Source organism: Pocillopora damicornis, chromosome 5 (assembly GCF_964200805.1).
Source record: "Pocillopora damicornis chromosome 5, jaPocDami1.2, whole genome shotgun sequence".
Classification (NCBI taxonomy): domain Eukaryota; kingdom Metazoa; phylum Cnidaria; class Anthozoa; order Scleractinia; family Pocilloporidae; genus Pocillopora; species Pocillopora damicornis.
The window spans coordinates 21,505,612-21,613,572 of record NC_142674.1 but is presented as its reverse complement, the minus strand read 5'-3'; the positions used below and the strand labels follow the sequence as shown (position 1 = coordinate 21,613,572).

The 107,961-nt window shown below is 37.5% G+C and overlaps 8 protein-coding genes, 3 long non-coding RNA genes and 1 pseudogene across 15 annotated transcripts; 6 read left to right on the top strand and 6 right to left on the bottom strand.

The window, feature by feature from the left end:
• Nucleotides 1-7,723: 7,723 nt before the first annotated feature.
• Nucleotides 7,724-11,852, top strand: LOC113685217 (uncharacterized). The gene is made up of 5 exons (XM_027202704.2): nucleotides 7,724-7,886; nucleotides 8,180-8,256; nucleotides 9,265-9,414; nucleotides 10,016-10,311; nucleotides 11,053-11,852. Exons 2-5 carry the CDS (start codon nucleotides 8,196-8,198, stop codon nucleotides 11,080-11,082), a joined length of 537 nt encoding a protein of 178 aa, XP_027058505.2. The 5' UTR covers nucleotides 7,724-7,886; nucleotides 8,180-8,195; the 3' UTR covers nucleotides 11,083-11,852.
• Nucleotides 11,853-12,912: 1,060 nt separating this feature from the next.
• Nucleotides 12,913-16,861, top strand: LOC113685224 (uncharacterized). The gene is made up of 4 exons (XM_027202711.2): nucleotides 12,913-13,264; nucleotides 13,380-13,496; nucleotides 14,949-15,229; nucleotides 15,856-16,861. Exons 1-4 carry the CDS (start codon nucleotides 13,096-13,098, stop codon nucleotides 15,907-15,909), a joined length of 621 nt encoding a protein of 206 aa, XP_027058512.2. The 5' UTR covers nucleotides 12,913-13,095; the 3' UTR covers nucleotides 15,910-16,861.
• LOC149045945 (uncharacterized) lies at nucleotides 15,815-18,854 on the bottom strand. Its single transcript, XR_016186698.1, has 2 exons — nucleotides 17,721-18,854; nucleotides 15,815-16,056 (listed from the first exon to the last, which is right to left on the bottom strand). It is a non-coding gene; the product is annotated as an uncharacterized LOC149045945 (long non-coding RNA).
• LOC113685223 (uncharacterized) lies at nucleotides 16,853-30,683 on the top strand. 5 transcript variants are annotated; one of them, XM_089206685.1, is made up of 7 exons: nucleotides 16,853-17,050; nucleotides 26,437-26,566; nucleotides 27,595-27,870; nucleotides 28,362-28,504; nucleotides 28,692-28,815; nucleotides 29,191-29,469; nucleotides 29,725-30,683. In XM_089206685.1, exons 1-7 carry the CDS (start codon nucleotides 17,008-17,010, stop codon nucleotides 30,020-30,022), a joined length of 1,293 nt encoding a protein of 430 aa, XP_089062811.1. In that variant the 5' UTR covers nucleotides 16,853-17,007; the 3' UTR covers nucleotides 30,023-30,683. The 5 variants fall into 5 exon arrangements, with proteins under 5 accessions (XP_089062811.1, XP_089062813.1, XP_089062815.1 ...); XM_089206687.1 differs by lacking the exon at nucleotides 16,853-17,050 and adding an exon at nucleotides 18,987-19,264; XM_089206686.1 differs by lacking the exon at nucleotides 16,853-17,050 and adding an exon at nucleotides 21,090-21,273.
• A 347-nt stretch (nucleotides 30,684-31,030) lies between these two features.
• On the top strand, nucleotides 31,031-38,756 carry LOC113685221 (store-operated calcium entry regulator STIMATE). Its single transcript, XM_027202708.2, has 6 exons — nucleotides 31,031-31,346; nucleotides 33,639-33,687; nucleotides 33,806-33,901; nucleotides 34,549-34,670; nucleotides 35,882-36,081; nucleotides 36,617-38,756. The coding sequence occupies exons 1-6, from the start codon at nucleotides 31,175-31,177 to the stop codon at nucleotides 36,830-36,832; spliced, it is 855 nt and encodes a 284-aa protein (XP_027058509.1). The 5' UTR covers nucleotides 31,031-31,174; the 3' UTR covers nucleotides 36,833-38,756.
• A 3,196-nt stretch (nucleotides 38,757-41,952) lies between these two features.
• LOC113685218 (BTB/POZ domain-containing protein 6-B) lies at nucleotides 41,953-44,670 on the bottom strand. The gene has a single exon (XM_027202705.2). It carries the CDS (start codon nucleotides 44,190-44,192, stop codon nucleotides 42,630-42,632), a length of 1,563 nt encoding a protein of 520 aa, XP_027058506.2. The 5' UTR covers nucleotides 44,193-44,670; the 3' UTR covers nucleotides 41,953-42,629.
• A 1,930-nt stretch (nucleotides 44,671-46,600) lies between these two features.
• LOC149045944 (uncharacterized) lies at nucleotides 46,601-48,844 on the top strand. Its single transcript, XM_089206693.1, has 2 exons — nucleotides 46,601-46,779; nucleotides 47,704-48,844. Exons 1-2 carry the CDS (start codon nucleotides 46,763-46,765, stop codon nucleotides 48,449-48,451), a joined length of 765 nt encoding a protein of 254 aa, XP_089062819.1. The 5' UTR covers nucleotides 46,601-46,762; the 3' UTR covers nucleotides 48,452-48,844.
• Nucleotides 48,489-50,132, bottom strand: LOC149045943 (uncharacterized). Its single transcript, XM_089206691.1, has one exon. The coding sequence runs from the start codon at nucleotides 49,952-49,954 to the stop codon at nucleotides 48,887-48,889; it is 1,068 nt and encodes a 355-aa protein (XP_089062817.1). The 5' UTR covers nucleotides 49,955-50,132; the 3' UTR covers nucleotides 48,489-48,886.
• Nucleotides 50,133-51,568: 1,436 nt separating this feature from the next.
• On the top strand, nucleotides 51,569-74,675 carry LOC113685219 (sortilin). The gene is made up of 24 exons (XM_089206684.1): nucleotides 51,569-52,118; nucleotides 52,231-52,305; nucleotides 53,770-53,837; nucleotides 56,726-56,828; nucleotides 57,705-57,881; nucleotides 58,646-58,713; nucleotides 59,123-59,181; nucleotides 59,844-59,912; nucleotides 60,472-60,545; nucleotides 61,496-61,582; nucleotides 61,789-61,849; nucleotides 62,589-62,662; nucleotides 63,518-63,599; nucleotides 64,974-65,068; nucleotides 66,052-66,240; nucleotides 66,886-66,977; nucleotides 67,856-68,040; nucleotides 68,880-68,985; nucleotides 69,498-69,572; nucleotides 70,722-70,820; nucleotides 71,129-71,270; nucleotides 72,281-72,384; nucleotides 72,835-72,964; nucleotides 73,487-74,675. Exons 1-24 carry the CDS (start codon nucleotides 51,864-51,866, stop codon nucleotides 73,508-73,510), a joined length of 2,493 nt encoding a protein of 830 aa, XP_089062810.1. The 5' UTR covers nucleotides 51,569-51,863; the 3' UTR covers nucleotides 73,511-74,675.
• On the bottom strand, nucleotides 53,976-56,026 carry LOC149045942 (uncharacterized). Its single transcript, XR_016186697.1, has 2 exons — nucleotides 55,823-56,026; nucleotides 53,976-55,194 (listed from the first exon to the last, which is right to left on the bottom strand). It is a non-coding gene; the product is annotated as an uncharacterized LOC149045942 (long non-coding RNA).
• Nucleotides 74,676-75,351: 676 nt separating the features above from the next.
• Nucleotides 75,352-85,247, bottom strand: LOC149045941 (uncharacterized). Its single transcript, XR_016186699.1, has 3 exons — nucleotides 85,156-85,247; nucleotides 81,577-81,710; nucleotides 75,352-75,791 (listed from the first exon to the last, which is right to left on the bottom strand). It is a non-coding gene; the product is annotated as an uncharacterized LOC149045941 (long non-coding RNA).
• A 19,431-nt stretch (nucleotides 85,248-104,678) lies between these two features.
• On the bottom strand, nucleotides 104,679-106,849 carry LOC149045940 (uncharacterized; annotated as a pseudogene).
• Nucleotides 106,850-107,961: the final 1,112 nt, after the last annotated feature.

The following is a 107,961-nucleotide window of genomic DNA, read 5'->3' as shown; positions in this document are numbered from 1 at the left end:
GGTTAAACCTCGAAAACGACGATTCCATTTCATCGAAAGTGATACGGACACAGACTGAACAATTGCTTTAACTTTTTTAGCCGGACTTTGAACTTCTTTGCGCCTTAAAGATGTGAAGATACCACTGCATATTATTGTTCTGATTTTACGTTGTTGTTGACCAAATGCACGGTTTGAATAAATTAGTTTTGCACTTGATGCGCGCGCTTTGCTTATGCTTAATTATGATAGGCCATCTGGCATTTTTCCATATATATTATTAACACGTAATCACATGATTTTTCTCGTGCAATTTGGAATAAATAAGCACTTGTTAATTTTTTCAAAGACCTCAAATCGCACTCGCGCTACGGGCTCGTGCAATTTTGTTAGTCTTTAAAAAATTTACTCGTGCTTATTTATTCCAAATTGCACTCGAAATCATGTGATTGCCTAATCGCACAGGTAAACTGTCCTAATAGGAGTCAAACATACAACCTCCCGATTGTACTTAATTCGGGTGCTTCACTGACTGAGCGAAAGGAGATTCGTGACAGGCCGGCTCTGGGGCGTTTAACTAGGACCATGGTGTCAAACTTCCTTCCGCAAAGGATAGTGCGTCAGTATACCCAGTACTACAAAGAGACTGGATTTGAGGCGTTCAGCGAGCGGACGATGCTGCGTGTTGTAAATGAATGCAAGTCCTCGACCAGAAAGTCTCTCCAAGGCCTTGACTATTTCGCAGCAGACGGGGCGCGTGCGTTCGATGGACTAGAAGGCTTGGTTCTTCAAATGGGGGAGCTTGGTCTTTGAAAGGAGTGGCAAGTGCGATACGTGAAATCATTAAAGGTGGCCAAATTCTACCTGAAGGGTGATTTCAAGGTAAGCAACCGAAAGTGTCAAGAGTTCCAAAAAAATTGGATTATGTTTTTCAAGCAGGGTGATCTTATTTCACAAATGGATGGAAGTATAGCACGAAAAAAACCGTTCCGATGACAGATCCACCCTGACCGGGAAATATACCTCGGTTTTTGCTCTTGGTATTCGTTTTTTATCAGTATAAATTATGCTTGTAATAAATTTTATCTACTCTATAGATTTTATCTACTTTATCTAGATTATTGAGGTTATTCGATTTAGATAACATGAAGCATGCATATTGCATATATTTTTTGTCGTTAATGTTGCAGTAACATGGTAATCCATGCTTTGTGTCAAGCTGTGTTTCCTATTTTCACTCAGGTTCACGTGATCTCTTCTTTTCCCGTCGCAAGTCATTGCAGTGTATTTGCTCTGAGTGACTCCGAAGATTCTGACCTACGGCAGCAATGCAAACACAACCATGACGAGCTCTGTGACCAATGTGAAAGCTTGCATTCGACCCTGAACGACATATCTACTGCGGTCGATGAAGCATCTTTTACCACAGAAGAAGACAAAGACGAAGCTTTGTTTCTCGTTAGCTCTGCTACACTTGCCATCCAGTCATGGAAGTGCCATTTGCTGAGGTCGACCCATCAAGATCAGGCTCGTTTGGACGTCATCGATGCCCTTAATTCTGGAACAGTATTCATTGTAAATAACTGGGCCATGAAGTTCTTGCCTCAGAGATACCGCGAGTCACAGACAGACTGCTTTGGTAAGCGGGGTATTTCTTGGCACATATCTGTGGTATACAGACGGATAGAGGGTGTGCTACAGTGGCAAGCCTTTATCCATGTGATTCAGTCCTGTTCCCAAAGAAGTTCTGCTGTTACCGCGATTATGCAACATGTTCTAGCCACATTGAAGCAAGAGTATCCTGAAATCAACAAAGCCTACTTCAGGCAAGATAAAGCCGGCTGTTACCACTCCTTCCGCACGTTAACGAAGTGCCAAGAAATTTCAGCGAACACTGGAGTGAAGATAGTCCGCGTTGATTTCAGCGACCCTCAAGGCGGGAAAGGGGCTGCAGATCGACTAGCTGCGAGCTGTAAAAGCCACATTAGGGCGTTTATTAATGAAGGCCATGATGTCTGCACCGCCAGCGACCTGAAAGAAGCTCTGCTATCCCATGGCGGTTTGGAAGGTGTACGAGTGGTTTCTCTGGATACCATCGAAGAAACGCCAGACGATGCGCAAACCATTACAGGAATCACCAAGTTGAACAAATTTGAGTTTAGTTGGCGCGCATATTCCGTCGGGCAAGGGAAAGTGATCAAAGTAGAAAAATCCTCTTCTGGTGAGTTAATGATTCTTGAATGAGCCCAGGCCTTCCTGTTAGTTTATGATCGTCTGTTCTGTAAGGTTTCTATTAATAAGGGAAAAATTTTATCCGCAATGCATCATAAAAGACTTTCCATAAGAGGTTAAATGTTTACAAAACGCTGCTCAAACAAACAAAACACAAGAAAAAGGGGTGAGTATTTAAAACCCCAATTACACGGTATTCTGTCGTGGGCTGCCTTTGAGGGCTACACGTTGATGAAAGATAATTATTTCTTAGCTGTGTGGCTGTCATATTTATATTTCTCTTATTTCTTTTGAAGGTCCTGGATAAGGGATTCTGCAGCCATCATTTTCTGCAGGAGATTTCCTTTCCTATAAAAGTACCCCCCACAAATCGTCAGGGGAAGAAAATGTGGCTGAAGAGATAGCTTCCATAGAACGTGGCCAGGCAGCAGGGGTATATTCATGTCCTCAAGACGGCTGCACTCGTGTTTTTCAAAGGCTTTCAGCCTAAGAAAGGCACTTGTCACTTGAAAAATGTACCAGGGTACCAGAAAAACATTCTTTAATGGACTTGGCAAAAATTGGCTACAAATCATACTTGGAGGAAGGTGTGGGAAAGCTGCCATCGCTTCATGCCCCTGTACGACAGGAAGATTCTCGTGTTTCTCTGAAAGAAGGATGGGCTCTTAGAGTAGTAAGGAAGGCTTACAGGTTCAGTGAAAAGCAAAAGTCATACCTGTTATCTAAATTTCGAATAGGGCAGACCACAGGCCACAAGCTTGACGCAGAGGTAGTTGCTCAAGAAATGCGGCGTGCCCAGGGCACCTATGGTGCACGACTATTCCAGTCATCGGAATTCCTCACAACCACCCAGATCACCTCAGAGTGGCTTAGTACGCCAGAGAGATCCTGATGAGGCTGATATCCGAGCAGCTCAAGAAGAGAGTAATTTTAGCGAAGCAAAGGAGACTGTCGCGTCAATACAACTTGACCATCCCCTGATCTACGATCAGTACGATCTTTGTGAAATGGCGCTAAATGACTCTTTGAAGATCTTGAAGCTACCCATGCTGCAGCACATGTGTGAAGACCTTGGCCTCGATATACCATCAAAGCCCACGCGTAAAAAGGCCCCGTACTTGGCTCTACTGAAAGAGATTGTCAGCAAATGTACTTGCCAAAAGTCATCGTGATGCTGAATTTCTCTTTAGTTTAACTGAATAGAAAAGTGAGGAAGAAACGAATTAACGGTGACTCGTTCCTAATAATTAGTTACTAGTTATCTCATTTTTAAAGCTCGTAGAGTAATTAGAAGTTCTTTCGTTTTGTTCTGTTTTTCTTTTAATCATGCCAATATTGACCCTCACTTTCCTTTTCTGGTCTTCAGATCGGTAATGAAGTTTACTCATCTGGTAGCCGACACATGCAAACTGACAGACGTGAGAGTATTTAACCTATATTTCTCTCCGCTCATTTTGAAATGCGGGATTTCTTTCTATAATTTAACGACATCGTTATTTCATTTGCGGTTTCTACGCGGGTATGTTTCAGCACCCCCGACACGTTTCCAATGGCGTTACGTTACGTGACATTGATAATCACTAGGATAATAAGAATTGTCGCCTTGCATTTAATTACTTTGAAGGTCAAAAGTCGCCTTTCCATGTATTTATACCAACAGAAAATGAGTTCCCAGAGTAAAAGATAAAAAAATATCTAATTTATCAGCATGGAATCAAGTACTAATCTACCTCGAATGTATCTTGTGCGTTACTTGAATGTGAGATGGTGCTAATGTAATATGTACTTCACTTGCAGATTTTTAGCCGAAAAATATTTTGTAGAACCTTTTCAAATATCTTACGGAATAGTTTACTTGTCACTTTACATTTTCCAAGCTACAAACCCACACAGCGGAGGCCGGATTTAATTTGGAGATTTAACAACTCAATATAATTAAATTACTTTGTTGTTAGTTTACACACTTTGCATCATTTTACTCGCTCAAGTCACAAACACTTCTGCCATTTTCGAAGGGAAGCAATGCGATTCTGAGCATCATACTTTCCACAGTGAATGGAAAATAGCAATATTTCACGAATATGTTGTTGAAAATCTAAAATATGTGGTACCAGGTACATTTTTTCGCGTGAAATATCACCCGTTTTTCGCCGCCATTTTACGCAGTCTGTGAGGATGTTCTTTCAAGGGCTTAAGTAATCCCAAAATCGATGTGCTAAAAAATATTTACTCACTAGAATTGAATGAGTATAGCTGTCCTAATATCGTGTGAAGTTTGGTGTTGATTGATTCCATTTTAATCCTTAAACGGGGCTTGGTTTTTGCAGTTAATTTTTGACTGTGCGTCATGCGGAGCCTGAGCTCCGGAAGCCTGAAAACTGCGTTTTCAGATTTTCGCAAATTTATGAAAATTTAATAATCGCTGAAACTTAAAAACACGATTTTTGAAAATAGTTTATCAAAGGGTATCTTTGAGCAAAATATGAGCAATTCACCAAATGGTCGTTGACGGACAATTCTCGATCCTGACAGGCAGCCATTCTTAAGCTACCAGTTCGGTAAATGTAATTTTCTGTCAAATCGCTAGACCCAGACTCTTCCTATCCACTCTTCCTTTGATTTAGTTTTTTCAAATAAACAATCATTTATTTATTTATATTTAGGTCCTCTCGAGACCAAATTTTTTAGTTGTCAAAACTTTGCGATATGCATCTACGCTCCTATACATAGTAATTTATACATTAACATTTCGAGCAAACAAACGCTATCTCTCGTTCGGAATCGGTAATTTTCGTGCTCAACCTGTCTGACGATGTTTTAAACCCAATCAATCGATATCGACTCGGACGAGCGATATTGCGTTGCTAACTTATAAGGTGACTGAATCGATAAGAAAACGGAAACCTTCCGATGTGTGCTCTCAGGAGTGAAAATATTTCCCGCGTACTTAAAGCAACGCGCTCTTTAATCAGCTGTGTTGTCAAGTGAAGCGCGCGTAAGTTTTGTAAAGGTCTCACTTCGCCATGTCTCGCTTTACAATGGAGAAACATTACGGTGAATGGATGTTATCTCGTTGGTACGACAACATTCCGGGTCCTGACAGACTAGTGGAAGTGTCTACGTCGCTAAGTGAAGAAGAAGCGTACAATTTTGTCGATGCTTGGTCCAAGAAACTTCTCACGCCCGCTCTCGACCCAGAGCGTTTCAAAAGTATCACGGAGTCTTTGATATCAAGCCATTGGAATCAGGCCTGCAGAATGGGTTGCCTTGCTGTGCAGTTCACCTACATCAATGGCTTTTATCATCGATTTGTGTGGAGGGTTTCTTAATCAAACGTTGCTCGTCCAAGCTCACATCTTACAGACATCTTGATTCACTGACCGGTGCAGGCAAATCAAACAATTTATCTGATTATTAACTCAACATTGTGATTTTGAGGCTTAACTATTTCAAACGAAGTTAATCTTGTAGAGCATCGGTTTTGTTTGAAAATGTTTAATTTCCGTTTTCTTCAACTGAATCACCCTTGGTGTTTTAATGTTCCTGCTGGACGCTGCAGGAGCTCCCATCACAATATGAGCAGTGTGAAAAATTAACAAATGTTCCTTAAATCTTTCATCTGTGAAAAATTGTTTCAATTGGTACAGCTTCTAAAAGTTCCAAGTTTCCGACCAACTTTATTGGACTGAAAGTTGTCGGGAAAGCTCTTTGATTTCCACGCTGGACCATTTTCTTTTTTTTTGACGATTATGCTAAAATTATTATTGTTAGTGACGGCGGAATTTCCCTCAAACAAATCAACATGTGTAACAAAATAAAGACTAATTAAATAGCGTTATTGTGAAAATGGTAAATATTAAAATAATAATAGGGAATGACATGACGCGCACTCTGTTTTGTCGTGCACTTTTTGAGAAGAAGAAGATTAGGGAAAAACTTTAGGATCGTGTAGTGCAATAACATTTTAATAATATGCACTCTGAATTCATAATTTTTGTCCATCAAAATCTGTCCGTCAAATTAGGTGTTTTGTAAACATGGTTTTCTACTGCCATAACGCAATTTTTTTTAAACTCCTCAAATATCCGAAAAACCTTTATTTTTTGCAAGCTCGCAAAGTTTTTAACCCTTTAACTCCAAGAAGTGATTAACGCGTAACTTCTCCCTAGAATATCCATACATTACCCATGCAGCGAACAGGTAATAAGAATACCTAAAGTTATCAGGTAGAAGTTGTTATCTTCATCTGATACCAAATTCTCATAACTAACTTACAAGGAAATGTGTAGCAGCTAGAGGAGAGAATTAACAATCAGATCTTCGGAGTTAAGGGGTTTAAGTAAACGTCTTGGTAGAGATTTTTTTCTGTGGCGTATGATAGGGGAGAACATTGCTGGCTGTCGTACCTTCATGAACGACTTTGTCGTCCAAGCCTAGCTGAGCGTCGACCAACTTTCGGTTTGTGTTTTCGGTTCATTATACGATTTCGTCTATTATTTGTTGAGCCCTTTCAATGAACAGACCTATCCACAAAGGGAAACCTTAAATTTTTTTTCTATGCAAGAACCTTTTTCGAAACTGGATGGCGGTCCTTCGACGGACATCGGTGAGAAACATGAGTGCAACTGGAAATCTGGCTGGCAATCGAAACGTCAGCTGTAGGAACTCTTTACGAAGGCCAATTTACATTGTCAACTCAGATGATAAAACCAAATTGTCTTGCCCCACCGACGAAGCACCTCACTTCTTTAAAAATTTACCCCATTTAATTTATTCAAATAATTTGATTTCAACAATTTCCAAAACAGTTGGTCACGAATGATAACCAATTTTATCATTCCATCTAAGGAAGCCTTAGAAAAAATGCAAATACAGCAGTAATAAAGGTGGAGAATGTTCTCTTTTAATTACACTTAACTGGTTGTGGGAAGCTTCCCACTTGTTTTCATAATTATTTTTTCAAACACAGCATAGTAACAATATATTTCGCCTGTTTTTGGCTGTCATTCCCTTAGATATAAACTCATAACAAGAAATGTTCCATGTAGTACATTTAACAATTTCTTGAAGTTTCTCAAAGCACATGCATGCAAATGAACTTTATCAAACAAATTTTTGACCCGAAAGTGTCATTTCTTCCTTACAGGTAATATGTTAATATTTCCCTTGACATGGTCGTTGACAATTTTGCATTAATTTTGAGAGAAGCTCGATTCACGTACGTTTCAGTGCGTGGCAACAAGAGCAGTACAGCTCGCTCCAATTATGTTGTACAGCTCTTCATACATTGAATCTGAACAAGACGTACTGACTTTTCTTCTACATTAACCTTAAATTTTAATTATTGAACTTTCACGACGACAAGTGAATTATCACGAACAAATATTGATGAGACACACATCAAAATGTAACAAGCAATACCTGTCATTCCTGTGACAAGACACTGTCATATGTAAATAACTATTGAAAGGGCTTCTCTATCCAGCATCCGTCATTGCAAGCTTTTTTTAAATTTCCTTTCCTTTAATAAACTGTCCGGGGCACGTAGCTCTGACTCAGAACTTGTGCACGCACCATTGTTTTGGGTGAATTGTTTTATATGACAACTCAAGATTGCTGATTGTAGAAGTTTTTCATTCCAACCGAAAGCCTTTGCAGTTTTCTGCGCAGTTAAGGTTTGCGAGATAAAATTTCTTTTCATTTAAATGACTGAACAAGATGTCAGTCTTTTATCATATTTGTTCTGAGCATTTTTGTCCAGTTTCCACCATCTTAAAGGTTCAAACAAATTTTGTGTAGTTTTTAAAAAATTTCCCCTAGCCACGATGCTTCTTTGGTTTCAAGAAATTTTTACGTATTCTGTGTTATGGCAAACCAAGTATAGAGGAAATTCTATGGACCATTAAGGTAGATTTCATTTTGTGAAATATTACACTTTCTTACCTTTTGTTATATACGACAAATGCAGGAACACGAACAAGAAAATGCTGACATTTCTCTTCCTCATTCATCTAATGGCCTTTTCGACAGAAGCTCAGGTTACAGGTTAGTGCTTTCATCTGTGATTTAGCTGTGAGGAGCGGGGAAACAAACTTGCAAGAATTATCTCAGAGACTATCAGAGCACAGCGGTCAATCGTAAGGCATGTGCAAGGGAATTAATTTTGTCTTGCCGCGCGCCAATTTTTGCCTGAACTTTTGATGGCAAACGTAAGAAACAAATACAATCACACTTAACTTGTATAGGAAATCGAGACGTTTATTGTAATATGAGAAACGAATCAAAACCAAAGAAATGGAAAACTCGAGACTTTTAGAACACAAAGCCCATTTATACACTTTGACCGCATAAACCACACAATCCGGAATCACTGCCCGTTGAGATTTCCTAGGGAAGTGTCGTTTAGGAAATAAGCCCGTGCTCCTCACCCCGCTGAGACGACTAGACGTGTGAAACTGGCCGTTTTTTATTACCACCGATCAGAGGTTTTCCTGCTTGAATCGTGCAGGAAGTATACCTAAGTCATGCAGCATGTAGGGAGAATCAAAGATAGAACTCGAGAAATCGGCCGAAAACGAACCAAATCTGTGTGACATTTTTATCAGGCTTCAGTGTGAGCAAAGGGCAACCACTCCTGCTTAATAGCGGTGAAAACTACACTATATAAGGGAAAAAGCTCGACTGAGTTATGACAACCGACCGGTGACTGCTCAATGCAGTGCCACTTAACTCTTTATCTCCTATGAGTGACCAAGACAGAATTTCTCCTTACAATATCAATACAAAATCAGCCAGATAAGTGATGAGAAGAAAGAAAAATATCAATTTGGGGATGAGTAGCTGATACGATACCAAATTCGCTGAACTAACATTACAGGAACTGTATGGTTGACAGTAAGGAGAATTACAAAATTGATCTGGGAGTTAAAGGGTTCATACAGGTTCGTCTGTTTAAAAGAAGATAAAAATGCAACTGCAATGATTTCAGGGTGACTAAAACCAAAAGAATTTTTGATTCACGCAATAATAAGATTATTATTTTTTGTTTTGCAGAGTGTTCATTCGGTGGAGGTTTTCCAGAGGATGACGTTTTTTGTGAAGGGTACACAGGACAAGGTTCACCATGCACAAATGAAAAAGAATGTTGTAGAAACCCCGTAGAGGGTGTGATGGCGGGATGTTACAATATGTCAGTTATTCAAGGTCCAGATAACTTTAAAATTTCAGAATAAGCTTAGGTTGTTGTTATCTCTAATAGTGGATTTTTAATTACCGACGTCCTCTTTTGGAAAACATTTGAGTTTAGGCGGTGTCCAATTTTGGACTTTTCCCTATCTCCTACCGCGTTGGATTTCGGTCGGTTTTTTTCTTTTATTTTATACGGCTTACAGATTTTGATCGCGAGTGATTTGGATGCCCTTCGATTTAAGATTGCATTCGATTTCAGAAGGAGTCTAATCATTACGAAGTCTCAGGAATTTTTGACAGAACACGATATTGGTCTGCGAGCTTAGATTCTCAGACGATTTCCAATTTCAAGGGGCATATGATATTTTATTGGTGTTCAAGGTTGGTCGGCGTCTGGTTTGATACGAAGGCTGATGTTCTACGACGCACGATTTTAGACGATCTTAATTCTGGCTTGCGATTAAGAAAGAGGTGTGGGATGGGAAATAAAAGAACTGCTTCCGTTTTATATTTATTATATCTTCTGCGTAGATTCTTTTGTTGTCTTTCTCTTTCTTTATCTTTTATTTCTTTCATTTATCTGATATGCATAATTGTACATTCATTTCTTTTAAAGAACGCAATATGTGGAAGCCACCTCGTGTCTGTCCTGCTCAAGACTTTAGCTTCAAAAAAAAGAAAAACTCAACGAACAAAGCCATAGACGGTCACGTGATTGTTAATCATAAGGTCGTATCTCTTCCTCAATGCGGTGACTTCTGCATACGTGAGCCCCGATGCAGTGCGTTTAATCTGGCAACTTTCACAGACCACGAGGGTAAAATGGAGTGTCAGCTGATGGACAATGTTAAGAACATTGTCAACAAGAATGGCTTTGGTTTCTGGCTTTTCGACAGAGAGTCGTATAAAGAGGTAATATAAACACTGCTTCCTTTAAAAAGTGTATTCTATTCGCTCCAATTCTCTCTTATGTTTCGTGAGGTGTGAGCAAGGCTTTTTGAATTTGGGGCTTTTTAGGGCCATTGAATAATAGGGCCTATTAGAGAGGGGGGCGCACAGGATAGATAGGGGGGTTATCAGAGAGGGGTCTTATTGGAAATTGATACTTTTCGGGGGGCTTATTAGGAAGGAGGGCTCATCAGAGAGACTTTTTAAGATGGGGGGGAGCTTATCTTAGAGGGGGGGGCTAATTAGGAAGGGGGGTTTATCATAGAGGGGGTCTTATTACAATGCCGTCATGTTTCGAGTTTCAGATCAGATAGTTTTCTTTTATCCACGTTAATTTCATGCAGGGTTAACTCTGTATAACAAGTTATAGCATAATCCTGCTTTTTATTGAATTCGTTTAGTTGAAAGGGTGATTTTCAATTTAGTGTGGTAAAGCAAAAAGCGAAGTTATCGCAACAGCCAATCAGACGAAAGAAAGATAACCAATAGAGAACTCAAAGTGAACACAAGCAAATTGTCAAAGCGCGGGAAAACGCGGGCGACCAAGTCGTGATTAGTTTTACTTTTGCATCTGATTGGTTGAGAGAGTGGCGCGAGTTTTCTGGACCAATCACAGAGCGAAGTAAAAAAAACAGTCCGTGCAATCCAAGATTTCTTTCGAAACTCAATTGAAAATGATTCTGATAGAAATATTCTTTCTTACAGACATTTCTGTCACCACTTTGCGAATCCTAAAATCAGGGAAAAGCATCATGCGGTAGAAACCAAAAGACTTGAAAGAGGAGAGAAAAATACAGCAGCCACTACATGTCAAGAGAAGTGAAAACCATTTTTAATCTTCACAAAGCTGATGTAAACTTTTCAATGGAAATTTTGAAAAACCCCCAAAAATATAATAATTGCGGAATTTTTCTCAATGATAGTTTACTCTATTAGTAAGTTATAACGAGTTGTCTTAGAGGGTAATTTTGGTATTATTAACTGAGCTGGTAACATAAATCGGCCACTGTAAAGACGGTTTAAAGCCGACGTTTCGAGCGTTAGCCCTTCGTCAGACTCTTTACGGTGGCGAATTTACGTTATCAACTCAGTTGATAAAACCAAATTACCCTGCTATACTCTCCCACCGACGCAGTACCACAGTTTCTTTAGAAACTTACCCCCTTTACTGATTTGTTTTAGACCCGATTAACACTCTCTGGCTTATCTCCGTACAAGACCTTTTCGTTCCTGTGACAATCAGACCTAGCTTCACTGCAATCTTTCCTCAAGCAACTCAATCATGGTATTCAAAGCATCTCTAGCGGGCATAAAATTAATAATCAAAAGTAATTTTCACAAGATTTTGAGTGATGATTTTAGACATGCTGTTTACGGTAGCAGCAAAACGTCAAAATAAGTGTTTTAGTATAATTGCTCAGATGTTTTCGAATTCTAATGTAAATTCGTTTATTTGTTGTTAAAAACCACTCTGTGTTCGAATAAAGATGGCTTTGCGCGTGTTACGATTTTTTTGCAGTTATTTGTAGTAAAGAAGCCAGTTTCCAAAACAATTCAATCAGGAAATACTTAATTTCTTATTTTTTAAAAGTGGTACACCGATCTTAGTAGCATCTTTTTAGCCCTTCAGAATTGAATTTTCCTTTATCACCCTTACTTCCTGGTAACATCGACGAAGTGCGAGGCAGCCGTTTTGAAATTTAGAGCCCTTGTTATAATCTCCTCGACTAATCAGAGCGCGAGAATCTCCATAATCACCAAAACAATTTTACTGAAATCTAATAATCATTCACTTTTCGTATGATCTTCAGATCAACCCTGTCGAAAACTAGTGAAAAAAGTATTTTTGCTGGTGCAAATATCTTCATTTGAATACACAAATTGCCGAAAGCAGATACCTTACTAACACCCATTATTTGTTAAGCTTTTAAGCAATCGCTTTTTGTTTTGGAACGAAAATTTGCATAATACTTTCACCCTTTTGATTTTATCAGTTTTCATTTTGAAAAGTGCCAAATAATAAGATGAAAGGAAATCAAATTATTCCACGTAGGGGCCTTTTCCTTCTCTTCACGAATGGCTATTTAGGTACTTGTCATATACGGTGTCAAAACGAGATAAAATAATTATGATCAGAAATATAAAATGCTGATAACAGCGCTTACTATAAGAAGGCAGCCTAAAACTCCTGCAGCCATTTAATGTATTTCGCGTGCCCTTGCGCATAATTTGAAATCAAGAGATTTGAAACTTTTTAATCTCTTGTTTTAAATATAGAAACTTGTAAATAAAAGAATGTTTCGGCAATTATTTCCATAACCTTTCAATTCCCACAAGTGATCAAGACGCAATTTCTCATTACAATATCAATAAAATATCAAGCAGACAAGTGATGAGAATAAACAAAAACGTCAATTAGAGGATTATTGGTTGAACCAATTCCAAATTCTCCAAATTAGAGACATACGAATTACTAGGCATACATTTGGGAGATTTACCGATAAGATCTCTGTATAATGAGTTCGGAGAGGTCCAGTTTCACTTGTAAATTGCTTTGATGTAAGAACTTTTGATGGCGGTATAATAGTTTTTGACGCTTTCCAATTATCGTTAAAGGTTATCTCCCATGAGGTCTTCTTCATTTCCTGGTTTTTATGCTCAAGTGTCCCGTGCAAACAAATCATATAAAAATCTTTAATAGGCTGAAAGAAATTTTTTTTTGCTGTTTTCCGGTGAAACGAGATAGCAATGCCATTAACGTCGACATTTTCAATACTTCATTGTCTCATCACCTTTTTCGCAATACCCACATGCAAAAGCTGTTCTTGCCTTTTATGCAATTGCGTACAGTCATTATTGTACTTTACCAGGCCTTCTACTGAAAGAACTATTTTATCGAGACTGGACGCTTTGAACGGTAAGTAAAATAAACCACAAACTTATCAAATATCTTTATTGCTCTGTTTGAAACGATTCTAGACTTCATCTTGGATGACAGATTGAAATATTTTTTTCCTTTTCAACTGTTTCAGATCTACGTTTTACTATTTTGGTCGGAGTTTCTTTGGTTTTTTCACCTCCGCTGACCATGTTATTGATTTGCGCGCTGATCTTTTCAACGATATTCATCGGTTGCAAAATGACCTCAGGTACGTTTATTAATCTCATCCCAATTTTTTGTTTCCGAAACCTTCAAATTATTTTCATCTCACGAACTTCTTTTAATAAAGCATATTTATCATCAAAAAGAATCCGTTCGATCGACGATAAGGATGCTGTCACCGATATTTTGAATCACGACCTTTCACTGCGTGCAAAATTACTCTAAACTTGGGAGAAATTTCGAAATATTGGCTCGACAAGAAAGGGAAATATCAAAACACGAATTATAAACTAAAAACTGAAAACACTGTTTCAGAATGAACATCACTGACAAGGATTTCAAATAACAAATTAAGAATTAGGCTAAATCACTCCTTAAGAAACACAGATTATGAAACATGTTTCCTAAAATCTTATTAGTCGTGTGATAGTCTCCATTTCGGGCAGATGTTTTTGACGTAACATATGAAGTGTCAAAACATATTGATGATTTGAGACAAAAGTGATATCATTTTTGAAATCTGATTTTGTGATTTTATGATCTCCCAAGGCAGGTTACAGTCTCCATAAGTAAAATAGGGACCTTTAACAGGCATGCAGGACAACAACGCCGAGGAGGACGTCGATTAAAAAATTATATTATACTTTTAGATAGAGTTTTGCAAATGGCTGGATGTGTCTAACTTCTTTTACGGCACTACTCCTCATGATCAGCTTCAGCATAAAGTATGCGAGCAGTGTTGAGGTCCAAATGGAAAATTGATTGATTTGCCGTCGGATTTTTTGTTCCCAGACCATGCAAATTTTGGTGATTTCACGTTGTTGTTTTGTAGAGGACAGCTGAGAATTGTACACTGAAACGCAAGTACTCAGCTGTTGTTCTACCCATCAAATCTTTTATTTTGCCACGTCTTCGTTGCCGTCGCGGTAGTGGTTTGCTTTTTAAAGGTCCCTATTCTAATGTTAGGGTTAAAGAAAGGACAAATTGATAGATGATCACGACACAGTTCAGCGGTTCTTGTTTCCCCTCATTATTTATACTACCACCCCACCCCCCCCTAATCAAAAAAAGATCTCTATTTCTCCTTGACTCCTCCCCCCGATCCAATTTTTTTTCTGTCCAATTCCCATTGAGAACTTGTTCGTCACAATTCAAGATTTTCATCCTCGCTGACTTCGAAGATCCAACCAAAAGATCCTTGAAGCTCGGTTTTGGGGCATCCGACCTACATTACGTACGAAGAAGTGGACAGGGAGTAAGGGGAAAGATGCTTTTGGTTCGGAACCTCATGGGGGAGGGGACAGGAAGCAAGTTCAACCTCATAAAGTTTATGCGAAATTTTTCGCTCCAGCTTGGAATCTCAAAGAAAAGGGAAGTTTGGGAGAAAGTCCAGCTGGGGTCAATAGTTTATTCTAAGACTCTTTTTGCAATTGATATTTCCAGATTTTTGCAGTCGTTTGTTGATTGATAGCTAATTCGGGTAACTTATGGTTAACAGGCAAGGAAGCTGCTTTGCAAAGCCAAGGTGAATCTTGTTCTCCTCCCCAACTCTCCGATGTCACTTTCGACGCGATCTTAATCGGCCAAGTGAATTTCAGAGAGGACGTGGTCTCAGAGCTACACTGCATGGACCTATGCGTGCGTCGATCTTCGTGTGTTGCATATAACATGGAAACCGCGGGCTCACACGTACGATGTACGATTTTGTCAGATATTCAGAAGTCAGAAAAAAAGCTCGGATCACTTTACAGAAATTTTGATCGGGAGAAAATCGAGAAGGTCTGTGTGTATTATTTCATTGTAAAGCAATGTTATATTTCTAAGAATATTTCTCAAGGCAAGGGCAAGTGCAAAGATGATCACTCCTTAATCAATGAACCCTCTGACACCCCCCTCCCCTCCCCCTCCACACCCTCCCGAGCTTATTACCCTACGTTTAACTACTGTGGGTACGGGAAGACGTAGGAGGGAGGGCCCGTGCTCTTGATAGAGCGGAGAGAAGAATGGACTGGTCAAAGCGTTCACGGTAGTACGGTTTGCATTCGACAAGCTTGAAAAATTTAGACTAATTTTTTTTCAAGCCACACTTACCGCCAAATTGATTTTGCCGTGTCTAAATTTATCTTGTCTATTTCCCCTGTCGCATTGATTTTGCCGCGACGGACGTTAAACACCGTAAATTTTAGGGTTCACTAGGAGGTAGGATTCCCCAAGGGAAGGAAATATGGCTTTACAGGTTTTATATTCTCTAAGACCCACAAGCCCGATTGTTTCGTAACGAAAGTAACATGCAAACCCCAATGTTTCTTTTAGATCACAACTCGGAAACAAGTTCTGTTTCTTCTCCGCGAACATTACAGTCAGTTTTCTTTTATTTAATATGAAAAATTGCGTTTATTTTACAGTTCCTCTTCCAACGTGACAACTGTGATAATGAGCCAGATCAACAAATTGATTAATAGCTATGACCTCAGCCACCCACGTCAGAGATCGTTGCGTGACATCTTTACAAACGTCTTCCTGTTACTCAAGTATGGTGGAAGCGAACAATCTTTCGTTCGTTGACGGGGATTTGTTCCTTTGTGAAATGTTCTATGAGTCAGTGACTGATTAAAAAAAAAAAAAAAACATTATCGTGACGTATGCAAGTTTGGCATAGCCGGGAATTTTTATTTTCAGTTTCGAATCAGTTTTCGAGTAATTGCTATTTTCAGAGACGTGACAGCAAAGACGAATCCTATATTCATGTATTTACCCAGGGTTTTCTTTCAACTTTTGATTTGGAACAGGGCGCAAAACTTCATCGATACTATTAGGATGAACCTTTATGAATAGCAAGTTTGAGAGAGAACTGTTAAAAATTAGGGATCACTTAAGGTTTCTGGTAAACCAAAATCTAAGCTCTCGATATAAGACGACACGATACCCCATTTTGCCAATATCAAGCCATGGCAAGTCACGAAATTTTACTGCGGTGACATGACGGGCCAACCAAGTGGTGCATGTCAGAAATAAAACAACGGAAACGGAACAAAGCGTATATTTTCTTGAAAGGCCTATTGCAAACTGATGTACACTTCGTCCCATTGTAAATCAGCAATACATGTCTCTCTAACCGACTTTCACATCTAATTTCGAGTGGCACGCCTCAAACTAGACAGTTTTGCACCCTGTCTCCGAAGTTATCGTAAGATTGCGTGTCGCTTAGCACTTCTTTAATAATCGAATCCTCTCTTAAATCTGTCTCTTCTCAACAAATTGGCAAATTGTTATTCCGTTGATTTTCTATGTTTTATCATACTGGATAGCATGTATATTTTTTGGTCATTCTTCCGGGAAAGATTGGCTTATTTACGTAAACTGTTTGTTCACTCACGAAAACTGTTTGCAATAAACGGCACTGAAAATAAATATGAGCTGTTCCATGTTGTACGTTTGTGGCGGAAAAACCTCGGAAAGTGTTGGGAATTGCCCCGGAGCATCCTTATAAAATCTAAGTCGCTCTTTGCGGGAAAATCAGTCTGTTGAAGTTTTCTTCTCGTTAGGTCGTACGAAGAATGAGCAACATGCCACAATTGTCCACATACATCGTCATGTATGGTAAGTCATAAGTAGGTCTTAGAACTTAAAACTTCATAAAATTTTGGAAAACTTCAGTCATAGACCAGTCAAGTACTTTAGGGCAAAATTTGAAAATCTACGCAGACGGTTAATTGCAGTTTTGGCTTGTACGTGGCAGTAGAGCTCGTGACTTGAAATACATTTTCATTAAAATGTAGTGTAATTCCTAATAAATCTGTAGAATCGAATACATACGCGCATGTGCTTCGATGGCATGCTCTGCTTGCAGAAAATAATTACTCGCAAGAAATTTAATCACAGCTGCTTAAGATCAAAATCCAACCCTAATGGACTAATTTAACTCATTAGCTGTTAGTTAACGAGCTCCTGAGAGTGCTAAAAGTATATAAAAAAAAAAACCAAGGTACTCGATTTTAGACGAGTGTCCTTGATTTAAGCTCAATCCTTCGCATCTATAACTTCCGTGGCTTAGCTGCTCACTTTTTACGGATCTGCCGCTTGTCGCTTCGAAGCAGTCACGAAACCGCCAGTAACACAGCCAATAGGGCTGTTAATGCACCTTATAAGCATTACATTTCCGCTTTGAAAAGTCGTGACTAATGAAAGAGGAGGATTTTGAGCACATCGTAAATAAGTCGCGGCATTGATAAGATACAAAGGCACCGGTATAGATTGCATCACGGCTTACCTAAAACTTACTCTGCGCAACTGCCACCATTCGCTACCATTCTTATATTTCCATAATACGACGCAAACCATGTGTTCACAGGAGCACTTCTCGGTTTAATCAAGCCCTTCTCGGTTTAATCAAGCCCTTCTCGGTTTAATCAAGCCCTTCTCGGTTTAATCAAGCCCTTCTCGGTTTAATCAAGCCCTTCTCGAATAAATGGTGTGGTCAGCGTCTAGGACTGCGGTGGATTATTTCCTCGTTTAAACGGCCTTGATATCGGCTCGCGTGAAGTACACTCTTCAAACTACATCGTTAAGATGAAACCGAAACAACCAGAGGGGCAAAATAGCAATAGACTGCTTGAAAAGTTAGAAAAAAAAAACTTGACAACTATTATCTCGTTTCAAGGCTGTTCCAGTCTATTTTTGAGTGTTTCAGGGCCTTTCAGATCTGAAACGAAATCGAGTCAATAGTTATCACCCCAAGGGTTAACTTTACTATAAGTAGACTATGACTCACGCATGCATCGTACGAATTCAGCTGTTAATCCGTTAGTATCAGAGATACCAATCGAAAAACTTTCTTTTTATTGTTTTCTTCGTCAATGAGCGATCTTAGTGAAAATACACGCAAACTTTTGGCGCACAGGCGCGTGCGATCCGGACGCAAGGAGCTTTAAAAGTGACAACGGAAAAGACTTCCTGCATTGAGCCGGAAGGGCGTGTCGGAGAGCAAGATAAACAAATCGAATTTTAAGCAATTTAGAGATATACTAAATCAAAGACAATGTCATTTGAAATCCATTAAAGTGCAACCTAAATAAAGGCGTGTTTTACTATCTGTAAAAGAGAGATTGTTTGCACTAAAGAAAATTTAATTTTCATGATGCTAAAAAAGAACACAAGTAACCTTGTGTTTGTATGATGCACGTCACTGTGGGAAAAAAAATATCCATAGAAAGCATTAAGGTTATTTTACTTCCAAAAATAAGACGTTAACGATGAAAAGACAAAATATTCTCCCCAACAATTACAGCTTTAATTGACTCTTCCTAAAGCGGTCCAACTGCTTTTGTTAACGTTCCTGTGTCGATCAAATTTTGACGTCACTTTCGCTTCATTGACATCAGATATCACCTTTCGGTCCTGCTCCATTGTTCTCACAGAGTATTCTGCGTTTGATGGAATATGCTACGCTGTTATCAATAATATGACAACGTTGTTAGGCGTAAAATTGATTTAGAGAGTTAAAAAACCAGCCTTTCCTACAAGCGTTTCTCATTGCGCAACTTTCTAGCAACAAAACAACACACTTACTTCTCTAACATAGCGAAATGTTGGATTATCATGGATTTCTGGGAGTGTTCGGGATGGCCTTTTATCACGACCACGGCTTAAAATAACCATGACAAACTGATGATTTTTTTTAGATTCGGGGGTTTCCCAAATTACTTTTATAAAAGAGGAGACAACTGTAGTTCGTACTCTTAAGCCTGCATTTCGATAAGTTCTCGGATCGAAAGTTCAACATGACAAGCCAACGAAAAAAGATTTTTTTATTAGGTGAGTGAAATTGTTTAGTTTACTTTTTCAAGGGCGTTAATGTTCATCAAAACATCTTGTAATTACTTGCCAATATTCTCAAATAACCTTTAATTTGTTGCGTTGTTAACCAGCAAACTTAGTCGTGTGATATGCGGGTCGTTCAATGCGTCCATAGCTGCTCGTTTTACGGAACAAAACATATAGGAGCATCGACATTTCTTAAGAATTAACTCACCAGTGCGTATTGCAGTTAATTTTCAAGGTTGTTTTAATAATTAAGTTTTACTTTAATCTTGTAAATATTGCAATAATGTCACTTAAGATTAGTGTATACGTTATATCGTGATTAGAAAATTAAGTTAGAAGTTTTGAGGCGAGTAAAAGGTTGAATACTACAAAACTCAGGTTTTCATTTGAGCACGCTTGTTTGTTTTGTTTTGGCATTTAGCAGAGAAAAATATTGGTCTTCTCTAAAACGATATGTAAAACCACGTCTGTCGTGAGTGGCATTTTTGAAGTCAATAATACCTATTTAGCCGATTTTCATTTTCTTAGGACTCACCAATTGCTCTTAGCACGGTAAAGTTTATGAGACAGAGCTATGATCATAGGAATCTTCCTTCCACCTATACCAAAACTTCTATTTGGATTTCTGAAAAAGAGAAAGGGTATATGACTAAATAGATCTTCCCATTTTAGAGGACCCAGGCATAAAATGTAAGCGTTTGCGCGATGTCGGTTTAACTTACCCCAGAACATCATGTCCCTTTTGAAGCAGACCTTGTTCAGTTACAGTTGAGCAAAAATTTTCCGCTCTTGAAAGGAAGAAGAGCGAAACATTTTATGCTGAGTTATAACAATTCAATTTTGTCCTCTTTTTTTTTGCCAAGAATTGATTTTACGCTTTCATCCAAGAAACAAAGGTACTTTGTAATCAACATGTTTACGGCCGGCTATAATGGGAGCAATACCAGTGATTTAAAATATCGGTCGGTCAAAGCCACAACTTTGTATGTTCTTCTAGAAATTCTGGTTTGAAAACAGGAAATTGAACTCATATTTTAGATGTAATCGAGTGAGATCTGTGCAAAAAAAAGGCGATGAGATAAAGGAAAAACCTGTAGTAGATTCCTGATCATGTGAGAGACGCAGCATTGACAAACCGAAACCGGAACTTTGAGAGAGGAAAATGATAATATTTTCAAACTTTACGTCAAACAAATACGCCACAAAATTCCATGTCTCGCGCGCTACTGTCACGTATTTTCATCATACCTCACGTATCTTAGCAAAACTTAGATCTTTATAAGGTTTTTACATCGGAATAAAATACTGTCACTCTCTATTTGACTTCCACGTAAGCATTGTTCACCTTGAGCTAGCGTGACACTGGGTTAGCGTGACTGCTACAACTGACGTGTAACAAATGCCTTTATGCCATACTTGATTAAAGCAAAAACCTAGTGTTCTTTATTTGAATTTAAGAAAAAGTTTTTAGCAACCTTTTGTGAAAGAATTTTCGAGAAATATTTAAACTGTTGCGAAACCTTTCATTTTCCAGAGATCAAAAACGATATTTTTTTTTACGACCTACATTTGAGATGTGCGTGGGAGACGAAAGTTACTGTTGCGTAAGTTTCGAAACGTAAATTCCATCCAAGCGGGGAAATTCACCGTACAATTATAGATGAGCTGAAAAGCGATTTTGATACGCTGATAAAGTCAATTTTACAGTTAATGACGTTACCTTTTAGAACTTGAATCGATAAAATTTTCCGTTGCATACTATTATCATAATGACTTCTCTTGGGTTTAAATTGACATGTCAATTCTTAAAAGGACGTACGTTTAAAATAGACTATTGCGTGATTGGCCGGGAGTTTCCCATTAAAATCGAATGTCGTGAGTCGATATTATTCAAGCTCTTTTAGTCCGGTTCAATTTTCAAGCTATCTTGAGTTCATCTCTAAGAAGTGCCCACGACACTGCCACAATGGATCACAGAGTGAAACAGTTTGCTTTTCTTGGTGAGTGAGAGCGTCATTGATCATTATCAAATCACTTGCTGGCTTGATGCATCGATAATCGTTTCGAGACAAATTAAAAATCCGATAGGAATCGTATAATAGGAATAATTGACATTTATGCGTGATAATCTATCAATAGTGGCAGTAACTTATTTAGAAACAGTGTTGTATATTCTTAACAACCCTCTTCGTTTCCAAAAAGAAGCACTCCTTTGTGGAGTCGCTAAAACAGGTAATTGAACTATTGAATAACAATACTCAAGTACACATATTAATTTTCACTTTTCAACTCAGCTTTCGCCTTTGCAATATGTTCTTATGTTCTTATGGTTTTGTAGGTAAAAACTCTTTGAAAAGTCTTTTTTCAAAGCAGCGTTGAGCGGAACACGCCGCTGTTAATTCAAAAAGCGTAATTGCAGCGTAAGCATTTCATGGTAGTGCAAGAGCATTCTGGTATTCTGTAAAAGGGTGCCATTAAGAGAGGAAATCTTTTCGGCTTCAAAAGAGATCATCGTTCCCCCTTACCAGTCAGATACGATAGCATTTAGGCAGAAGACAGCTAGGCGAATGATGTAATTACTTTAATTAGAAATGCAAATTTCATCATTTTGGTAGTTAAAAGCATGTACTCCGCCGGCCGAGTTGATTGCAAATTACGCGATATGATGTAAACGAAGCAGGAAAAATAATGTTTCTGATCCTTGCGGCGATGAAGATGTAACTTCTTCGCACAAAATGCTATGAGATTATGCCATGAAATTATCTTTCTTAAGATACAGAGAAGTACAAACCAGGAAAGAGTTTAAGTTCAGAACCAAAGAATCACTCAAATTTTGCATAGGTGAATTTTTCTGACACAACCAAAAGCCTCCCAAACCCCCCCCCCCCCCTCCACCACCAAAGTAATAAATAATTAACGGTCCTCAGTCTTGAAAAATGCTTTAATCTTATTTCTCTCGTGCCGATAAGTTTTCTTTAGTGCCGGCTTTTTTGTACGTGTAGACTAGGACTCACACACGAATTGCAGCACTTCAGCTTTTATCTGTCACTATCAGAGATACCAATTGAAAAGCTTTCTGTTTATTGTTTTCTTCGTGAATGAGCGTGCTCAGTGAAAATTCACGCGAACTTTAGGCGCACGGGCGCGAGCGACCGGGCGCAAGGGGCTTCAAAAGTGAAAAATAAAAAAAACGGAAAAAGACTTCCTGCGGAAGGGCGTGTCTGAGAGCAAGATAAACAAATCGAATTTCAAGCAATTTAGAGATATACTTAACCAAAGACAATGGCATTTGAAATTTATGGAAGAGCAACCTGAATTAAAGACATAATCTGTCCTCTGGAGAAGAGAGATTGTTTGCGCTTAGGGAAATCTAGATCAAACCAACTTCTTTTTTTTCTGTCACGAACTGAATGTAGCTCTGTTTCTCCGTCTGCTTGAAATAAAGAAGATCTTAATTGAAGTAGCATACATGAGGATATTTAATTAAGTCCACAACGAGAAACAATGGACTGATCTTGTAGAAAAACAGCTTAATTGCCGACCATTTATTTCAAACCAACATTTGAGAGCCCGGAGGTTATAAATTTTCGGTTCCTCCACAGTTCTTGACCCTGTCACGGCACGTCTTAAAAAAGTTTCTAAATTTAACTGAATGCAGAGCTACGTTAGGAGGTCAGATATATAGTTTTCTGTTTAAACGAGGTCAGATTTACCGAATTGTATCAATTTGTTGTCACTGAGGGAAACTGGACACGATGCTAAAAAAAGAACGCAAGTAATACCGCCTTTGAATGATGCACGGAAAGAATTATCCTCGAACATGCAAAGAAAGCACTATGGTAATTTTACTTCCAAAAATAAGACTTAAATGATGTAAAGAAAATGCATTCTTCCTAATAATTCCAGCTTTAATTGTCCCTGTCTTTAAATAACTCTGACAAATTAACGACGTTTCTTGTTAAGGGGGTTTCCCACGTTCGTCAAAAGACTTGAATCAAAGAGACGAACTATAGCTCAAACATTTTAGCCCGCACTTCGATACGTTCAAATCCACAGTTTTCGGATTGAAAGGTCAGCATGACAAGCCAACAAAAACAGCTTATTTTATTTGGTGAGTGAAATAGTTTAGTTTACTTTTTCAAGGGCGTTAATGTTCATCAAAATATCTTGTAATTACTTGCCAATATTTTCACATAATCTTCAATTTGTTGCGTTGTCGACTAGCAAACCTTGACAGGTGATATGTGGGTCGTTCATGTGTCAATGACTGCTCGTTTTACGGATCAAAACATATGTACATGAAAGCTAAACCTAATTTTGAAATACATCTTCTTGAGCTGAATAAATGTTAGTTTTAATTCATGGGCTAGTATTTTTATAGAAGCATCGACATTTCTTAAGAATTAACTCACCTGTGCGCATTGCAGTTAATTTTTTAAGGTTGTTTTAATAATTAAGTTTTTCAATTATCACTTCAATCTTGTATTATTCCAATAGCGTCACTTAAGATTAGTGTAAACGTTATATCGTGATCTGAAAATTTTGTTAATTGAGGCGAGTAAAAGGTTAAATACTACAAAACTCAGGTTTTTATTTAAGCACACTTGTTTGTTTTGTTAAAGTATTTAGAAGAGGTAAATATAGGTATTCTTCAAAACAATATGTAAAACCACAACTGTCATGAGCGGTATATTTGAGGTCAATTTTCACCTTCTTAGCACTCTTTAATCGCTCTCAGCACGGTTATCAGTTACTTTGAGATAGCAATGATCCTATGAATCTTCATTCCGTTTACACCAACACTTATATTTGAATTTCTGAAAAAGAAAAAGCGTCGACGACCAAATAAATCTTGCCAATAGAGGATCCAGTCGTAAATTAACGCGTTTGTGCAACGTCAGCAAAACTTACCAAAGAACATCGACTCTTTGAAGCAGATCTTTTTCAGTGGCAGTCAGGCAAAATTTTCCGCTCTTGAAAGGAAGAAGAACGAAATATTCTACATCGAGTAACAATAATTCGATTTTGTCCCTTTTTTGGCCAAGAATTGATTTTACACCTTACGCGACAAACAAAGGTGCTTTGTAAGCAATTTCATGGCTGGTTAGTGATTTAAAAATAAATATCTTTATCGGTCAAAGCCACGACTTTATTTGTTCTCCTAGAAATTCTAGGTTAAAAATAGGAAATTGAGCTCTTATTCTGGATGTGATTGAATAAGATCTGTGCAAAAAAGGTGATGAAACGAAGGCAAAGTCCGTAGTAGATTCCTAATCATGAATAAAGATGTAGCATCGAAAACAAACCGAAACCGAAACTTTGCAATTGAAAGAAGAAAATGATGATATAACCAAACTTTATATGGAACAAATGCGTCATAAACTCCCTGTTTCGCTAATGTCACGTATTTCATTATACCTCACGTATGTCAGCAAAACTAAGATCTTTATAAGCTTTTAACATCAGAAGAAGACACTGTTAATCTCAAATTCACTTCACGCAGCGTTTTGACTTTGAGCTAGCGTGACACTGAGTGAGCGTGACTTCTAAAACTGGCTCAACAAATGTCATACGTGACTAAAGTAATACTTTAGAATTCTTTAGTTGAATTTTAGAAACAGTTTGTAGCAACTCTTTGTGAAAGGATTTTCGAGAAATATTAAAACTGTTGCGAAACCTTTCATTTCGAGAGGTTTAAAACTATTTTTTTTCGAGCTATATTTGACGGGAAAGATATACGTCAGGAGAGGACGACAGTTTCTGTTGCGCCTTTTTCGAGACGTAGATTCCATCCAAGCGGGGAAATCACCGTACAATTATAGATGCACTGAAAAGCAATTTTGATACGCTGAGAAAGTCAATTTTACAGTTGATGACGTTACTCATTCATATTTTTAGAATTTGCAATTTACAATTATCATCATAACTTCTCTTGGGTGTGCAGAGACATGTCAATTCTTTGGGGACGTACGTTTTAAATAGACTACTACGTGATTGGCCGGGAGTTTCCTATTAAATCGAAATCTCGTTTCGTATTAAGTAGATATCACTCAAGTTCTTTAAGTCCGGTTTTATTTTCAAGTTCTCTTGAGTTCATCTCCAATAAGTGCTCACGACACTGCCGCAATGGATCACGGACTGAAACGGTTTGTTTTTTTAGGTGAGTGGAGACACCTTCATTGATCATTATCAAATCACTTGCTAGCTTGATGCATCGATAATCGTTTGAGGACAAATTGAAAATTGGATAGGAATCATATAATAAGAATTATTAACATTTACGCGTGATAATTTATCAATAGTGGCAGTAACTTTTTTACTGCAACAGTGTTGCATATTCTCAACAGTCCTGTTCGTTTTCAAAAAGAAGCACTCCTTTGTGGAGTCGCAAAACAAGTAATTGAATTACTGACAAACAAAACTTAAGTACATAAATTAATTTTCACTTTTCAACTCAGCTTTCGCCTTTGTAATATGTTCTTATGGTTTTAAAGGTAAAAACTCTTAATAATGTTTTGAAGTCTTTGTCAAGGCAGTTGTTAAGCGAAACACGCCGCTGTTAATTCAAAAAGCGTAATTGCAGCGTAAGCAGCTCATGGCAGTGCAAGAGCATTCTGGTACTCTGTAAAACAGTACCATGAAGAGAGGAAACCTTTCCTGCTTCAAAACAGATATTTGTTCCCCCCCTAAGCCGTCATGATACGGTGGCATTTAGGTATAAGACAGCTAGGAGGAATGATACAATTGCTTTAATTAGATATGCAGAAAAATTTCATCATTTTGGTAATTAAAAGCATGTACATCGCCGGCCGAACTGATTACAAATTAGGCGATTTGATCTAAACAAATCAGGAAGAATACTGTTTCTGATCTTTGCGGTGATGAATATGTAACTTCTTCGTAAAAATTCGATTCATTTTTCAGCAAAAATGCTATTAGAATTGTGACATGAAATTATTTTTCCCAAGATATAAAGAAATGGAAATCACTCATATAGTGGCAAATTTTGCCCATCCAAATGGAAGTAAATTTTGTTAGGACAGAACCAAAATTCTCCCACCCTTCCCTCAACCCCTTTCCTCAAAACTATAAATGGTTACCAGTCCCCAGTCTCGGAAAAATGCCTTAATCTCAATGCCTTTTTGCCGACAATTTATCTTCAGTGCCGATTCTTCTAGCTCTCTCCGTGAAGAACGCCAACACATGTACGGCCGATGGTTTTGAAAGAGATGCCAAGGCGTGCGTGACTATGTTCGCAAGAAACCTTCGGGAGACGAAGGATAAGACTTGCAGGTAAAAGCACCAAACTACTTAAAATATACATCCTTAGTGAGGGAGGGGTGGGGAAAGAGGGGAAGGCGGGGTAGGCAGTATTCAGTTTGCGAAAGAAAGGAGCACAATTTTTTGGCTCGAGGTATACGATAGGGTTTAAAGTGAATTGAAAAATAGGAGAGAGTACGAGAAATTACCAATTACCTGCAAAATATAAATTTTTTGTCGAGCCTTCCAAAGTGATCCATGGTTCCATTCTCGGTTTTAATTTGCTCTGCCAAGTGATCAGTTGAAAGAAACTAGCGCCATCCTATCAAACAATCGGATTCACGACTGTAACCAATCATGCATGACTCTGTTAGTCGTAGTTTCCTGCACTTCAGACATTTTTTTTGTCATTCATTTTGAGTTCTCATAAACTCCTCTTGCTGATGTCCTTCGCTCCCATTGCCTTCTGTTTTTACGTTCGTTTTTTTTTTTTAAATTTTATTTGTTTTTGGGTTTTTACAGTTTTTACAAGTACGCAAGATACATCACAAATTTCTACATGCATAAATTTACATCACACTACTCTATTACACAAAGAAAATACCACTACACTGGACTACGAGAATAAAAGAAAAGAAAAGAAAGAAAAAAAAAAACAAAAAAAAAGAGGCATCGCGTATTGATATAAATAATAAATTAGTTCAGCTATTGTTCTATCAGTTGAAGAAGGGGTTTCCATTTGTTGTAATGGATCTCAAGTTTATTATTCTTTCTGGCTATAAAACGTTCTATTTGAAACGTACTCTTAATTCTTTCGAGAAAGGATTTAAAGGATAGAGAAGTCTTATTTAGCTTGGTGAGATAAATAAAATATTTACCTTCTAGTACAATATAATTAAGAAGGATTCCGTCACTGTCATGATTAGGCTCGTTTTGGTTTGACGACACTCACGCGAAATGTTCCTTTGAAGAGGGTGGGGCGGTTTTGTTTCCTAGAACGCCACTTGAAAATCAAGAATCACTGATTTGAAACCATTTTTTCTTCACCAAATTTTTTTCAGGAATCATTACGCTGAAATGCAAACCTGCATAGGGCGAGAATTACACAGATGCAAAAATTCTTCGGATTCAACTACTCTTGGCAAAATAAATCAAATCAAACGAGTGGCTGCCGCTTCGGAGGAGTATTACTGCTCCTATGGTGGGGTGAATCCGGATCCCTTCAATGGAAAAGTCATGCAAGGTTGCCGGAAGAAGGCTCATAAGAAAATGAGGAAGTGTCCAGCTTCGTTCCATAAACGATTCAGCGATGACAATGGAAGCACTGCGTTATGCAGGTTAGATCCACCTCTTATCTAAGCCTTATTCCTTAGGAATGACTAGCATTTAATTTCACTTTACAATGTCCCCCCTAAATCAAACAGTAAGGCCATGAGGAGAAAGGAAATAATTACCAATTAAAGAAACTCTTGATTGTTAAACAAATTCTCCTTATCAGTGCATTAGCAATTGTAAAGAGAACAGTATGGAGAATATACATACTGATGCGAGAAAATGACTGGAAAGCTAACTAGCAGAAAAACCCTCAAAAAAATGACGATAAACAGTCAACATGAATTTGACAGTAGGTTCGGAAATCGAATCCACGCCACGGTGGTGGTCCACAAGCGCTATTGTCACTGCGCTATCCTTCCAACGTTCACGCAGAGACCTGCCTTGGGGAGGGAATGAAGCGATCGTAATTTAGACATGTCAAGATTTCTTTTTTCCTTTCTCTCTTGAAGGTTATTGTTATAACTGGTGTTTTTATTTTATTTTATTCTGTTAGAAAGTACAGTAACCTTAAGAAGTGCGTTATTAAGGTTGCTGAGAGGTTCTGCCAAAAGACCCCCGAGGTAAAGAACCTGATCAAGATATATCAAGACCCCTTCAATCCGTATTGCCCCGGTGGCGGAGATGCTAACAAATCAAGTAAGTACGAGCACAACAGGTACCTCGTTGATGTAACGGACCAGTAATTATTTGTCACTTGTGGAGAGGAGGATTGTGGGGGGCCAAATAGTTTTCAGGGGGGGAGGAGGGGGTACCATTCGTCGCGAACTGAGTATAAAGGCAATCAAATAATACGGAATGACCTTTATTTTTCTTTTAATTTCAGAAACAAGACGTGTCATTTCAAGCCCTTTTGGCTTGTGTACCAAACGAGAGTACTTGACCAGAAGCAGGGTCTGTCTGGCAGATTTTGTACAGACCTTGCAAAAAAATCCCAAGAAACCCTGTAGGTCAGTATGAAATGTTTATGTCTTATTTAGCCCATGTCAGTGTCATTAGGGGTGGGTGGGAGGGGATCTCCGGTCATCTCAATACAGTGCAGCAAATGGCTACTCCTTACCCACTACACTTTGCGGTCCTTTGTCATTCGTGTTGGTTACCTGCGTAACAGACAAGATCTTGGGGCGTTTTTTCCAGAATTTTGTTATGACTAACAAACTGAACCTGCAGTTTTTAATAAAAGTTTTATTTACTAACATCGATCCTTCTAAACTTGTTATATTTCATGGCCGAAAGAAATGTGGAGCTTCAAATAATTTGTTATTGTTGTGCAAATTTCCTTAGACATTTCTGTTACTGAGTATTGTCAGTTTTGTTTTTTGTAGATCAGTATTTACGGAAAAGCTTCACAACTGTGCGAAAAAGGTCGCTCTCCATTGCTATAGGAACGATACCAGTTATAATAAAAAGAGGATAGAGGCGGGTTTCAAGAGGAGTCGATCCTTTCAGCAACGTAGATACTGTGAGGAGACTCAGGTCCAGTTCCCTTACCCAGCGGTAAAGCACGACCAGTGCGGAGAGAGCTACCTTGAGCAAAGAAAAAAATGTGCAGAAAGCTTTGTGGCTACCTACGTAGCAAACAAAGCAGACAAGTCTTTGTGCGGGTGAGTTAGGCAATTTCCAAGAGATTTCTCCGCGCTACTTTTTGAGAAATTCCATCACTGCTTTGATTTTTCTGTGCAAAGCTGTTTGATTGGTCAAAGAAAACTCACACCTGTAAACCAAGTAGACACAGTCTGCGTCTGTATAATTTGACATCTCATTGGCTCCTGGCTACATTTTCCTTCGCTCTGATTGGCCGAGCGAACCATTTTAAAACTAAATTCAAGTAAAGTTTTTATTTTTTTACTTTCGTTTAGCAAATACTTCGAGGCGAAACGTTGTGCGAAGAACGTTACGCTGGAGAACTGTGACGTCACACCGCAGCTACAAGACGACGTTAACTTTATCTATGATGAATTCAACCCATTCTGCCGTAAACTTAAAGATCCTTTGTCTGAAAAAAAGAGACCACGTGAAAAGCCACGTAAAAATCAACGTAGATCTGCGATACAGGATGTCGAAGGAAAAATTCTTCCCTCCAGGGGAAAGAAAATCACTTCAAAGGTGTCGATTCTTGTATCAGTACTGTGCTCAGTACTGAGCATTATCTCCTGATTTTTTTTACATTTTTTTAATAGTAGTAGAGGACATATTTTAAATACTATAGAGAAGTTTCCTTACGTTGTAGATAATTCTTTGGTAGTAAAGAGTTTTACAGTTTACAGAAACTTGGAATTGCCCGCACCCGGTACGAATTTTTAAGTAAAGAAATAAAAAAAATTTCCGTGGGTTTATTATATTAAAACGACGTTTGTAATTGCCACTAATATTAATATATCTGACTTAATGTTATAGTGGCCTGCTGTAAGAGAAAGTATGAAGTTGTTATAGAAATAGCATTTATCAAAATTTTCTCTTAAGTTAAAAACTAAATGGATAATATAATCGAGATTCAAATTGTTTATGTGATGTGAAGTACTCGTACTCTAACCAGGGACCGCGCTGCAAGTTTTTGAGTGGGGGGGGAGGCTATTTTCGCCTCCTTTATTTTTGTTTAAGTTTTTTTGTTTAATTTATTTTCTATTTCTGCAAAAAAATGGGGGGGGGGGGACTCCCTGGTTCATATTTAACAAACTATTTAAGTGTAGATAGAGTCAGTTGTCAAATATGTAGGATAGTTGTAGCATCACTCAAACAAAATATTTTTTTGTACGTTAAGTTTATTTTGCGTGAATTGTTACAAATTTACTCAATAAAATTTCGTTTTTTCAACGAATACTTCTGTTTCTGTTATTTAAAGAATTCGTCCTGCACGTTAAACCGACGTTGATGGAGGGAGGGAGGGAGGGGTGAGAATTTTTTCTTGACTATGGCATGCGGAGTGAAGGGGTGGGGTGGTCAAATGATCGTTAAATCGTGTGTAAGCGTAAAGAAATCTTTTTCGCGCAAAGGTTTTTTCCTGCATGAAAGAGGAAGTATTTCTGTTGGAACAATGAAGCCACGGTTGGACCTCAAGTACTCAGAGGTTCACAACGGATCGCACAGGGACGCCATTCCCTAGGGGCATTTTCAGACGTCATATGTGTGCTCCTTTCCGGGAAAGACATCATATGGGAGCGGCTACTCAGCTATCTGATTTCAATTATCTGTGAGGTTGGCATAATTTGTTGGAGAGGTCGTTGTTTCTCGCGGTAAATTTTCGTTAATCCAGAGCCAAAACTGCCATCAGCTGCCACTGTGGTTTGGAAGGAAGGTTGTCTCTAACTAATGAATCGTTCTTTTTCGTCTGGTGTGACGCTTTCTTCGAAAGTCGATAGATTATTGCACTCAACTGAAATGACGGAAATGGCTTCGGACCCGAAACACTGCCGCTTAAACGATGACTTCGGACTCCTTGTTCAAGGAATTCTCGCCGCTGTGGCATTCAGCACTCTTATTTGTGAGTAGAATTAGTTATTAAACATATTATTCAAAATCATAGCGTCTTCTTTCGTAGCGAATTTATCCCTTGGCGACTAGAATTTTGTCAATCGTGTTTAGATTTCAATGTCAGTTTGACAGGAACATAAAACATTTTCCTCGCATCCTTGAGTGAAATTTTATGATTTTCACCAATTTCCCCCAATTTCATTTTCACAGTAATGGATTATTTATTCGCTAAAATATAATCTCGGTGTATTAAACACACTCTAAGTAAGATAATTGGTAGTTATGCGAACTTTTAGGGAATCTTATGAATTTTGTAGTTAGCTTCGCTGTCATATATGAATACCAAAAATAGCATTTCATCTAATGCACTAACAAAACACTAAACACCTGTTCCTCGGGAGGCAATAGGATTTTTGTTTGTTCTTTGGAATTTTTCTTTTTTTTTCAAGGAACTTAGGGGGAATTAGAAATGATTCTTCCCTTTTGTTATTATAAGCGAATTTCATGCAATTACGTACATGACTACATGCACATTAATAGTTTTGCGTGTAGATGATTGAAGCATGCATGTATTTCATAAATTAAGTCGATGTAAGCTGAATATCCCCGATCTGCACATGATTGAGCTGAGACGGTCAAGAGCATTTCATCCGTCGTAAATATTTTTATGCTTAGTTTTCAAATAAGAAAAATATATCTACCTTATAATTTTCTTCACCTTAGGTGTTAGTACATGTAGGAAAGTTATGATTTTCATTTTTAATTCTGAGAACAAAATTCACAGGAGAAGTAAGAACATAAATTTCTAATACTTCTAGTGATAAATGATTGAAATAAAGAGCCCAATTTTATTTACTTTAAAAACAAAAAAATGTCAGTTTGATTAAATATAAATGCAAACGTGTTTTCAAAACTGATATATTTGTTGAATGTATGAAGACAAGAAGGATTGATTACATTTTATTCAAATGGTTTACAGCATTATTTTCTTTTAAAAGGAAGGGATCTTGGATGACAATTTCTTTTCACAATTAAGTAGATATGCATGTACATTTAGATCTCCCAATGCACAGAGTTGAGCATTAAAACGTTTTTGTGATCTGTCTCAACATTAGGAAGCAAGGATTGTCTAAATTGTCATGTTCATATTTTGTCAGTTTTGAAGTTTGTTGTGTAACTATTTTTCCTGTTTTACAATTCAAGATGTTGTACAGTTTTGTACCATGCTCATCTATTTTTTCTATGAGAGTTCGCTGTTTTTAGCTGAATTCTGATGTATCAGATGTGAAGAAAGGTTGTTTTTACCATAAAAAGTACAATGTTTTTTCTATTACATTCATTTTTACTTGGTATCTACTTAGAAGACAAGTGTTGATATCAATATCCACTATTGTTTGTTTTGTGGTCCTATATAATTAAGAACATATCTATGACATCATTGCATGCAAAGTCAGGCAGTGATATTTCTGCTTAGATTAAGCTGTGTCATTCTCATTTGCTCTCTTAACTCCCAGAAGTGATTCGCATGTAACTTCTCCCTACAATAACAAAATAGGTAATGAGAATACTCAAATGGATCAGGTAGAAGCTTTTATCTTGATCTAACATCAAATTCTTGCAACTAATTTACAAGGAAACATGTTGCAGCTAGAGGAGAGAATTGAAAATCAGATCTAGAGAGTTAGAGGGTTAATATGACTTATTATTTTAGAGGTAGAAGTTAGATATTTAACCTTTAAACTTCCAAGATCTATTGGTTGATTCTCCCTTCTAATTGCTTCACATTTCTTAGTAAATGAGTTACAAGACTTTGGCTCAAGAACAACATAACAACTTCTACCTGATAAGTTTGAGTATTCCCATTATCTGTTTGCTGGAGAGCGTTTGGATATTATAGGGAGAAGTTGTATGTTCTGGGAGTTTATTCTCATTTCTATCCTAATATGAAATTCACTTTGTTAGTTTAGTATCCTAACTTTTTGTGGCATAATTTCAAGAGGTTTCATCTTCTGGCAACAAAGTAGAGGCAGTTTATAATAAGACTGAGTATGCAGAAAAGAAGTTCTATATTTTTCTTCGACCTACACGTACAAGAGATTATTGACCTAATAACCTTTCCATTCCCCAGAATTACACATCATTTTTTAAAACTTTTTGTTATAGTATAGAAGTGACCACCATTACTGTGAAAAGAACATTTTTGAGTCTTTAATAAAACTGAACAGGTTGAATGTGATGTGATGGTTTGCTTGGGTTAACATCTGAAAAAAGTGATAAATGATCTGTTATTCTTTATTTATAGTAAAAAGATTGAGAGAACCTCTATCTGAAAGAAGACCTGTTCTTATTTGGTAAGTGATGTAATCAAGTCACTGGCAAATTTTGAAAAGCTCGAGATGTAAGCATGATGGTTTTTCATCCAAGCAAAAGCAACTGCCTTAATGCCTGTTTTTTGGCCTGTCATTGCAGGTTTTTTGATACCTCAAAGCAAGCAGTTGGTGCCATGCTTGTACACTTTGCCAACATCTTCTTAGCTAATCTTTTCAAAGGTGATCCATGCACTTGGTGAGTGAAACATATATGTCTTTTCCCCTTGAACAAGCTGACATATTGTAATAAACAGGTACCAGATTCAGGCTTGTCATTACAACTCTTAAGAGACTCTAGGACTTGCATGTTGTGGCAATTTTACACCGCTGGACTTATTGAGATTGAGTACAATGCATCTATATTTATAAAATATCAAGGTTACTATGAAATTGCCCTAATTCCTAACTCTAGATTATCAAGGTTATATTTCTTATACTGTGTCTAGCAATGCAAGTTTGGAGTCTTAACCCTTTAACTCTCAAGATCTCATTGGTAGTTCTCCGCCCTGTGTACCATATAATTCTTGTGATGTTAGTTTGGAGAATTTGGTATTGGATCAACTAATAATCCCCTAATTAAGATTTTTCTTTATTCTTATCACTTGTCTACTTGATATTATATTGATATTGTAAGGAGAAATTCTATCTTGGTCACTTATGGGACTTAAAGGGTTAAAAGAAACAACAGTTTCCCTTTGACTATTGATCTCTCTATCTCTTCCTTTACCTGAAACTCCCAGCTAGAAGTTGATACTGATAGAATCAAAGCAAGAGGGTCATGTTCTTGTTAGCATGGGATATGTTAGAATAATATCATGCACTAATGCATCTTTTTCTTTGAAGGTACCTGATAAATTTCTTGTTGGATTCTACTCTTGGCCTTGTGGTAATTTACCTCTGTCTTCAGTTCATGCAAGTTATTGTAAGAATGTATGACTGGGATAACTTGAGATTTGGCGAGTATGGTAAGATTTATGTGAAATATGACATGACTTAAATGAAAATAAGCAATAGAATAATGGTAAACTTTGAGCCAAATTATGGAATGAAGAAAGTTTCTATTTGTACATCCACAAGTATGGACTAAAGAGAAAATCTCAGCCCCCCCATAAGAATGAATGGCAGACTTTTGACAATCTGATTCTCTGCTGCTGAGGTACAGAGAACAAATCAGCAAACTAGGTTATACACGTAAACTATTAAATGCAGTTAAATACAATTTAATAGAGTTAGCAACAAAGAGCATTAGCATTCTCTAGTAGTCAGTGGTTTCTACATATGTGCATGTGTTAGAATTCCATGTGCTCTTCATCTGAGCTTTTATTGCATGTGCTTTTAGCATGAACTTTCAGCGTTGTTTGGAGTGGCAGCTCATTGTCCGGGCAGTTTTCCCCATCCCTTCCCTCCCTCTTTCCATTGTTTATTCAGTGTGATGGGTGCCTTTTTCACTTTCCTGGGTGGGGGCTCATGGCTGGATTACCAGGATTTGCTAGCCATGGGAGAAGTCTCCATCCAGGAGCTGGCTGCCAGTAGTGATAGCTCCTGGATGTCTCAGGCACCTAACCTCCACTTGGTGATGCAGTTGGTTGCAACATGCACCTCAAAGCTTCTCAAATTGATGATCTCAGCAGTATGTAGTAGGCTTGCCAAATATGAACTTGATAAATATTCAAACTTACAATAAGTGTCAAGTCAGTGTAACAGCAGTGCACTGCAAAACGTGAAGATCTGGGCTTTGATGCCTTTTTGAGGACTGAAGTTTTCTCTTTGTCCTATGCTTGCAACTGATTGATGAATGACTTTCTTTATTCATTGTTAATATCCAGTTTTAGAATAAATATTTCAGTGATCTAGCACTAGATCTATGTGCTCTTGATTGCTATGAACATTCCACCCTTATCAACTATAATGCAATAGAAATCTTGTAGAAAAAGCTCATAATCTTATCATCAATTATGGACAGTTATTTGCCAAAAATCTGATTGGTTCTCATACACTGCAAACTCATATGGTTATTAACCTCTGGGTTCTACTTTCTCTAAGGTCATCTATCTAAAAGTACAGGCCTTGCCTAGAAACTGGAATTCTAAAATATCACTTTCCTTGTGCAACTAAGTGTAGCTACCTGAGGAGACAGTTTCAGCTGAATAGTAATGTTTAATTTCTCCACTGGCAGGTAATCCTCCACAGTGCAAAGCCTGGGCAGGGCAGTGTTTTCTGTACCTGTGGGCTGTCATCATTGAAAAGGCTACCATAACCCTACTGGTGCAACTTAATTTTTGGGAGGAAGTTCGTAGGTTCATTCTTTTACCAGTCAAGAACCATCCAAGAGTGGAGCTTGCAATATCAATGCTGATTATTCCTTTTGTTTTCAATGTAAGTAGGTTCCTTGAATTGTAATGTTTAAAAGATTGCTGGTGATGTTTGCACAGCAGAGGTGGTTTAGAAAGAGGGAAAGGAAGAGGTTGTATGTGCTGCATGTTCTTCTCTTTGCATTTTCTTTGGTACTGATAAGGAGAATTTGTCTAACAATCAAAGTCTCTTACCAGTAGGTTGGCAATCTATTCTCATAATGTTACTAGATGATTCAGCTGTATTACTGAGGAGAAGGTAGATGCTGATCACCCCTAGGTTTTAAAAGAGCTACTAAGATGAGTTACAGTACTGTTTTAACCTATTACACCCTAACATCAGTATGCACCTTCTCCATACTGTTCTCTCTACAATTCCTAAGGTGCCGGCAAGGAGAATTTGTTTACTAATCAAGAGCTTTTTGAGTTGGTAACTGTTTCCTTAAGTCTCACGGTAGTAATGCCTGATTCAAGGGTGATATTGTAAGGAGAAATTAGATGCTTATCACTCTTAGGGTGTATAGGGTTAGTGTACATTTAAAACTTTGTTATCTCCTCAGGCTATAATGTTCTGGGTTGTTGACAATTTTCTCATGCGAAAGAAGAAAAAATTATTACAGAAAGAAGACACAAGGAACAAAGTAAAATATGAAAGACGAGCAGTGATGAACGGATCTGATGAAGAGGCTGTGCTCTTAGAAAACATGACAGAAGGAGAGAGTCTGACAATTCCAGATGACAACATTTATCATAGAGGGGACACTGTGAGAAGATGATAGCTCACAAAATCTTGGAAGATTATAGATACATAAACAGGTAGCCGGTCGCCCCTCTGAGCAGGCTTTTCTAGATGAGCAAATACAGCGTGGAGATTTGTTGATCAATAAGCAATGAAGGTGCCAGTGTGAAAAATGGCATAGAAAGCTCCTTATTCATGCCCCCTAATTTACTTTTGGGTGATGGGGTTATGACAATTTTCATTAGCTCTGGAATTATTGTGTCATTTTCGCTCTGTGAAGTATACAAACAATCGGCCACCTTTCCCTGAGACAGAAAAATGATTGAGATGTATTTTCCCATTTTCCAGGTAGCATGCCAATTATTTCCCATTATTTTCTACATGTAGCAATTTGCAATTTCCTTCCTCTTTACTTAGAGTTATAGCAGTTGTACTGTTTTCCTGGTTTTTTTTTTCTTTTCAATTGCATAAATTTTAAATTTTGTTGCATTTTTATACATAAAGGAAGGGAGAAAGTGCTGACCTTGTGAAGGTGAGGGATCAGGCCCTCCCTTCATCTACACAAAAGGGTTAACCCTTGACACCTTATCTAACATTATACATATTCGTCCTACTGTTTTCTGTAAATTTCCAGTGGTACAGGGGGGGGGAAAAGTTGTTTAACAATCAAGAGCCCCTTTACCTGTATGGATTGATCTTCAGAGCATAGCCAACCCTCTTTTTATCTTCAGAAATTGCAGCTCTATTTACAAAGAAGAAATGTAATTTTATTTGGTGTAGCATCAGAATTTCCTGACCAGTTTTGAAGGGCTGAACTAGAAATTCTTAAACTGTATTGTAAATAATAAAATTTAATGTGAATTCAAAATAGTTTCGATAAGGATTTATGGTGAAATTCAATTAATTCTTGATTTTGGGAGAGATTGCAAACAGTTACGTTCAGATACTAAAAAACAATTGTCATGATAAAATTGAACTTTTATTTTTTTTAGTTAATAATTCTTAAACTGTTTAATTCTTGTTGCTTCCTGGATTAATTATTGCCTATTTAGTATTTTCCTTTGTTTACACAACTCAATTTTTGTAAGTTTTCTTCAAGTTGAGGGTACTTTTACACGGGAAGGAAACCAGAAAAGTGCGCCCTTCCTCTGTAACTCTTTAACCCTTTAACTCCCAAACCAAATTTGTAATTCTCTTTACTGTCAACCATACAATTCTTATAATATTAGTTCAGAGAATTCAGAATCGGATCAACTAATTTGCCCCAAAGTGATATTTTTCTTTATTCTCATCACTTTTCTGGTTGATATTGTATTGATATTGTAAGGAGAAATTCTGCCTCTGATTGTCAATTCTCCTCTCTAGCTGAAACACAATTCCTTCCTTGTAGATTGTTTATGAGAATTTGGTGTTAGATCAAGATAGCTGATAAATTTGACCATTCTCATTACCTGTTGCTGGATAATGTATGTATGACTGTCATAGAGAGAAGTTTAATTTTAATCACTGTAGGGAAATAACGTTCAAAATCAAGGTGTCAGTGTAATGACTACTGCAAGATTCCATTTTTTGAAATAACCAACATTCGTACCTTTAACAATTGAGATACTGAGTTATAAGAATATTTATTTTTTAGTTCAGATTTTGTACTTTCTGTGTGAAAATCTATTGTTTCTTTGAAAGGAATTAGAGTGAATATTTAAAAAGTGTTTTCAGGTTACATAGTATAAGAAGTTATATTTTACTAATTTTAAAATGTCTCTGTATTTGAGCTGTAAACCAGTTACAAGATGTAAAGAGTCTCTTTACGTACACAGTGAATTATCAGATTTGCTTTAGTGAGAATCTTACTTGCCTACTTTCCTCATTTCTTTAGTAAAAATTGATACCTTAAAGCATTTAATTCACCGACCTGTTATACTTTTTTATGAAAGAATTGGAAATAAAGAAAAGTAATTGCTTTTTTTGTAGATTTACTTCAATATTATGGACTCAGGGTACTTTTATGACATGGTTTTCCGATATTTAATCCTTTTACTCTCAAGATCTCATTAACAAATCTCCTTACTGTCTACCATATGATCCTAATGATGTTAGTTTGGAGAATTTGATACTGGATCATTTCATAATTCCCATATTGATATATTTCTCTATTCACATCACTTGTCTGTTTGATATTGTCATGTTATTGTAGGGAGAAATTCTCTGATTAGTTGGAGGAGTTTAAGGTTCAAACATTACAGGTGTGCTCCCTCAAAAGGATATTGTTCAAGGTTCCTTTTGGGTCTGAAAACTGGGAATTGTTTATCCTGTGCCGTCAACAAGCTCACAATTTTACTACTGTTCTTACGAATAAAAATTTATTCTGGATATTTCGACAAAAAAACCCCTTTACACAAAGATTTACAGTAATTATTACAAACTTAACATTTTAAGCTTTGATCCACGCTGGTGTCACATGTAGACCTAATTTTGCCGCGGAAAACCGCTGACCAAAGTAATAGCAGCAAGGTAATCATCTAATGAGTGACGATCCTCTCCACTGTTCGAGCCACAAGAAGCTTGGTGCCGAGCCTTGAGGTTAACAGTGGGTAAGGAATTGGGACTGAATGATGAGCTCACTGAAGCTGATACACGAGGACCTAACATCACACTGACCGTTTGTGGAGAGGAACACTGTCCCCTGGTGTCCATGTGAAAGACTGTTAAGTTTGCCTCGTCCGGGAAACTGGTAATCCTGGGAAGCATGTCTTCGGTAGTGGGCCCGTTTGGTAGAAACAGAGAAGCGTTTCCTAAAAACGGAGAGAAGAATGGGCTACAACCGCTTTAGTCAATATGATCATACGCTGTTACCCTAAGTGTAGCATGGCAATTTTCAATCGATTGTCGAAAGTTTAATCCGGGATTGTATTGGTATTGCCTTACTTAATTCTTTGGTTGATTCATAAAAATCGCAACACTCTCTCAGATGTTAAACTAAAACCATTAAACCTGGTCGCCCGTAGGGGTTTTTGAATCATTAATTTTTCTTGTGCTTAGCTCAGATAATTTATCGCTGGATTCGAAAAGTGGCTATGTCACATGTTGTCTTATCTTAGGTCTTCATAGTACCTATCTGAATGATATGTCTGAATTAACAAATTTCTTTTCAGTTCGAGATGAATCGTCAATCCTACCTGAATCCTGTCTTCTCGTATGTTCAGTTCTCGCGCCAGCTTCTCTCGTAAGTGAATACCCGGAAATCGTTCTTCTTGGAATGCTTCCTCCATACGATTGAGTTGTTCATTAGTAAACGCTGTTCTTCTTCGCCTTTTTCGCAGTTGGTCATCTTAGGGAATCAATAAATAAAATTGTTAATTCGCTTTGGCTATAAAATCCCAGCGCGCATATATCCCACATATATCTCTTTAAGGAACGCAATAAGAATAATTAATTATAAGATTCACGTTATCTTATTATAGCATACTAATACTAGCTGTCCTCATGGCGTGTAAGTGCAGATGAGCAAAATCGTGATCTTGTTTTCAAAAGATTATGATAACGCATACTCTCCTCGTGGAAGTAAACCGAAAGTGCAAGGAAAGCTGCAAAATACTTCTTAAATGGTTTACATTATAATGTATTAGTTTTTGTAGAGAACTTGTGGATTAAGTCGCTTATTGCAATTCGGTTACATTTACTTACATTCAATTTCCGCGGCTGGTCTTTTGCAGGCCTTCCTTGAGTTCATTTTTTAAATTCCGGTGAGCGAAGTTTCAACTTTGAAGTGCACAGCTCACAAGAGACGTTCTCGACACAGGTATAAAAGGTAACTGAGTGGTTGTGAAATTAATTTTTTTATATAGCACACGCTGTTCAAATGTGGGCGGGCTACCACCAAACTTGTCATTGACTTGATTAGAAAATTGTTTATCACACCTATTGTTATTTCTTAGTGCGCGTCTAGCCATTGTTATGCACCAACTTTCACCTAAAATGATTTGTAAATTATTTTCCACATGTATTGTTGTTAATTTTTTCACCTCTCTCTATTGTTACATGCATCATCACGCACAAACTTGAAAATTAGACTCTTGTTAAGTTTAGTTTCACTGAAGTGTCAAAACTCCCAATTTGTTTTCCGTCACTCAGATTTGATCTGGGTGATACGCCGAGGAAGTTAAATATTTCATTAAATTTAAACTTAAATCGGTTGCCCAAGGTTTGAAACATTAAGGAAAGAATCAAAATCATTATAAGCTTCCTTCAAAACGAATTGACGCGCGCATGAAAATCCTGAACGTTTTAATTTAAGCAACACAATCTAGCCTTTCCATGCAGAGAGCCATCTCTTAAGGACAACTTTTTATTATGAAGAGTTTCCTGTGTACCAAAATAAGCCTCCCGGAGGAAAATACTTTGTGCGAAAGTCGATTCAATCTAATCTGCTCTCAAAAGAAAATATTTTCTATCGCTATAGTTGTTATCTCTGGCGGACACCTCTTTATTACCTTAATGACTCTGAGTAACGAGGGGACCGTATCTGAGTTTATACGAAAGTCTGTTCCTTTATTGATACATCTTTTATTACTCATTCATTCGACAACGCTCGGAAGCGATACGCAAATTTAAAGTTATCAGGCTTCACACGTTCATCCATTTGACATGAGTGGAATTTATCTGATACGCCATCTAATTAATAGGAATTCCAATTTCAAGTGCGTGTGTTCAACCTTTTCTAGAACATGGTTATCTGTACAAAATAAAAGAAAACATAGCCAAAAATTAATCCAGTCTTTATTTCTGGATTCCTTACACCGGAATAAATAACTTCTGCAGGAATCAGAATGGAGTCTGAAACGGAATAGAATGGCAAACGTTGGAATTCGAAAGGCAATATTTCTACGAACTGCTCAATTGTCTTATTGTCTTAGTTCGGCTGCACAAACTGACAACGAAATAATGAGCATTTTAGCGCGTGTAAGCGTGGCGTAGGGCCAAAAAATTAACACAATAGAACAATTGAAAAAACAAGTAAGAGGCTTGGTGCGCGGTTCGGGTCCAACCTCCGACTGCCTCGACCCAAACCACCTCATTTTTTTGATTTTAATCAAAGAAAATTAACCGCCATCGCGAGTCACTCGAATTGGATCTGAATAAAACATGGTAACAACATTCCACGTTTTGAAACTTTAATGAAATCAAAGTTGATAATAATCGTTAAATTCACTTTTATTTAAAAGGGAATCAAAAAATATCGAGCGTGCAAGTTTTACAATTGCAAATGATGCTTACTAATGCATTAACAATGGAAAGACGGTCAGAATTGAAAAACAATGTGTGTGAAAAATATTTACAATCAAGTCAATAACAACTGTTCGACAATTAAACTGATGTGTTAATCAATCTGCTACGCAAGTAAATTACAAGTCTATTTACAACTTGGTAGTTGACCACCAACGTTCTAAGAATCTGTCTTGGTTTTAGTTTTGGATATTTGACTGTTTTAACGATATTTCAAATTCATAATTGGTCGCGTAAAAATGCGAGTCACCCCAATAACAAAGGTATCATGATAGCGATTTCACTATTAAATTTTCCAGCATCGAAAACCTTGAACACTCCGAAAAAGGCTCTATATTCAAACTAATTCCTTGGTTGCATTCCAAATACAAAGCAATGATTATTATGAATCATGACTACAGGGCTTTTTGCTAAGATTTCTTCACGGCTTTGTACACGAATCTAATACAGGACTCTAACTGCATTGAAAAGGCTTTCTATGGATATCACACAAGTTGATGAGTGGCTTTAGTCATTCAGTTAAGAACAGTGACCAATTCAACCAATACCATTTATGTAAAGATTAACGAGGGAAATTGGCCACAACTTGCGTTGGTTCTAAGTCTGCTGTCATAAGGATCCTTGAAAGTGAAAAGCACTCCCTGGCACTCAACAGAGCTTTGGCCTCGCTGTCCGTACCATGACAAAGGACCTTTGATAATTGATAGTAATTCGTAATATTTATATGCCTCCAGATGAATCGGACGGTCAAACAATACATCAAAGCCATAATATTTAGAGTTCTCTCTGGCGGTTGATGCGTAATTTCCAGACTGTGTTACCAGACACTTTGTAAAAGGTTCGGTACAGTTCACCTGTAAGGAAACCTGGTACTCGTTTCCTATGGAGCCAAAAAGCTCAACCCCGCGAAGCCTGATGGGTTTATTGACTGAGAACTTCAATTTGTCAGTGCTATCAACGTCGTAGCACCACTTGCTAGAATTGCTCGCCGAATAATTTACCGCTGATGAGGCAGTTGCCTGACGGTATGACCGGGCTAATTGACCGCTACGCAATTGGTTGCGGGTCAGATAATGAGAATTATCATATAATTTAACTTTCCTGGTCTGAATAATTGGCATATCAAACCCTGAAAATCTGTGGCATCGAAAAAAGCTGGCAATAAATCTTTTCTCTTGGGAAAATGGCAAAGAAATTGTTGGAACGTTGCTGTAGTATCTCATCATGTCGCTGTTCTCCTCATTTGTGAGAATGCCAGAACTTAACACCACAGACGCAAACTCTGCCTGAGAAATTAGAGGAAACCTTATGGCTTTAACAATTTCATCTCCGAGAATTCGTCTTTTTAGGCGACCAGTAAGAGTTTGTCCTTGCTTTACAATTTTTTTGGTGGCCCACTGATCTATTGCCTTAAAGAGATCTACTTCCTTAACATTCAACGTTCTTCTTTTCACGACAGACTTGACAACAGATATTTCAACTGTTGAGAATCCATCTGACATCAACGCCTCGTCCGCTTGCATCTCAATAAGTTTCCAACATTCTCTTTCTAACTCTTTCGCTTCGAATTTCTCAGCAGCGACTAGAATTTGAAAGACATTCGATACTTCTAAAATGTCACGCAAATACTTAGTGCATTTATTCACGAGCGAAGGCACCATGTATTGCGTGGCTAAGTTCAACACTTGCATTACGTTGCTTCCGCTCAAATTTACTTTGTCGTAGTACAAGAAACGAAGCAACTCCAACAGGCTCTCGTACTCATAGTCAGGTAAATCAATAGAGTTTTTAGTTTCCGCCATTGGGCCGTAGAACATGGCACAAAATACAGGACTGCTGATTGCAAGAATAAACTTGTGAGCTGGAATCACCAGCCTCTTGCCGTTTGACGCTGGAACAACAAATTTTATATCGCTTAGTAACTCTCTGCTGAATATAAATTTGTTTCTGTCTAAGACAGTAAGACACTTTGTCTGCCAGTCTTCTGCTTGAATAATCGGTGCGTCAGCGACAGCTGTGTTGTTTGCAGCCTCCGCAGCCCCTGAAATTTCGTAGTTCGTTGCCATCGTTGCTGTTACTGATTTGTTGGCGTTCTTTGATAAAACAATCCCCATATAGTCTCACTTGATATCCTTTCACTAATGGTTTGTAATCGAGAGTCGCTGAGCAAAAATTGAAGATAAGAAATCGACGAGATCTCGGTTAGATGTGTTTACTTCTTGCAACGAATGAAAGCTGGGCCTCTCGATTTTCGTAATTTAATAGCCTCGAGGTTATGTGATTACCCAAATATTCAAAATATTACGTAGTGTTCTGTTTCTAAATATTATATTGCGTCTCGGAAAATCTTCTGCATGACAGACTGTACTTGGTACGTTTGAACGTAGTTTTACGTCACATCGGCCTGTTCCACCCTTAATATCCTTACTATTATCATTATTGTTGCTATCATTATTATTATTATTATTATTATTATTATAATTTTTTATCATTATTATCATATTTATTATACCTATCATTATTATCATTACACCAATCAATTCTAAGCTTTAACATCTCCCCCTAACCCTCGGACAACCCACGGGAATTTGACTGTCGCCCATGCCCGGGGAGGGGAAATTTGAATGTTTTAGATGAAGAAAGATTAAAAAGTGTCATAACTGTAAAAAGAACTTAAATTTTATTCCCCCCCAACCCCCCCCTTCTTCCACGACCGCAGGTTGGCTACTTTCCTTCGTCCCTAGGACGGCCCTTTAATCAACAAGTTTATCAGTTTATTGATCAACACAAGTTTATTGTGTCTTAGGCTCAGCTATTCAGGTGTGACATAACATAATGAAATGGCACACTAGCCAATTCTCTGTATTCATTAAAAATTAAACTTAAATTTAAAAGTTTATACCATAACATACGAATAAAAATTTTAATAATTTAAAAGTTTAAGTCAGGATCATAAATTGCAATCTAAAATAATTCCATGCTATGCTAAGAAGTAACAACAATAATCATATGTACTAACAATAGTTAAATAACAAGTAAAAAGTTAGGTTAAAAGGCCCAAAAGGAAAATTTTCTTTATACTGTTTTTGAAGGCCTTGAAAGTTCTGACAGTTCTGTGTGACTCTGATGGTAGGTTCCACAGCTTTGGCTCTAGGTAACACCTCTGGATGGCCCCTTCAAAAAAAATCGGAAAAAAACGAACGAGCAAATAATAATAATATAAATAATGGTAATAGGACCGAGTGGAGTCCAATTCGGACTGTAATCATACGAGTGATTAACAAAATCGAACGACCGCGAAGCGGGAGTCAGATTTGTTAATTACGAGTATGATTACAAACAAGTGGATGACAAGAAGTCCTGTTACCAATTAATCACAACTATGACAAAATTTGAGAAAGAAACTAGACATTGGTTCTACACGTTTTCATTTAAAATTAACTCGGCGAAATGCGAGACAACAGCGCGCGCACATGACGCGTTTTGTCCACTTACCTAGGCATGACGTCCTATTACACCGTCAAATTACAAGCATGACGCGTACACTGTCCTATTAGTGCACAAATCAGGCTGGTGATAGCGTTCGAGAATTTTTTTTATAGTTTTGATAATGATAATAATAATAATAATAATAATGCTAAAAATTAATATTAAAATAATCAACGTGGAATGAGGGTGATTTGAGAGGCTGATGTGACGTAAAACTGCCCTCCCTAAAGGTCATGAAGGTGATTTTGCGAGACGTAGTATCGAATTTTAAAATAGAACACTGCGTAATATTTTATATATTTGGGTAGTTTTTACCAAAGGATTACTGTATTACGAAAACCGAATAGCTCTTCGGCTCTTTTCGTCAATTTTTGATTTGTGTCTCTCGATCACAAACCACAATTGAAAGGAAATCAAGTCAGACTGTATGGGGGTTGTTGTATCAAAGAACGCGGTCAAACCAGTAACAGCAGCGATGCCTACAAACTACGAAATTTCGGGGACTGTTAACTACAACACGTGTGAGGCTACATACAACTCTGCCGCCTTTGATGCACCGGTTATTGATAATATTGGCAGACAAAGTGTGATACTGTCTTAGACAGAAACAAATTTATATTCGACAGGGAATTGCTAAGCGATGTAAAATTTGTTGTTCCAGCGTCAAACGGCAAGAGGCTGGTGATTCCAGCTCACAAGTTTATTCTTGCAATCAGCAGCCCTGTGTTTTGTGCTGTGTTCTATGGTCCAATGGCGGAAACTAAAAACTCTATTGATCTATCTTACTATGAGTACGAGAGCCTGTTGGAGTGGCTTCGTTTCTTGTACTACGTGGAAGTAATTTTCAACTGAGTGTCGAAAGTGATCCGGAATTGCTTTGTTTTTCACTTAAATTGGTTTTGCGATTGGTCCAGAAAACTCGCGCCACTCTCTCAACCAATCAGCTTGCAGCTTTATCATTCGCGGCCGGCTTAATTATTCGCGTTTTCCCGCGCTTCGAGCAGTGTGCTTGTTTTCACTGAGTCCTCATTAGGGACCTTACGATCCGACAACGGCGACGGCGACGTGGGACTTTTTTACTTCCGGTTACGTACTGCGCATGAGTAGATTTCTGAGACGGCGGTGTCCCTTCACGCGCGGACGTCTAGAAGCCTTGTTTGACGTTGTGCGAAAACGTGGAAATTAAAACCCAACTATGGCAAAGGAATCAAGGTAAAAACGAGACTTTGCGACTAAATTTAAAGAATACTAGTTTGTTTGAAATATCCGAAACGAACAGAGCGTGGAGTCTTTAGTATACGACCACAAACTGAATGGAGAGAGATTTGACTTATTTTGCTTTGTATTTGTTTGTGATTGTACTTCACTCGCTATCACTGAGCTTTCTTATCACTTACTTTCCAACTTTTTTCTCGATCAAAAAAAGAGGACAATTAAGCTTAATTTTATTTTGGGTTTACTAGGAAATAGTAGAGAGATTTTGTCGGCAGCGGTACTAGATTCGACCGATGCAAAGTGTATAAATACTTTCATTGAGCTAATTTTCATTTATAATCGTAGATTAACCTTATTTTACAAGGAACTCACTGGCTGGGTTGAACAGTTATATCGACGAATTCCGATACCGCAAATATTGCTTTATTTATAACTGAATCAAAAACAAATACAAAACAGAGACGTTCACATAATTTCCACTGTTTCCTAATTAAATAAGAATTATTTTACAAAATCCAAACTTTATTGATTGCCCAATATTTTGCTCCAAATGCTACACATTTTTTTAGTAATTATGACTGTCTTCATTTGAAAGCGTCCTTCCAACCTTAATTGTATGTTTCCCTCATTTGGAAGGCAAAGGATAGCCATCATGTATTCTCATGATCATTTCTTTATCTGTCAACAAGTTCAGCTAATTTATTGGAGGACTAAAGAAAACAAAGATATTGTCTAATATTATGATGATCTAGTTAATACCACCCAAAGCAAGTTATGTTATTTGTTTTAAAAACTTTGATCATGATTGGGACCAAGTGCTAGTAAATCTCAGATACAATGATAATTTTATTGTTAGCAAATTTTGCTGATATACTGATACTTCTTCCTCATGAAGTAATTTTTGTTGCACTGCACTTTCAGTCAATCAATGAAATGGAATGAAGAACACGAATTGCTTATGTTGAGGGAATTGATGCTTTTGCAGCCATGGCTGCACAAGAAAGGAACAAGTGAGAGAGGAGATGATTGGGAAAAGCTGGCAGTATCCTTAAATGCTATTCCTTATCCACAATTCCGTGTTACTCAACGGTCTGTTCGTGACCACTATTCAACAATGGAAAAGAGAAGAAGGAAAAAAGTCAGGGAAGAAGACAGAGCCTCAGGTATTGCCCCTGAAGAGGACAAGGAACTAGATCAACTGTTAGATGAAACCATTGAACTCTTTGATGAGTCTGACAAAATCACAGATCAAACAAAACAAAAGCAGGAAGAAGAAGCAAAGAAAGCAGAGGAAATGCGGAAGAGATCATTGGAAACTTTTAAAGATAGTGCCAAAAGGAATGCCGATGAACAGCAAGGAGCAAGACCGAAAAAGGGCAGAGCTAGTGGTGCAAGCACTCTGGCTTACCTGAAGGATAGGGCAGAAGTAGAAGCTACTTTAAAACGTGATGAATTGGAGATAAAAAGGCAAGAGTTAGCACTGCAAGCAAAGGAGCAGGAAGGAAGACAACAGCAATTGGATATGATGAACAAGCAAACTAGAGATACCCAGCAGCTTCAGCAGCAGCAAATGCAGCAGTTTATGCAAATGAATGCAAACATGATGCAACAGCACCAACAACAAACCCTTGCACTTATGGAACTAATGAAAAAGTTTGCTGGGAAGTGATGCTGGTCAATCTCTGCAAGAGGTCATTTAAATGCACAAAGAGTTCACATTTTTATTAACTTGAACATTTTCAAGGAAGTTAAAAATTAAAGATTTATAATAATAATTACTTGTTTACATATATAGTTGTAAAGGAAATGTTGCTTAATTTTGCCAACCTTTGAAAGTCGCCGAATTGATGTTATGCCAGTATCAAAACTGGGGCTGAGCCTTTATCAAGGCAATAGGGCTTATCCAACTATAGAATTGCATTACTTTCTGTAAACATGCTCACCATTATTTGTTCTCATTTAATAGTTTGTTTTGGTGGCATTTATTTCACTTTAATTCCAATATGTTAGCCTTTCTCGATTGCATAATTTTTTTTATTAAAAAGCAGTTCAATTTTCGAAAGGAAAAGTGTTATGTAACTTTTGTAAAACCTGTTTGGCAGACTTAGTGAAAATAATCCCCAATTTCTGGGGGAGAAACATCAAAGTAGTCTGATGTGGTGGATCCGTAACAACAAACACGAGCATTGTGAAGAAGGGCACATGTCACATACATTTTGCCAACAGCACTTAAACTTATTTTCAAGTTTTTTTTGAAATCCAGAAATTTAAAATAATTTATTATATCACCAAAAATCCATTCAACAGAAACTCTGACTTCACTCATAGATTCATTCCATGCAGACTGTATGGGAGTTAGTCCAGCCCCTCGAAAAGGTCCTTGCAGATGTAGTCGAAGAGGATATGCCGGATCTCCATAAATACTTAGGGGGTTCCCATTTGTGTCCACTGAAAATCGTTGCAATTGGTTTAACACTCCAGATCTAGCTAACATCCCACTGTCATGTCTCTTTCCCTCGACAGGCCCAAACAGGTTGGCAACAAGGCCACTGGGTGCTGCGATAGATTGAAACTTTATAGCATGGACTTTTTTGTGACCATTGTATAAGCACTTTTGGTTTTGTCCTGGTCGGCATATGGGCCTCACAGTACCGTCAACAAACCCCCAACAGTTGTCAAGAGCAGCTCCCCTGTTGTGAACTGCAACGGCAAACTCCTCTAAATGATCGGGTCTTAACCAATCCTGGTTCAAATCATTGAGAAGTCGGTTCCATGTTTGATACATCTTGTTCATAACAGCATTTGAGATCATACACAATTGTGGTTCTGGCCTTCCAAATCTGGGTATCATGTCTACGTATCTACAGGGATAGGCAAATCTTTTAAGAAAAATGCACAATGCCTCAACCATGTCGACATTTACACCATTGTAGCAAACGATCCGATCCGGTAAAGTAAACACCTCTGCCAAGTTGTAAATGTCATTCTTGTAAAATCTAAACTCAGTTTTACATTCATCATCGGTCATCTTGTCGAGATCGAAACACTCGTAGTTAGTGTACGGTAAATCCGGATTTTTAGGCTTGTGTAAATCGTAGAGAAGCACGAATTCTTCAGCGTTAATCAAACGGGAAGCATGAGCCAGGAGAATAGTGTCACGGAACTTTGGCATGGCTTTCTAAAAAACTTTCGTTGACTTAAACACGATAAACATCAATGACCGTCGTCAACGTTCTCGCTCGTAAAATTCGTAATCTCAATTTTGGCGGGAACGCCAACACGACGTGGCCCCGCTCGACCCAGACTTCTCACGTTGCCGTTGCCGTCGCCGTTGTCGGATCGTAAGGTCCCTATTGGCTAATGATGACGTCAACCTGTGTTTTGATTGATCGCTGGGACTACTTTGGTTTTGGTTTTTCGACACAAAAACTGACCCTGCTCTATAGAAGTAACCATAGTAACTCAGTTTGTTTCCGAAATATATATTTGATTCTTCGCAACACAGAAGGATAAATGAATTCAAAGCTCAGAACTAAGCTTTGAATCGCGATCGTGCTAAAGTAGATCTATATATTTCCAAAAAGTTCAGCATGAAGCTTGATATTAAAGATGATGTCGACAAGAGTAAAAGAAAAAAAATTCAGCCAAATATCTCATATGAGTTGGAATACGAGTACACTTTAAAACTTTGGTAATAAGGGAATCTAGGTATGTACCTACAGATGAAATCGTCGAAGGGCGTTTTTTGGAGTGTCACAGGCTTTTGAGTAGAAAATTTTGTGACGTTATAAATTGTGTGATGTTGGTGTCTCTTACATAAAATTGACCTATCCAACTACAGGAGATGAGGAATCAATTTCATTATGGGGTGCATTTCGACTGATCGTCGTAAAATACAAACCAGTGTCATTAATGCACAAATGGTTACTTAGTCATTTAGTGAAAATACTGATTAGTACGACTGAATTTGTGAAAAATACATCTTTGCTTGTTTGCTATCTTGTGATCGGTTGATTTTGTATATTAAAGTTATCCTGGTAACTTGCAGTAGAAGAATTGTTAGATATGCACTATTGACCAAGCGTGAGGTCAAGATGGCTGGATATTGGCTGACTTCAGTTAATATGGACCGTGACAAAGTCGAGGTCCATAAAAACGCAAATAATTTGTCAAATTTATAGGGTTGACTTAAAAAAAAAAAAAACCAAAGAATTCAAAATCCTATCAAAAGCTGCCTACAGAATGAACTCAGAACGAACTCTTGTAACGAGCTAAGGATGATGTGCTAACAGCGGAGAACGAAAAAAGGGGGAAGTTTGGGTCGAGTTGATTTTGGATGTGACTCATGCGCCAATACTACTACACTGTGTTTCTCAGCTGATGGCCTGGCGCGCTAAGGCCGGTTGGTGTTGTGAAGTACTAGTCATGTGATCTACATGAAGTGTCTAGTTTAGCTCTCTGTTATGGCTTCAGTCACAAGTTTGATAAGGGAAAAAAGGGCTTTCGATTTTTGCATGAAATGTCTACAATAAAAAAAACTTTACCACCGACGGGAAACGAATATCATGTTATCATTATCGTTATAAAGAATGCGGAAAAGCTTTCAGCTCAGCCGTGGAAATTTCCTGTTTCCTCTCTCCATATTACTGATGAGTCTATGCAAGAAACTATAATCTCTTGGGTTTCAGACGGAATGGTGTGACAAGAATTCGCACACTGTTGCGGACCTCTGTTTGGATTTAGGGACATCGATGAAACATTGCTAAAATCCCTTTGAAATTCAAGAACCTGTTCAAATTATCTCATAAACAACAAGAAGCTGTTGCAAAAAGAGAAATATAAGTTTCTCATTTTCACCTAAATCTCCTGCTTACTTCCAACAAGGTCATATCCCTCCCTCAGAAAACCGAGACTGCAGGAAATTAAATCTGCGGTTAGGTATTTAACGCATGCTCGGATCGGTCTTTCAAGTTTATTCTCGGAGAAAATCATTGGGGGACATGTATTTTAAACTATAGCTTTTCGTTGTTCTTTTATTTCTCCTATTATTTTTTGTCATTGTGATTTTATTTCCCTTAATAATGCGTGGGGTTGTCGTAGCAAGTATTTTTCTCGTTGTACACTGTATGTGTGCGGTTATAAACGCTGAACTCGTCCGCGATCAACCGTCTACAAACGTCCTAAAATTATCGATCTCGAGAAAATCCCTGAACTCTCAGCGACGTTTTCGCCGAGACGCGAAACACGAGGAAGATGAAGGTGTAGTCAACGTAGGAGGAGACGGGAAATGTGACAATCCTGCTGTGGATGAAAGCAGTAAAATCGAAGATAATCCAGTAAGTCTAGTGCATTTTGCAGTTTTGTTTTTTGTTTACAAAGAACAGCCATATTTCCGCATCTTGTAACAACGGTAGTTGCAATTCATTGGAACCTTTTTCTTTTTTGAAGTGGAAGTTTGAAAACGAAACAAAGATGAGTATTTCCATCAGCTGGATCGGTAAAAAACAGACTGGAGAAGCTGCGGTGAGTAGAGCTTTTAATCACGACCCTTATTTTTCGCTTTACGAAAACTACGTCGTTTACCTCAGCGATACCGATGCATCTACCATCTGAAATTAGTATTCGGTTTAATTTACCTAGTGCGGATCACATGATGATCGGCGATGTTTAGACAGAATTATAGGCTCTCAGTATGTGCAAACTTTCTATTAAACCTTTGCTCGATCTTACGGCTCTAGCAAGTGTTTTTGTTGTTAAATTTTAGGTGCTTTTTATCCCCTGCAGTTATTGTTTATCATTAATCATAAAATGTCGGTTATTGAATTAAGAAGAACAAATTACCATGGCATCCAAAAATTCCTATAGGAATGCTCCTTTGTCTTAAGGTATATGCGCATGAAGTTTTGGCTCGCAGTTTTTTTCGTTTTTTTCCTAACAAAGCCAAGTGTAACATTTATAGGGAAAGATTTAGACGAATTTCCATGAGATTGTTTAAATTTGACATGGAGTGGTACTATTAAATATCAAATGATTTTTAAGTCTTAAGGATACCGATTAAATTTTGTCTGACTGCACTGATTAAAAAAGCAGTTGTTTATTTTCTGTTTTAACACACTTAAACAAATAATGGGTGAAAGAAGCATGTGTGGGTAATTAATAGCCAAAAACCCCTCATTAAAAAATCATTAAACAAAACGAATTAAAGAAAAGATGAAAATAAGGAAATGGTAGAATTCTGCTGTGTCTTGTAAAATTGAGGTAGATTGATGATCAATCTACCTTGATCAATTGATGATCAATCTACAGTGTAGCTCTGTGGAGGTAGATTGATCATCACAATAAGTCAACCCTTTCATTCCCAAGATCTTGTCAATAATTCTCCTAACTGTCTGCCACAAAATTATTATGATGTTGATTCTGGTAATTTGGTTACTGCTTACTTATAATCTCCTACATGATGTTTTCCTTTATTCTCATCACTTGACTGCTGTTGTAAGGAAAAATTTTGCCCTGGTCAGTTTTGGGGTAAACAGGTTAAGTTAGGTTTTTTTTTGTGAATTAACCCTTTAATTCCCAGCAGTGATTAACATAAAACTTCTCCCTACAATATCCATACATTCTTCAGCAAACAGGTAACGAGAATATTCAAACTTATCAGGTAGAAGCTGCTATCTTGATCTAGCACCAAGTTCTCATAACTAATTTACAAGGAAATGTGTAGCAGCTACAGGGGAGAATTAACATTCATATCTTGGGAGTTAAAGGGTTAAAAGGAAGTACCATAATGATTTAATTTAGTGCCCTCATTCCAATTCCACTGTTGCACAGCACTTTTCAAGGGCTTTGGGAGATATATAAAACTGTATAAAAGTTGTTTGGAAATAACTCTTTATAAAAATAAGTAATTTAAAAGTTTATGTTGTTACTAAATGCTTTTTAAAAAAATGAAATTGTATATTACATTTCTCTTTTATGTCTTTCTTTCAGACAATGCTACTGTTGGCCACAACTGAGCTGATGTTTTTCTTTAGCAAACCTTCAGACCTTTACAGAAGGTAAAAAAAATGGATATTATTATCATTATAAATAGTAATCATATGTATCCATATGCCTTTGGTCAAGTAAACACAAACTTCCTGGATGGCTGGTCATTTTGTTTTTGTACATGTAATTCTGGTTGAGATATGTCGTAGTAAGGACTGTTCTGTTGTACAGTTTGTTTTTTTCTATTCTCCGAAGTTGAGTTGTGAAAATCAAAATGACACAATGAATCTTCAGGAGGCAGCTTAGTTCCAGGAGGAACTATCTGAAGCTCCTCTCTAATGAATCTATGCTTTGATCCATCTTTCAGATAGTAGAGAACTGGCTCTCCTTTATTCACAATTGATCTATCTATGTTGTTGACCTTCATAGACTTGAAGCTCTTTTCTTTCTGCCTTCCAACTCACCAGTTGCATACAAGTACCTCACATTCTTTGAGGAGTTGAATGTCCTCCCCTTCAAGCCAACATGTCTTGAATAAGGGGTTGAACTCTTTGCATCAACCACCTTTAGTTATCATTGATCACCTCAACAGGACTCTTTCCCATTAATTGAGTCACTTCATGATTCAAAGCTGAGACAACTTTTGGAAGTCTTTTTAACTGTTCAGTAAATCTCTTTTGGAATCTGAAATTCATCTATTGACCTGATACTGTAAACTGAACAAACCTTCACCCAAAGTTTGATGGATTTGCTCAATGATTCCTTGATCTCTGTGATGGTCCACATTCCCTCTCCTTATCCTCACATCATGCTTTTTCATTTCTTTTGTGACATCACCTATGAATTCATGCCCGGGATTGACCTTAAGAACTTTTGGTCATTTTGGTGATCCTTTCCAATAAATTCTTTAAAGAATCCCTCGAAGTTAGTGGTTCAGCATCTTTGTCATCATTTGCACTCAGAAATTTTCTTCTACATTAGAAGGGGATGGCTTATTTTCCTTCTTTCTTTCTGATAACTAGTTTTCCTTCTTGATGGAATACCTTGGATTCTTCTCTCTACTATTGTTCTTGGCAATGGAACTGTTTGAAAACTTTTTGGTCTTGGCAAAGGGATTGTATTTTCAACCTTTTTTGTTCTTGGCAAAGGGATTGGTTTCTGTCTGTTCACTACTAATTAACATGTATGTTGTTGATCTTAGTTTTTCATCCACACTCTTAATGCCAAGTGTCTTTTGTAGCTCTGGCTCTGTGAGGTATGAGGTGTTGTTCATGTTTTTTCCCTTGCCATGGCCAGAAGGATGAAATTAGTTAGTTTGGGTTTGCATTCTCTGCCTCCAATTATGGAACCAATGAGCTCTTTTTTTCCTGTTATACCATGTGGCCAACAGTCATAATTCAACCATTTTCTTGTTCCTTATTTCCTCTTCTGTCATTTCAAAAATATCTCTCATTTTTATTTAAGATGAAAAAATACTTGTATTTATCATCTTCATTAAAAATGAAAGAAAAACCTTTTTTCGTCAGAGAAGAAAAGTACAGAAGAATATTCATGATTCTTAATGAGAAATTTTTAGAAGGCTAGACTGTTACAGTGAAAGAATTGTGATACTGGTTACTCACTTGAACTCGACATATTGCAGAAGTTTGATATTTGCATTTGAAAATGCATTCAACTCTTTGTCTGAATACCTGAATTCAGTTCACAAATCTAGACAAGAGTTTGATTACCAGAAGAACAGAGTAAAAATATGGAATGACTGATAAGATTTGAATATGATGTTGAAAATCCTGAGAGATCTACAATACGGAAAGTAAGGGATAATAATTTCATCAAAGAAAGCTTTTATGATGACCAAAGGAGATAAAGGTTTCACTATTGATATCTTGAATATTCATCATAGCAAGTAGCATGTTCTGTGGTTCAGCATACTATGTGAAAGACAATAGCTTGCATTCCAGATCTCTTTAGCTACTGGTAAAGTTGAGAAAAGATTTTTCATTTAGTTCAAGAGTTACAAATTGTTAGGGAGATCTGAAACGTATCAATTACATACCTTTGGAATAATGTGTCTTTACAATGTATACACTTATGTCTTGAGATGACCAAAGAAAAGCTGTGATTCAGTTTCTTGTCAAATTCGACTCTTAACCCTTTCTGCTAAATGTTACCAGAAAACCAAGTTTTTTCTGATAGTCTTTCTTGATCTGTTCCTTCAGAGTTTTGTGATCAACTTTCTCACTGTTTTTAGCTTTTTACTCTGAGCTTCTCTGTCAAAACACGATATTGCTCAAACTCAGGCAATATTGAGTTGAAATTCAATATCTGAGATCATGGTGGATTATTATCATGAAGAATAATTTACTGCTTCAAAAGGTTTTTTCTCTGACATCAAACATCCCAAAACGATTGAAATATCTCCATGAAAGTGACTGTTGTCTTTGTCTAAGAGATCAGTTTATTATGTAGTTGTTCAATGAAGCCAATTGACAGATCATATTGTCTCCTTGTTGCTAATGACAACCAATCCCCAGACGTGAAAAAAGATCTGTATCTAAGGAGTTTAAAATTTTGAGAGCATTTTTCAATGAACTCATCAAAATTTTTAGTCCCTCTTTATCCAATGTATTTCCACGGGCTTTTTGCAAGACTTTCAATATTTTAGTTTCCAGCAGGAATTGTTTCAGCAGAGAATTGTCTTGTTCATCATCAAAGCTTGGAAAAATTCAGGCTTTTTGTTGGGATTCTAACCTGCGATATGTCTTGAATGTAAGGCAGATGCCAAACTGTCATGTGAACTTTTTTGCAGGGATTACATATTTCATTTCTGTTGCAATGACTTTGAAGACAGTACTTCCTAATTTTTTTTTTCTTAAAGATGTGAATTGAACTTGTCTGTACTTAATTTCAGAAGGATAGATGGTAAATGTTATTGCTTTTTCTTGTTTTCTTGTTTCAGTGAGGACTTTGGAAAAACTTTCAAACATGTGAATGCTGAAGTTTTTAATATGCATATCAGAAAGGACAGTGGAATCTTGAAAAGCCCAGTTAACCCTAACAAGGTTAGTAACTCTCCCATCTTGTGTCTCTACATTTCTTTGTTAATTATGGCCGAGTTGAAATAATAGGGTAATTTAGTATTCTCAACTGAGTTGATGATGTAAATTGGCCACCATAAAGAGTTTTAAAGCTGACGATTTGAGTGTTAGCCCTTCGTCATTTGCTTTGATCAAAGGTTAGCTCTCAAAATGTCAGCTTTAAAACTCTTAATGGTGGCCAATTTATGTTATAATCTCAGTTGATTAATATACTAAATTACCCTGTTGTACACAGCACCTCAGTTTCTCTAGAAACTTACCACTTTCATTAAGTTGAGAGAATGTTGTGTTTTATCAAGAAAACCCTGAACTGACTAGTTTGTCTATTCTTATCACCTGTTTTTATATTAAGTATTGATCTTGCAAGGAGAAGCTGCACATTGATCATGAAGTGGGTTTGATTTCTTGGGGGGACTGAACAATTTTGTTTGTTCCACACTCTTGAAAAGACAAATAACAGCTTCCTTTACTGAACTATTGTCATTTCCGCTGTCACCTCAGTCTGAATACTAACTGGGACTTAAACCCTTCAACACCCAAGATTTGATTATTAATTCTCCCCTCTAGCTGCTAAACATTTCCTTGTAAATTAGTTGGGAGAATTTGGTTTAGATCAAGACAAAAATTTCTATCTGATAATTGTTTAGTATTCTATTCCTTTCCTGCTAATTAATGTATGGATATCATATTAGGGAGAAGTGACATGTTTTAAAATCATATAGATCTGGGAGTTTACAGTTTAATGTGCTATTTACCATTATACCATTATACCACATTATCATCAACTTATTTAACTGTTTTCTTGACTGATGCTTTGATTCTGTTTATTTTGATTTGTAGGTTATACTAGTTTCTCACAGCATTCCATTTTTCCCAACACAATCTGGCCTGGTTATCACCAAAAATGGGGGAAAAAGTTGGGAGAAGATGAAAGTTCCATTTCAGATCAGTGGACCACTTCTGTTTCATCCATGGAAGGAAGATTGGATCTTGGCAAGGGCTGTTGTTAATGGGATGGTAAGGTTTGACTGGCAGATTGTCATTGATGAGTTACTGATGGCTTTTCAAGAACTTTCTAATTAACTGACTCAGACCGACTTTGTAAGTGACTTGCTCAATTACTGATGACATGAGTGAATGACTAACTGACTGATTCTTTTGGCTGACTAACTTACTGACTGACTTATAGACTGACTGACTTACATACATACTGATTGACCGACAGACTTACAGATTGACTGACTGACTGATTGACCTGCAGATTGACCGACTGACTTACAAATTGATTGACTGACTGACTGACTTACAAAATGATTGACTGACTTACTTACTGAATGACCTGCAAATTGACTAACTGACTAACAGATTGACTCATTGACTGACTTACTGAATGAGCAGCAGATTGACTTGCTGACTTACAGGCTGATTGACTGATTTAAAGAGTGATCAATTGTGTGACTCACTGAATGACTGACTGACTGCCCAACTTGCAGATTAACTAACTGACCTATAGATTGACTGACTAACTTACAGACTGACTGACTGATTTATTGAATGACCTGCAGATTGTCTAACTGACTTACAGATTCACAGACTGACCTACAGATTGACTGACTGACTTACAGACAGACTGACTGATTAAGAGAGTGATCTATTGTGTGACTCACTGAATGACTGATTTATTTCAAGATCACTTCCTTGAATTTTGTTGCTGCCAAACAGGCCAACTTAAATGCAAAATTTGCATCAACAAACCATCTTGTCTCCTCTATATTTTATAGGCATATTTATCAACAGACTTTGGACATAACTGGAAATTTTTACAGAGTTATGTTAGGAGCTTAAAATGGTAAGAGAAAAGGCGAGATGTTAGTTAAAAAATTTCCAAGCAAGTTCAAGTTTTAGGTTTCTTTGTTTTATTGAAGTTGTTTGAAACAAATGAAAATGAAAATCAAACTGGGGTGAAGCAGGGAGAAATTTGAACTGGAACATACACTGTAGGGTGTGAAATTAATTTTTTTTTTCTGATAGCCACTTGGCTCCTAAATTCTTCAAAGTGGTAGCCAATTCAAAAAAAGTTGGTCGCCATTTTCAAAGACAAACAAAACCTTTCTTTACGCTGACAGCGTTCTAGATAGACCCTCCAAAATTAAGTTAGGGAAAAGATCTTTAATGTGCTACAAAGTGGACACTAGGATGTATGATATACAATGTCTGCAGAGGAACTTTTAAATTTTGCTGTTTTGATTTGGTCTTAGGGGTGCCATCACAGATACGAAAAAGGAAGAAAACACAATTTTAATGACAGTCTCATCTAGTGAGTAACCTTTTGGTGACTGTGCATTAATCAGCATGTAAACATGTAACTGCTTTGAATTGTTTGATCTATTGTGTTTGTTGTCTTGCAGTTCTGGAAATAGCTTTTTATTTTAAAGGGGTGACAATGGTATTTTGAAATGTCATAGCTTTTGGAAAAGGTTCAAAACATTTCCTTAAATTCTCATCAACCTCTTATGAGTCCCAAAGTTTTGTGCACAGAGGGTTGTATCTTGGTCTTGAAGTCTTGCACTTGTTTTATACAGTGAACAGAGAGCTGAAATGAAAAGCAAAATACAAAATGTCCTCAGGGAGCATGCCAGTTTGAACTTAATGTACCAGTACCTATTTTTCAGGTTGTGGGAAGCTCACTCAGTTAATTTTCTTTTGCATGAACAGCTCCTGTAGTTAATCCCAAATCTGGAAAAAAACTCACATAATTTCAAAACTCCTATCCATGTTGAGCAGAGCACAGAAAATAATTTTCTTTGGTTGCCATGCATGTATCTGCTCTGGTAATATTACAGACGATTACCAATCAAAGTGCATGCAGTATTTCATTTTATGTTTTGTGTAAGTGTAAAGTTGCCAATAGATCAGTTTTAATCGAAGAAAGTGTATAATTTTGTTAATTCTGTAATCACGTGTCTTTAAAATTAACAGATGCCAATAGCTTCCTAAAAGGAGAAGCCAAGTTGCTTAGATCAAGAGACCTTGGAGAAAAGTTTGAATGTAAGTTTTAAAAAATAGCTTTAAATAATAAGATAATTTTTTGATGAATCAGACATTTCCTACAGAACAAGTTGGAAGAATAATTTCTGCTCTTTTTCACCTTAGTCTATGTACTTTGAAAACGTTTTTCCTTTTTTGGACATGATGTAGTCAGCTCTGCTAAAAATCATAAGGTTTTGACCGCATATACTTCATGTCTCTTCTTCAATTGATAAGATTGATTGATCAGACATTACCTTATGCATCGTGCTTTGCTCATAGTGCAACTAATATTGATAGCTGAAATGCAGATTAACCATTTTATCCAGAAGTGATCAACGCGTAATTTTCCCTGTAACATTTATACTTAATCCAGCAAACAGGAAATGAGAATATTCAAACTTATCAGGTAGAAATTGTTGTCTTGATCCAGTACCAAACTCTCGTGTCTAATTTACAAGGAAAGGTTTAGAGGCTAGAGGGGAGAATTAACGATCAGATCGTGAGAGTTGAAGGGTTAAGACTTTATATTTGGACAATTTTCACTTCATTGTGTTTGTGATTTGCTTGCTTCTCTTAGCTATCCACGTTCAGCATGTTTACTCCTTTGGACTTCAGGGCCACTTCCTCTTTGTCTCTGTGCGCCACAATATGGTATGTTAATCCTATTCTTTACATGATGTATTACATTCATTTTGAAATCGCTGTGATCCTTGCAATCTGATTGGCTCTCATGACTGCAATTTATTCTCGAATTGCACCAAGTTCGAGACTTTTCAAAGGCGCAATTTGGTGACGGGGAATCAAGAAATGATTGCCAGTAGAAAAATTTTAATCATTGGTCGCTGGCAATCTATTTTGAAGAAAGGGGGTAAGTTTCTAAAGAGTGGTGCTGCGTCGGTGGGAGAGTATAACAGGGTAATTTAGTATTATTAACTGAGTTGATAACGTAAATTGGCCACCTTAAAGAATTTCAAAGCTGGCATTTCGAGCGTTAGCCCTTCGTCATAGCGAAATCTATTTTGAAGGCTCACGTGACTTCTTACGACTTTTAAAACCCTTAAGCTTCACAGGAAACTGATGAAACATGAGCCCCTATTCCCGGAACCCAACCGAGACTGAAGGACTTAAATGTCTTGCTTTTACCATGTCTTGATTAATGTCTTTTATCTCAAAAAATATGGAGCGTGAGACAAAACATTTCAATAAAAAGTGTTCAGCAAGAAATAATCTTTAATTATAGAACTTAATTTGGAACAGCGAACAATTAATCGCGGATTGAATATAGAACAACTGGGAAAACTTCCATTATTTACACAATACTTGGCAATTGCTTGGGACATCTGAAGAGAAGGAGGTGCCGACAACGCGCTGGTGATAATTATACGTATAGTTTTTTCTTTAACTAATTCTTGAAAATTATCGAAAATTGTCTTGATCGCCAAACACCGGCCACCAATTTGCCAACTTTCACTGCAAATTTAGTGATCAATAAATTTTTTTCTACATACTTTGGTGACCAAAATGGTGATAGTTTGGAGTGTTATGGACCCATTCATTATTTATTTATTCATAAATTTTTTATTTACTTTCCTTCTTTTCAGAATAACAATTCCCGCACCATGCATGTGTCCAAGAATGGAGGAGATTCATGGGACCCTGTACAAGTGCCAACTGTAACACCAGAAAGGGTATTGTCGCAAATCATTGAAACATTTGTGTTATTTATCAAGCTATAGCCTACAGAGCAGGCGTAGTTTTGGTGAGGGAGTGCTTAGTATTTTCTCAGCGAAAATTATGGCCGCCATCTTTGATTTTAATGGCAGCTTTTGATCGAATCGCAAAACGACTGTAGCCCGTAGCCACTCAAGTTGATCATTCTTTTTTTCTTGCACAGTTTTATTCCATCATGGACATGTCGGAGGGAATGATTTTTCTTCATGTTGATGATCCTGGAGGTTTGTTACGTTCATTCATCTTAAATTCGACTTTATTTTTATTAGCCAGTGTATCTTTTGTTTTGTTGTATAAATTATCTTGCAATTATATGGAGGAACTGGGATGGCACAGTGGTGAGAGCGCTCGTCTCCCACCGTGGGGCTTGGGATCCATTCCCTGGACCTGGTGTCACATGTGGTTTGAATTTGTTGTTGGTTCTCGTCCTTGCTTCAATAGCCTGTAGAGCAGGCGTCATTTCGGCGAGCGAGTGCTCAGTATTTTCTCAGCGAAAATTATGGCTGCCATCTTTGATTTAAATGGCAGAGGAAGGCTGGGAAGAGAAAGAAAGTTGTACCAAGGGGGTGAGTGACAGTCAAAAATAAGAAGAGGAGTGGGGTTGGGGGAGTGAATATTTTTCGCCCTTCCCTGCTCCTTCCCCCCAAGGCCGCCTGTATCTCCAAATCGGACATGGTTGAATAGACGATCGCGAGATTCGTAACGTTAACTCGCCCTAATAAGACGCCTGCACTGCAGGTTATTGCTTGAAGGGTTTTTCTCCGTGTCTTTCAGTTTGCCTCCCTCCCAACCAACAATCTAATTCCAATTCAACCTGGAAAGAGTGGACAAGAAGAGCAACCCTGCTAAATTCCAATTATAATATTATAATTATTAATTCCAATCATTTTTATGATAATTATTATTACTATTATTATTATAATTCTCATTATTTCTAATGTAATAACGGCATTTCAATTTTAGATACTGGTAGAGGAGTGTTGTACACCTCAGATGCTGATGGAATTGTGTTCGGTGAATCGCTCCGAGACCATGTGGTACGTTAAGCAGGTGTCTCTTTTATAGCGGAGCTCGCAGAGCGAAGCGCCATAATTATACAAAATAGTAGTAACCCATCAAGCCGAAAAAATTTGGATGTACGACTGTACGACCGTACAAGGTACTACTTTTGACATGCATGGTCAACTGTACCGCAGGCACGCCAACGCCACGGCTTTGTCCAGTAGTCCAGTGGTAGTGGTCAGTGCACTGGGCTCCGAGTCGGATGACCCGGGTTCTAGTCCTGGCCAGGGCAAGGCGTTGTGCCCTCGAGACGTGCGGGTTAAAAAAAAATGCGAGCTCCGCTTTTAGGCTTGGCTAAATCTATATATTAATCTTAATGTACTAGATTGAAAAGGAAATCATTTATGGCCCATAGTAGCATTCCTCCATTTAACCATTTGACCCCAATGAGTGACTAGCATCTAATTTCTCCTTACAATATCACCACTGAATGAAACATTAAGGTTATGAGAATAAAGGAAATGATCACCAAGTAAAGAAGCTCTTGATTGTTAAGCAGATTCTCCTTATAAGCACCTTAGCAAAATGTAAAGAGAACAGTATGGAGAATGTACATCTTGATATTAGGCTGTAAAGGGTTAACCCTTTCGCTCCCAGGAGTGGCTTAAAATGAAATTTTTCCTTGAAATGCCAATAGGTTTTTAAGCAGAAAGTTATTGAGGAGAAACTAGGAGACATGTTTGATTAAACGCCAAATTCTCGGCACTCAAATGGTGAGAAATCTTTGGAAGATAGTGCAGAGACTTGATGGTGAGATCTTGGGAGTGTAAAAAACAACCCACTTGTAGCCAAATTGTTAAAGAAGGTTTTTTTGTTTGTTTGTTTATTAGTACACAAACTATGGGGAGGTAACCGATTTCTACAAAGTGGAATCAATGAGAGGCACTTACTTAACAGGCCGCATGAACCAAGGTAAGCATCGTAATATTTAATAAACCCTGAAGCTAAAGTCTTGTAATAGAATTTTCTAAACGCTTGATTTATAGACAGTACTTGGATCTACACTATGATGTACAAACTCGCGCGTTGGTATGTATTTAAAAAATTGTCAGGGCAGATTTGTTGAATTTTCTTTGGGGTAGTTGATCCGCTATTGGCAAAGCTTCAACTTCTTACACAAGCGTTGAGACACCCCGAAAAATAACAGTGTTGTTCATCAAAATTGATTATCAATGAAACAGTGGCTACAAATGAGGAAATTTTAGAAGTGACCCTGATAACAGAATCGGCTCTGTAAGCTTATGTTTTATATCATTATTTAGTCATGACATTTACACTGTATAAAGATATTATGATACCAGGAAATGTGCATACCTGGTGATGGGAGTAGTTTTTTTTTCTCGAAGTGATGAGGAACAGCTACTCAGATAGAAGAATTCCGTTCGAAAATGATGACCCGTTTATATTTTCCGAGTACGAACACGTATACACATGTAACAGTACCTTGACAAGGTCGGCTTGCAACGAACAAGTCTTCATGTAGTTCGTGGATTTGTATTATTTTAGTGCGGTCAGTCTCTTCTTTAAAACAACTACCTGTCAATAATGGAAAAGCAATAAGCTAGCTCACACGTACTAATGAGACAGACGCGTATGTCCTTAGGTGCGTATATGAGCAGTTTATACGCGAATACGCTGATATTTATACGCACATACACTTGTATTTATAAGCATATTTTGTCGGTTGACGTAATTCTAAGCGGTATTGAGTTTTGACAAAGTATGAAATCCTTGAAGAAATTGTATGTGGGAAATGAACAACCCAGTAGGTCATTTCCTAGTCTTAAAAACGCCAACTTTCGGAAAAAGGAGGAAGAAAAAGCTTTTTTTTTCTTCTTTTGAAAAGGAGTTTTTTATGCATGAAAACGAAATAACATTACAATTACCTTCGTTTTAAAGCACAGGCTTTGGGCATCACGGAAATGGCTTAGATACCGTTAACAGTAAATTTTTGATGAACTTTCACATATCAGGGGAGTAGGGGTGGCGCAGTGGTGAGAGCGCTCGTCTTCCCCTACCGTGGCCCGGGTTCGATTCCGGGCCCTGGCGTCCCATGTAGGTTGAGTTTGTCGTTGGTACTTGTCCTTGCTCTGAGGGTTTTTCTCCGCGTCCTCCGGTTTTCCTCCTTCCACAGACACTAATATTCCAATTTCAGTTTCGACTTGGAAACAGTGGACAAGCTGCGCCATCTCGTGCAATGTCCATTACTAAATTCTAATTTATTTCCACGAACTGTTTATTTTACACGTATATTTATTTGTTCTCCATTTCTTTGTAACTCCTCAGACAGGAGTATAACGTCAATGATTAGTTTTAACCGTGGTGGTGAGTGGAGCACTATTCCCTTGGCGGATGAACAATGCAAGAACGTCAAGCGAGAGGTATTTCATGAGCACCTCGTGTACAATAACGCCATAGGCTGATACGGTTCTCTGTTCAGTTACGTTCTGGTCGACAACTAGATTAGAGCAGTTTTCGAAATTGAGTGTCGTAAAACCAAAAGCAAAGTAATTCCAGTGACCAATCAGAACAATGGTGAACGTTATCATCAACCAATGAGAACTCGCAGTGAAAGCAAGCAAATTGGTCAAGCGCGGGAAAACGCGGACGACCAAGCCCGGATTATTTTTAGTTTGGCTTTTGATTGGTTGAAAGGATGGCGCGAGTTTTCTGGACCAATCGCAAGGCAAAGTTAAGTAAAACCTTTGCAATCCCAGAATACTTTCGACACTCCATTGAAAATTGCTCTATCAGCGTAAGATAAATGTTGCTCCGTTTTTTTCAGTTATGAGGATTGAATTCATAAAGGCGACAGGAACGTAGTGATTTTCACGCTTTGTAGTTCAACCCACGTGGGTCTCTGTGAATGCTTTTTTGCCTGGGGCACAAAATGGAAGATTCAGTCAAATTTCCGGCAAATATGTAATCGAGAACGCTTGGCAAATTTGAGAACTGGCTACCTCCGAGAAAGCTTTTAAACGACATTCGACTTAGAGGAAAAACCGTTGTTAGCAAAATGTTCGTTCGATCATAGAAGTGGTTACTTAATAGGATAGCCGTTAACCCTTTAACCCCAAAGAGTGACTGACTTCTAAATTCTCCTTACTATATCAGGCCTGAATCAAACAGTAAGGTCAGGAGAATTAAAGAAACGATCACCCATTCAAGATGCTCTTGATTGGTCAACAAATTCTCCCTATAAGTACCATAGGAAATATTTAGAGAACAGTGGGGAGAGTGTGCATGCTGATGTTAGGGTGAAAAGGTTTAGGAGAAAGTATACTGTATGTGCACAGTAGCGCAGAAAAAAACTATTTTTTTTTATTGTATTCAAAATGAAAACTTTTGATTGTGAATCTATCAGCCAGGTGAGAAGTGCTCTCTTCAAATCCATGGCCGTTTCAGTCGAAGCAGAGGAGTAGAGTTTGCCATGGGGCCCTTGAGCATTCCTAACGTGGTTGGTATCATACTTGCTCATGGTCATGCGGGTAGTGCCTTGAACAGAAACGTGGACGTGTGGATGACACGTGACGGAGGGTACACGTGGAATAAGGTAGGTTCAAGTGAAGACCAGTCTCCTTTGCGACCTTTGATTGGTCACGTCACGCAGCGCTTTATTGCGAGAGTGAGTTGCGTGACGGAACTAAATGATGGCTGCAAAGGATGCTAATATTGTTCAGAAGTTTGTTTTTCTCTCTGGATCGAATGAAAGCTACAGACGAGAAAATATTGGGAAGAGATTGATATCTCCCCAGCCCTTTCTCTAAACAAGTTATAAACAGTACAAACAGTGCACAAATAGTGGTCTTTCGCAACATGGGTCCCTTGGGTCTTCCCGCGCTTCAGGGGGTTGGCTTCTTTTTACTTTGAGTACAGTGTGGCTCCTGGAAAAGTTTTTTTCGCTTTTTTCTGATTCGTCGTTGTGATTGCGTGGGTGTAGGTTTTCCTTTTCTTAGCTCTTTGATTGGTTCAGAAAAATCGCGCCTCTCTCTCAACCAATCAGATGCGAAACTAGAACAAATCCCAATTTGGTCGTCCGCGTTTTTCTCGCGCTTCAGGCAGTTTGCTTGTTTTCAATTTGAGTTCTCGTTGGCTCTTAAAGGTATTTTCTTTTCTTCTGTTTGACGACATCTAATCGAAAAGTGCTCTAAAACACTCAATCGCAAAGCGTTGCATTAGTGATATCTGTTGTTTGTAGGTTCTGAGTGGCTCGCACCATTACTCCATTGGAGATCATGGAAACTTGATCGTGGCTGTACCAGCTTTCAGCTCTGCCACAAAATATCTCATGTGAGTAATGTTAGTAGTTAGGTTAACAAGTGATGAATAACATCATCGCTTTATCCACTTCAAGGGTTTTTGTAAAGATTTACAACAAAGCACCAATTTAAAAGTAGGAAGGATCAAACTTGTGGCCTGTTCTTGTCACAGTGCAAGAGCGAGGTGTGGGGTGGGAGGGCAGGGGGGAATTTAGCTAAGGCTTTCGAAACCGCTTTCACGACTGCCGAGATCAGTCTTCTCCAGGACTCTTATCACCCGGACGATCAGACTTCACGATCAGCTATTATCCCATTTACTGAAGAAGATTTGTTGAGGGAAAAACTGCTGGGACAAAATTTTGCGGAGTAGCGTGTTCCAGACGTTCGGTTGGTGAACGGAGCGAATAATAAACGGCGTGATAATAGCGGCAGAGCGAAAACGAGGGAAGTTCCGATCGGTTCGCGTAGAGAATGTAGTTCATTACGAGACCCGACCCAACCTCCCTCGTTTTTAACTCAAGCCAGTTTTTATTTAACTCTTCCGCTACATTCGCGCTGTTTACAATCGCGCTTCGTTTTCTTAACCCTTTACACCCTAACATCAGTATGCATATTCTCCCTACATTTCCTATACATTTCTAAGGGTTCTGAAAAGAAGAATTTGTTTAAGAATCAAGAGTTTCCTGCGTTGTTGATCATTTCCATAATTCTCTTGACCTTAATGTTTTATTCAGGGATGATATTGTAAGGAGAAATTAGATGCCAGTTACTCTTAGGGGTTAAAGGGTTAACTGACTGCTTGTTGTTAGAGTGCAATTGCTGAGTGAAAATGTTTGTTATAAATATTCCTTCACGGAGGAAATTATTGACAGATGAGGAAAATTTATTCATGTTTGGAATTTTTTTCAGGTATTCAGTGAACGAGGGCCGCTGTTGGTTCAAGCATCCTTTTACAAACCGCGACTTCACTGTCACCGGGTTGGTCACAGAGCCGGGTGGAAAAACAATGAGGTTCAGTTTGTGGGGATTTACTTTACCTTCAAGAGAGTGGCAGGTTATCACTGTGGACTTTGAGAACGTACTCAAAAGAGCTTGTAAGTTGCCAAAGTTTGCTGGTTTTCGGTGAGACTCCGCGCGCCTTGCCTAAGAACAGAAGGTGATAAATACCATTGGGATTTCAGGACGGGGTGCGTTTTGTGGTTGGTCCAGAAAACACGTGCCTCTTTCTCAACCAATGGCGTCATGGCCACTCGCGTTTTCCCTTGCGTTACTTCGCCCGCTGATTGGTCCAGAAATCACGCACCACCATCTCGACTAATCAGATACAAAGCTAAAACCAATCGTGTCCTGGCCACCCGTGTTTTCCCGCGGTTTAATTCGGTCGGTGATTGGACAAGAAACTTCCTGCCCAATTTCGAACAAAATGTAGAAAACATTTAAAAAGGCTTAACTTTTCTTAAAAAGTTAAAAAATTTTATTGATGGTGAATGTTTTTAAGCAGGGTTGCCTTTTTTTGTTTTGGCGTTGCTGCACAAACAAAGAATTTAATTTCGCTGATTCGTGCGTTTTACAGGTTATATTAATGATAACTGAACACTAAAATGGCTTCCTAAGCCGTTGCGCAACTGTGTTCGTTGTTGATCTTTCTTATAAAAGAAAATTTTGGCTGTTTTATTACAAACAAGTAAGCGCTTGTTTCCTCTTAAAGTTAGGGATTAATTGTGTTTTCAGAAGTTGCAGAAATCAATCCTTAATTTTACTCGGCCTCATGCGATTACATACTCCAATCAATTGCAACTTCGTATTCTCTCGTGTTTCCCGCGCTCGGAGCCGGTCACATGTATTTACCCTGAATCCTTATTGGCTTTCTTTTACATTTCCCTTTGCTTTGATTGGCCGTTGAAATCATTTGATGGATGTTGTTGTTCTCTAGGTAAAGACGACGACTACGAAAAGTGGATACCTCACGGTAAAGGGGCGAAAAACGGATGCTTGCTGGGTAGAAAAGTTTACATTCTAAGACCAAAGAAAGAGAGTCTGTAAGGAAACAATTTTGACTATTATCTACATACATGACCGTACGGTCTCCTCTCTGATGCCTAAAGATATATAACTCCAGCGTTAAAACGCATTTACAAATTAAAGCAACAGAGCGGTCAAACATTGGGCATGCGCAAGGGGATCAATTTTGGCCGGACGCGCGTTAATTTCCCGCGTAAAATTTCAAATGGAAATGTTTAAGAAAGAAGCGTTGACACGCCAAATATGCCAAACTTAGTACTAGAGGAAAGGTATAGACAGCAGATCTCGTTAGTTATTCTCCTTACTGTTAGCCATACAATTCTGATGATGTTAGTTCGGAGAAATTGGTATTGGATCAAATAATAATCCCCTAATTGATATTTTTCTCTTTTCTCATCACTTGTCGTCTTAATTTTGTATTGATGTTCTAAGGAGAAATTCTGTCTTGGTTTCTCATGAGATTTAAAGGGTTTAAGGTTGTTCACGAGGGGTAGTTAGCTAAAGTATTTTAACTGTTGTTTGTTTGCAGTTGTTTTAATGGAGTGGATTATATCCATCAAGAAAAAAGTGAATGTTGTGAGTGTACACACGATGATATAGAATGGTAAGGCAGCAAAGAGTGCAACGGAACATATCATAGTTTGTTCCAGGCGTTCAGTTTGGGAAACGGAGCGAAATAATGAACGGCGCGTTAGTCACGGGGGAGTTAAAAAAACGGGGGAGGTTTGGGTCGAGTGGCATTGCGCGACCCGACTTAGACTTCCCTTGTTTTTCAATTTTCCGTTTCTATTGCGCCATTTACCATCTTGTTTCGTTTTGTTAACTGAATGCCTGGAGCTGGCTAAAGATATCAGAGCTCATGCAGAATCTTCGAAAACAACGTATGTATGCAAAATCGAGTAAATCGCATAATTCGTGTTTTTGTAATTCGTGTTGTATGTCCTTAACACCGCCTGCCTAGATTAGCTCGCTATTTGCAGGAGGTGATTATTGTACAAAGATTTTCCTGTAAACTTAATAAAGTTGAAACTTGAAAAAAAAAAAAACAACGTAACCTATATATATATATATATATATATATATATATATATATATATATATATATATATATATATATATATATATATATATATATATATATATATATATATATATATATATATATATATATATATATATAACTAACTGCAGACAGTACTGTTTCGGCCTTCTGGGCCTCATCAGTGCAGTGCTGATGCTAGGATGGAGGTAAGGCTATATAGCCACCCCAAGTGATCTCACATATGTGGTATCATCTAAGCCATGCCAGAGTGCTCAAACTAGATAAACTAGTGAGCATGCATATATATATATATATATATATATATATGTTATGGTTCTACCCTAATTGTTTATGCAATTTGTTGAATTCCAGTGTTAATTTTAATAACTCTCTCTGGAGGGCTCTAGTGTATGTGGAGTAGTGGAGGGAAAAACCAATGGGCAAATACGAAACATGAAAGCCGCACACGGAGTGGGGTCGAAATGACGTGTGATACTTCTCGCTCTCAGTTTCCACGCTGTTTCTTAAATGTTGTTGTTTTTTTTTCACCTGCTCAACGGAAATAGTCTGAAACGAAGGAATGTTCATGTTTTAGTTATGAACTGAATTGCGCCCCCGCAAACCCCGTGGAATACCCTTCATTGAACAGTTTATTGCCGCCTTGATGGATTTGCCAATATTTTGTTCTTTTCGTTTTTTCTTTTTCCTCAGCGACTACGGCTATCATCCAAATGGAAATAATTGCGTGAGGGACGAACATAAACCTCCAGAGCTTTGTATACATGGTGACGTGGAAACAGACAATTTAGGGTCAGTGGCGCATAGATTCACGCGTGACCAGAGTGACGAATTATGGTATATTGTGGCTCTGTCGCGACAATAGCAAATCAATATTGTGATTATGCTGTTTTAAAAAATTCATGTCGTGACTGATCTTTGTCAGTTTGGCTTGTGTGTTGCTTGATAAATGAAACTATTGGATCTGAAGAAAATTTGGCCGCTAGTGACGTCATCTAGGCCGTCGTCTGTACCGTCATCTGTTCTCCAATAGATCATAGATAAGAACCAATAAAACTGCCTGTATAATTCAGCTAAATATATAATATAATTTGTTGTAGATATCGACGTATTCCAGGTGATCAGTGCTGTGGAGGTGATCCTATTGTGAATAAGTATTTAGACTCACAGCAGCTCTGTAAAAATGCTTCATGGTACGAATACGGGATGAATTATGACTATGAGGCAAAATTTGCAAAGAAGGTAAGGACGCTGTTTTTTTATATTATTTTATTCAATCGCTTGGGAGCGGGTCTTTATTGTGAGCGCTACGGCACCAGTCTATTTTTTCACCCGCGGGAAAAGTCTAACGGCTTCAGCAACGCGAGCTGGCGAGAGGTCTGCAGGGGGTCTGGTACTGATGATCATTATTAGTGCCAGACCCCTTGCATACTTCTCCTCGACGCATCTTAAATCTACAGGGCTCGTAATGAATAATGAATATTCGAAGAGTTTAAGGATTTCCACTTCAGAGGAAATCCTTTAGTATCTAACTCTTTTTTAGTTTGTCGTTAGATCGCCGTGGACTTTTTTATACCGCATATTATGTTTCACAGCCGAGCTAAAAATTTATCATTTTTTATTTACTCGAGGCTTTCGACATTGTCGATCCTAGCAGTCTGCATGACGTGTTTTCATATGAATCAAATATTGGCTTAGCTAACCTTAGCTTGAGATCAGGCCCTCATTATTGGCGCTGCAGGACGCGCTTTTCTCTGTCCGCGGAAAAATTTGAGACGACTCGGAGAGAAGTGTGAAGGGGGTCTGGCACTAAAAACTTATTATAAGTTCCAGACCCTCTCGGCCCACGTTCCTCAAGGTTATACCCCTTCCCGCGGACGAAGAAACGGTCACGCCCAAGCACTATTCGGCAGGCTAAGGTCATCTTAGACTGAATGTTTCTAGTGGTCTTCGTTCTTTTCCCCGTTTACTTGCCACTCACTCACGCATCACAGATACCGAGGCAGTGTTTCAATAAAGTTATAAAGAATTCTTGATACATTAACTCTTTCAATCCCTGGAGTGACCAAATATGAGTTTCTCCTTACAATACCAATACATTTTTAAGCAGAAGGGTGACGAGAAGTAAAGAACTTATCAAGCATGGGATACCATTTGATTTCACACCAAATTCTCAGACTTAAAATTATAAAAAATATACGACAGACAATGTGGAGAATCAATCATCAGATCTTTTTCTTTTCTATCTGTAGAAGGCGCACAGTAAAGGTGCGGTATGGATAGTCTTTCCTATGGTTTTGATTTTGATTGTGGCCGCTGTGTACTTTGGCAGAAAATACTGGAAGGTTCATAAAATGTAAGTGCATTTTTATCTTACACGATGTGATATAACCTCTGTTTCAGATAATCTCTATTCAGTGGAAATTTTATTTAAATCAAACAAAATTGAATTCCAACCGCAAAAAAAATAAAAAAAAAAATTTCTACCAAGTTTTTTCATCGTATGATCCTGTCGTCCTCAGTCACACAATCGTACAGAAAAACAGAAGAGAAAAGGATGAAGGAAAAATCCCCAATAAGTTACTTGCAAGTGCCTCCTTTCCCCCCCCCTAAACAATGTTGCCTTAAACTAGTGACCATTTTGTTAACTCCAGGTAACACTGAAATGGGAGAGAGGGAGATGGAAATAAAGGTTTTGGAAAAAATCTAGAAAGTAGTGGTGCGTGCCAAGAATTTTCCAACTCATTGTAACCTGGAGTATCTTGAGGAAATGTCGCATTACAACTTTTGTTTTGTATCATTGCAGCCGCCCCTCTTATCGCTACTCTAAACTTTCTCAAGACGACGTGGAAGAAATGGAGGGCTCTGAGAGTTTCAAGTATGATCCCAGACCCAAAGGATTGCGGGCCTATCGAGATTGTGATACCAGTGATGATGTAAGTGCTGCCTTTGCTCTTTTCGTATCATGAAGACGAATGCTTTTTTGAAGAGGTGAAGGGAGGAGGGGGGAGGGGCAGGCTGGAAGAATTTGGTTGTGTCGCTATAAATTGTGCTTGATCCCTCTCCCCCCCTCCCCAGTCAATTTTCTTTAGTCCTCCCTTTATACTCTGACAAATCCTCTCTCCATCCCCTCTGAAAACCATGCGATTCCACCCAAAATCCTCCTCCTCCTCCCCCCCAGCCCCCACCCCCCTTGCAGCGATAAATAAGGACTGATTCCCAAGGGAAACTTTCTGCGGAGGTACGGTATTTCAGGGAACGCATTTGAAGAAGGCAACTCTCCAGAGGAAGAATTTCAGATAGGGGTTTCCCTTAAGTAGTAAGTTTCAATCCTGCCCCATAGGAAGGGAGGTGGTTAGAGATTGAGGGAGGGGGGTGGTAGTGGGGTTTACAGAGAGAATTCCAGCGCTCACGGAACCACTCAGGTTTGTAACGAAATCTTCATTTAACTTTCACAGGATGCAGCAATGATCGACCTGTGAGCCTGATGTGGAAGCTTTCTGACACCAAGATGTACATATAGTTTAAGCATAATGATGATTGTAGTCTAGAAACATCTGGCAAAATGTGTGTCATCCTAGGCAATAATAGACGTAAAGGAAGGATCACTGTTAGTAGCTAAGCAACTGCAGACCAACCCCTCCCCCAACATTAGCCTTAATTTGTTATCAGTTGAATGTTTTTGGAATAGGGGAGGGGTAGGTGCGCAGCACTTGAGATACTGACATGGATCATAAAGGGACAAAGTACTTATGTAGATTAGTTTTTAAGGATCGTAAGTTATCACGTGGATATAACTATAAAGTGTTAAAAAAGGAAAGTTTCGTGATACCTTTATAGAGGATCACTGAAAATCTCATTATTTATAAGCGCAAGAATCTTAGCTCGATTGATCGATTTGATTGTAAGGAAGCTTCGCACAGAATCATGTACCTTGCGTACAAAATAAGACAACTGTATTTATGGATCTGTCACGCAATGCGAACAACATGACTACAAGCCAAGCTTGGGTATTTAAAGTGTAAGCTTTATTTTGGAGATTGTTATTATTCATTATCTGCGTGTCGGTGTTTATTTTCATGAGTATAGTACCTAGTCACCAATATTATTGATTAGCTGTGATAATTTTTAAACGTAACAAAGAATATTTTTCAAATGAGTGTCTTTGGCTATCTGGGAATACACTTTGTGTCCTCACTACCCCTCTGAGATTGAGCAAGAAAACCATTCAGCTGCCAGACTTAAACCAAACGCGTCTTGCTCACTATCGTTTTCCCGCCCTTCGGTCCGGTCACATTTTGATTGGTTCCTGGAGATATTCATCTTTGCTCTGATTGGCCGTTCTGACCACCTTGGATGGCTTTATGACACTCAATCGTAAAAGGCCCTAACGTATTCTTGTTGAATGTAATTGGATGGCGTTGCATCCTATTTACAATGTCACGCCATAATTGTTCCTCTTTGAATTTGCTACAGAAGAAGAACTCCTTTAGAAACCGAGGTCCTTTACCTCGCTGTTTCTGACGGTGTCTGTAATATGCGTGAAGAAATTTTGCAGAGAATTGCAATGTTGCCGATTATGCATATCAATTTTGGTATAGACCCACCTCATTTTGTAGAAAATAAACTTATCAGTGTTTTCGTTGATATGCAGCATTTAATTATGTTTTCTTCTCTTAGAGTAGCTGAGCCTTATAAAACATATCAATTGTTTAATCTGAGATCACATGCAAAGATATGTTTTGTACGTTCCGCTTAGTTTCGCCTCCTTATTCCTAATGCTGCAGCTTGAATGCCAACCTGTGACTTGCGAGTAGCAGGCGATGAGATGAGCAACGAGAATGATTTGAAAAATCGCATGGGAGCCAAAAGTTACTCATGGACAGTATGAAACTCTTTACTTCCATTCCCTCCTTGCGCGCCTCTTCCCTTGGTCCGAGAATCTCATTAGTTATTCTCTCTTGTAACCGTCTTCTTTTTACTTATGGATCAGTTTTGAGAATTTTGTGTTTTTATTCCGAAATCACAGGATTTTTTTTTTTGAAACAAAAACAGCTTAAAGTAAGCTACGAAATATTTCTTTCCAGCAGGAGTTTTGGTTTTCATATCCCCACAAGTCTAGAAGGGGGAGGGGAGGGTTATCATTTTTGCGTCCATGTTATCGTTATTTTTACTTCACAGGAAAGGCAATGCACAGATGTTATCATACTCTCTCTTGAAGGAAGAAAAAATGAGTCAACTTAATTAGGTCTTTTTAAGCTTTATCTCAGCAGAATAGCAATGTTTCATGTTTATTCGTAGCTTCGTTGCTCAAATATAAAAATTTCAAAATAATACTGCTTTGGTTTAATTCATTTGCTTGTTTTATACTGAAATCTGAGTTGTCTAGGTGTCTGAGTATTTGAAAAAAGTCTTAGTCGTTGAGTTACACAATTTTCATTTTCAAATTTGTTTTTCAATCTATTTTCAATTTCAGAGCACATTCCTAGAGATAATAGTTCTTGCAATATTAATGTAATCACCGTCCTCTCTTCTTTTCATCGTACACAATTCCTGCATCTCCTTCGTTCTTGATAAGCTGGCAGAGCGTGCAAAGGAAATTCCGTGACAAATCTGTGACGTTCAGCCTTCGATTGGGTTAGGTTGTTAATCCAGATTCATCAGAAATTGTGCAATTTTCAGCAAACTTCGCTTTTCCACTCAAGAGTGAACATTTGTCCTCCCGTTGTGGTCAAGAAGAAATGATTCCGGTTGAAATAAGACCTGTACAGATGAGAAACGACAGTTTTCTGTTATTTCAACAGAAGGTGAGCTTTCCTTCTTGAAAATGTTGCCTTCAACTCTTTCAGGGAGGTGAAGGAGTCATATCCTCGTTGTTTCACGCGTCAACAAGTATTAGCTTCTCGGTCTGAGCAGCTTTTCGACTCAGATCGATTGAGTAAGGATGCTGACCTCCACAGAAACACAACCTATAGTTCTGGTATAATGAATCGCATAATGTCTCTTGGTTGGCGTAAATTACGAAGTTACACTGAGAGGGGACGAGATTTTGTAATTGAACGCTGCCACGTGGAGTTTTAAAGAGTTGTGGTTGGCGAATTTCTTCCCTACAGAACTTTTGCATAACAAAAATAATGCAAAATATTTATTTTGATTTTGTATTTCTTCGTAAGATGTTTTTTTAAATCTCCGTGTAAGTTTAAACAGTTGGCAGGCGCCTGATCATATCAAAATTTTTTTTTTTCAGAGAGAAAATAGTGGTCTGAAGAACGATGGTAAAGCGAACGAACTGGAAGCAGTGGGCATAAAGACGATAGGGAAAAAGATAAGAATTTTAAAAGTTTTGTAGTAACAGTAGTAAAAATGGTGGCTGTCTATTACATATCCGAGCTTTTGATAACTTTACACGTGAGCTTCACCAACTGTTTGATGTTGTTCCCTCTGGCTCCCGCTGCAAGAGGTTATTTCGCAACAAGCCACCATTTTTTAATTAATTTTGTAATGGTACTGATTTTTCAGCAGACTTAGCTATAGTAAGATTTATTTTTTCTCCTTTTCTTGCTCTAGTTTAGACACATTTATCTCAGAAAATTTCGTGTCATTGAGGCAGTTGAACATTGATTGAAATTTGGCGGGAAATCGAAAGTAAAAATGTTAATTACGCGTAGCACTGATTGCTTGGTCGTTGTTTGCCTAGCAGTTAGTACCAAAATAATTTCTCAATTGATGTTACGAAAAGGTGATATTTTTTAAGGTGGCACTGTAACAAAATACCCTATACGAGGGCTCAACGAAATGATAGAATTGGAATCTTGAGAGAAATGTCATGAATTGACCTTTTTAAATTTATACCAACAATTACATCGACTGAAAAACCACACTTATGACTCGTATCCTGCAAATTTATAACCTATAGCGCGACTGTTTTCAGACAAACTCTAAAAAGCCATTGTTCTACCAATACAATAACTAATCCTTCTCACATATGTGCGAAAAAATATTGAGCGCCCTACAGACGACTTCCTCTTGACCTTAACATTTTCAACGTACCGCACGAAAAAATTAAGCTTGACCGTCAGACCATGCTAGACTAAATTATAAAAACTACAGTCGAAAGAGAGCAACTTGTTTACGCATTTGCATGACTCGTGACTGACTGGGTGACTTCCAATCTCCCCGGTGAAACTCAAGTCGCTTTACTGACATCAGTACTTATTCGACAAGACAGGCCTCGCTGCATGATCGAATACTAAATTTGTGCAAATAACTTCTCTAGTTTCTTCTCAGTTATTTTAGCAAAACTTGGCCTTAAGAAACTTCTGAAAAAATTATTCAAGTAAAAACCAAAATGATATTTCATTCCCGAAGTGAATCGGATTAACAAGTTAATTTTGATCAACAAAGAGGCCTTTGGTTGTCAAATTAGGACAAAAAACAACACAGTGCCATCTAAAGATTTGTATTCTACTGCTCTGTTGCATCAACTGAGGTCAATTTAACTCAGGAGGACATTGGCTCTAAAGAAACGAGCAAATGAAGAAAAAAATGAACATTGCTTTCAGGTCTACGTTTTTATTTTATTTCTTATAGTTTACAATTTCCCTGATATTTTAAGGTTTGCGCCAATGTTCTCTTGTTATTTTTAGAACTCTACTAATGCCTATTTTACCTGAATTTTAGAAAAGCAAACAAACAAACAAACAAACAGCAACGCAATGTTCGGTAACATTTTTACATAAACCAGTTTAAAAGGACTTCACTTACTGACAAAGAAATTTCATTTTTTTAAAGCCTTTTGAGATGATTTCAATCGATGGTAAATGTTTTCTTTGACAAATCGTAGAAATAATGGCTCTCACATTGCATATCAAACTCTTTCCCCAGTGCGACGAACATTTGTTTTTCTCGGTTCCAGGTGTACGCAACCACTAACCGCACGTAATGCGCATGCTCTCCGTTACGGATTTTCAAAATGGCAGACAAGCCAAAGAGGGAAATAAAAAAAAACAAAGCGATTTTGCAATGAATACTCAACATACACCCTCGTTAGAAAGGCGAATCCACGGAATAAAGATACAAAACTGTATGATCGATATGATATTAAATCGATACCGAGGGCCCGTTTCCAACTTACTAAGAAGTGCATTTAATTGCCATCCGCCACGATCACTAGCTTTCTTGACAGCTTTCTGAAGACAGTTACTTTCTTTCTGAAGACTTCTGATATGCGGCTATTGATTATTACACCTCGTATACCCGATTGCTCAAACACTTTGTTTACGATTGTTGAAAGGACCGACTCATGGTTCTCCGTCTTCGTCTTTACATTGCTTTGAAATAGTATAGATTAGTAAGCTGAAACGAAAAATTAATCAGGGAAGTTTACGAAAAATCCAGCAAACAAGCTTAAAAAAGGCTTTTATTTAGACTTCATACTTCAACGAACTTCACAAATCTTACTTGTTTATCTTGTAAGTAAACGATGGCAGGTTAATTCCCGAAGCGCTTTCTGAGTTTCCCGATCCCTCTCCTACTGCTTTCACGCTTACAAAACAGGAAAAATCAAAAGGAGGGAGATACAGCTGTTTTGAAACGCCATTTGACGAGGGTAAATCTGCTTTTTGTCCAACACTTTACATATCAAAACAAAGGAAATTTGTTCCTCTTTTTGATTCTGGCAGTACATTTTTAATTTGCGCCTGCGTAAAAGAGATATCGCCCGAGACCCTTCGCTCGGTCGTGTTTTGATCAAAAACGCCTTGTTAATTTGACGCAACCGCTCGGAGATAAGGTAAAAATGACGAGGGAAAAACTTTACCTTCAAGTTAGAAAATTAGCGAAATAGAAAGCCACAATATTATAGTTTAATATTTCAGAGGTACATTGAGCGCTTTTTCCGTAGAGAATCAGCACGATGGTAAAACATTCGAAAATTACACTCGATTTGAGTGGGGTGTTGAAGTGGGCGTGGTCACTACATTCATGTTAAGACTGTTTGTACCCCGTGAGTTTGATACGCGATGGGAAATTTGTAAATGGTCAGTTCAGCAGTCAACAAAGAATTGAAAAAAGTAACTGCGTCGTATTTAGGTTGTTTTCAAGAAATGTTATATTTTGATCCTTCGAGGAAATCATATTAGATGAAAGTGAGAATGACAAATGTTTTCACTTTTTTAGACAAAATTCTTTCATTTGCTTCTTGTTTCAAATTTTTAATTCAGAAGCTTGTTTTAAAACTGGGCGCTTGCCGTTAACAAACTACTTCCTTTAAGCGTGCTTCGTGCGTTACGAGTGAAACAGATCTTAATGAAGACTACGCAAAAAAAGCCAAAAAATAGAAAGATTTTATTGGACTCAGTATTCACGCCGAAATGATTCAAAATGCTAAATTCCTTTTATCAATATCTTTTTTGTGGTATGTATTCACACATTAACGACGAAGAATCAAGGAAAGTATATACTCTTGCGCTCATCGCAGTTTGAAATTTGAACCGAACACAGAGATTTTGTAAAACGTGCAAAACCTGAAATGCAAATTAATGGGTTCAATTTTTTTAGAGAATCAAACGTGTTACACAGTCTCGTTCTGTTTAGAACTCAGTTGGTCAAAAAGGCAAAATTTTAGCTGAAACTATGTCCTTATGCACTCATGGCGGTTTGAAACTAAAAAAAACTGGTAATTTTGCCAAACGCACAAAACCTGAAATGCAAATTAATCGGTTCAATTTTTTTTCTCATATAATCAAACGTGTTACACTATTTCATTCTGTTTAGAACTCGGTTGATCGAAAAAGGTAAAATTTTTAGCTTTTGTTCGAATACTGGTTTATGTAAAGCTATATTCTCGATTGGACCGTAAAGTTTATAAACGTCAAAACTTGAAAGTTATACTGACTCGACACAAATGAAACCACCTTTTTGCTGTAGACCAGGCATTTGATTTTAAAGTAAGGTATAGCTTGTTTACTCTTTAAGTAGAGAAGATCTTTTGCGCTGTCATTTGCAGTAACACAGGAATACCACAAAAAACAATTTCCAGAAAACTTCGTGCCTTCAGTCTTCAGTCTTCAAATTCCTAAATTCATATTTCTAACAGCACCAAAGCTTTAATTTTGATCTGCGAACTTTTTTGGCAAAACCGAATTCCGAAAATTAATTTCGGAATTTCAATCAATTTTTTAATTTTTTTTTTTAAATAGTGCAGGCTATTTTATTTGTTTTGATAAAGAACTTGGAGGCTAATTGTGAAATGTCCTCACTGCTGTGGCTAAAATCAAATCGAAGCTAAAAAATTATATTAAGGATCAAGAATATTTTTCTAATGCCACTTCAGAAATTCAGTTTGAAATATTAAGAACTTAATGGTATGATTAAAAAGAATGCTATTCTAAGGTTAATATCATTAACAAAATTATTTCTCAAATTGCTTCTGCAATATATTTTCAAATCTCGCATGAAGTCTTAATTCAAAACAATTTTTTTTGTTCCTTATTAGGAAGGACCAAGAATTATTTTTAGCTCTGTTATAAATCAAACGAAAAACATTATCTTCAGAATTCAGCTAAAAATCTTGAATATTTTTTCTTATTCTATTTTATCATGGCAAGTTGTGGATCAAAAAAAATGTTTGGATATAAAAATATACAACTTAAAATCAAATCGATCGATTCAATTACAATGGCTATAAATTCTGATTGAACTTTTCGTACCTCGCCATGGTGTTTTTTTTTGTTTGTTTAAAGCTTGTATACATCATCTTGTGCAAAGAAATAATGTCCATATTATTTCAAAAGATATAGTTCAGTCGATGAAAAATTTCATAATTCGAAAGAATATTTGACGGTTTTTTTTCGTGTGGTGAAAGAGAAATTGATCTTGAATTTAAAATTCTTTTTGCACGAGATGTTGTATGTATTATTTTTGGCGGAAAAATTTAAAGAAAGGCTTGCTAAAATTTTTGCTGAAAAAACTGTTAGGGGAAACTCTGTGCAAATTGAAACAAATTTCCCGCCAAAAAACTTTTTAAAAAAGTTTATTTTTTAGCAAAGTTTTCTTCACACTTTTGTAATTGTTTAAGTGAAATTCTTTTAAGTAATTAAAAGAATTGAAAGACAGAATACACGCACTGTTTATTGAATCAAATAAAGATATTAAACAACATTGCTATGTTTGATTTTTATTCCGCAATGAGCATCAAGAAAATAGAGACGAGTGAAATATTGACTTTTATCTCTTAAATATTCCGAGAAAATAATAATTGAAAAAAAAACGGCGCATGCGTATTTTTGAGCACTGTATTTTTTCTTAGTCTTTTGGAGGAAAAATTCACCTCATTTGTACAGATGTTACTTACAGAGCTAATAAGAGATTAAAAAAAGAAAATCTGGCGCATGCGCATTTTGAGCGCATTTTTGGTGGAAATTGAATTTTTTTCAACAGTCCTTGATACGAATTATGCCACCGAAAATGATTTGAATCCCAACAAAATTGCGAAATAAAGTTTACATATACAAGTCGGGCCTCAAATCCTCGATTTTGACAAACGAACCTTAACTCTGCAGCGCCTTATCCTTGTGAGAAATGTGCTTTGTTCTGCACCGCTGAATAAATCTTTCCGTAGTGTTAAGGTTTTTTTCTGTGTGTTATTCTTGCTCGATGCATCAGAACATTCTGCCTTTCAGCCTGCAGGAGAATGAAAATAAAGGATACGTCAAGAATATGCAGTGGATCTTAATATCGTTAGTCGTTATTATAATGTAGCCTGATCAAATAATCGAATAGACCGTCCAAATTTGGTATAATTCAAGCTGCAAGTAATTTCGCTTTTTCAAACTTTTGTTCAGGTTTTAACCCTTTAACTCCCAAGATCTGATTGTCAATTCTCCCCTCCAGCTATTACATATTTCCTTTTAAATAAGTTGCAAGAATTTGGTGTTAGATCAAGACAAAAAATATTACTTGATATGTTGGAATATTCTTAGGGTTAGCAGGAAGCAGGCTAATGTACTGGAATGTTCAAAACAAGGGATTTTTTTTAAGTCAAGAACGAGCCAAGAAAGAGCCAAGAAAATTCTGTGGAGGCAACTGGTCATGGATGTTCATGTGAACATACTTGCCTTTTTGCTGGTTTTTGTGACTTTACAGTCACCACCACCCGACGAAAATCAGTACCCTTTGTAACATCGAACGGATTATACGAATTCGTTTCATTAAATCGACTTTCATAACCAAGTTCAAATTGTTTATTGACTATCGTCGTTTACTGAGTCTAGATCAATCTTATAACCGACTTATTCTCTAGTTCTAATAAATAAATAAAATGAAATAAACCTCGCACACGATCGAAAAACAAACAAAACCCCTAAGGAATCCAATTTTTTTTCTCCTCACACTTAACTTTGAACATAAACACGGAAACGCATAAATTGAATGACTATAAAAATGTTATTCCCTAAAAGAAAAGCGATGAACTGTTTCTTTTAAAAAATTCTATTTTCAAAGTCACCTTCTAGTAAGCAGCTTCAGTTACACGTTTTGGTCAAAAGGTTCTGCTGAGATGCTTATAGCGGGGAAATTTAAATATTTTCAACATTCCTTCATTAGTAAAATCAAGGGAAGGATATTGATATAGCCCATGCTTTCTTAAACAAAGCCATAGTCCCAAAGGCAATCTTAAGCTTTTTTTTTCGTCAGTGCTTTCTTTATCAAAAAAACTGCCTGCTTTGCGTGGAAATTTGCCAAACTAAGATATATCTCTATCCAGTTAATGACGATAGTTCCTGTAAATAGCTCGGTAAATAGATAGTCCCAGAAGGACCTTTTTTTAAGGAAAGAAAGCTGCAAATTCTCGTTTCACAAATTTTACTTTTCAAATTATTTGCCAGTAAATATCTTTGATAGAATGAACTGACAAAATAAGCTGGTAAAATATGCTGATAATTTACTTCATCTGAGACGATCTGGCAGAAGAATTGAAATCTTTTACACAGTAAGTATGAATGTTATGGACATTACAGTGTGTATAGGTAAATAATTTATTGATTGGTTGTTGTGATAAATTTGGTTTCAGTTTTTCGTCACCCAATTGAAAGTTGCTCTATCAGGCAATAGTTTTACTTTGCCAACTAGGCTCCAAGCTCCTATCTTTACATCAAAAATCTATCCAAGGTCTCTATTGAATTAAGTAAAATAGGTCTATTCTAGAAAAGTTGTTGTCAGAGAAAAAAAAAACATAACATGACACCAGGAAAATATTGGGGAGAGTTCAGTTCATTGGTGCATGTTGAATTTGGTTGGTGAGAGAAACAGTTGGTTTTACTGAGTCTCGATGGTTTGAATATTTTTTAAATCAATTAGACTCCAAGTTTCCTTTTGAATTAAACACAAAAGCGCTAGCTAAAAAATCAAGTGCCGTGGGTTTTAAAGAGGTTCTAGTTTTGAATAAAAGGAAATTAAAACAGCTTAAGAAATCTGAAAGGAATTTAAGAAAAAAACTTTGAAAAGACTTAGGCCGTATATTTAAAAATATATAGATGAATTCTGGAAAAAACTTCTAGAATATCAATCTTTGAAGCAAACTCTTCGAGTTTGGGTTTAGCGCCAGAAGCTAATGCATTTGACAAAAAGTATCTAAGAGAAAAAATGCTCCTTTTTTGAAAAAAAAGATGTTAATAAATGAATTAGGAAAAGTTAAGGAGAATTCCGAACAAATTGACGAAATACCAATTTTGGTGGCATTTTGAGTTTTTTTTCCTCAGGGTTCTGCCTCAAGAGCTTGGAAATTCCACAATCAGACCTCAAGGGTGTTGTTGAATTATCCAAAAAGGTTCGAATTTAGAAAACGTAAGTTTTCAGAGTATAAAACTTATACAGTCGAACCTCGATTATTCGGACATCGATTATCCGGACTGTTCGATTATCCGGACTTTTTCTCTGGTCCCGTTTTTTTTCATGAATGTTAATGACCTTAGATGTTAAAAACTTTAGGAGGTAAAAAAATTCAGAAATTATGTTAAAAGTCAGGAAAACTGCGTTTAATACAGCGCATTACACGCTCCACTTTCGAAAGATCAAGCGCTCGGAGACAAAAAGAGACAAGAAGCATTCTAATGCATTCAGCTGAATTTTGATTGGTTCAGTATTGTTTTGTTGCTAAGGGAATGTCATGCTTGATCAGTTCGATGAGCGTGGGTTATGTAAACACACGAGACGATCATAACTCAAAACGACAACATGTCTACGAAGCGAAAGCGATATGTTGAAGCAAACTTTTAGAATTAAAAATGTGTTATCTTTATTTCTTTTGTTTACATTGTCTTATTAATATTCATATTTTCGATTATCCGGACTCTCGATTATCCGGACTCTTGATTATCCGGACTATTTACCCTAGTCCCACCGAGTCCGGATAATCGAGGTTCGACTGTAATGGATATAGAAACGAGTTTTCAAAAGACCTAGAGAAAGACCAATGTTTGAAAAATACTTCTTGGGCGTTTTTTAGCCTCAAGAGCTAAGATAGTTGATAGTCATGCTGCATGGCAAAAAAGTCTTATATTTGCAAAAAATAAGAGAAAGAAAATAACAGACTACACGATCTATACACGTATGAACATATTTAAAAATACGAACAACAGAGAAAACTTGAAACATTAACTCAGGGACTTTTCTATTTCAATTTGGTGTTCTCCTTTAAAAGCTAAGATATTTATCAATTCAGCTCCGAGTTTTTTTTCTTCTTTATCTCTTTCTGTTGAAAATTTCTACAATTCTAGCGAATGATGAAAATTTGCTTTCAAATAAACAATCATTTTTCCAGCATCTAGTCCCTGAAGTTAATCTTAGAATCGATTTATTAACAGAAACCGCGTTTTAAACTTCCATTAAAGTCCATCTCAATTAAATAGCCTTACAGGGGATTGTAAATAATAATCTTTTCATGGGCATCCAAAATATGAACTATTCTAGAAATCAAATTTATTTTCTGCTTGTGATGTTTTTTCGTTTTCGACTGTGATTAGTTTTGAATTGCATATATTCACTTAACCAAGGTTCGGGCGTTTAATGCAGACCAAACATAAAAGCGCAGATAGCTAATTCGTTATCAAATAGGTAATAGGTAACTGACCTGGTAAGAGAGAATCTTGCTTTTCTTCTCTTTCCTTTTATTTCTTTACTTCCAGATGTTTTCGGGCATGCTTGACGCCCTTCTAAAGAAAAATAAATTGTCAATATGCGTGTGCCTATAGTTCTGTGAATACTCTTTATTTGTCTATGTAAATCATTACATCTTAATCAAAAGCTCAAATGTAGTGATCACATGTTATACTGACATATAAATACAGATACTTTTAATCAATTATTCTTTATCGCATCTTAGCTCCCACACTTTTCATTTGTTTCCTTGAAAACAAAGCTACCTTGAATCATCTGGAAAATAAGAATGCTCTGAACTCCATGTCTCGTAATTCCTCGAATAACCCCTCTTACTTTAATAAGCACCCTCCCCTGCATAAGCGCTCACTCCCTTAGCCAACATATGAAACAACCACCCCCCTCCCCCACCTCGAATAAGCACCCTCCTACTGCCTCACTTCCTTCCTTAGATAGCGGGGATACAAGGAAAACCTGTTGCCAATGAAACTTAATTTGTAACTTTTTAAACTAAAATCAGAACAGGTTAATAGTTTGTTAATAAGAACCCCCTCGATTAAGCATCTTTCTTCCGATGAGAAAGCATGCTTATGCAATTTTATATACATAAAATAGGGGGTAACCATTTATGTCATGAAAAAAAAAATAACCTCAAAATGTTGAGATTAATTTAATTTTATTTTGAAACCAATTTCAAAGGAACATGATAAGAGTGTGTTTGCACAGGAGCCCATTACTTATATGGGCTCCTGGTTTGCATCGATTTATCATAGAATTTGTTTAAAATTATCAAAACCATCTTCAGCCACCTTAATACTAGAACACTAAGCAGGATGGACTGTGTATATGTTGTTGAAATAAGTTTAATAATGAAAATATGATTGTATAAGTTAACAAGCGATCAATACAACAAAAACGAACGAGCAAATTTCTCACTGCTGCCTCAGAAGTCACTTGGTTCAATGAAAACTGTCATGGCGGCTACGAATGGGATGGAGTTTGTCTTAGTGTATGTGCTGTACTGTCTATTAAGTTCCCACTCCCCTTCTACATGTCACTCTGTAATTTAATGTTCAACGGTAACAACAACAAGAAGAACACTGTATTTCAATCCAATGTGTATTAATACACAAGTTATTTACCTTGGGAAAAGTCGGGACAGAGTGTCATCCACCAATTTGCGACGTTAAATTTTCAACACTCTTATCTGCAGATTTAAAGAAAAAGTCGCCACTCTCGGCAGAACTGACGATATCCAAGTTAATAAGGTCGAAATGACCTCTTTCTTGGCCGCAAACTGGCTGAAAAAGACGCTGAAATTTCTACTTTTAGTTCACAAGCTCTTTCCACGTGCAAGACTGATAGCAAATCACGAATTTTAATTTTTAAAATGATTTGTAATTCAAATGAGTTTGAATACCAACGACAAGCTTTTCGGTTAGTTTTGTGCAATCGTGAGCAATAGTTGGCTATTTTTAAGACTTGGTAGACTCTAATAAAGAGGTAAAAATATCTTTGCAACCGTAGCAATACCACAACTACTGCTTGCAGATAACTCTCCAGTTATTAAAATCGTTGTCCGGATTCAAATTAGACTTGGAGACAGCGCACGAACAGTAGCCTTGCGAAGAGCCACCGCTAAATTCCAAATTATCTCACTTACTTCTGTTTCATTTTATTAACTATCAGCTCGCTCGATTTTCCTGGAATCGCGATAATTTTTTTGATTCCCTTGTAATTTCAAACTACACCTGTCTCGACGAAGAATATTACCGTCGAAGGAATGGGTGTATTTTTCCAATTTCCGATAAAGTGTGAAAGGAAAAGAGAAAAGAAAGGGAAAGGAGAAAGAAACGTGCAGTCGAGCATCAACTAACAACCTCGCACTCATCCTCACAAGGGTTATTTCGTTCTGGGTACCAGCAGCGGACGACCTGTACGTATTTCAACCTCTCAAGGGAATATCAACTGTTGACTTACTCTCTTGACTTCTCTATAACAAAACTTGGCTCCAAGAGACCGGTCGTCATTTATCTCCTGTGGGGGGAGGAGGAGGAGGGGGTTGGACAATACAGATGGCTACAAGGGTCATAAACGGTGCTACAAACATGAAGATTGCCGCGCAAAAGGCTGCCTTGCAAAATCTTCGTTCATGGATCAATAATAAAACTGGGCAAGAAATTGCTTTAGGTCAAGTTTTTAAGGGTCGAAAGTTCCCGAAAAGGAAAATGAAATTTTTTTACTCTTTTTATTTTATTATGCAAGGCAAGCTCGTAATTTTAAGAACCAGATGTTTCTTACATCAAAATACAAGTCAGCTTCAATGGTTTAAAGAAAAAAAATTACTCCAAAGTAAATTTTGCCGCAAATTAAAGTCAAGTATTTAGAGGTTTCAAAGCGTGGAGTGCATTCGGTTGTAAGGTTGAAGAAAAAGCGAGGGGGAACAGCGAACATCCCAGCACCAAAATCAGCCACCGCTTAAGAAACGACAATGCAGACCAGGAAGATAACAAATCAATTTACAATCATCGTGAGGATGCAGAAGAACCAGCCGAGAACCCAAAACCAAGTTTCCATTGAATTTCTTTTTAATGGCTGTCCTTAACTACTCTGTTGTTCTTGCGTCGGAACTATTCTGTTGTTAATTGACGACGCCTCTTAAAGAGAAGCCTTTTGCATTCTTGTTGTATATCTCTTTTGAAGAAAGCATAAGCTATAGGGTTTATTCCAGAGTTAATAACTTGTAGAGGTATTTTGTAATGAAAATCATTACCACATTTATGACCGGTTAAAAATAAAAAACTACAACGCATCATTATTCCGTAACACGATAGAAACACACACGTTATCAAAGCCACCCATTTTACTGCTGACGTGTTCTTAGTTTTAGCTCTAGTGACCAGTTGATTAAACCGCAATTGCTTAACCAAAGTGCGATCTCTTGAGTTCAGATTGTAAACAACAAGAAACATGGATGCAAGAAAAAAGATTAGAATTACGCACAAGATTACTTCGAAAAGCAAATATAAGTAGCCTTCTATAGTCCTGGCACGATCGATTGCACTAAGTTCAATCGACACTAAAGTAAGAGAGAAAAGAAAAGGAATTCCCCAAGATGTTAGAACCATTTGAATGACTCGACGGCGCTTCATAAAAGTCAAGTATTTCAAAGGTTTCACAAAAGCAACATAACGTTCCAGTACTAAACTAACCAAGTTTGTTCCAGAAGTGTAAACAATGAAAAACCTTACAAATGTCACAATTAATTCCTCTCTTGAGGGTGGAGCGCATTCGGTTGCAAGGCTGCAGAAAAAGAGTGGAGGAACAGCAAGCATCCCGACACCAAAATCAGCCACTGCTAAAGACACGATGAATGTGTTGGTTTTGGTGCGAAGCTGACGTTTACTGCAGACGAGGAAGATGACAAATCCATTTACAACCATCGTGAGAATGCTGAGGAACCAGCCGAGAACCCAAAACCACGTTTCCATTGAATTTCTTCTAAAAGGCTGTCTTGGACTTTTCAATTGCTTTCTTCGGTCAAGCCAAGAGTATTTTGAAAGGTTTTAAGGATGAAGAATGTAATTGTATTTGTATAGAGTTTTTAATCAACCATCTGGCCTCATCTAGCCCACGCAAGAGTTAATTGCAGTGCAACACTTGTGGATTAAGTGCGTCTCTTTTCTTAAAAAATTGTTTGGTAAACACACAAACAGAAATTAAAAGCATTTCACAAAGACTTATCAAGAAAACGTAACGTTATAAATTTCCTGAAAGCGTTCGCCTTTGACAATCTCTCTTGACATACGACAGATGAAGTACATGACTTGAATACTTGTCAAGTAATTCATTTTTAGTCGAACGAAGATCTTCTTTAACGAGCATCTCGGAAATGTTATATCATTGTTACCTACGCTACAAAATGTGAAAAATTTCCAAATGAAAACGGGGAAATTAAGAGTATTTATATCAGTGAATCTTATATCGGCTTTGACTAACAAAGATGATGGTCAATTCCCTGCTAAATTAAACAGAGCTCATGGGGAGGTTGCACATATGCAAATCGACTGTCGTTGACGAAAAGTCAGGCAATACAGCACTTTTTTTCCAGTATTTATCGTTTCAAAGTAATCACGTTATTCATCAACAAGAGCTTAATACTCTAAAACATCGAAGAGAACATACAGTGAAAAACACAGTAAAATTGAGGAGGAAAATGATATATTTTTACTCTGTATTATTAAAATATACAACGCAAGCTCATAGTTATAAGAACCAGATGTTTCTAAGACTAAAATACATGCCAGCCTAAATGATTAATTTAAGAAAAACATTTTCTCCAGTAACTAAAAAACGGCTCCAAAATAATCAATATGTGGCCTTATCAACACTACTTCTCTAAAACAGGTGACTTATCTTTGTTTCATTGAAAGCTTTTTAACTGAACAGCAGTTTAGATAAAAATTCATATGTCACGAATAGATTCTGAACCGGAAGTCCTCGGGATCTAAGGAAAGTTTTAAGTATATGCATCAGCTAATGTTTTTCTTGCGTCGGAACTACTCTGTTGTTAAATAACGACGCCTTTTGAAGAGAAGCCTTCCGCATCATTGCTTTATATCTCTTTTGAAGAAAACGTAAACTTAACGGTTTAATTCGGAGATTATAACTTGTTGAGTTATTTTCCAATAAAAATCGTTTCCACATTTATGACCAGTTAAAAATAATAAACTACAACGCAAGAATATTCCGTAACACAATAGAAACACACACGTTACCAAAACCACCCATTTTACAGCTGATTTGTTCTGTGTTTGAACTTTAACGATCCGATGATTAAAATTCAATTGCCTGGCTACAGTGCGATCTCTAGAGTTCAGATTGTAAACAACAAGAAACATGGATGTAAAAAAGATTAGCATCAAGCACAAGACTTTTCCGAAAAACAAATACAAGTAGCCGACGATGGTCATCGCATGTTCGAATGAATTGAGTCTAATTGACAATAAAGAAAAAGTAAGAGTAAAAAGAAAAGGAATTCACCAAGATGTAAAAACCATTTGAATGACACGGCGGCGCTTCATCAATGTCAAGTGTTTCAAAGGTTTCCCACGGCAATTTATCCGTTTACAACCATCGTGAGTATGCAGAGGAACCAGCCGAGGATCCAAAACCACAATTTCTTTTAATTTCTAGTTTAAGAAAATTTTAAGCAAGAACGTTTTAGGCAAAAAGAATTGTTTATATAAGGGTTTTATAAAACCATCTCGCTCCCATCAACTCCTAAAATGTACTTAGGACAATGGATAATGTTTAGTTAAGTCGCATTCAAGGCTGCAAACATTTCAATCGGTAACTTGATCGGAAATTTCACTCTCTATCTGTGTGTAATAATGTACATGAAAAAATTACGCGCGTCTGATTGGCTGAAACGAGTCCATTTTTCATGTAAAACGAGTGCAAAGTTGTAACACGAATGCAATGTTGTTGTCTTTGACAAATTTACTTGTGCTTACTAACACCAAATTGCGCTCGAAATCGTGTTGTTATTTATACTTAAAATATACAAGAAAAGTTTACGCGCTTCTGATTGGCTGAAACCGAGTGCACTTGTCATGTAACACTGGTGCAAAGCTGGAACATGAATACAAATTACAAATAGCGGGCACGCTGTCAAAATTTCGTTTGCCTTGCTTTTGAGAGATGCCTTTCTCATGTATATTATTACTAAGTAACAACATGATTTCTCGTGCAAAGGCTTACCTAATAAATTTTCAAAGACTACAAATTGCACTCGCAATTTGCTACGGGCACGTGAAATATTTGGTCTTTGATAAATTTACTCGATTTTTAACACCAATTTGACTCGAAATCATGTCAGTACTACTTTGTGCTGTTACCTACAGTTTGTTCCGTGTCATTTGAGGCTAAGAGCTCGTTTCCATATTCGTTATAAACGTCATGCAAGACGTTTGGGTCAAGTACGCCACTATTCAAAGAAAAGTTGTGTTAAGAACACGAGCAAAACCTGTCACGAAGACTTTTCACGAAAATTTTATTGTGAACTTTCCTGAAAGCACTCGCCTTTCTCCGTAAGAGCGGTCCGGTCGATTTCGCTTGAGAAAGAAATTTCAAAACAGCTATGTACTTATATGAAAACCAAAGTCCGCCCGATCGGATCTCTTTATTTTCCCGACGTAACTTTGAAGGATAATTTAGGAAACAAACCAAACCAAAACAAACAAATCTGAGAAACTTAGCTCAAAAGAGATAGCACTACACTGTAGATCATGTCTATCTAAACCCATTGAGACGACCTTCAGGAACACCTGGTTTCAAACAATTGGGAAGACTGAAATAAACCTCTATCTGTTTGGTTCGGTGAGTAGATAGGTTGAGGGGAGGGGTGAGGCGAAAAAAGGGTTAGATGACAAAACTTAAAAATCAAAAGTGCGCATGATCATCTCTGACTCCATACCTTTTCCTTTCCTTTTTATGTGTTTGTTACTTGTCTCAAAGCACTACATAATAAATAACCAGGGCCGTAGCCAGAACAAGACGAGGCAAGTTTGGAGCGCCGAAGGCGCGAGCCGCTAGGGGATTCTGAGGGCATACTGTACTGTCTAATTAGTGCCCCCTTCGACTTGTCACTCTGTAATTTAATGTTCAACGATAACGAAAACAAGAAGAACACTGTATTTCAATCCAATATGTATTAATACATGAGTTATTTACCTTGGGAAAAGTCGGGGCAGAGTGTCGCTCATCAATTGGCCGCAAACTGGCTGAAAAAGACGCTGAATTTCTTTCTTTAGTTCATAAGCTCTTTCCACGTGCAAGACTGATAGCTTAACTCATGAATTTTAATTTTTTAAATGATTTGTAATTCAAATGAGTTTTCCGACTTTGAACGACGGTCTGAATACCAACGGCGAGCTTTTCGATTAGTTTTGTGCAATCGTAAGCAATAATTGGCTATTTTTAAGGCTTAGTAGACTCTAATAAAGGGGTAAAAATATCGCTGCAACTGTTGCAATACCACAACTATTGCTTGTAGATAACTCTTCAGTTATTAAAATCGTTGTTGAAACAGCGCACGAACAGTAGCCTTGCGAAGAGCCACTACTAAATTCCAAATCAGTTCACTTCTGTTTAATTTTATTACCTATCAGCTCACTCGAACTCCCTGGAATCGCGAAATTTTTGATTCCCTTGCAATTTCTTGATAGAGGTCTCTCCTTTATTTCAAACTACACTTGTCTCGACGAAGAAAATTACGGTCGAAGGAATGGGTGTATTTTTCCAATTTCCGATAAAGGGTGAAAGGAAAAGAGAAAAGAAAGCGAAAGGAGAAAGAAACGTGCAATCGAGCATCAACTAACAACCTCGGGCTCATCCTCACGAGGGTCAGTTCTTTCAGGGTATCAGCGGACGACCTGTACGCATTTCAACTTCTCAAGAGAATATCAACTGTTGACTTACTCTCTTGACCTCTCTAGAACAAAAATTGGCTCCAAGAGACTAATCGCTATTTATCTCCTGTGGTGGGAGGGAGAGGAGGTTGAACGATACAGTTGGCTACAATGGTCATAAGCAATGCTGCAATCATGAAGATTGCCGCGCAAAAGGCTGCCTTGCAAAACCTTCGTTCATAGATCAAGTTTTCAAAGGGATTGTTAAGGGGCAAAAAGTCCCCAATGCACGACCTATATTTAGGAACTGACGGACACTATGTCAACCAAAATATTGCGCACAGCCCTCTGCCAACGTTAAGATTCTATAGAATCATATTTTGTATGGTATCGTCAGGTTGAACTACGCGTGGATCAAGCGATCTGTTACAGAACCGGACACATCAATTGACAAGGAATATAAAAGGTTTTTACTCTTTTCATTTTATTATCCAAGGCATCAAATTACATCAATACGAAATTCAGGGAATCCAGCTCTTGTTTTCCAGCATTTATCGTTTCAAAGTTATCATGTAATTCATCAACAAGAGCATAATACAGTGGACTGGCGGACTGTTGAAAAAACGCAACAAAATTGAGGAGGAAAATGATATTTTTTACTATTTATCGTTAAAATATACAACGCAAGCTCATAGTTATAAGAACCAGATGTTTCTAAGACTAAAATACAAGCCAGCTTAAATGATTAATTTAAGAAAAACATTTTTTCCAGTAAAATATGGCGTCAAAATAATCAACATGTGGTCTTAAATATTAGAGACAAATGTAATATCAACATTACTTCTCTTTAACAGGTGACTTAACTATGAAAAAATTAGCCACCGCTTAAGAACGAGAAATGTGTTGGTTTTAGTGCGAAGCTGACGTTGACTGCAGACGAGGAAGATGACAAATCCATTTACAATCATCGTGATGATGCAGAATAACCAGCCGAGAACCCAAAACACGGTTTCTATTGAATTTCTTTTTAATGGCTGTCCTTAACTACTCTGTTGTTCTTACGTCGGAACTATTCTGTTGTTAATTAACGACGCCTTTTGAAGAGAATCTTTTTGCATTCATGTTGTATATCTCTTTTGAAGAAAGCATAAGCTATAGGGTTTATTCCAGAGTTAATAACTTCTAGAGGTATTTTGTAATGAAAATCGTTACACTTTTGATCAGTTAACATTAATAAACTACAACGCATCATTATTCCGTAACACGATAGAAACACACACGTTACCAATGCCACCCATTTTACCGCTGACGCCTTGTTTTGAGTTTTAGCTCTAGCGACCGGTTGATTAAACCGCAATTGCTTAGCTAAAGTGCGATCTCTAGAGTATAGAGCAAAAAACATGGATGCAAGAAAAAAGATTAGAATTACGCACAAGATAATCTCGAAAAGCAAAGCCAAGTAGCCTAGCACAGTCCGGGCACGATCGATTCCGCTAAGTTTAATGGACACTAAAGTAAGAGCAAAAAGAAAAGGAATTCCCCAAGATGTTAGAACCATTTGAATGACTCGACGGCGCTTCATAAAAGTCAAGTATTTCAAAGGTTTTACAACAGCAACGTAACGTTCCAGTACTAAAACAACTAAATTTGTTCCAGAGCTGTAAATAATGAAAACCCTTACAAACATCACAATAAATCCCTCTTTTGAGCATGGAGTGCATTCGGTTGCAAGGCGGCAGAGAAAGAGTGAAGGAACAGCAATCATCCCAAAACCAAAATCAGCCACTGCTAAAGACACGACAAATGCGTTGGTTTTGGTGCGAAGCTGACGTTTACGGCAGACGAGGAGGATGAGAAATCCATTTACAGCCATCGTGAGAATGCTGAAGAACCAGCCGAGAACCCAAAACCACGTTTCCATTGAATTTCTTCTAAATGTCTGTCTAGGACTTTTTAGGACCAGGACTTTCTTTAGGACTAGGAGTTTCTAGGACTTCTTTCTTCGGTCAAGCTAAGAGTGTTTTGAAAGGTTTTAGGGATGAAAAATGTAATTGTGTGTTTATCTAGTTTTTAATCAACCATCTGGCCCCATCCAACCTACGTTAAAGTTAATATGGCAATATGTTCTGTTTAATTAAGTCATATTCGAGGCTGCAAACACCCATCACTTAAGAACGTTCTTGTCAGACGCTTCGAGCACGGAGTTCAACTCCGTGCACGAAGCGTCTGACAAGTTTTGTTAATTTGCATCCCAAAAAGTCTCAAAAAAGGACTGCCGTAATTTTCTTTGAATTAAAACACATTAGAAGATGAAGTCAAAAAAGGTTCCGCGTTTTTTATCAATTTCTGATTGCAATTGGTCCATTATTCTTGAAAACCAGTAAACAGACGTCAGTGTAAATTACGGCGGCCTTTTTTCGAGACAATCAGTATAGCATGATAGGGCAAATAGGATGCAAATTAACAAAACTTAGCCAACAACAAATATTTCAAATAACAATAATCTCAAAAGTATCAATCGTTAGTGTCAAGCGTTAAAGCATTTCGGAAGCGGCGTTGTTTGTATTTTTACTCGCCATACGGGCTCGTCAAAATACGGCACAACTCGCAAAAATACTCAGCGATACTATACACTAAAACGTCTAAGAAAATATATTTATCCACAACTTGTTCTACATCAGTTGCAACCAAATATCTCGTTTTCATACTCGTTTTAAAGGTCATCATGTGCAGGACTTGTGGGTCAAGTGCGTCATTTTTCTTTAAAAAATTGTTTGCTAAACACACAAACAGAAATTAAAAGCGTTCCACAAAGACTTATCAAGAAAACGTAACTTTGTAAAATTTCCTGAAAGCGTTTGCCTTTGACAATCTCTCTTGACATGCGACCGATGGATTACATGACTTAAATACTTGTCAAGTATTTCATTTTTAGTCAAACGAAGGTCTTCCTTAGCGAGCATCTCCAAGTTTTCATGGAATAAAAAAGTGTTGGAAATGTTATACCATTGTTACCTACGCTACCGAATGTGAAAAAATTTCCAAATGCAAAAGGGAAAATTAAAAGCATTTATATCAATGAATCTTATATCGGTATTGTCTATTTAAGGTGATGATCGATTCCCCTCTAAATTAAACAAATAATATCCTTTTTAGTCAAACGAAGGTCTTCCTTAGTGAGCATCTCCAAGAAAAGTTTTCATGGCATAAGTGTTGGAAATGTTATATCCTTGTTACCTAGGCTACCAAATGTGAAAAATTTCCAAATGAAGAAGGGAAAATGAAAAGTATTTATATCAATGAATCTAATATAGGCTTTTACTAACAAAGGTGCAATTCCCAAAACACAGCTCATGGGGAAGTACACGTATGCAAATCGACTGTCGTAGACGAAATTCAGGGAATTCAGCAGTTGTTTTCCAGCATTTATCGTTTCAAAATTATCATGTAATTCATCAACAAGAGCACAATACAGTGGACTGGCGAACTTTTGTAAAAAAATACAGCAAAATTAAGGAGGAAAATGATATTTTTTACTCTATATCGTTAAAATATACAACGCAAGCTCGTAGTAATAAGAACCAGATGTTTATAGGACTTAAATACATACCGGCCTAAATGATTAATTTAAGAAAAACATTTTCTCTAGTAAAGTATGGCCTCAAAATAATCGATTTGTGGTCTTGAATATTAGAGAATATGCATTATCAACAGTACTTCTCTTAAACAGGTGACTTATCTTTGTTTCTTTGGAGGCTTTTTAACTGTCACGAATAGATTCTGAACCGGAAGTTTTAAGTATATCCATCAGCTAATGTTTTTCTTGCGTCGGAACTATTCTGTTGTTAAATAACGACGTCTTCTGAAGAGAAGCCTTATCCATTCTTGCTTTATATCTCTTTGGAAGAAAGCGTAAACTTTACGGTTTATTCCGGAGTTAGTAACTTGTAGAGTTTTTTTGTAATAAAAATCGTCACAACATTTATGACCAGTTAAAAATAATGAACCACAACCCAAAAATATTCCGTAACACAATGGAAACACACACGTTATCAAAACCACCCATTTTACAGCTGATTTGTTTTGAGTTTGAATTTTAACGACACGATGATTAAAATTCAATTGCCTGGCTACAGTGCGATCCCAAGAGTTCAGATTGTAAACAACAAGAAACATGGATATAAGAAAAAAAAATTAAAATTAGGCACAAGATTAGCATTAACAGTAACATGTCGGATGCAGAAGTATCGTTGCCTGGCTTTACACTTTTTAGAAGAGATAGATTGGTAAAGAAAGGAGGCGGTGTAGCAGTGTTCGTCAGTGAGTCAATTAATGCTGTGCGCCGATCGGACCTCGAGATTGATGAATCTGTTTGGATTGAGATCTTTCTGCCCAAATCTAAAGGCTTACTGTTTGGAACATTCTATCGGCCACCATCAGAGTCAGTGACCTAGATTATATGGATCGCTTTTACAACAGCTTGGACTATGCTGCGGCTGAGGGAAAAGAAATTATTGTCAACAGGGACTTCAACTGTGATTATTTGCCTAAGAAACCAAGCCTCGAAACCAAAAAGTTGAAAGAGATTTGAAAATCCTTTGGTTTAACACAGTTGATTAATGATCCAACACGGACTACGTCAACCACCGCTACACTTATTGATTTGTTTGCCACCACAAATCCACGAAACATTTCTCGAGCCGTAGTTGCTGAATCTTGTCTGAGCGATCATAACATGCTAATTTCAGTTCGAAAGATAAACAACCTCAAGGAACAACCTCGTGTGATAAAGTGCAGGAATTATACAAAATACGATCCAAAAATTTTCTGCAGTGATTTGAAGAAAGTCCCGTAGGATACTGTGTCGAGTTCGACTAACATCGATGAAGCCTGGTCTTTGTGGAAGTACAACTTTACGGTTGAGTGTTACAAACACGCTCCACTAAACGACAAAAAAATAAGAGGTCGTAATTGTCCATGACTCACCCTGGAAATCAAACAGATAATGAGAGCTCGGGATGCCCGTCTCATGAAATTCCGTAGATCAAATTACACACCGATTTGGCTGCTTATCGACTACTCCGGAATAAAGTCAGTGCAACGCTTAAACGTGCTAAAGAAATCTATAAAACATAATTAATCGAAGAGAATAGCAGCGATTCTGAATCTTTCTCGAGATCTGTAAAAAAAATATTGCCGGACGCGAAACTGAAATCTATCCCGACATGTATCAAAGCTGATGACAAGATTATCACTGATATACAAAGCATTTCAGAATTGTTCAACTCTTTCTTTACATTTGTTGTGAACAAGTTATTTGAATCATGCAGGTATGCAAGACCAGTTTTTAAATCTACAACTGAGGAGTTGTTTTACAAAGAAACACTTTGGGCTCACAGCAATGGGTAAGCCGTTTGTGCTTAAGCAACTTAAATGCCCAAAACTCAAGAAAGCCAGTGGTCCAGACGGTCTACCAGCTCGACTTTTAAAGGACAGCGCAGTTGTGATAGCTGACTGTGTATCACATTTGGTAAATCTCTTCATTAAATCTGGTACGGTCCCGTCCGAATGGAAGCAAGCAAAGGTTGTACCCTTGTTCAAATCTGGAAACAAAGATGATCTGGACAATTACAGACCTATATCAATCTTACCGATCCTGTAGAAAATTCTGGGAAAGCTTTCTTCCATCAGCTACATAGCTACCTATTAGAAAACTCCCTCGCCATATCCATCAGGTTTTTGCGCAAATCATTCAACTTAGTTGGCCATTACCTTCCTCACAGATAAAATTCGTGGACATATGGACAAAGGGCTATTGACGGGGGCAGTGTTTATCGACCTGAAAAAGGCCTTCGATACTGTTCCTCATGATGGTCTTTTAAACAAGTTGTTTAGAGATGGAATTCAAGACCAGCCTCTCTCGTGGTTTGAGAGCTATCTCACTAACAGGACTCAGAGCGTGTCCATTGAAAATCACCTTTCGTCTGCCGCTAACATCAGTAGCGGAGTACCTAAAGGTTCCGTGTTAAGGCCTCTACTGTTTCTTATTTACATAAACGACCTTCCAGCCGTTGGTCTGTCTAGTGTTATGTTGTATGCCGACGACACTGTTATCTTTTCTGCTGCTTCAAGCATTGACCAACTACAGCTGAACTTAAGTCTTGATCTCAATGTTGTCTCAAATTGGCTAACAGCGAATGGTCTCTTCCTTTACTAAAAGAAAACTGAGTAGGTTGTATTTGGAACTCAGCAGAGGTTAATGAGATCTGAATCTCATAGTCCGCTCTACATGGAAGGGAAGGAAGTTAACCAAATAAAGTCTTTCAAGTATCTTGGAGTCTTACTAGATGAGTGTTTATCTTTCAACGATCACATAAATTATGTAAGGTCAAAAGTTGCCAGCGGACTTGGCCTCTTGTCACGATTATGAGGTTGTTTAACCACGGAAGCAGCAAATAAGATCTATCTGTCCACGGTGCTACCGATATTAAGCTATTGTGATACGTGCTTCTGCCCTTTGAGAAGCACTAACAGAAAGACTCTTGAACGCCTGCAACGACGAGCTGCGAGAATCGTATACGGTTTTAAACCTGACATAACCACGGAATCAATACTTGAGAACCTACGCTGGCCGCCTCTTATAAGAACTATAGAAAAGCACTGTGCACTGTTAGTTAACAAGTGCTTGGTTGGAGAAGTTCCGTCATACTTTAAAGACTACTTCATGTCTTCATGTTACGCAGCCAGAGAGATAACCAACAGAGATGTACTAGATCGTCAATCACTGACATTATTCTTCCTAAATTTCATCTAGATGTCGCTAAAAAGTCTTTTTACTATCATGGTGCAATGACATTCAATAGTTTTCCGATGAAAATTAAGACTTTATCACCTAAGGAACTATTCCCGGCTATCTCCGCTTTTTATTCTAAGGCTATTTTTAGAACATTCTCAAATCGAACATGGTTAATTTTTTATATCAGTTGATTCTTATTGATATGTGTGTATATATATATATAATTTATTTTACTCTCTTTTATTTTATGTTATACAGGGCTCCCGTTGATACCAGTCTTGTGACTGAAGGGATCACCCTGTTTAAATATCAATTATTATTATTATCTCGAAAAGCAAACACAAATAACCGACGGTGGTCATCGCATGTTCGAATGATTTGAGTGTAACTGACAATAAAGAAAAAGTAAGAATGAAAAAAAAAGGAATTCCCCAAAATGTAAAAACCACTTGAATGACAAGGCGGCGCTTTATAAAAGTCAAGTATCTCAAAGGTTTCATCATGACAATGTATCTATTTACATCCATCGTGAGGATGCAGAGGAACCAGCCGAAAATCCAAAACCACAATTTCATTGAATTTCTTGCTTAAGGAAATTTTTAAGCAAAAACGTTTTAAGCAAAAATAATTGTTTATTTTGGAGTTCTATAAAACCATCTGGCTCCGATCAACCCTGAAAAGTAATAAGGACGATGGATAATGTTTATTTAAGTCGCGTTCAAGGCTGCAAATATTTATCATCCTAGAATGTTCTGTCAGACGCCTTCTGCACAGAGTTTGACGCCAGTCATTGGTTTCAAAAAAGAATGGACCAATCAGAAATTGAAAACAAGAGCGGAATATTTTTTACTTCATCATCTGATGTGTTTCATTTCTCAAAACTACAGCAGAGTGTAGATAAGATGTGAAATAGTGAAAATTAGCTTCTATTTGGCTGAGAACAGCAATTATTTCAAATGACAATAATTTCAAGCGTGAATTGCCTCCTTTAAATATCAAATGAGTGACTTTAACAAATAAAGAAGCTTTGTTTTGTTTTAAAGCAGCGGCAAGCAGCTGGAGCACAAAAGAAATATAGGGGGAAACACGAGACGTAATCGAGTGCTTTCTCTACTTTTTGGCGCTTGGTATGTTTACAAACCTCTCATTTGCCTTCCTGATACTTCTTGCCGGGTCGGCGCAGGCGGTGTGCGCACACTGATTTGCGTTGCATCTTGGTTGTCAAACGAAAAGTGAGTCATTTGCATCCTGTTGCGGTCGAGTGAACATCTCTGGTAGCAGCAAGATAGCGTGAATAAACGTGGAATGTAATGAGGATTCACTGTCTATTGCCGTTCCTTCGAAAGTTAAAAAGTGTTTGCAGGCCTGCGCGACTCCTGTTATTCCTCCGTGACAAATTCGTTGTTAGGAGGCAACTGAAGAGATTCAGAAAGAATTGAAACTGCAGCCTTGCTCAAGAATCTATTCATTTGGCAGCAGTCACACTCACAGCCGATGGCTCTGTGAATAAAGTCTAATTTGCGAGTTATTTAACAGGGAATCGACCCTTGACATGCAAACGTATTACAGAGAGACAGCGACCCTATAATACACGAACTATTTTTTTATATTATGCATTTAAAGGCGTAAATATGGGATTTGCGAAAGGAGAAGCCCGAATTCGTCACGCTTAACGTTTAATAAAAGAACGTACAGATTTTCAAATATGCTTAAAAGAATAGGGAATACTCAGAATAAGGTTTTGAAAACCATATCTCTGGGGTTATCTTCTGCGGGAGAAACAGTCTGTACTTGAAAACAGAGAAAACAACGCGCACACATGAAAATATTACCTTTTGAAACACAATCTCATCCGGCTTTGACAAACCTCAAGAACATACAGACAGGAAAACTAACATACAGACACGAAACTAACCCTTATTATCACATCGCAAAGGAAAGTCATTAGAAGATATCTTAATAACAGCTAAATTTTCGGGTCAGAAGATTTAAAAGTGCAAGGAAATGGCAGGAGTCGCACAAGCCTATCAACACCTTCTAACGATCGACTGCCTTTTGTTTTCCGGTGTCCCAGCGGATTTGAACCCGTCTAGCTTTGGACCCCCGGTTCAAATCCGCGGCTTTGGACCCCCCAACAGAACTGAGTGAAAACATCATCCTTAACGTTCTCGTAGAAATAGATAATACTTTACGTTTCAGTGCGTACTAAAGTACGTTTTTAGTTCAAAATATGCGTATCGCCAATGCATACGAACTGGCAGCTGAAAAAAATGATCTGTCCGATGTTTCTTTTGACCAAGGGAAAATGCGCTAGCATTTAGTTCAATGTTCGGAGAACGGTCGTTTTTAAACCTTTTCCGCGATAGTCGAACACCGCTAGATTCAGTAAGAGACAAACTTATGACACTAATTTATTTTGTTATTGTTCAATGCCCAAGTGTTGAGACGACATTGTAAAGAGCGACTTTGTTATTTCAGATCCCTCAACAGGTAATAATCGTTAAAATTGAAAAATAAGACTGAGTTTGATGTAATCGTCTCCACTTTTGTTAAGACGTAAACATTAATGTTGATTTGTGTCTGAAAATAAGCTGAGAGTTCCAATAGTTTTTCTTATCATAGGCTTTACGAACGACTTGTAGTAGGAGTAGTTACTTCGAATTCGTTCTGGTTCAGAAACTGTTTAATGTTATTTAATTAGATAATCAGACTGAGTTGATTTTGAGACTGGACGCAATAGTCTCCACTATTGTTATGACGTTTCGTATCAATGTTGATTCGCATCAGAGGAAGCAAAGATTTATTGTTACAATTTCAATAGTTCGAATGCAGTAGTTTATTCGCATTTAATTCTTGCGTATACTGTACGACTCGCTATAATAAATGCGGCAGGATTGGAACGAAATGGCTGTTTTCTTTACCTTTATTGAGGAATGCTGTGTTGCGATTGAAAAGAACATCGACAAAAAGTTTGCAAATAGAATTAGTTACTAAATATGATACAAACGATGCTTAAGAGGAAAGTTTGGTAGGGGGGGTCCAAATCTGTAAAGGGGGATCAATATTCATATACATTCAGAATAAATAAAATTATATCTACCAATGGTGAAAAGAAAAAGGAACGGCCTAACTTCTACGGGATGTTCATTCAAAATCTGCCGATTTCTACCGTTTTCATCGCCATATTGAAAATGGAGCTACCCCAATGCAACGCAATCGGAGTGCGCACGCCGCCTGGGGTCGGTGTGTATCCGTCGGTAACTTGATCCGAAATCTCACTCTCCATCTACGGGTAACAATATACATGAAAAAGTTACGCGCGTCTGATTGCCTGAATACGAGTCCATTTTTAACTCGTGAATTGCGCGCATGCGCAAGAGCGAGTTATAGGTACGATGTGGGGAATGGCATTCGCTCGCTCGCTCGCTCGCTCGCTCGATTGGTCGATTCCTGTAAACTTTTTTTAGATTTTAGGCTTTTGAGTGCATTTGATAGTTTTTGGCGAGCAATAAAAAGACGAAATGGCGACCTTTGTTGCTAAGAATAGTGGTGGGGTGAAAAAGAAGCCAATTATAATCTTTAAAGAGTTTTTTTTTTACGTTTTAGTTTCAACAAGCGGCGCCAGCGACTGGCAGGCATGCAAGGATTCACACTGAAATAACAGAACAACCTTCGTTTTTCATAAAATTGTAATTTACAATCCTTGAACTTGAAAACAATCCGAAGATTCATTGAAAATATCACTTACTGCGAAGCGCTCGGAGTTTACAGATGTTCAAAAGCTTTTTCGGTTATAGCGTGAGATTGAGGACAAAATTGATCATTACGTTTCGTCGTGTGTGTTTTTCCTGTGTGAAGCAACAAAAGATGCCGGCGACTGACGAAATAACAAGTTAACACGAAAATCAAATAACACCTAAACAAACAGTTTTAGCTACCGATTTTCAGTGAATTTTAAAAGAACAATTTTCTTTTAAGTTTCAAGACAATTTGAAGATTCAACATACATACAACGTACTAAAATGCGAAAGTTACACACCACAAAATTGGTAAATAGGCCTGAAATGAAATTCTATCTTGTTATTAATTTTACGTTGCCTAGCACGTGACTTAAATCTACCCAGGCGGAAATCCAAAATGACGGTGGCAGGCTTAGCTTAGTTATATCACTCAAAACTCGTTCCCGTTTGTCTCTTTTGATAAAGAGGGAATCGTTAATGTTTTCATTAAGACAGTATTGCCTTGATTTTCTAATATTTACAACGAAAGACAGTAAATCTCACTTTTCACCCACATTTACTTCCAACCTTTTCTCTTAAACCAGAAACAAAAATGATAGACGTTTAAAACACATGACATCATCCACCTTGCCAAATGTAATAGCATGATCATTTCAATGGTAATGCCTTCTTATCCCAACGTTACTTTGTTTCTTTGCTACATTAGCGAACACTGAACTACTGCTCGTACTCTAGATATGACAATCAACCACAGATAACATTAAACATAATCTAAAAAATCATGTGTCAATTCACGAGTTTGCTCACAGAGTACTTTGATTTCATGTAATACGAGTGCAATTTTGTTGTCTTTGAAATATTAACTCGTGCTTATTAACGCCAAATTGAGTAGTAATGGTTGGCGCTAAAGCGTGTAACCAATTAGAATCGAGTATTTTGATCACGTGGTACAAATGGACCAATCAGAAGGTAGGATTTTCACATTCGATTCTGATGACGTCACAAGAACCGTGCGCTATTGGTAACTAGTTTAATGGGAAAAGCGGTTTGCAAGCGTCGGCCATTTGCCACGATAACAAAATACATTTTGTTAACGTGTTTTGTTGTTTTCGTTTTATATCCTTTAATTTTAATAATTAAAGGAACTGAAGGGAAACAATAAACATGATGTTTTTCGGAGGAGACAGTAGAGGATTCGTCAGGATTTCCGATGGTGGAATTGCTGCGAGGGTGTTGAACGGGAAAGTTGAGATTATATATTTTTTACACGTGTGTTTGTGATAAGATGACGAAATGAAACGTGTAATTCTTTTGTTTTTTTAGCGAGTGAATTGGAGGATGTCAGCGACGAAAGATTTGTGAACGTGGTGATCATTCCTGAAGCTGAGCGAACGGCGTGTAATGGTGTTTAGGAGTGAAGCGAAATAAGAAGGTAAAATTTTATTTATTTTTTTTATGATAAGATGGCATAACCGGAAAAATTTTTTTAATGTGGGAATATTTTGTTTTTTAGTGAATAAAAAATTTTTTTTCATGTGCGAATTTTTTTTTTTTAGTGAATGAAGTCGATGACCGTGATCGCCGTTGTTTGGAAGAGTGTTTTTCCCTGATTTTATTTCATGTATTATTTATTTCATTGTAAAAAAAAAAAAACAGAAAAAAATGTTAATGTGAATTAAAAGAAGTTTTGTTTGATTGAAGAAAATTGTTTTAGATGAGTCCTTTTATGAGATTGTTTTTTTCTCGCACGTGATTGCTTTCTGTTCTTTCTGAGGGTTGGACAAATGTCTTGTCTGATTTGAGGTTTTTTTTTTATTCATTTGATGATTTTTTTTCAACGACTCGATGATATACAATCACAGTTTTTTTCCCCGTTGTTGTGAGCGCGGTAGTTGGCTTGCGCGGGTAAAATGAGAATATATATGTATATATATATTTTTTGGGGTTTTTTATAAGTAAAACGTGACAAAAGAATGAGATAAAAAACTTTTTTTTAATCGTTACCATATCATAATTTTTGGTAACCTCTATGTACAGTTTTATGTCCCAAGTGGAATAAAAAATTTCCAAAAAAAATCATAAAAGTCAAGAATGTGAAATAAGATTAAAAAAAAAAACTGTTTTTAATCATCTTCAAAACACATGTTTCTGAATCCGGTATAAACGGCTTTGTCCCAGGGAGAATGATAATAGCCTTTGAGGAATTCAAGAATGGAATTGATGTAGTATTCTTTATCCAAGAGTTGTATATGAAGTTTGGTGATTTTATCTTCATACTGTTTTTTAAGATGAAAGTATTCATGTCTGAGTTTTTTGATAAGTTTTTTGACTTTTTTGCGGACTTTTTTCTTGTGACTCCTTGTCATTGTGACCACTTTGTCCAGTTTCTTTCAAATGGGTTGTGGTTGTTTTCTGGTAGTTTACTGATGGTTTGTACCATATGAAATTTTTCCACGACACAATGAGGAAACTGTGGTTGATTTGCCCAGTGTTTTACGGTTTCTGCAGAGGGATTGACGTTTGAATCAAAGATGATCCTGAATGTGGTATCGTCTTTATTAGTTGGGATAAGTAGAAAATACGTGTGTTTGATTTCAATATCGTTGTTGTAGAACTTACAACAATAAAGATCCAGATCAATATGGTTCATGATGCAGTTTTTTATGATTTACATTTGGGAAGTGGATATACATTTATATCCATAGGGAAATGATTGATATGTGTCATGATCAATGACACGTTTATCAAACACCAGTTTGTATTTCTTGTCTTGTGCAACTGAATGAAGAGTTTTCGTGGCTGTGCATCTTGTGATTTTATGGGGGGTATGGAGGGAAAGGGTGCGTGGTTCATCTTCTGGTTCAAGTATTTCATTAAGGACTAACTCTTTCATGCTATTAAAATGTAAGATTCTTTGCCCGCGTGCGTTGAGTGTGAATCCTCTCACTTTGCATGTTTGCTTTCCTTGTTTTGTGTTATAAGCATAGTTTTTAGGTCCTGCTGCCACGAACTCCAAAATATGGTCTCCCTCATCGAGTTCATTGGTAAACTGTCCGAGATAATTCCCGGTGGGAATGGTTGCTTGAGTGGGTTTCTTTGTGTAAATAACTGAATCAGTGTCAAAGTATTATACTCTTTCTTGTAATGTGTCAAGAGCATCATAGAGCTTGAGCCGGGCATATGAGGTGGTGAAGCATGCGATGAAAATATTTACATTTGTTTGAACGGGAATGGTTTTTTCTTGGAAATTGTGAAAAACTTCGACCATATGTTCATTGACTATCTCGATTCTGTGAATCACTTGTCTATCATCTGTGATGATCTGAAAAAATTTACTTGGTTTTGTACAGCTGGATACTTGTATCTGATTGGGTCGTTGGCCAAATTTGCCCCAGAAAGAGTTAAGCATGAGTTTGGCCAGGGAACGTAAGCCAAATTCTTTTCAATTTGGTTGGGATCTAGTTGGATGTCTTGATGTGTTTGATATTCATGGAGATAGTAGAAGAAGAACGTAACAGCACTTGAACGGAGTGCGAAGGCTTGTGTTGAGCCGGCAATTACGTGGTTTCTGAGAAAGTTCAATGTCGATCTTTGGGATGTAGTGGTAGTACTCAAGGCTGTCAGACTATTCTGCCCCGTTAGGATCCAGTGGCTTAAGCCCACAAATGCATTATTAGAGTCTCTGAGAGCATTTCCTTCCCTAGATAGTGATACTACCATCGACGGTCTCAAAGCCGAGCTTCCTGCCTATTTAGCTGCCGCTGAAATGTTGTTATCCCAACTGTAGAGAAGAAAGTCGAATTATGGTGTGGGCACGAGGAACAACTTCCTCGTTGGGCTTTCGCAGTGAAGCAAGTTCTAATTGTCCAACCATCGTCTGCTACGGCAGAAAGAGTATTTTCAATACTGAAGGCGTCCCTCAACGAGCAACAGAATTGTGCTCATGTTGACTACCTCCAAGCCAGCGTCATATCACAGTACAACAAGCGCTAAGAACTTTGAACATTAATTAACTGTTTATCTTTGGACAAGTTTTGACTGTATCAGAAGTTTTATAACAAACAATTGAACACTTTTCACGTTGTTCAGTTGCTAATACACACATGATGCCTGAGTTTCTACGTTTTGCTTGAAATTAAACAAAAAGCATTTTCTGCTACCAAAGTAGTATTATTTTGAGAATCGAGCATTATTTGAGCATTTTTTTGGCGTAAAGCGGAATTTCTAAGAGCATAAAATGCCAATTTAGTAGCATAATCGGGAAAGGCCTAGACCCTAAGACGTTCTCTGTTTTGAAATGCAGGCATGAGTCCATTCAACGTTTTAATGACATAAGCAGTGACTTTGGACAGGTTTCTAAAATGAATAAAACAATCACGGCAAAAAACAACCGTTCACCGTACGGAAAACGAAGGTTGAATTTACGGAAAACGTGGCAATTTACTATCGTTTACCCGTGTTTTGCCTACGGAAAATCCGACGTTTTCTGCGCGTTTTCGCATCGGTGAATCCTAGTATTCGTTGCATTATTCGGTAGTTTTCCTTTGCGGTAAATGCAGGTAAACAATTCATTTTCCGGCATTAACCGCTCGGTTAACACATGGCAAACAGCGTGTTTTCCTTTCGTTCATTGGCATTTTCCGAGTGAACAACAACGTATTCACCGGAGTTAACAGCTGAAAACACGCATTTTCCGGGAAGGTTAATGTGTGTAAATACGGGAAAACATAATATTTTCCAGAGTTTGCAGTTCGTATAACGCATAGAAAATGCCATGTTTTCTTTTGTTCTCAACCATTTTACGCCCGGTGAACGAAATGTTCACAAGAATT

Coding starts and splice junctions, on each gene's coding strand:
- LOC113685217 (XM_027202704.2), top strand. CDS start 8,196: ATGCTGACATTTCTCTTCCTCATTCATCTAATGGCCTTTTCGACAGAA. Junction 8,257..9,264: donor GACAGAAGCTCAGGTTACAG/GTTAGTGCTTTC, acceptor TTTGTTTTGCAG/AGTGTTCATTCGGTGGAGGT. Junction 10,312..11,052: donor ACAGAGAGTCGTATAAAGAG/GTAATATAAACA, acceptor TCTTTCTTACAG/ACATTTCTGTCACCACTTTG.
- LOC113685221 (XM_027202708.2), top strand. CDS start 31,175: ATGAATCGTTCTTTTTCGTCTGGTGTGACGCTTTCTTCGAAAGTCGAT. Junction 33,688..33,805: donor AGAAGACCTGTTCTTATTTG/GTAAGTGATGTA, acceptor CTGTCATTGCAG/GTTTTTTGATACCTCAAAGC. Junction 34,671..35,881: donor CTTGAGATTTGGCGAGTATG/GTAAGATTTATG, acceptor CTCCACTGGCAG/GTAATCCTCCACAGTGCAAA.
- LOC113685223 (XM_089206685.1), top strand. CDS start 17,008: ATGAGCAACATGCCACAATTGTCCACATACATCGTCATGTATG. Junction 26,567..27,594: donor ACGAAGGATAAGACTTGCAG/GTAAAAGCACCA, acceptor AATTTTTTTCAG/GAATCATTACGCTGAAATGC. Junction 28,505..28,691: donor CGGAGATGCTAACAAATCAA/GTAAGTACGAGC, acceptor TTTTAATTTCAG/AAACAAGACGTGTCATTTCA.
- LOC113685218 (XM_027202705.2), bottom strand. CDS start 44,192: ATGGGGATTGTTTTATCAAAGAACGCCAACAAATCAGTAACAGCAACG.
- LOC149045943 (XM_089206691.1), bottom strand. CDS start 49,954: ATGCCAAAGTTCCGTGACACTATTCTCCTGGCTCATGCTTCCCGTTTG.
- LOC113685224 (XM_027202711.2), top strand. CDS start 13,096: ATGCCATTAACGTCGACATTTTCAATACTTCATTGTCTCATCACCTTT. Junction 13,497..14,948: donor CGGTTGCAAAATGACCTCAG/GTACGTTTATTA, acceptor TATGGTTAACAG/GCAAGGAAGCTGCTTTGCAA. Junction 15,230..15,855: donor ATCGGGAGAAAATCGAGAAG/GTCTGTGTGTAT, acceptor TTTATTTTACAG/TTCCTCTTCCAACGTGACAA.
- LOC113685219 (XM_089206684.1), top strand. CDS start 51,864: ATGCGTGGGGTTGTCGTAGCAAGTATTTTTCTCGTTGTACACTGTATG. Junction 60,546..61,495: donor TCTCTGTGCGCCACAATATG/GTATGTTAATCC, acceptor CCTTCTTTTCAG/AATAACAATTCCCGCACCAT. Junction 63,600..64,973: donor AACAGGCCGCATGAACCAAG/GTAAGCATCGTA, acceptor GTAACTCCTCAG/ACAGGAGTATAACGTCAATG.